We start from the raw sequence: 144,179 nt of genomic DNA, 5'->3' as shown, positions 1-144,179 counted from the left end.
GTATCTAAGGGAGCAAAAACCCGTTCTTCACAAAAGACAGTGCTACCCGTCGATGCAGATAGAACCATGGTTGTACTAGCCCACAAAATAGCCCCACCACACATAATCGAGACTCTTCCAGATTGCACACTTACACCGTTGGGCAGAGAACCAGCTACAACCCATCTAACCGCAACCCCAGCGGATAGTAACCCACTTATAGTTGACAAAGCACCATGTCCACCACAGAGTACACCCACACGAGCAGTTTGTAAAGCTACTGCAGTGCCCAAAGCACGAAGACCACCACAGCTAACCCAAACTCCACGTTTAAAGCAAAAGAGCAAATGCTCTCAGGTCAGATTTCGTAGCTATGGTCCATACTCCTTTGTTGTTGCATCACTGTATTTACTCATACCAACTACTTTCAAATTTGAAGGATCCAATTGAAACTCCAATGGCGCAACAGGTATGTTTTAAACCTATTTCTTTAACTGGATTGTTGTTCTAACTTCTTGCTCTATGTTGATTTTAGTTTAAGTTGTATAAACAGTTATGTTCTCATGTGATGCACATTACAAGTGCTGCCAATGCTGTGTAGTTTCTCACACTTATATTCTGTCTATGCTGTTGTGTCTTAAAAATATATGAGTTGAACTGTGTCTCTATCTTGATTAGGGAACATAAACTAGAATGATATGGACAATATAGTGACCATAGCACATAGATATATGTTTGTTTCATGTTGTTATCCTGTCCACCTTACTACTGAACCGGTTTACCAAAATGAGTTTGGTATACTACAAGCTAAACCTGTGATGTGTCTGCTTGTTTCTCTTGTAGTATGAAACAAAATATTGGAGAAGAGCACCCCACTATGCAATGGTAGAGAAAGTAATGCAGATAAGGTTCAAGATAGTGAGAAAACCCTGTTGGTATCGAAGAAAGGTGATAAAACGATCTTGTAGACAGTGATAAAACCCCAAAGTCCAGCGTTGATGTAGTGTTCGAGTTACTGGCCAGTACCGCTGGCACAAGCTCTTCGAACTCGCTGCCTGAATCACTTCGGGTTCTTCATCTTGGGGAATGTTGCAGAAAATTAAATTTTTTCCTACGGTTTCACCAAGATCCATCTATGAGTTCATCTAAGAAACGAGTCATGGGAGAGAGATTGCATCTACATACCACTTGTAGATCGCGTGCGGAAGCGTTCAAGAGAACGGTGATGACGGAGTCGTACTCGCCGTGATTCAAATCACCAATGACCAAGTGCCAAACGGATAGCACCTCCGCGTTCAACACACGTACGGAGCGGATGACGTCTCCCCCTTCTTGATCCAGCAAGGGGAAGGAGAGGTTGATGATGATCCAGCAGCACAACGGCGTGGTGGTGGATGCAGCAGAACTCCGGCAGGGCTTCGCCATGCTGCTGCGGGAGGAGGACGAGGTGTAGCAGGGGAGGGAGGCGCCAAGACACAAGGGTGCGGCTGCCCTCCCCCCTTCCCTCCTTTATATAGGCCCCCAGGGGGGGCGCCGGCCCTGTGAGATCCAATCTCCCAAGGGGGCGGCGGCCAGGGGGGGTGGAGTGCCCCCCAAGGCAAGTGGGGCGCCCCCCCACCTAGGGTTTCCAACCCTAGGCGCAGGGGGGGCCCAAGCGGGGGGGGGGGGCGCACCAGCCCACTAGGGGCTGGTTCCCCTCCCACTTCAGCCCACGGGGCCCTCTGGGATAGGTGGCCCCACCCGGTGGACCCCCGGGACCCTTGTGGTGGTCACGGTACAATACCGGGTGACCCCGAAACTTTCCCGATGGCCAAAACAACACTTCCTATATATAATTCTTTACCTCCGGACCATTCCGGAACTCCTCGTGACGTCCGAGATCTCATCCGAGACTCCGAACAACATTCGGTTTGCTGCATACTCATATTCATACAACCCTAGCGTCACCGAACCTTAAGTGTGTAGACCCTACGGGTTCGGGAGACATGCAGACATGACCGAGACGGCTCTCTGGTCAATAACCAACAGCAGGATCTGGATACCCATGTTGGCTCGCACATACTCCTCGATGATCTCATCGGATAAACCACGATGTCGAGGATTCAAGTAACCCCGTATACTATTCCCTTTGTCAGACGGTATGTTACTTGCCCGAGATTCGATCGTCGGTATCCCAATACCTTGTTCAATCTCGTTACCGGCAAGTCACTTTACTCGTACCGTAATGCATGATCCCGTGACCAGACACTTGGTCACTTTGAGCTCATTATGATGATGCACTACCGAGGGGGCCCAGTGATACCTCTCCGTAATACGGAGTGACAAATCCCAGTCTCGATCCGTGTCAATCCAACAGACACTTTCGGAGATACCTGTAGTGCACCTTTATAGTCACCCTGTTACGTTGTGACGTTTGGTACACCCAAGGCACTCCTACGGTATCCGGGAGTTACACGATCTCATGGTCTAAGGAAGAGATACTTTGACATTGGAAAAGCTCTAGCAAAACGAACTACACGATCTTGCGCTATGCTTAGGATTGGGTCTTGTCCATCACATCATTCTCCTAATGATGTGATCCCGTTGTCAACGACATCTAATGTCCATAGTCAGGAAACCATGACTATCTGTTGACCAACGAGCTAGTCAACTAGAGGCTTACTAGGGACATATTTGGTCTAAGTATTCACACGTGTATTACGATTTCCGGATAATACAATTATAGCATGAATAAAAGACAATTATCACGAACAAGGAAATATAATAATAATCCTTTTATTATTGCCTCTAGGGCATATTTCCAATAGTCTCCCACTTGCACTAGAGTCAATCATCTAGTTACATTGTGATGAATCGAACACCCATAGAGTTCTGGTGTTGATCATGTTTTGCTCGCGAAAGAGGTTTAGTCAACGGATCTGCAACATTCAGATCCGTATGTACTTTGCAAATATCTATGTCTCCATCTTGAACATTTTCACGGATGGAGTTGAAATGACGCTTGATGTGCCTGGTCTTCTTGTGACACCTGGGATCCTTGGCAAGGGCAATAGCTCCAGTGTTGTCACAGAAGAGTTTAATCGGCCCCGATGCATTGGGTATGACTCCTAGGTCGGTGATGAACTCCTTCACCCAAATTGCTTCATGCGCTGCCTCCGAGGCTGCCATGTACTCCGCTTCACATGTAGATCCCGCCACGACGCTCTGCTTGCAGCTGCACCAGCTTACTGCTCCACCATTCAACATATACACGTATCCGGTTTGTGACTTAGAGCCTGTTTGGGACTGCTCTGCTCCGTAAAAATCAGCTCCGCTCCTAAAATCATAAGCCAAACCGGGTAGCTCCACGATTTCCAACTCCATGAAAAAACTCGAATCTGGGAGTCAGCTTGGCACTTTCCGGGGAGCTACTCGAGGGGTACTCCGAAAATTCGAGTTTCGAAAGTACTCGTGGAGTTGGTGGGTAATTACCCACCACTGCCACCCATAAGTCATACCCCTTCGTTTGTTTTTTCCAACCCTTTTGTTTTTTATAGCCATCACGAACAAGAGACCAGCTTATCCTTTCGCTTTCAGGATGCATGAAGACCTACAGCCGTGGCTGCCGCCACCGCCGCCGCCACCTGCATCGGCCGGCCGGAGCACGACGCCGGCGAGGAGACCACCGGAATGGGTCGATCCGGTGGTCCTCCTCCTCCTCCCTCCAATTTCTCTGCCCATCTCCACCATCCAAATCCCGTACCTTCGAGGACGGCCATGGCCCCAGTGATGAGGGTCGGCCTTTCCCATCCCGACCAGTCCTCGACGGCAGCAGCCCCGTCCATTGTGGCATTCGCCTCTTCTGGGCCGATGCCAGCAAGCCATGGGGGGACCCCTACCACACCCTTTCCTACGAGCCAGGAGTCAGCGTCCGCCATGGACGCTGAAGCTTCGGTCGGGCACACCACCGGCATGAGTAGCAACGTCGACCAGACCGGCGCCCCGACCAAGAGACGTGCAGCACGCTCAGCCACTAAGGAAGAGCAGGTATACCATTTTTTTCACTTGTGTTCTGTTGAAGATGATTTGTTTTCACAATACACGACCATGGTCTTGAATTTGGACAAATAATTAGATACAGTATGTAGATTGAAGTAGTATGTCTGTAGCAATGATTTGTTGAGAAATATATACTGAACTATCATGGTCAGGGTGATTCAATGGAGTGGACCGATGAGTACGTCCAAATTGTTTGTTCCTTGATGGCTGAACAAGTGGGACAGGGGAATCGTCCCAACACTCATTTGAACCCTTTAGGCTATAACACTGTGTCAGAAAGGTTCTACCAGATGACCGGAATTAGTTTATCAAAGACACAACTGAAGAACAAGTGGGATAAGTCAAAGGGTGACTGGTCTTGTTGGAATAAATTAATGAGGAAGCAAACTGGGACAGGTTGGGACAGTTCGAAGGGAGTTATTGTCATGGACAATGAGTGGTGGAAGAAGGCGAGAAAGGTTAGTGTTGTCATATATTACATTATAATGGTAATTGTAGTTCATATACATGTTATGTTGATGATTTTTCTTTTCTTTAGGACATTCCTGGATGTGGCAAGTTTAGAAAAAAGCCTCTTCAAAATCTAGAGCATCTTTCCAAAATGTTTGGTGATATTTTGAATGATGAACAAGATCATTGGAATCCCATGAGTGACAACCCCATCATGCCCCCAAGTTAAGAGAATTTTGTTGATGCTGATAATGTTGTTGGAGTTGGAGAGGAAGAGGTTCATGACATCCCTAATGATATTGGTAATGTGGTTGGAGGTGAGGAGGATGATGTTCATGAGGTTTCGCCTTGCATTGCTAATGCAAAGAAAAAACCTCGTGTTCTTTTTGAAAAAAATAAGAAGCCAAAGTCAAGCACAGCACTTGTTATCCAAGATAAAATCACAAAGATAGCTGAATCCGCCGCTTCTTTTACTTCAATGAAGCAAGGAGAGGTGACAATCAAGGAAGTCATGGATATGGTCTTGGAATGTGGGGCTGTGCACAGTTCCAATGAGCATGATATTGCCACACAGTTATTTGTGAAGAAGGACCAACGGGAAATGTTCAAGACCCTTCCTAAAGAGTTTAGGTTCAATTGGCTTAAGAGGAGATACAACGACAAGTATGGAAATTGAAGAAGTAGTGTGTTGGCGCATGAATTTTTCTTATGTCATGTCATTTGAACTATTTGCTTTATGTATGTTGGAGTGAACTATTTTGTCATTGTATGCCACTTGAACTTTTTGCTTTATCTATGTTGGAGTGAACTATTTTATCGTCGTATGTCACTTTAACTATTTGTTTTATGTATGTTGGAGTGAACTATTGTATCGTTGTATGTGACTTGAATTATTTCTCTATGTAATGTCACTTGAAATATTTTCTCTATGTATGCAGATGTCTGATAGTGACAACGATGATTCTGATGATGAGAGTATGAAGTTTTGCAATCTTGTTCTGGGTGCTGCTACACTTGCACAAGTGTATTGTGATACATATCTTGATAAGAATCCACCGAGGACATCAATTCTAAGTGGTATGGGATGGTTGCAAGAGACTTTGAGGACTCCAGGTGAATGCCTTTCACAACTTCGCATGAGCACAGAAGTATTCATGGACCTTCATGACTTGTTGGTGCGAAGGTACGGGTTAGAATCATCCATGCATGTGAGCACCTATGAAAGTCTTGCAATGTTCCTGTTCATCTGTGGTGGCAATGAGTCCAACCGAAAAGTTCAAAATCGTTTCAAGCACTCGGGCGAAACCATTAGTAGGAAATTTGATGAGGTTCTGAATTGTTTGATGAAAATGGCAAAAGATTTCATTAGACCTAAAAACCCCAACTTTCCAACTATTCATAAGAGGATAAGAGATGATAGATGGGAGTATCCACACTTCAAAGATTGCGTTGGTGCACTTGATGGCACGCATATTTTAGTGTCTCTGTCTCCTGAGGATAGTGTCAGATATATTGGGAAATCGGGGATACCGACTCAAAATGTTCTTGCAATTTGTGACTTTGACATGCTATTCACTTATGTGTCCGTGGGGCAACCAGGAGCTATGCATGATACTAGTGTGCTATACAATGCAATAAGTGTTGATGAAAGTTTCTTCCCACACCCTCCAAAAGGTAAACATGTTTGCATAAACTTATACAATTTACTAATAGTTCAAACATGAAATGTCCATTAAAAAATAGCTCATATCATCTCCTCCATTTATAGGCAAATACTATGTTGTTGATGCGGGATATCCCAATCATCTGGGATACCTGGCTCCTTACAAGGGTGAGAGGTATCATATGCCAGAATGGCATAGAGGTATGGAGCCCAAGACTCCAATAGAAAAATTCAATCGCGTTCACTCATCTATCCGCAATGTTATTGAGCGATCATTTGGGGTGCTAAAAATGAAGTGGCAGATTCTCTATAAGATGCGACCGTACCTGATGTTCAAACAAAAATGATCGTTGTTGCCACTATGGTCCTTCACAACTTTATTCACGAGCATAACAGCGTAGACTTGGACTTTGAGCGGTTCAATCGTGACCCTGATTATGTGCCTACAATTCCAGACAGGTATAACAAATTTGTTGCCGCCTCAGATAGATCTACTGCGGAACCGGATGCTCCGACCATGGATAAATTCCGTGACGAGTTAGCCACCGCTATTGCCTCTGGTTGGAAGTAGCTATGTTCTAATCAAAGATGGTCTGGTTCTTATTTGAATCATTTCTATTCATTTCTTTTCAAGGAAGTCAAACAATGTAATGTTGCACATTCATGTGAACTTTTTAATTATCTATCGATGGATATTTATGTTGAACTTTAATTTATATATCAGTGGATATATATTGGTTGTATTAATTCACATCATTTTACATCTTTGTAATCCGATGACATGTTCATGCATACAACACTCAAACAGTGAGTACATGAGTTCACTTGTAATATTGTATTTTTTAAGTACAAAATTTGAAGAAAAAACAATTCCTCAAGGGGCACAAATGTTAGCCCGCTTAAAATATCATCCATAATAAAATAGGGGCACAATAGACTTTTCCCACCAAATATTCCTATTCTTGAAGCTGGAGATAACTGGAAGCCAAACAGTATAAAGTGGAGCTCCAACTTCTGGGTGAAACTGCTCTAAAGTGAAGTTGGTGGAGTGAATCTGGTTTTCCTGGAGTGGAGTAGTCCCAAACAGGCCCTTAGAGTCATCCAGATCTGTGTCGAAGATAGCATCGACGTAACCCTTTAGGACGAGCTCTTCGTCACCTCCATAAACGAGAAACATGTCCTTTGTCCTTTTCAGGTACTTTAGGATATTCTTGACAGCTGTCCAGTGTTCCTTGTCGGGATTACTTTGGTACCTTCCTACCAAACTTACGGCAAGGTTTACATCAGGTCTGGTACACAGCAAGGCATACATAATAGATCCTATGGCTGAGGCATAGGGGATGACGCTCATCTCTTCTTTATCTTTTGCCATGGTCGGGCATTGAGCCGAGCTCAATCTCACACCTTGCATGTAATGCCCTGGATCCGATGCGCCAGGTGTCTGCCAGTTATTCGCCGTCATTGCCATGTCATTTGCTTGCGTGTTGCATTTTATCATGTCATCATGTGCATTTCATTTTGCATACGTGTTCATCTCATGCATTCGAGCCTCTTCCCCGTTGTCCATTTTGCAATCCGGCGCTCCTATGCCCTCCGGCGTTCCCCTTTCGTCTCTCGTTGTGAGTGGGTGTTAAACTTTTTCGGAATGGACCGAGTCTTGCCAAGTGGCCTTGGTATAGCACCGGTAGACCGCCTGTCAAGTTTCGTGCCATTTGGAGGTCGTTTGAGACTCCAACGGTTAACCAGGTAACCGTAAAGCCCCTCTCTCCTTGCAGCCCAAGACCCCTTCCAAATTGGCCCACAACCCATCTAACTCCCCTCCATGCTCTCGGTCGTTCGATCACGATCGTGTGGGCGAAAACCGCTCCTCATTTGGACTCTCCTAGCTCCCTCTACCTATAAAACTAGACCTCCCCCCAAATTTTCGCGCAGATCAAACCCTAGCCTCTTCCTCTGCGCGCCGCCGGACACGTCCGGTCCGCGCCCGGACATGTCCGCCCATCACCCCGGCCAATCCGAAGCCGCCACCTCAGCCCCGCCGCCGTCCACAGCCCTTCCCCGTGACCGCCGCGGCCCGCCGAGGCCTGGGTCGGGCCCGCCCGGCCCGGCGTGCGCCGCCGCCCGACCCGACTCGCTCCGCCGCCCCGCCGCCCGTCCTGCGCCGGACCCCGCCGCCGCGGTCGCCGCCTCCGCCGCCGCCCCTAGTCGGTCGGAGTCGAGTCCCGCAGCCCGCGCCTCCCGCGCCGCCGATGTGCCCCGCTGCCCTCGCCGGCACCCGCCGCCGCCGGCTGCTCCGAGCTCCTCCGGCGCCGGCTCGCCTCGCCTTCCCCGCGCCCCTCGCCGTCCCGCGCCGGATCCGGCGAGATCCGGCCGGAGGAGGTCTCCCTGGCCCCGGATCCGTCCTCCCCGGCGTCTTCCCCGTCGACTCCGGCAAGTTCTCCGGCGAACTCCGGCCCTGCATCGAAGTCCGTGCAAAACGAGGTTGACCCCCGAAATCCACTAAGTCCCCAGATTAAGTAATTTTCATGCCATGTTTGACCTGCCGTATCTCTGCATCCGTAGCTCCGTTTCGTGCGTGTAATATGATAAATTGTTCGGCTCAACGAGTACATCATTTCATTCCATTGCATCATACTCATTTGAGGTCATATAGATGCCAAAATCATCATCGTAAGAGTGCTTCATAATGTTTTCTGCTGTCTGTTATCAGAACGAGCTCTTTTGTCATTTTTGCCATGATTGATGGGTGCATCCTATGAGGTTGATGTCTACATGTGTTTTGAACTATGCTATGTCTTCTTTACAGAGGTGCTTACCATGTATTTTTGTGATCAATGTGGTGACTAGCACAAGCATGTAAATAGGCATCGTGATGTTGCTGATTTTAGTCCCTGTTCTGCTGTTATTTTGATGCCATGTAAACTTGTTGCTACAGAGAGATCCATGCATATTTTGAGATACTTCAGTAAGCGTGTTTTGAACAAAGGGTTGTTGTCTATCCATTCATGCCCTTTCTTGCAATTATGGAGCAGTCTATCATGTCTTTTTCGTGCTCTACTTTTGCTTCATAATGTTTCCTGGCAGATTGCTTACATGTTATTCAATTAGTCCGAGCTTGCTATAGTTGATCCTTGCATGCTATGGACTTGTTCTTGACTTGGTTTGTTACACAAACATGTATTCTTGATGATGCTATGCTTATCTTGTCATGCAATGACTTGTGGTGAGTGAATCGAGCTTGTTAAGTAGTGTTCACGTTGTTGCTGTTTTGCTAGGCTGAATCTGTTATTTCGTGATGCTATATAAACATGTTGCTACTAATCAGTCTATGCATAATCTGGAGATGTTCTATAAACATGTTTTGATCTAAATGTCATCCTCTATCCATCCATGCCCCTGGTTGCATTTATAGGTGGCTGTAGCTTGTTCATATCTTGCTCCAAAGTTGCTTCATAATGTTGTTGTCAGCCTGTTAACATTAAGTTCACTTGTTCCCATGTGTTTTACTAGTGTTCCATGTACCCTATGACCTTGCTATTGCCATGCTTAGATTCACAAACATGCCTTCTTACTGTTGGGTGCCTTGCCATGCCATGTATTGCTCTGTAGTGAGTTCCACAAGCTCATCTACATGCCTTCATAATTCTATTCCTGCCATGTTTGAATCTGTTTAATAACTTGCTATGTTTGCGTGGGTGCCATCATATTTTCTGTTCCTTTTTGGCTTATGGTCACTAAGGGACTTTTGATCTATGCAATTAGTAGATTCATGCCATGCCTTTGTTTGACATTATAAGTTCCTATAACATGTTGTTTGATAGCTCTAAACATTGCTCGTGATGTTATTTTCTGCAAAGTCTGAAATTGTAATAACTTGCAATCTTTCCATGTGCGTTTGAGCATGTTCTATTGATTTATGGAGATAGATCAGTGTTCATGTTTTGTTGTGCTTTACCTGTACATCATGCCCATGTCTTTTTTTATTATGTTGAGGTCCTGTAGCATGTTGTTTTGATGCTTGCAATATGCCTAGTTGCTGTTTTGGACAGCTTGTCCTTTAACTTGTTCCATGTGTGTGTGTTGAACCGTTGCTCCGTTTTGAGTGTGCTCTATATGAAACTTGCTTGATATTGCATGTAGTTTCATATTATCATGTTGCATCCTTGTTTTGAGGTGTTTGCTTGATGTTTGTATGCATTTTGCATCAATGCCATGTTTAACTTGTTTTGCTCATATCTTCTAGGCCCTAACTCTGAACTAAATGAACTTTATATGTAACTTGACTAGAATCTCGTGTAGATCATCCTTATGCATCTTAACTTAATGTTTAACTACTTGAACATAAGGTTTATTCAGATCTGGACCAATTTCTAAATATGCATATGAGGACTTACCGGAATTGTTATATGTTGCTCCCGGCCTCATTTAAACTTGCCTTGATGTGTTGCTCTTGTTTGCATCATCTCTTGCCATGAGTAGCTTCATATAGCTTTGTCAAGCATCGTGCTTGTTGTGCATCATGTCTTGTCTATGTGTGGTGTGATTACCATGTTGTGTGCTTCTTCTTGTTAGTTCCTGTTTCGTTGCGATCGTGAGGATTCGTTCGTCTATGGTTGGTTCGGCTTCATCCGTTCGTCTTCTTCATGTACTCGTTCTTCTTCCTTGCGGGGCTTCAGGCAAGATGACCGCTACCCTGGATCTCACTACTATCATTGCTATGCTAGTTGCTTCGTTCTATCACTATGCCGCGTTACCTATTACCTGTTTATCGAGCCATCCCATATTGCCATGAACCTCTAACCTTTGACACCTTTCCTATGCAAACCACTGTTTGGCTATGTTACCGCTTTTGCTCAGCCCCTCTTATAGCGTTGCTAGTTGCAGGTGAAGTTGAAGATTGCTCCATGGTGGACAGGATTTTGGTTGGGATTTCACAATATCTCTTTTTTTATTAATGCATCTATATACCTTGTAAAGGGTGGAAGACTCGGCCTTTTGCCTAGTGTTTTGTTCCACTCTTGCCGCCCTAGTTTCCGTCATACCGGTGTTATGTTCCCGGATTTGGCATTCCTTACGCGGTCGGGTGATTTATGGGACCCCCTTGACAGTTCGCTTTGAATAAAACTCCTCCAGTAAGGCCCAACCTTGGTTTTACCATTTGCCTCACCACCACCTACCCTTTCCCTTGGGTCGCCCAACCCAAGGGTCATCTTTATTTTAGCCCCCCCGGGCCAGTGCTTGTCTAAGTGTTGGTCCGAACTGGGCAGACTGCGGGGCCACCTCGGGGCAACTCGAGGGCTGGTTTTACTCGTAGGCTGACCCATCCGGTGCTGCCCTGAGAACGAAATATGTGCAGCTCCTATCGGGATTGTCGGCGCATCGGGCGGCTTTGCTGGTCTTGTTTTACCATTGTCGAAATGTCTTGTAAACCGGGATTCCGAGTCTGATCGGGTCTTCCTGGGAGAAGGTCTATTCCTTCGTTGATCACGAGAGCTTGTCATGGGCTAAGTTGGGACACCCCTGCAGGGTATAATCTTTCGAAAGCCGTGCCTGCGGTTATAGGCAGATGGGAATTTGTTAATGTCCGGTTGTAGATAACTTGACAACAGATCCGATTTAAAACGCATCAACCGCATGTGTAGCCGTGATGGTCTCTTCTCGGCGGAGTCCGGGAAGTGAACATGGTCTTTGGGTTATGTTTGACGTAAGTAGGAGTTCAGTATCACTTCTTGATCATTGCTAGCTCACGACCGTTCCGCTTGCTCTCTTCTCGCTCTTATTTGCGTATGTTAGCCACCATATATGCTTAGTCGCTGCTGCAGCCTCACCACTTTACCCCTTCCTTTCCCTTTAAGCTTTGCTAGTCTTGATACCCATGGTAATGGGATTGCTGAGTCCTCGTGGCTCACAGATTACTACAACAACAGTTGCAGGTACAGGTTGTGCGATGATCATGACGCGAGAGCGATGCTTGCTTGCGTTGAGTTCTTCTTCTGCTTCTTCTTCGATCAGGGGATAGGTTCTAGGTCGGCAGCCTGGGCTAGCAGGGTGGATGTCGTTTGAGTTTTTGTTTGTGCTTCATCCGTAGTCGGATGATGCTCTGATGTATTGTGATGTTGTATTCATGTGGCATTGTATGCCTTATGTATGTATCCCCATCTATTATGTAATGTTGATGTAATGATATCCACCTTGCAAAAGCGTCTCAATATGCGGGTCTATCCTTGGTGGGACCTTCGAGTTCCTTTTGGATAGGGTCGCATATTGGGCGTGACATTGCAGTACAGGCAAGAACCCTTTCTTGGACTGATCCATTTTAAACTTCTTCAAAATCTTATCGAGGTATGTGCTTTGTGAAAGACCTATGAGGCGTCTCGATCTATTCCTATAGATCTTGATGCCTAATATGTAAGCAGCTTCTCCAAGGTCCTTCATTGAAAAACACTTATTCAAGTAGGCCTTAATGCTGTCCAAAAGTTCTATATCATTTCCCATCAAGAGTATGTCATCTACATATAATATGAGAAATGCTACAGCGCTCCCACTCACTTTCTTGTAAACACAGGCTTCTCCATAATTCTCCATAAACCCAAACGCTTTGATCATCTCATCAAAGCGAATGTTCCAACTCCAAGATGCTTGCACCAGCCCATAAATGGATCGCTGGAGCTTGCATACTTTGTTAGCATTCTTAGGATCGACAAAACCTTCCTGCTGCATCATATACAACTCTTCCTTAAGATAACCGTTAAGGAATGCCGTTTTGACGTCCATCTGCCATATCTCATAATCATAGTATGCGGCAATTGCTATCATGATTCGGACTGACTTAAGCTTCGCTACGGGAGAGAAAGTCTCATCATAGTCAATCCCTTGAACTTGCCGATAACCCTTAGCGACAAGTCGAGCTTTATAGATGGTGACATTACCATTCGCGTCCGTCCTCTTCTTAAAGATCCATTTGTTTTCTATCGCTCGCTGATCATCGGGCAAGTCAGTCAAAGTCCATACTTTGTTTTCATACATGGATTCTATCTCGGATTGCATGGCTTCTAGCCATTTGTTGGAATCTGGGCCCGCCATCGCTTCTTCATAGTTCGAAGGTTCACCGTTGTCTAACAACATGATTTCCAGGACAGGGTTGCCATACCACTCTGGTGTGGAACGTGTTCTTGTGGACCTACAAAGTTCAGTAGCAACTTGATCCGAAGTACCTTGATCATCATCATTAATTTCCTCTCTAGTCGGTGTAGGCACCACAGGAACATTTTCCTGAGCTGCACTACTTTCCGGTTCAAGAGGTAGTACTTCATCGAGTTCTACTTTCCTCTCACTTACTCCTTTCGAGAGAAACTCTTTTTCTAGAAAGGATCCGTTCTTGGCAACAAAGATCTTGCCTTCGGATCTAAGGTAGAAGGTATACCCAATGGTTTCCTTAGGCTATCCTATGAAGACGCATTTTTCCGACTTGGGTTTGAGCTTTTCAGGTTGAAGTTTCTTGACATAAGCATCGCATCCCCAAACTTTTAGAAATGACAGCTTAGGTTTCTTCCCAAACCATAATTCATACGGTGTCATCTCAACGGATTTAGACGGTGCCCTATTTAAAGTGAATGTAGCTGTCTCTAGAGCGTATCCCCAAAATGATAGCGGTAAATCGGTAAGAGACATCATAGATCGCACCATATCCAATAGAGTGCGATTACGACGTTCGGACACACCGTTACGCTGAGGTGTTCCAGGCAGCGTGAGTTGTGAAACGATTCCACATTTCCTTAAGTGTGTACCAAATCCATGAGTTAAATATTCTCCTCCACGATCTGATCGTAGGAACTTTATCTTTCGGTCACGTTGATTCTCTACCTCATTCTGAAATTCCTTGAACTTTTCAAAGGTCTCAGACTTGTGTTTCATCAAGTATACATACCCATATCTAGTCAAGTCATCAGTGAGAGTGAGAACATAACGATATCCTCCGCGAGCCTCAACGCTCATTGGACCGCACACATCGGTATGTATGATTTCCAATAAGTTGGTTGCTCGCTCCATTGTTCCGGAGAACGGACTCTTGGTCATTTTACCCATGAGGCATGGTTCGCACGTGTCAAATGATTCCTAATTGAGAGACTCTAAAAGTCCATCAGTATGTAGCTTCTTCATGCGCTTGACACCTATGTGACCAAGGCGGCAGTGCCACAAGTATGTGGGACTATCGTTATTCAACTTTACATCTTTTGGTATTCACACTATGAATATGTGTAACATTACGTTCGAGATTCATTAAGAATAAACCATTGACCATCGGGGCATGACCGTAAAACATATCTCTCATATAAATAGAACAACCATTATTCTCGGATTTAAATGAGTAGCCATCTCGCATCAAACGAGATCCAGATACAATGTTCATGCTCAAACTTGGCACTAAATAATAATTATTGAGGTTTAAAAGTAATCCCGTGGGTAAATGTAGAGGTAGCGTGCCGATGGGGATCACATCGACCTTGGAACCATTCCCGACGCGCATCGTCACCTCGTCCTTCGCCAGTCTCCGCTTATTCCGCAACTCCTGTTGTGAGTTACAAATATGAGCAACGGCACCGGTATCAAATACCCAGGAGTTACTACGAGTACTGGTAAGGTACACATCAATTACATGTATATCAAATATACCTTTAGTGTTGCTGGCCTTCTTGAACGCTAAGTATTTGGGGCAGTTCCGCTTCCAGTGACCCTTCCCCTTGCAATAAAAGCACTCAGTCTCAGGCTTGGGTCCATTCTTTGACTTCTTCCCAGCAACTGGCTTACCGGGCGCGGCAACATCTTTGCCGTCCTTCTTGAAGTTCTTCTTTCCCTTGCCCTTCTTGAACTTAGTGGTCTTATTGACCATCAACACTTGATGTTCTTTCTTGATTTCAACCTCTGCTGACTTCAGCATTGAAAATACTTCAAGAATGGTCTTCACCATCCCCTGCATATTGTAGTTCAGCACAAAGCTCTTGCAGCTTGGTGGGAGCGACTGAAGGATTCTGTCAATGACTGCCTCGTCCGGGAGGTTGATCTCCAGCTGGGACAGGCAGTTGTGCAACCCAGACATTTTGAGTATGTGCTCACTGACAGAACTGTTTTCCTCCATCTTACAACTATAGAACTTGTCGGAGACTTCATATCTCTCGACCCGGGCATGAGCTTGAAAAACCATTTTCAGCTCCTCGAACATCTCATATGCTCCATGTCGCTCAAAACGCTTTTGAAGCCCCGGTTCTAAGCTGTAAAGCATGCCGCACTAAACAAGGGAGTAATCATCAGCACGTGATTGCCAAGTGTTCATAACGTCTTGGTTCTCTGGGATGGGTGCTTCACCTAGCGGTGCATCTAGGACATAATCTTTCTTGGCTGCTATGAGGATGATCCTCAGGTTCCGGACCCAGTCCGAATAGTTGCTGCCATCATCTTTCAGCTTGGTTTTCTCTAGGAACGCGTTGAAGTTCATGTTGACATGAGCGTTGGCCATTTGATCTACAAGACATATTTTGCAAAGACCTTAGACTAAGTTCATGATAATTAAGTTCATCTAATCAAATTATTTAATGAACTCCCACTCAGATTAGACATCCCTCTAGTCATCTAAGTGTTACACGATCCGAGTTGACTAGGCCGTGTCCGATCATCACGTGAGACGGACTAGTCATCATCGGTGAACATCTCCATGTTGATCGTATCTTCCATACGACTCATGTTCGACCTTTAGGTCTCTTGTGTTCCGAGGCCATGTCTGTACATGCTAGGCTCGTCAAGTTAACCCTAAGTGTTTCTGCATGTGTAAAACTGTCTTACACCCATTGTATGTGAACGTAAGGATCTATCACACCCGATCATCACGTGGTGCTTCGAAACGACGAACTTTAGCAACGACGCACAGTTAGGGGGAACACCTTCTTGAAATTATTATAAGGGATCATCTTATTTACTACCGTCGTTCTAAGTAAACAAGATGCATAAACATAATAAACATCACATGCAATTATATAAAGTAGTGACATGATATGGCCAATATCATATAGCTCCTTCGATCTCCATCTTCGGGGCTCCATGATCATCTTCGTCACCGGCATGGCACCATGATCTCCATCATCATGATCTCCATCATCGTGTCTTCATGAAGTTGTCACGCCAACGAATACTTCTACTTCTATGGCTAACGCGTTGAGCAATAAAGTAAAGTAATTTACATGGCGTTCTTCAATGACACGCAGGTCATACAAAAATAAAGACAACTCCTATGGCTCCTGCCGGTTGTCATACTCATCGACATGCAAGTCATGATTCCTATTACAAGAACATGATCTCATACATCACAATATATCATTCATCATTCATCACAACTTCTGGCCATATCACATCACATGACAATTGCTGCAAAAACAAGTTAGACGTCCTCTAATTGTTGTTACATCTTTTACATGGCTGCAATTGGGTTCTAGCAAGAACGTTTTCTTACCAACGAATAACCACAACGTGATTTTGTCAACTTCTATTTACCCTTCATAAGGACCCTTTTCGTCGAATCCGCTCCAACTAAAGTGGGAGAGACAGACACCCGCTAGCCACCTTATGCAACTAGTGCATGTCAGTCGGTGGAACCTGTCTCACGTAAGCGTACGTGTAAGGTCGGTCCGGGCCGCTTCATCCCACAATACCGCTGAAGCAAGAAAAGACTAGTAGCGGCAAGCAAGTTGACAAGATCTACGCCCACAACAAAATTGTGTTCTACTCGTGCAATAGAGAACTACGCATAGACCTAGCTCATGATGCCACTGTTGGGGAACATTGTAGAAAATTAAAATTTTTCCTACGGTTTCACCAAGATCCATCTATGAGTTCATCTAAGCAACGAGTCATGGGAGGGAGATTGCATCTACATACCACTTGTAGATCGCGTGCGGAAGCGTTCAAGAGAATGGTGATGATGGAGTCGTTCTCGCCGTGATTCAAATCACCGATGACCAAGTGCCGAACGGACAGCACCTCTGCGTTCAACACACGTACGGAGCGGATGACGTCTCCTCCTTCTTGATCCAGCAAGGGGGAAGGAGAGGTTGATGATGATCCAGCAGCACAACGGCGTGGTGGTGGATGCAGCAGAACTCCGGCAGGGCTGCGCCAAGCTGCTGCGGGAGGAGGACGAGGTGTAGCAGGGGAGGGAGGCGGCAAGACACAAGGGTGCTGCTGCCCTCCCCCTGCCCTCCTTTATATAGGCCCCCAGGGGGGCGCCGTCCCTGGGAGATCCAATCTCCCAAGGGGGCGGCGGCCAGGGGGGGTGGAGTGCCCCCCAAGGCAAGTGGGGCGCCCCCCCACCTAGGGTTTCCAACCCTAGGCGCAGGGGGGGCCCAAGCGGGGGGGGGGGGGGGGGGGCGCACCAGCCCACTAGGGGCTGGTTCCCCTCCCACTTCAGCCCACGGGGCCCTCTGGGATAGGTGGCCCCACCCGGTGGACCCCCGGGACCCTTGTGGTGGTCACGGTACAATACCGGGTGACCCCGAAACTTTCCCGATGGCCAAAACAACACTTCCTATATATAATTCTTTACCTCCGGACCATTCCGGAACTCCTCGTGACGTCCGAGATCTCATCCGAGACTCCGAACAACATTCGGTTTGCTGCATACTCATATTCATACAACCCTAGCGTCACCGAACCTTAAGTGTGTAGACCCTACGGGTTCGGGAGACATGCAGACATGACCGAGACGGCTCTCTGGTCAATAACCAACAGCAGGATCTGGATACCCATGTTGGCTCGCACATACTCCTCGATGATCTCATCGGATAAACCACGATGTCGAGGATTCAAGTAACCCCGTATACTATTCCCTTTGTCAGACGGTATGTTACTTGCCCGAGATTCGATCGTCGGTATCCCAATACCTTATTCAATCTCGTTACCGGAAAGTCACTTTACTCGTACCGTAATGCATGATCCCGTGACCAGACACTTGGTCACTTTGAGCTCATTATGATGATGCACTACCGAGGGGGCCCAGTGATACCTCTCCATAATACGGAGTGACAAATCCCAGTCTCGATCCGTGTCAACCCAACAGACACTTTCGGAGATACCTGTAGTGCACCTTTATAGTCACCCAGTTACGTTGTGATGTTTGGTACACCCAAGGCACTCCTACGGTATCTGGGAGTTACACGATCTCATGGTCTAAGGAAGTGATACTTTGACATTGGAAAAGCTCTAGCAAAACGAACTACACAATCTTGCGCTATGCTTAGGATTGGGTCTTGTTCATCACATCATTCTCCTAATGATGTGATCCCGTTGTCAACGACATCTAATGTCCATAGTCAGGAAACCATGACTATATGTTGACCAACAGCTAGTCAACTAGAGGCTTACTAGGGACGTATTTGGTCTAAGTATTCACACGTGTATTACGATTTCCGGATAATACAATTATAGCATGAATAAAAGACAATTATCATGAACAAGGAAATATAATAATAATCCTTTTATTATTGCCTCTAGGGCATATTTCCAACACTTCAGTCTCAGCTACAAGCTGAAAGGCATCAGTCAGCTGTGCTGCGGCAAGAAGCCGAAGGACTGTGGAAGTCCCTGCAGAATTCAGATGCGTACTTTCTTGTGCAACAGCAAGTGCTGGAGGATTTAAGCGCCAAACAAGAGAAAGTTAATAAGCTTGATAAGTATCTTGCCAGCATTATGGGTACCTAGGATATTATTTCTTGAACTCTTCTGAAGTGGTTTCAGTTCTGGACTTGTTTTGCTGTGGCACTTATATGCTGTTGTGTTCCCTATATTTGCATTGGTTGTGAACTTTGATGCCCAGTGGATGTAATATGTGTAATAGCCGTGATAGCCTAGCATAAGTTGCTTGCTTATTTATTTCCTTGTTGTCCTGTTTATTGGTTTGCTTGTAGTTAGTGCAGTTCTTTGTCCATTGTTTGCTAGTGGCTGCAATAACCTATTTCTTAAAACTAGGCCACAATAACCATGGGCTAATATTTACTGTAGTGACACTGGGCCTCCTACGGGCCATAGAAACAGTGGGCCTTCTACGGGCCGTAGAAACAGTAGGCCTTCTAAGGGCCGTAGAAACATTAGGCCTTCTAAGGGCCGTAGAAACAATGGGCCTTCTACGGGCCGTATCATCAAATGGCCTTATACGGGCCGTATGATCGATTGGCCAAACATGGGCCAATAACAGGCCGCATTATGGCCATAAACGGGCTAGAGTTGGAATCGTCCATTCATGGGCCGACCATAATGGGCCATCGTTAATAGGCTGTATCTGATGACGCTATGAAAACGGCCCAATGTATTAACGGACCACAAACTGGCCGACTGTAACCACGGGCTGAATTTGGCCCACAAGCAGAAAATGACAGTAACGGGCCATAAGTAAACGAATGCTGGAAATGAGCCCAAGAATAAATGGGCTCTTAGAAGGCCAAAAGATAACATGGGCTGGAAATGGCCCAACTGAATAACAAGCCCTTAATGGGTGTAAAGTGATACACTGTTCATTACGGGCCAGTTTCACCACGGGCCGTTAATGGGTCTAAAGTGATACAATGTTCATTGCGGGCCAGTTTCACCACGGGCCGTTAATAGGCCAAGAGTTAAATAGGGCCTCATATGGGCCGAAAGACGTCATGGGCCATACATGGGCCAGAAGTGAAAATGGGCTGGAATCATATTGGATGGCCCAGATGACGCTACTGGGCCTAATTCAGATAGGGCGTAACGAGCCTTGGGTTAGCGGGCTGTAAATGGGCTATATGCAAACAGGCCGTTAACAAGCTTTCCATGGGCCGGACCGTCACCTTTTGACCAAGTCAAACGGGCCGGCCTTTTCACAGGAATGGGCCTCTATTGGGCCGTGCCACGTGTCGACGTATCATAGGTGCCTTCTGTCCAATGAGTGGATAACATCTGTCCCAACAACGAGCCGACACGTGTCTCCTCCAGCCAATGATGATTTTACACATGGAAAATCGCCATTGGTCGGGGCTGTTAACGGGTTATCGGATCCAAAACCCGACCCTATAGCTTAATGGCGTTCCGTTATGGTGGATGCCACGTGTCGGTCACCCTTGACGAAAGCACTTCTGTGCCGCGCGATTTATCGTCATGGAAGTGGACACTTCCGTGATGATAATTTTGGTAATGTCATGGAACACTTCTACGGCAACACAAGTATGACTATCTTGATTCTTTCATAAAATCGTCATGGATGTACATGCATGACAAAAAACGAGACCTACTGTGACAAACACGTATCATCACGGAAGTGTACTTTTTTTGTAGTGGATATAAGTGAAGATCAATGAGTACCTAAATAATTATGCAACTATGTGAAGACTCTCTCTCATTTAAGAATTTCAGATCTTGGTATTGTATTCAAGCAGCAAGAAAAACAAAATAAAATGACATTGCAAGGATAGCACAACTCATGTGAAGAAGCAAAAACTTAGGCTCAACCGATACTAACCGATAGTTGTTGAAGAAGAAAGGTGGGATGCCTACCGGGGCATCCCCAAGCTTAGATGCTTGAGACTTCTTGAAATATTATCTTGGGGTGCCTTGGGTATCCCCAAGCTTGAGCTTTTATGTCTCCTTAATTCCTTTTATATCTCTGTTTCTCTTTTTATCAAAAGCTTCATCCACACCAAACTCAACAAGAACTCGTGAGATAGGTTAGTATAAACCAATGCAAAACCTTATCATTTTCTACTGTAACAAATCACTAAAATTATTATTCAACATTTAATACTAAATGCCTCTGAATATTTAATAAACCTATCCTCAAATAGAATCATTGAACAAGCAAACATATGCAAACAATGCCAACATAATAGCAATCTGCCAAAATAGTATAGTCTGTAAAGAATGCAAGATTCATCATACTTCCCTAAATCCAAAAATTATAAGAAAAATACTACACTGTATAGGATTTATCAGAGCTCAATATGCAAAACGATTCAACATTATATCATGCTCTGACTTTTCTAGGTAATTTTTGCAATAGCGGTAAACTTTCAGTTTTGAAACAACAACATGCATACTAGCAAAATAAGCATGGCAAAGGCTATCCTTGACATTTTTATTGAAACTAAAGATGCAAAACATTATTCTAACTAACAGCAAGAAAAAACTAACAAAAGAAAATGACACTCCAAGCAAAACACATATCATGTGGTGAATGAAAATATAGCTCGAAGTAAAGTTACCGATGAACGAAGACGAAAGAGGGGATGCCTTCCGGGGCATCCTCAAGTTTAGGCTCTATCACGCCCAATATGCGATAGTATCCTAAAGAGACTCGAAGGTCCCACCAAGGATAGAACCGCATATTGAAACGCTTTTGCAAGGTGGATATCATTACATCAACATTACATAATAGATGGGGATACATACAAGAGGCATACAATGCCACACGAATGCAACAATACATCATACATAAGATCATCATCCGAATACGGATGAAACACAAACAGAAACTCAAACGACATCCACCCTGCTAGCCCAGGCTGCCGACCTGGAACCTATCCCCTGATCGAAGAAGAAGCAGAAGAAGAACTCCAAAACAAGTAACCAACGTTCTCGCGTCATGATCATCGCAAAACCTGTACCTCCAACTGTTGTTGTAGTAATCTGTGAGCCACGACGACTCAGCAATCCCATTACCATGGGTATCAAGACTAGCAAAACTTAAAGGGAAAGTAAGGGGTAAAGTGGTGAGGTTGCAGCAGCGACTAAGCATATATGGTGGCTAACATACGCAAATAAGAGCGAGAAGAGAGCAAGTGGAACGGTCGTGAAGGTAGCAATGATCAAGAGGTGATCCTGAACTCCTACTTACGTCAAACATAACCCAAAACTGTGTTCACATCCCGGACTCCGCTGAGAAGAGACCATCACGGCTACACACGCGGTTGATGCGTTTTAATTCGAATCTGGTGTCAAGTTATCTACAACCGGACATTAACAAATTCCCATCTGCCCATAACCACGGGCACGGCTTTCGAAAGTTTATACCCTGCAGGGGTGTCCCAACTTAGCCCATGATAAGCTCTTGCGATCAAGGAAGGATAGACCTTCTCCCAGGAAGACCCGATCAGACTCGGAATCCCGGTTTACAAGACATTTCGACAATGGTAAAACAAGACCAGCAAAGCCGCCCGATGTGCCGACAAATCCCGATAGGAGCTGCACATATCTCGTTCTCAGGGCACACCGGATGAGCACGACGACGGGTTGGCATAGACCCTGGTTTCCCAGGGGGCGCCGGACATCGCTCTGTTTGGACCAGCACTCAAAGGAGAACTGACCTGGGGGGGGGGTTAAAATAAAGATGACCCTCGGGCTCCGGAAACCCAAGGGAAAAAGGGCTAGGTGAGGCAAATGGTAAAACCAAGGTTGGGCCTTGCTGGAGGCGTTTTATTCAAAGCGAACTATCAAGGGGGTCCCATAAATCACCCAACCGCGTAAGGAACGTAAAATCCGGGAACATAACACCGGTATGACGGAAACTAGGGCGGCAAGAGTGGAACAAAACACCAGGCATAAGGCCGAGTCTTCCACCCTTTACCAAGTATATAGATGCATTAATTAAATAAGAGATATTGTGATATCCCAACATAATCCTGTCCACCATGGAGCAAACTTCAACTTCACCTGCAACTAACAACGCTATAAGAGGGGCTGAGCAAAAGCGATAACATAGCTAAGCAACGATTTGCTAGGAAGGGTGAAAAGGTTAGAGGCTGACACGGCAATTGGGAGGCTTGAAGAGCAAATGATAGGCAGCGCAGCAAAGCGATAGAACGAAGCAACTAGCATAGCAATGATAGTAGTGAGATCCAGGGTAGCGGTCATCTTGCCTGAAATCCCACTAGGAAGAAGAACGAGTCCATGAAGAAGACGAACAGGAGTAGTCGAACGAATCCTCACAATCGCAACATTACCAGAACTAAGAAACAACACCGGAAAGAAACAAACAACATGGTAAATGCACGAGCATAAACATTGCATGATGCACAAACAAGCATGATGCATGTCCGGTTTAATGAGGCATGGCATAACAAAGTGCAACAAACAACACTACAAATTAAGTGGAGCTCAATATGCAACGAGTTGCATATTGACAAAACACCACATCAATTATTTAGTTCTCTGCCGTTTAGGTACACAACAATATTAAATGTTGTTAAACATGGCAAGAGATGAAGCATGATAAAACTACCTATCTAGGCAATTTAAATGAGGCCGGAAACAACAACCAACAATTTCGGAAAATCCTCATATGCATATTTTAGATTTGGTACTGTTCTGCCTATACATAATTTTAGAGTTGTTAAATAGTAAAACAAAGTGCACCAAGTTAATGTATGCATTTTTCCACCCCATTTACATATAAAGTTTATTAAAAACCAAGCAACGGTTATTAAGTTATGAAATACAACATTTTAGCATGTCATTTTAGCAAATTAATGCAAACAACAAATTAAACATATTTAAACATGGTTGAAAGTGGAATATTATGAAACTAGATGAAAATCTAAGCATGTTACATATATGACATGTTTTATTTGGATGCATGGTTAAATAGTTATTAGCAGTTTAAAACAGGGGCATTTCTGTAAAGCTGTAAACTCTAGAATAATTAGGAAAATCATCCTAGAAAGCAAAAAAACCCAACGGGCCGAATCTGCGATCGGGCCAACAGGAACAGGCGCTGGGGGAGGCAGCTCACCCATGGGCTTCGGCCTGTTGGTGGAGGCAGGAGCTGGGCCTTGGAGGCCGCTGGCCCAGGCGCTGGAGTGGCCGCGGTCAACGCGGGCGAGCGGGCTCGAGGCGCTCGTCCTCTGCTCGATGCAGAGCTGTGGGCGGCGCCTGGAGCAGAGCTCCGGCGAGTGAGGCGAAGGGGCGGCGAGGCGAGGGACTTGGCATAGGCAGGGGAGGTCGGCGATGAGCCCTGCGGCGTCAAACGGCGGCGGCAGGCGGGAGCTGCAAGGCCAGGCGGAAGCAGGTAATGGCGGTGAGGATCCTGGCGAGGTCGTGGTCGTCAGATCTGGGGGCGCCGGCGTGGATCCGGGAGCGGGGGTTCCATTCTCGGCGCCGGAATGGAGGCGGGATGCACCGGCAGGGGAGCTTGGAGCTTCGAGTGGTTCAGGCGCCCATGGGTCTCTTGCTGACGAATAGAGACAAAGGGAGCAATGTGAGACAGTGAAAGAGAAAGGCAAGCACGGGGAAGGAGGAAGGGGCGCGGGTGAGGGTGACAGCCTGGTCGTGGGTCGCCGGCAGCGGCCGGTCCGACGAGGTGCACGTGAGGAGAGGCAGGGGAGAAAGAGCAAGGCAGTGCTGCTGCTGTGGTTGTCGGCGGGTGGCTGGCTCGATCCGCTCGAGCCCGAGCTCCTGCGGGCTCGCACGCGGTGGCCCCGAAGAAAGCAGGGAGGAGGCGTGCAAGTTGTTCGGCTGCTGGGGATTCGGGCAAAAGACGGCTGGGGATCGAAGAGAGGCCGCGGGATTGGTCCGGTGAAGAAAACGAGGGAGGTGGGTGGCGCTGCGGATGGATGGATTTGATGGGTGGCGGCGACAGATCCGAGGAGGGAGGAGGCTGTAAGTGGCGATGGCTAGGGGGACAAATGTCCTAGGATTTAGGGTTGCTGCCTAGGGGATTGGTCTATATATAGCACTGGATTTTGGTTTGGGGCTATTTCGTCCCTCCGATCGAAATCGGACGGTCGGGAAAAATAGGTTAGGGAGTCCAATAAATAAAACGAAGATGTTTTATAGATGTTTGGGGATGATCCGGAACCAACGGTAAAGACTAAGCGGGTTGGGTTCGGGACAACTTTCGGACGCGCACGCGAGGGGGCTGCGAAGGAGGGGGGTCCATGACTGGCAGAGAGATATGGCGGTCCAACAAAAGGGGAACGAGAACCCAGTTGGACTCGAAACGGTCTACGAAGGCAAGGGGGGGAACTCGCCAAGTACGAACGGATGCAATCTTTATGAAAACATGCAAATGCAATGTGCATGATGCCATGAGATGAAATGCACGACATGAACAAAATACAAAATGAAAAACAAAAACCCAACCATGGAGGAGATAACATAACACGTAACCGGAAATAACAAGAGTCAGAGTTACGAATATGGAAAGTTGTATCCGGGGCATTACAGGCTCTTGGTTGTCCTTGAATATTACCTTGGGATGAATTGGGCATCCCCAAGCTTAGGCTCTTTCCACTCCTTATTACATAGTCCATCAAATCTTTACCCAAAACTTGAAAACTTCAATCACACAAAACTCAAAACAAAACTCGTAAGCTCCGTTAGTATAAGAAAATAAAACCACCACTTAGGTACTGTAATGAACTCATTCTAAATTCATATTGGTGTAATATCTAAAATTCCCACTGTAATAAATTTATCAGAGCTTCATAAGCAAAAATATTCAACGTTATACCATTCTATGACTTTTCTAGGGAATTTTTGCAACAACGGTAAACTTTCAGTTTTCAAACAGCAACATGCATTCTAGAAAAATAAGCATGGCAAAGGCTATCCTTGACATTTTTATTGAAACTAAAGATGCAAAACATTATTCTAACTAACAGAAAGCAAAAACTAACAAAAGAAAATGACGCTCCAAGCAAAACACATATCATGTGGTGAATGAAAATATAGCTCCAAGTAAAGTTACCGATGAACGAAGACGAAAGAGGGGATGCCTTCCGGGGCATCCCCAAGCTTAGGCTCTTGGTTGTCCTTGAATATTACCTTGCGGTGCCTTGGGAATCCCCAAGCTTAGGGTCTTTCCACTCCTTATTCCATAGTCCATCGAATCCTTACCCAAAACTTGAAAACTTCAACCACACAAAACTCAAAACAAAACTCGTATGATCCGTTAGTATAAAAAAACCACTTAGGTATGGTAATGAACTTATTCTAAATTCATATTGGTGTTAAACCTACTGTATTCCAACTTATCTATGGTTCATACCCTTACATACTAGCCATAGATTCATCAAAATAAGCAAACAACACAATGAAAACAGAATCTGTCAAAAACAGAACAGTCTATAGTAATCTGTATCAAACGTATACTTCTGGAACTCAAACAATTCTGAAATAAATTTCTGTACCTGAGTAATTTATCTATTAATCTTATGAAAAAAGAATCAACCTAAAAGAGCTCTCCAGTAAAAAATGGCAGCCATTCTCGTGAGCGCAAAAGTTTCTGTTTTTTACAGCAAGATCATATAGACTTCACCCAATTCTTCCCAAAGGTTCTACTTGGCACTTTATTGAAAAAAAGCTATAAAACATGGTTATAACAGTAGCATAATCATGTGAACACACAAAAACAGTAAGGATACATATTGGGTTGTCTCCCAACAAGCGCTTTTATTTAATGCCTTTCTCGCTAGGCATGATGATGGCAATGATGCTCACATAAAAGATAAGAATTGAAACATAACGAGAGCATCATGAAGCATATGACTAGCACATTTCAGTCTAACGCACTTCCTATGCATAGGGATTTTCTGAGCAAACAACTTATGGGAACAATAATCAACTAGCATAGGAAAGTAAAACAAGCATAGCTTCAAAATTTTCAACACATAGGAAGGAAACTTGATATTATTGCAATTCCTACAAGCATATGTTCCTCCCTCATAATAATTTTCAGTAGCATCATGAATTAACTCAACAATATAACCAGCACCTAAAACATTCTTTTCATGATCTACAAGCATAGAAAATTTACTACTCTCCACATAAGCAAAATTCTTCTCATGAATAATAGTGGGAGAAAACTCAACAAAATAACTATCATGTGAGGCATAGTCCAATTGAAAACTAAAATCAGGATGACACGTTTCATGGTTATCATTATTCTTAATAGCATACAATTCATCACAATAATCATCATACATAGCAACTTTGTTCTCATAATCAATTGGAACCTCTTCCGAAATAGTGGAATCATCACTAAATAAAGTTGACACTCTTCCAAATCGACCTTCATATTCATCACAATAAGATTCAATATCCTCCAAAATAGTGGGATCAATACTACCTAAAGTTGAAACTCTTCCAAACCCACTTTAATCAATATAATCATCATAAATAGGAGGCATGCTTTCATCATAATAAATATTCTTATGAAAACTTGGGGGACAAAAAATATCACATTCATCAAACATAGCATCCCCAAGCTTGTGGCTTTGCATATCATTAGCATCATGGATATTCATAGAATTCATACTAACAACATTGCAATCATGCTCATCATTCAAAGATTTCATGCAAAACATTTTATAGACTTCTTCTTCTAGCACTTGAGCACAATTTTCCTTACCATCATTCTCATGAAAGATATTAAAAATATGAAGCGTATGAGACAAATTCAGTTCCATGTTTTTGTAGTTTTCTTTTATAGACTAAACTAGTGATAAAACAAGAAACAAAAAGATTTGATTGCAAGATATAAAGATATAACTTCAAGCACTCATCTCCCCGGCAACGGCGCCATAAAAGAGCTTAGTTGACGGGGTGTGAGTATCGTTTACCTAGCCTCCCCAGCAACAGCGCCAGAAACTGCTTGATGGCTACTACACAACCTTCTTCTTGTAGACGTTGTTGGGCCTGCAAGTTCACAGGTTTGTAGGACAATAGCAAATTTCCCTCAAGTGGATGACCTAAGGTTTATCAATCTGTAGGAGGCGCAGGATGAAGATGGTCTCTCTCAAACAACCCTGCAACCAAATAACAAAGAGACTCGTGTGTCCCCAACACACCAATACAATGGTAGATTGTATAGGTGCACTAGTTCGGCGAAGAGATGGTGATACAAGTGCAATATGGATAGTAGATAAAGGTATTTGTAATCTGAAATTATAAAAACAGCAAGGTAACTAATGGCAAAATTGAGCGTAAATGGTATTGCAATGGTAGGAAACAAGGCCTAGGGTTCATACTTTCACTAGTGCAAGTTCTCTCAACAATAATAACATAGGTAGATCATATAACAATCCCTCAACATGCAACAAAGAGTCACTCCAAAGACACTAATAGCAGAGAACAAACGAGGAGATTATGGTAAGGTACGAAACCACCTCAAAGTTATTCTTTCGGATCAATCTATTCAAGAGTTCGAACTAGAATAACACCTTATGACACAAATCAACCAAAACCCTAATGTCACCTAGATACTCCATTGTCACCTCAAGTATCCGTGGGCATGATTATACGATATGCATCACACAATCTCAGATTCATCTATTCAACCAACACAAAGTACTTCAAAGAATGCCACAAAGTTTCTACCGGAGAGTCAAGAACGTGTGCCAACCCCTATGCATAGGTTCATGGGCGGAACCCACAAGTTGGTCACCAAAACATACATCAAGTGGCACATGATATCCCATTGTCACCACAGATAAGCACGGCAAGACGTACATCAAGTGTTCTCATAAAAGACTCAATCCGATAAGATAACTTCAAAGGGAAAACTCAATTCATCACAAGAGAGTAGAGGGGGAGAAACATCATAAGATCCAACTACAATAGCAAAGCTCGGGATACATCAAGATCGTGCCATAGAGGGAACACGAGAGAGAGAGATCAAACACATAGCTACTGGTACATACCCTCAGCCTCGAGGGTGAACTACTCCCTCCTCGTCATGGATAGCGCCGGGATGATGAAGATGGCCACCAGTGATGGGTTCCCCCTCCGGCAGGGTGTCGGAACGGGCTCCTGAGAGGTTTTTGGTGGCTACAGAGGCTTGCGGCGGCGGAACTCCCGATCTATCCTGATATTCAATGGTTTTAGGGTACGTAGGCTTATATAGGCGAAAGAAGTTAGTCAGGGGGTGCTCGCGGGGTCCATGAGACAGGGGGGTGCGCCCAGTAGGGGGGCACCCCCCTATCTCCTGGGCTCCTCGAGTATCTTCTGAAGTGAACTCCAAGTCTCCAAGATGATAATCCTCCAAAAAATCATGTTGCCGAAGGTTTCATTCCGTTTGGACTCCGTTTGATATTCCTTTTCGTCGAAATACTGAAATAGGCAATAAAACAACAATATGGGCTGGGCCTCCGGTTAATAGGTTAGTCCCAAAAGTAATATAAAAGTGTATAATAAAGCCCATAATCTTTCAAAACAGGTAATAAAATAGCATGAATGCTTCATAAATTATAGATACGTTGGAGACGTATCAACGTTCTTCATCAAGGGAAGCACCGCGAAGCACTTACAGCAAGCTGTCTGATGCCTGTGGACGGGCAAAGGTCATCGGTACAGACGTCTTGCCCCCTTGTTAGGGAGGGTCCGCTTTCCTGAATCCGGAAACACTTGGGTTTCCAAAGCCGTATTCGGTTGGGGGCCAAACTGGCTGCGGCTCGTAGTCTCGGTGTCCTTGGGGGCCTTGCCCCCCAAGTGTTCGGCAGCCAGGGTTTCACCCTCCGGCGTCTCCTTAACGGTCTCCCCTTGGCCCGGTATCCTTCGGGACAAGGTGTTGTCCGCGCCCTTGGGGGAGGAAGCCGTTGGGAGAGACTAGTTTTTCATCGCCGCCGGGTCCAACGATCCCTCCGAAGAAGAGGATATCTCGATGTTGGTCTTGGCCGGACTGCAGGTGCATGTCTGGTACGGTAAGAAGCGATAAATCAAATAGACCTGAGTTACTATTATGTCTGGACACTTAGGATTTTGCCAGGGCCTTGTGTCGGTGTCAAAACCAGCGGATCTCGGGTAGGGGGTCCTGAACTGTGCGTCTAAGACTAATGGTAACAGGAGGCAGGGGACACAATGTTTACCCAGGTTCGAGCCCTCTCAATGGAGGTAATACCCTACTTCCTGCTTGATTGATCTTGATAATATGAGTATTACAAGAGTTGATCTACCTCGAGATCGTAGAGGCTAAACCCTAGAAGCTAGCCTATGATTATGATTGTTGTTCTTGTCCAACGGACTAAACCCTCTGGTTTATATAGACACTGGAGGGGGCTAGAGTTACGCAGAGTCGGTTACAGGGAAAGAGATCTACACATCCGAATCGCCAAGCTTGCCTTCCACGCAAAGGAGAGTCCCATTCGGAAACGGGACGAAGTCTTCAATCTTGTATCTTCATAGTCCAACAGTCCGGCATAAGCATATAGTCCGGCCGTCCGAGGACCCCCTAATCCAGGACTCCCTCAGTAGCCCCTGAACCAGGCTTCAATGATGATGAGTCCGGCGCGTAGATTGTCTTCGACATTGCAAGGCGGGTTCCTTCTCCGAATACTCCATAGAGGATCTTGAATACGAGGATCATGTCCGGCTCTGCAAAATAATTTCCACTTACCACCGTAGAGAGCACGATAGTCCACAAATCTAATCTGCCGACAACTTTTCATAGCGTGACATCACGCCTTGGGCCGGTCATTATACGAATTGTTTTTCCCTACCTGCTACTTCACGTATTGCGAGGCAGTTCTATTGGCACGTCTAGTCGAAGCATAGATTGTGTCCCCTTATCACGGGATTCTCATCAATACGGGTGTGGGTAACCCAACCGCGCCATCGATGCGGCGCTTGGGGAATAAGCGAGTTTATCGGGCAAGTGGGGAGGCGTACAGTTTCTACCGCCTTTATTAAGAGATAAGGACTCCCCCTTTTCACCCACGCCTTCTTCTCCCTCTGCTCATCCATTCTCGCACGCTCGAGCTCTAGCGCCCAAGCCCTCACTTTCTCTGCAAAGTCATTGAAGCATGTCCGGAGCAGGAGGCAAGTGGATGGCCTCTTCCATAACGGAGGAGGACATAACGAAGCTACGGGAGGCCGGATACCTGGCGGCAAACATCACACACATGCTTCCGGCTAAGGGGCAGATCATCCCCACTCCAAAACTTCGGGAAAGAGTAGTGTTCCTCTCTCATTTCGTCCGAGGACTGGGATTTCCCCTCCACCCATTCGTCTGCGGGCTTATGTTTTACTACGAGCTCGATTTTCATGATCTGGCCCCCAACTTGATCCTCAATATCTCGGCATTCACCGTCATGTGTGAGGCTTTCCTCCGTATCCCGCACCACTTTGGCCTATGGCTGAAGACCTTCAATGTGAAGCCAAAGGTGGTGGTCGGCGAGCAAGTGGAGTGCGGGGGCGCCATGGTGGGCAAGATGCCCAACGTCGGTTGGCCCAAGGGCTCCTTCGTGGAGACCTTAAAGGGGTGGCAATCGGGGTTGTTCTATATCACGTAGCCACACAACGCCAACTGGGCGGCGGCCCCCGAATTTTGATCCGGCGCCCCCATGCGGCTCACCTCCAGGAAAGAGAAGGGCTTAGCCCGGGGGTCTGTGGCAGAGCCATCTGGACTGCAGAACTGTGTCCAGAATATGATAAGCAAGAAGATCAAGCTCGTCAACATAGTACAAGTTATGCTCTTACGTCGGATCCTTCCGTGCCAACGACGGGTTTGTAATCTATGGGACTTCGACCTGGCCGAACACCAGACATTACGAGAACTCTTCGACATGACGCACAAAGACGTCTGGAAATTTCTGTTCTAGACCAATGAGGTACCACCACCCACAACCGAAGATCGGGACTCAGCATCAAGCGCCCCGCCAATCTGGTAAGTTTATGTGTTTCGCAGGACGTGCTTTTCATCAGCACATCTGGAGGAGGATCCTAAGCCTTTTATGATGTTTCTGCAGGATTGGGTAGCAGCGGAGACGATCGACTGCCCAGCCCCATTACCGGAAGATCCGGAATCATAGCTTCTAATGAGGATGTTGTTTCTGGCACCCTATGAGGTGCCGGAGAAGATGTCCAACAAGACGGCCGCGGGGACCAAGAAAGGTCTCCGGCGCAAGGTTGTATCAGACTCATCGTCCGAGCACACCGAGACGCACTCCTCCCATGAAGAAGACGAGGAGGAAGAAGAAATCCCCCCTCCGCCCACGGGGGGGGGGAGAAGAAGAGAAAAGCCGCCCCACAGGGGGAGGTCAGGATGCCTAAGAAGGGAAAGACATCTCTTCCGGACCACTCCACCACGGCCGCATACAACGACGAGGAGTGGTTGCCTAGGGACAAGCCCCTAGCAAAGTCGTAAGTATCCATACTCCATAGTACTTTTAGTCCGTCTAGCTTCATTGCTTCTTATAATGCCGAACACGCATATGCAGTCCGGCCAAGTCCCACATCGAGGTATCCTCTTCGGATGGATCTTTGAGTCAATCAGAGATGAATAGCTATTCACTCCCGTAGGCCACCTCCCCCCGGCCCACGGATGACACCGAGTGTTGTCCTAGAGGATACCGGAATGGCGGGCGATGGTTCTGGAGACGCCCCAAGGAGAAATTCCAGACGCCGGGCACATGGGGGGAAAGACCCCTATGGATTCGGCTGACGGGGGCCGTAGCAAGACTGGCCCCCAGTCGGATACTGCACCGGAACCTCCAATGGTTCCGGATTCAGGTAGGCATCCCCTCACTAAGGAGGGCGAGCCGCCTGTGCCGATGACCTCTTTCCACCCAGAGGCATCAGACAATTTGCTGGAAGTGCTTCGCGGCGCTTCCATTGACGAAGAGCATCGTACCCTTATGAGTACGGTAATTGAGAAGGTTTGTTCCGCCAAAAGCAGATTGACTGAAGCCTACGCCAGCCTCCTAACAGGCTTTGACGTAAGTAACAAAAGTGTAAGAAAATATCACATTATAGATAGTAGCCCCTGATACTATGTTTGGTGTTCGTAGACAAAAGCCAAACAGAGGGTCAACTGGTATCCGCAGGAGTCTAACAGAATTAGTCTATGTGAATAAGCAGACGTTGCTGCTGGCTGTTGCCGCTCGTACTGCGAAGGTCTTTGGACTGAGGCGAGACCTGGATCAAGCCGAAGGAGAGCTCAGCCTCACGAAGAGGCAGCTCGAGGAGAACAAAGGAAAGTTATACCCCGTCCGTATGTCATATAAAGGAAAAATCGTTGATTCTAACAGAAGCATCATGACTTGTAATAGGGGCCACGGCTGAAGTGGCGGCCCTTAAGAAACCGCTGTCCGAGGCCGAAGACAAGGCGTCCAAGGAGCGCACCGAGCGTGAGAAACAGGAGGCCCGGGTTAATGAGGTCCAACAAGAGCTCCAGGACTTCATCAAAAAATTCGAGTCCTTGGAGCGTGACTCCAAGACGCAAGAGTCCGAGCTTGCGAAGGCCCTCCAGAGTGCGTGAGATGCCAAGGCCAAAGCCCAAACGACACTCCAAGAGATTCAGGCGGCCAAGAAGATAGCGGCGGGTAAGGCATTGATTATGCAAAGCAAGCATGTAAAGGAGACTTTCCTTGTACTTACCCGAATTCAGAGCTCTCCAGGAGCGTTCGCAGATCTGCCACGGAGCATATCGGATGCCGCGGAGTTCTACCGTGCCGAGAAAGGGAGATCGACAAAGAAGTTGTTCTGGTCTCAATATACTGGGACCGAACATCCGATGCCCTTGAGTGACCAGTTTAAACAATTGGTCGAACTGCACAAGGTGGCCGAACTGGCCATGAAGGACCTCATAATCAGGCTGTGGCCTGGAAAGCCCCTGCCCAACAGCTACTTCGGCCTTGTAAAGCGGATGGTAAATGCATGTCCGCGGCTTGAAGTCATTAAGCGGTCCATCTGCATTAAAGGTGCCCGCCGGGCCTTCGCCCGCGCGAAAGTGCACTGGCGAAGATGGATGCCGAGAAGCTGGTAACGGAGGGACCGCCGGAGGGCAAGGCGCACCACCACCCCGAGAAGTATTATGACGGTGTTATGGAAGGCGCCCGCCTTGTGGCTGAGGAATGCACCAAGGATGTAACATTAGAATGAATGTACTCATGTCATCCTGTAATACGAAATCGAGTTCGTGTGCGCTATATAACGCTTGTTGATTTAAAATATTACCTTCTATGCGGCCGTTTATAAAAATCTGAAAGTTGACCAATCGTCAGCTTCTGCCCCCATGTAACCAGTACTGGGGTGTTCGAGATAAATCTAAACACTCTTTATCCAAATTTTTAGTCCTTTAAGGAGGTGTTTAGCGCAGCGAACAAGGCAATCGGACTATACAGCTTTATGACTCTCACTTAGCCATAGAAGTCTACAATTTTAAACTTTGGCGAAGACCCTAGTACTCGGAAGGCTGAACTTGGGGTGCTATACACGCCTAAATCGCACAAGGCCAATTCCTCGCCAGAAGCGGAAAAAATATTTAAGGATTTGAGACCTCTCGAACAGCGACCAGGTCTCGCTGCATCATGATAGTCAGTTTTCGGCTTTCTCTACTGAGGTGCTCGTCCGGAAGAACCGGGACACAATCGCAGTAGTTGTCCATGCGCTACCTTAGCCGATATAACGGAACGTAAGGCACCAAAACATGGGAGCCGGTCAAACCCAACTATTGACCCAAGACATGATTCGGAGCTGATGCATATAATGCTATAAGTTCGGGGTGCCGCACTGTCGAAAGTGTTCGAACTTTTCTTGCCATGTTATAGGGTACATTGAAGCCCCTGGCGAACTGAACATACAAAAGTGTACGAGTGCAATTTGTATAAGCAGTCAAGGGAAAATATAAAGAAAATATAATAATAAGCTGAAGATGTATATTTTTTCCATTGTTATTTAAATAATACGTCAAAGCGTATGTATACAAGTAATGCGATAAGCAAAAATAGGACTATCTGACATGTCCTAACGAAGGGCAGGTTGCGTGTGGGTATGTAAAACAGGCATAATAATAGTTATTAGAGACCACCTGGGTATTCCCTTGTACGTCAAAGCCTCTTGCCTACTTGGTTTTTCCTTCCCGAGATGAGTCTGATAATCAGGCTATCTGAAAGGGCTTCCCGAAAGTAGGGTCCTGAAAGAAAGAAAATGATGAGGGTATACAGGTCCTGGGGCAGTTGAGCCGCATTGTGGACCGCGGCATAGCCGTGCCTCCGCCTATGCCCATGGTATCTTGAGTGCGTAATTATGTACGCGTGGCGCAAATTTCACTGCTTGACTGGGACTAGTACGGAGGCTGAATTGCTAGTCGACCTCTAGACGTGCCGGACGATCCAGTTGCAGAGTACTCCAGACTCTCTTGATGGTGTCCGGGGGCTTTATCGTCGCGTTGGCGGTCTGTCTAAGAAGGCTGCTTTGTACTTCTAGTGCGAGGGCCACAGTATGCTCCTCCGTACGGAGCAAGCATTCTGTGTTTCCATTGACTGTTATAACCCCGCGAGGTCCTCGCATCTTGAGCTTAAGGTGTGCATCGTGTGGTACCGCATTGAATCGAGCAAATGCAGTTCGTCCTAGTAGGTCATGATAGCCACTACAGAAGGGGACGATATCGAAGATTAACTCCTCTCTTCGGAAGTTGTCCGGAGATCCGAAGACTACTTCCAGTGTTATTGAGCCCGTACAACAGGCCTCTACACCTGGAATTACACCTTTGAAAGTGGTTTTGGTGGGTTTGATTCTTGAGGGATCGATTCCCATTTTGCATATTGTATCCTGATAAAGCAGGTTCAGGCTACTACCACCGTCCATAAGGACTTGCATGAGATGGAATCCGTCAATGATGGGGTCGAGGACCAATGCGGCTGAACCGCCATGACTGATACTGGTAGGATGGTCCCTACGATTGAAAGTGGTCGGACAAGATGACCATGGGTTGAACTTTGCGGCGACTGTCTCCCTCGCATAGACGTCCCTTGGTGCACGCTTCCGTTCCCGCTTGGGAATGTGGGTGGCATATATCATGTTTACCATTTTCACTTGGGGAAGAAATTTCTTTTGTTCTCCTGTGTTGGATGGCCGGGGCTCCTCGTCATCATCGCTATGCAGCCCCTTTTCCTTATTTTCGGCATTCAACTTGCCGACCTATTTGAACACCCAGCATTCTCTGTTGGTGTGGTTGGCTGGTTTATCAGGGGTGCCGTGAATTTGACACGAGCGATCGAGTATGCGGTCTAGACTGGACGAACCCAGATTGTTTCTTTTAAATGGCTTTTTCTGCTGATCGGACTTAGAGCCACTGAATCTGGCATTGACTGTCGTGTCTTAGGCGTTGTCGCCGTTGTTCCGATGCTTATGTCTGTTGCGTCGTGGCTTGCCGTTGCTATCTCGAGCATCTGAAGTGCCAGGATTTCTTGGCGTGATGTTACTACGAGCCAGCCAGCTGTCCTCGCCCACAGAAAAGCGGGTCATGGGTGTCGTGAGGGCTGCCATGGACTTCGTCTTCTCTTGGCCGAGGTGTCGAGCGAGCCACTCATCGCGGATGTTATGCTTAAAGGCCGCTAGGGCTTCAGCATCCGGACAGTCAACAATTTGGTTCTTTTTAGTTAGGAACCGAGTCCAGAATTTCCTGGCTGACTCCGGGCTGTTGGGTTATGTGACTTAAGTCATCAGTGTCCGGTGGTCGCACGTAAGTGCCCTGGAAGTTGTCAAGGAATGCGACCTCCAGGTTCTCCCAGCTGCCAATGGATTTTGCCGGCAGGCTATTCAGCCAATGTCGAGCCGGTCCTTTGAGCTAAAGTGGGAGGTACTTGATGGGATGTAGAACGTCGCCGCGTGCCATGTGAATGTGGAGAAGGATGTCTTCAATCCATACTGCAGGGTCTGTTGTACCATCATATGATTCAATATTTACGGGTTTAAACGCTTCTGGGAATTCATGATCCATTACTTCATTAGTGAAGCAGAGGGGGTGTGTGGCACCTCTATGCCGGGCTACATCACGACATAGTTCGAATGAGTCTGGTCTGTTGTATTTGGACCGGCCGGATTTGTTTTTAGTGTATCCAGCGTGACGGTCATCCTCACGTGTTGTGGCGCGCCGCCATGATCCGTAGATCAATCTTGACTGTACTGCTTTGTTTTCCAATATGTCTCGCAGGTCCTGCGTGTAGCCCCGGGCCTTAGTGTTTTTGTTTGATTGGTGACGGGGTGCAGGCGGTTGTTCAGGCTGATGCGCTGCTTTGTCTCGGCCACGAGGTGGCCGGTCAGCCTCGTCCTGTGCTGGTAGTGTAGGCTCTAGCGCCTCCTCCTCAAATTGAGGTAGAAACCTGCGCTTCGGGTAACTTTTGGTTGGGCGCTCGAGTCCGTATTCCTTGGCTGCCAGGACCTCAGTCCATCTATATATTAGCAGATCTTGATCAGCTTGAAGCTGCTGCTGTTTTTTCTTCAGGCTTTTTGCAGTGGCTGTAAGCCAACGCTTGAAGCGCTCCTGCTCGACGGGATCCTCCGGCACGACAAATTCTTCATCGCCGAGGCTCACCTCATCATCGGAGAGAGGCATATAATTGTCGTCCTCCAAGTCTCCATACGTTGCCTTTTCATCCGGGATAGCTTGCCCATCCTCTCGTCTGGCTTGCTCAGTGCTTGGCTGGGTGGGGTTTTTTTCGTCTTCAGGATCGTCGTCTCTTATGCCGGTATCACAATTTTTGCTATGGCGGGGGTTAGAGCGGCATCGGTGACGCCGGTGCTTAGATTACTTCTCGAGGGGATTATCCTCTGTTGCCTTATCGCCATTGCTTTCTTTAGGTGTATCCACCACATATATATATATATATCATATGATGAGGTGGCTATCCAGCACCCTGTGGGCGGTGGTTCATGTTCTTCGCCGGCATCGTCGTCCATACCGTCGATGTCTTCAGAGTCAAAATCGAGCATGTTAGTTAAGTCATCGACAGTGGCTACTAAATGGGTGGTGGGTGGGGAACAAATTTCTTCGTCGTCTACTTCAAGAGTCTCCTGATACAAAGAGATATCTCAATGAATTTAGCACTTCACCCAGGGGTGAGTGCTGAAAGATATCCGTGGAGGTAAACTCCATGATCGGTGTCTGTCGGTGTCAAAACCCGGATCTCGGGTAGGGGGTCCCGATCTGTGCGTCTCAGCCTGATGGTAACAGGAAGCAAGGGACACAATGTTTACCCAGGTTCGGGCCCTCTCGATGGAGGTAAAACCCTACTTCTTGCTTGATTAATATTGAAGATATGAGTAGTACAAGATTAGATCTACCACGAGATCGTAGAGGCTAAACCCTAAGAGCTAGCCTATGATGGTATGATTGTAATTGTGATCGGCCTTCTAAGGACCATTCTCTCCAGTTTATATAGACACCGGAGAGGGCTAGGGTTTACATGGAGTCGGTTACAAGGAAGTAAATATAATATCCAGATCGCCAAGCTTGTCTTCCACGCAAAGGAGAGTCCCATCCGGACACGAGCCGAAGTCTTGAGTCTTGTATCTTTACACTTCAATAGTCCGGACGATGTATATAGTCCAACTGTCCGGATACCCCCTAATCCAGGACTCCCTCAGTAGCCCCTGAACCATGCTTCAATGACGACGAGTCCAGCGTGCAGTATTGTCTTCGGCATTGCAAGGCGGGTTCCTTCTCCGAATACTCCAAGGTTATTGTCGAACATGTAGACCGTGCCCGGATCCGCTATGATGAATAGTGTCCGGTTCTGCAAGATGATCTTCACACACCATTGTAGGGAACATAGCATAAATCCGTTCTGCTGGCAATCTTTGTACATCATGCCCTTGCATCGTGACCTGGTCCAACACGAACCGGCGTTTCCTGCCCCACGTCGACTCGAGTTACGAGGCAGTTTTATTGGCACGTCCTGCCAAAGCAGAGATCGTGTTCCTCTTATTATGGGATCTTTCATCAATATGGGTGTGTGTGACCCTACGGCGACCGTTGGTATGACTCCATGTATTTTAGATAAGTCTCAAGCGGTCACGCTGAGGACTCTTGTATTCATCCCTTTTATAAAGGGGTCAAGGCCTACGCCTCTTTTCCACCTCCCCTGCTCCTTCTCGCACCTCGAGTTCTAACACCCAAGACCCAAGCTCCAACACCCCAGATCCTCCAAAATATCCGATCCGACGCAAAAGGCCGGTGGGTGGCCTCCTCGATTCAAGAGGAGGATCACGAAGCTTAGGGAGGTCAGATACCTAACTACCGATATCCAGCACAGGCTTCCTGCTCCGGGGCAAGTCATCCCTACGCTGGAGCCCAATGAGAGCGTTGTGTTTGTTCCTCACTTCCTCCGAGGCCTGGGCCTCACCTCTCGACCCCTTTGTGAGGGGGCTCATGTTCTACTATGGGTTGGATTTTCATGATCTAGCTCCAGACGCCATCCTCCATATCTCGTCGTTCTTTATTGTGTGCGAGGCCTTTCTCCACGTCTCCCCACACTTTGACTTATGGCTCAAGACCTTCAATGTGAAGCCGGAGATAATCGAGGGGCGACATGCAGAGTGCGGAGGTGCCATAATAAGCAGGAACGCTGATGCCCCATGGCCAGAGGGTTCTTTCCCGGAAGTATCCGATGTATGGCAACAGAGGTGGTTTTATGCTACAGCTCCCAGAGGCACAAAGTGGGTAGCCGCCCCGGAGTTCCGCTCGGGCCCTCCGTCACAGTTAGCGTCTTGGAACAATGTAGGACGGAATTATGGGCCTGCTGGCGATGTACCAGAACTGCAGAATCGCATCCGAGAGCTTATTGAGAGGGACATAAATCTTGTCAGCATAATGCAAGTGATGCTGATCCGACGGATGTTGCCGTGCAAACGTCGGCCTCTCCGGATGTGGGAGTTTAATCTGGAGGGTCCGCGGACTATTAAGCACTTCTTCGGCCTGAAGCTCGAAGGAATGTGTAAATTTTTCTTCGGACCACAAGTAAAGTGTCCGGATACCACCTTGGATGAGGGCCTAAGCTGCAACCGCCTAGATGCCCAAGTAAGTAACCTTAAAGCTGGACACTTCATTTATATTTATCATAACTATCATTCTGAAAATCCCTCCGTGTCCAGGAATGGCTCAACAAGGCGGAGAGAATCAGGTGTCCGACGCCACTTCCTGAAGGCTCGCCTGGTCCAACCATTGCCAAGATGCTTGGCCGGGTGCTCAGCAAAATACCCTTAGGGAAAGGCGTAGGAAAGGGCAGTGAAGCCGAACTTCATGCACTACGCATCCAGACCGGGAGAATCGCTACCTCTTCTATGGAGGATAGCCGGGAAGGGGAGGTTAAAGTCTTATCCCCACGGGGGAAGAAGAGGGCCGCCTCCGAAGACTTGGAGGCAGAGACGCCCAAGCAAGGGAAGAAGGTATCACCAGGGGGCTCTGCCGCGACGGGCACCCGCACCGCGTCGTGCCCACAAACAGGCCAGCCCTCCACCGAGCCGTAAGTTATTCATTAATTCTAAGGTATGGTGTTTCTCCAAGATCCATAACCGGGACTTCGTCTTTTGCAGTCCGGCGAGCAGCTCTTCTCAACAGAGTTCGTCTTCGGGGGATGTTCATCCGGAGATGATGGAGAGTGAGACCGCAGCTACCTCTCCGCCTCATGAAGCGGGCGACACCGAGGTGTCGTCACGGAGGAGTCCAGATCTGCCGAAGCCGGAAGTTAACACGTCAGTCACCCTGAGCCCGGAGCGTTTGGCTCCCACGGGGGGCGATGAGAAGGGTCCGGCACAGTTCGACGTCTGGCCAGACGTACTGACAGGCCTTCTGGAGCGAGCCGCGCTCTCGGAGGAGCACCGCTCTTTAATGAGCATGCTGCTCACGAAGATTTCGTCCGCTACAAGCGGTTTGAATGAGGCATTTACAAGCCTGCTCAAAGGCTTTGAGGTATGTAGTAAAAAATGCACTATTTTTTGGTTATGAAGCACGCGCTAGGTGTGCTCCCTATGGATAGTAGCCCCTGAGACTCTGGTTTCCCGCCATAGGCGGCAAACCGGGGATCATATAGTAATGGCTGCGCTGTACATGTGCGCAGGTATATAAGGATCCGGCAGCCGACCAGTCTATCGATGTTGCCGAACTAAGGAGGCAGATCGGATCTATTGATGCCGATATCACGCTGGTGAACAAACGGCTGGAGGTGTCACAGGGTATGTGCTCTGCTTCCCTTATTATGTTGTATAGGAAAAACGCGAGAGTGGCATAATGTTAATGCCATGTGTTTGCACTGCAGATGGTGCTGCTGCCGTGGAGGCCCTGAGGGCGGATCTTGCTCAGGCCAAGGAACAAGCTCGGGCTAGCAATGCGGCTGCCCTAAAGATGGCCGAAGATTTGAGAGCCGAACAGGTTGCTCATCGCCAAAGCAAGGAAAAAATAGCCGAAATCGCTGAGGAGTTGAAAAATGCCGCCAACCGGTGTGTACTCCTTGAAAAGGAGAATAAGGCTAGTTCGGCCGAGCTAGACAAGGCACTTAATGCCGCCAAGGAGATGCAGATCGAGGTCTGGGGTATGCGGGAGGAGCTCCAACAGGGCAACAAAATCGTGGCCAGGGGCTCCTACTTACTGCGGATGAAGTTTTTGGATCCGAAGTATGCTCTCCTGGCTGGGCACTCGAGTCCTGCAGACGCATATGCGGACTTGGCGAATAGTACAGCTGACGCTGCTAAGTTCTTTGAGGTTCAAGGTGATAAAGAAGTGGAGAAGCTTTTCTAGTCGCAGTTCAATGCTCCCACTCGCCCGCTGCTGCTAAATGAGAAGGTGGCTGCTATGGCGGAGCTTCAGAGGCTGTCCGCACTTGCAATGCAGTCTGTAATAGACCATCTTTGGCCGAAGGGGCCTAAGATGGACAACTACTTTGGTTTGGTGTCGCAATTCCTTGGGGCCGTGTCTCGGATTGACGCCATGAGGAGGTCGGCGTGCATAGAGAGTGCGCGGATGGCTCTTGCCCGCGTAAAAGCCTATTGGACGGATATGCAGGCCACTATTATAGCGACCCAGGATCCGGAGGGAGGCCAATATCCGGCCGAGCACTACTTGGTGCAGGCCACAGAAGGTGCCCGCCTGATAGAGGTGAAGTGCTCGAAGAATATCTTGTTCGAATGATAAGTCGAATCATTGTAAAAAACAATGTTTATTTTGATTATGAGGCTATGTTTATACTTTTTGCCCAGAAGTATGATTGTGTCCCCTTTGCGGCCATTTTTATATAGATATGAGTAGTCCGAAAGTTAGCAGTCGTTGGCTTCAGCCCCCACGCATACAATGTGGGGGTGTTCCGGAGAAATATGCTTAATCACACTTTATCCAACGTCTTGGTCCATTAAGGAGGTGATCGCACGTCGAACAAGGTAACCGGACTATATAGTTGTTACACTTTCGCTTAGCCATGGGGGTCTAACAGTGGGGCTACTATGTAGCCCCTGGTACATTCGCATGCATCCGAATACGGGCGCGTATGTACATGGCCGGGAAACGGCCCTTCGTTAATGCGTAGGAATCCTTAAAGATTCCGGTGAGTCTTCGAGTGGTTGAACAGTCTCTCGCTATATCATGACAGTCAGTTTTCGCCTTTCTCTACTGAGGCGCTCATCCGGAATAACCAGGGCACAATTGCAGTAGTTCTCCTTTGGCCTACCTTAGCCGATAATAACAGAACGTAAGGCCACAAACCCAGGAGCCGGGCAAACCCAACATTTGACCAAAGGCATGATTCGGAGCTGATGCATATACGGCCAAACTTGTGATGCCGAACACACCCGAGGGTATTCGATCTTTGTAAAAGAAAATAGGCTAACGAGAGCCTATTATAAGCCCTACATTTCCAGGGACGAGCGTTTTAATCTGTCGTGGTGAAATGCCAATAACGACATTATCCTCTGTGGATATGGAACCCATGGGATGGTTAAACAAGAAGAGGAAGTAGAAAAGGTTTACACAGGGGCTTAATTTAAAAAGAAACCTTTTGCACGGGGCCCTGCTGCACGTCTGCGCCTTTGTCTCCATCGTGCCGTATCCTGGAAGGGTATCGCACGAACGTTGGCTGTGGAGAAAAAGGAAACTCGTAGGAGAGTACAATATAAGTATGCAATTAATAATAAAAGTGTAAGATGTTGGCCTGCCAGTATGGTTGAGCCAGACGTGGGGCTGTGTTAAATATTTACAGTCCCTGGTATCTGCTATGGGATTGCTTGAATGGTGCCCTGGTTCTGTTTTATTTGGGCTACCGGACTCGTCTAACCGTGGTTGTGGTCGCAATGACCAGTCAAGTTTTTGATATTTGGAGGCCGCTTACAGTCCAGCCACCAGGGCTGTCGCGTGTTCCTCTGCACGTGAAGAGCGCTCTGTGATTCCGCTAACGGTGATGACGCCACGTGGACCGGGCATCTTGAGTTTAAGTTAGCCATAGTGCGGCAATGTGTTGAAGAGGGTGAAGGCCGCTCTTCCAAGCAATGCGTGATAGCCACTTTGGAACGGTGCGATGGTGAAGAGAAGTTCTTCGCTTCTGGAGTTACCTGGGGAGCCGAATGTTACTTCCGGCACGACGGAGCCCCTGCCGTGGGCGTCAACGCCTGGTATCAGCCCTTCAAAGGTGGTGTTGCTTTGGCTAATTCTAGATGGGTTTATCCCCATTCTGCGGACAGTGTCCTCGTATATTAAATTGAGACTACTGCCGCCGTCCATGAGGACGCAGGTGAGACGGTGTCCGTTGATTATTGGGTCAAGCACCAAGCCATGTGATCCTCCGTGCCGAATACTAGTTCGGCCGTCCATGTGATTGAAAGTGATCGGACGAGACATCCAGTGGTCAGATGTGGGTACGATGGGCTCTACATCGTGCGTGTCTCTGGGCGCGCGTTCATGCCTTCTTGTGAATGTGTGAGTCGCGTGGATCATGTTTACTGTTTTAACCTCTGGCGGGAATTTTTTCTTTCCCCCAGTGTTCGGCTGGCGAGGCTCGTCCTCGTCTTCACTTGGTGTTTCCCACCCCTTGTGTTCGTCATTTAATTTGTCAGCCAGCTTGAAGACCCAGCACTCTCTGTGCGTGTGGTTCGCAGGTTTCTCCGGGTGCCCTGAATTTGGTATAGTCTGTCCAGGACTCTGTTCAGACCGGACGGTCCCTCTTTACTGCCTTTAAATGGCTTCTTTTGCTGATCAGGTCGAGAGCCCCTAAATCCGGTGTTGACCGTCATGTTATCTGGGCTCTCTTCCTTGTTTTGGCGTTTGTGTTTATTACGTCATGGCTTCCCGTTGCCATCCCTTATTTTGGATGTGCTGGGGTCGCTGGTGCCTTTACGGGCTAACCAGCTATCTTCACCCACGCAAAAGCGGGTCATAAGGCCTGTTAAGGCTGCCATTGTCCTGGGCTTTTCTTGGCCAAGGTGCCGGGCAAGCCACTCGTCGCGGATGCTATGTTTGAATGCTGCTAAGGCTTCAGCGTCCGAACAATCGACAATTTGATTTTTTTCTTAGTGAGGAATCTGTTCCAAAGCTTGCGGGCGGACTCTCCGGGCTGTTGGATTATGTGACTTAGATCGGCGGCATCCAGAGGCCGGACATAAGTCCCTTGGAAGTTGGCCCTGAAAGCGTCCTCGAGTTCCTCCCAACTCCCGATTGAATTTTTGGGGAGGCTTTTCAACCAGTGTCGAGCTGGTCCCTTCAACTTGAGGGGAAGTTATTTGATGGCGTGGAGGTCATCCCCACGAGCCATGTGAATATGCAGGATAAAATCCTTGATCCAAACCCCTGGGTCTGTTGTTCCGTCGTATGCCTCTATGTTCACAGGTTTAAAGCCTTGTGGGAATTCATGGTCCAGTACTTCTTCGGTGAAGCACAGGGGGGTGAGCAGCCCCTCTATATTTGGGCGCGTTGTGGCATGTAGTCGGTTGTTGTTGTGTCCGGTGCTTATTCCGAACTGGTATTTAATTTGTTTGAGCGTTTGGGTGACCATAGTCCTTTGCCGGGGTGTGTCCTTTAGATCCGTAGATGGACGTGGCTGCACCGACCTTCTTATCCAGCTTCTCACGTAGATTGTGCGCGGTGTCAGTAGCCGCTCTGTTGTGGTTGTGAAGTGGTACGTCTAGTCTCCTGGTCGTATTATTCTTTGGTGGAACAGCCTCGTCGTCGAATTCTGGCAGTAGCTTACGTTTTGGATAGCTTTTTGTATGGCGATCATCGCCATATCTTTCGTCAGTGTCTAGCACTTTATTCCATCTACGACTGAGCTTTTTCTGTGCGGCTTTAAGCCATTGTTTCTGCATCTTTATACTTCTTGCTGTGGCCATAAGCTTTCGGTGGAGGTTGTCTCGTTCCACTCGTTCGTCCGGAATGGTGAATGCATCGTCGTCCGGACTGTGTTCCTGTTCTGGGACGGTTTCATGAGTTCGGCCCTCCGGATCATTGTGTTGGGTATTTGCTCCGAACTTGGTTTGGCGTGACCTGGCTCGTCCTGCTCAATCGCTAGGTCCATGTGGTCATTACTGCCTTTGGGGTTTACTGGTATATCGATCCTTCTTGCGCTCTTGTCGCTATTTTTACTGTTGCTGGACTTTGAGCGGCGTCTGCACCGCCGTTTTGGATTTTGCCCGGGTGTTTTATCTTCCGGATTATCGCTGTCGTCCTTCTTGGGCGTATCCACCATGTATATATCGTGTGACAAGGTAGTAGTCCCGCGCCCTAGAGATTCTGGAGCTTCTCCTGCATCATCGTCCATACCGTTGATGTCTTCGGAGTCGAAGTCAAGAACGTCGGTTAAATCCTCGATCGTGGCAATGAAGTGGGTGGTGGGTGGGCAACGAATTCCTTCGTTGCCTGCTTCCCACTCAGGCTGGACATAGTTTGGCCCAGAGCCTCCTGACAAAGAGAGAGACTTTAATGAGTTCAGCATGTGGCCAAAGGGCGAGCGCTGGAAGATGTCCGCAATGGTAAACTCCATTACCGGAGCCCAACCTGGTTTGACTGGCTCGAGGGTATGCGGACTGAAACCAACAGCCGGATATGAGTCCGGGGGCCGGGGTTACAGGCCTCCACAGAGGTGAGACCTGTCTTCGGATCCAACGCCAATGAGTATGCGGCCTGCGGGGCGGGGTCTACCCTTCCGTCCTTGGGGGACGCAACCTGTTCCGGATTTAGATCCGGGGCTGATGGAGGGGTGATGTCCCGAGCATTGTCCGACGGCAGGTCTAGGCCGTGCTCGTCGTGACTGTCCGGCGCTCCTGTCTTCGCGAATATCTGCCATGTAGTTCAAGTTTCCGAACCTGATCTGGTGGCCAGGGGCGTAGCTGTCGATCTGCTCTAGATGACCAAGCGAATTGGCCCGCAGTGCGAAGCCGCTGAACACAAAGATCTGTCCGGGGAGAAAAGTCTCGCCCTGGACCATGTTATTGGCAATTGAAGACGCCATCAAGCCTCAAAGCGACGACACAGAGGAACTCTCAATGAAAGCACCAATGTCGGTGTCAAAACTGGCGGATCTCGGGTAGGGTGTGCCGATCTGTGCGTCTCAGGCTGATGGTAACAGGAAGCAAGGGACACAATGTTTACCTAGGTTCGGGCCCTCTCGATGGAGGTAAAACCCTACTTCCTGCTTGATTAATATTGAAGATATGAGTAGTACAAGAGTAGATCTACCACGAGATCGTAGAGGCTAAACCCTAAGAGCTAGCCTATGATGGTATGATTGTAATTGTGATCGGCCTTCTAAGGACCATCCTCTCTGGTTTATATAGACACCGGAGAGGGCTAGGGTTTACATGTAGTCAGTTACAAGGAAGGAAATATAATATCTGGATCGCCAAGCTTGTCTTCCACGCAAAGGAGAGTCCCATCCGGACAAGAGCCGAAGTCTTGAGTCTTGTATTTCTACGCTTCAATAGTCCAGACGATGTATATAGTCCGGCTATCTGGATACCCCCTAATCCAGGACTCCCTTAGTGCCCAATCGGATTCGATAGGCACGGACGTGCGCGGTTCGGAACCTATGACCGAAGACGAGTCCGAGGGTCCGATGACACAGATCTCTTCGGAGGTGAAGTCTGTGTTCGGCTCCAGCATCGATGAATGTGCGGCCTCCATGGAGGGGTCCATCCACCCATCCTCGGATGGCGTGATATGCTCCAGATTGACAGTCGGGGCAGCCACAGGTGTGATATCCCGAAAACCGTCCGATAGTAGATCTAAGTCATGCCCATCGTGACTATTCGGCGCTCCAGACGTGGGCTCAAATCCATCGAAGATCAAGTCTGCACGGATGTTGGCTGTGTAGTTCAAGTTTCCAAACCTGACCTGATGGCCAGGGGTGTAGCTGTCGATCTGCTCCAAATGGCCAAGCGAGTTGACCCGCAGTACAAAGACGCCGAATATGAAGATCTGTCCGGGGAGGAAAACCTCACCCTGGACCACATCGTTGCTGATGATTGAAGGAGCCATCAAGCCTTATTGTGACAACATAGTGGAACTCTCAACGAAAGCACCAATGTCAGTGTCAAAACCAGCGAATCTCGGGTAGGGGGTCCCGAACTGTGCGTCTAAGGCTATTGGTAACAGGAGGCGGGAGACACGATGTTTACCCAGGTTCGGGCCCTCTCGATGGAGGTAATACCCTACTTCCTGCTTGATTGATCTTTATAATATGAGTATTACAAGATTTGATCTACCACAAGATCGTAGAGGCTAAACCCTAGAAGCTAGCCTATGATTATGATTGTTGTTCTTGTCCTACGGACTAAACCCTCCGATTTATATACACACCGGAGGGGGATAGGGTTACATAGAGACGGTTACAGAGAAAGAGATCTACACATCCAAATTGCCAAGCTTGCCTTCCACGCAAAGGAGAGTCCCATCCGGACACGGGACGAAGTCTTCAATCTTGTATCTTCATAGTCCAACAGTCCGGCATAAGCATATAGTCTGGCCGTTCGTGGACCCCCTAATCCAGGACACCCTCACCTTGGCCCTCGGCTCCCACTCCTCGCCGCTGTTGGTAACTCCGGCGGAATAGTCCGGAGGGAAAATCTTTCCCTTCTTGGACGTGTTGGCCTCCCCGTGTGTGGAGGCCTTCCTCTTCCTCCCCTAGTAGGTGGGGGACAGATTTCCTCCTCCTCCTCATCGTCTTTGGTGGAGGAGTTCGTCTTGGTGTCTTCGGACGTCATGTCCGAAGCACCCTTGCGTCGGAGACCATCGACGGTCCCCGTGGCCATCTTCTTGACCTTCTTCTCCGGTACCTCATAGGGCGCCGGAAACAACATCCTCGTCAGGAGAGGTGATTCTGGATCTTCAGGTTGCGGAGCCGGACAGTTGATCTACTCTGCTACCATTACCCAGTCCTGAAAGATTGGCATGGAGGCTTAGATTCCTCCCGCGGGCATGTTAGTAAAAAGGCATGTCTCGCGAATTTGAAAACTCACCGGATTAGCTCAGCATTTTGCGCTGAGCCCGCGATCTTCGGTCGTGGGTGGTGGTATCTCGCTGGCCTTAAAAAGCACCTTCCAGATGTCTTCGTGTGTCAAGCCGAAGAGCTCAATCAGCGTCTAGTGTTCGGCCGGGTCAAACTCCCACAAATTACAAATCCGTCTCTGGCGCGAAAGAATCTGGTGGAAGAGCATGACTTGGATCACATTGACGAGATTGATTTTCTGGCTCACGATGTTTTGGACACATGTCTAGAGTCCAGTCACCTCTTCCGCTGAGCCCCAGGATAGGCCCTTCTCCTGCCAGGAAGTGAGTCACATGGGGACACTGGATCAGAATTCGGGGGTCGTTGCCCAGTTGGTGTTGCGTGGCTTGGTGATGTAGAATCGCCTTGATTGCCACCCCTTTACGATCTCCACAAAGGAGCCTTCGGGCCAGGTGACATTGGGCATCTTGCCCACCATGGCGCCTCCACACTCCTCTTGTTGGCCGCTCACCACCTTTGGCTTCACATTGAAAGTCTTCAGCCATAGGCCGAAGTGAGGTGGGATTCGGAGAAAGGCCTCACACACGACAATAAATGCCGAGATGTTGAGGATGGAGTTGGGGTCTAAGTCATGGAAGTCTAGCCCGTAATAGAACAATAGTCCGCGGACAAATAGGTGGAGGGGGAATTGCAGCCCGCGGACGAAGTGGGAGAGGAATACTACCCTTTCCTAGGGCTCCGGGGTAGGGATGACCTGCCACTTGGCCGGAAGACGATGCGCGATGTCCTTGGACAAGTATCCGACCTCCCACAGCTTCTTTATGTCCTCCTTCTTAACATAGGAGGCCATCCACTTGCCTCTCGTGCCGGACATGTTCGAAGTGTTTTTTGCGGAGAAGGCGAAAGATTGGGCATTGGAGCTCGAGAATGGATGAGTAGAGGAAGCAGAAGGCGTGGGTGAGAGAGGGAAATTCTTATCCCATTATAAAGGCAGATCATGTGCCTTCCCACATACCCTAAAACTCTCTTATTCCCCAAGTGCCGTGTTAATGGCACGATTGGGTTACCCACACCCATATTGATGAGAATCCCATGATAAGGGGACACAATCTCCGCTTCGACAAGACGTGCCAATGAAACCGCCTCGTGAAACGTGTCGTGGCAGGCTGATAAAACGGTTCGAATAATAATCGGGCCGCGGTGTGATGTCATGCTATGAAGAAACTATCAGTAGATTAGATTCGTGAAATATTATACTCTCTACGGTGGTATGTGGAATTTGTTTTGCAGAGCCGGACACGATTCTTGTGTTCAAGATCTACTTTGGAGTATTCGGAGAAGGAACCCGCCTTGCAATGCCGAAGACAATCAGCGCGCCGGACTCAATCGTCATTGAAGCTTGGTTCAGGGGCTATTGAGGGAGTCTTGGATTAGGGGGTCCCAGACAGCTGGACTATATGCTTTGGCTGGACTGTTGGACTATGAACATACAAGATAGAAGACTTCATCTCGTGTCCGGATGGGACTATACTTTGCGTGGAAGGCAAGCTTGGCGATTCAGATATGTAGATTCCCTTCTTTGTAACTGACTCTTTGTAACCCTAGCTCCCTAGGTGTCTATATAAACCGGCGGGTTTAGTTCGTAGGACAACCACCATCATAATCACAGTCTAGCTTCTAGGGTTAGGCTCTACGATCTCGTGGTAGATCTACTCTTGTAATACTCATATCATCAAGATCAATCAAGCAGGAAGTAGGGTATTACCTCCATAGAGAGGGCTCGAACCTGGGTAAACATCGTGTCCCCCGCCTCCTGTTACCATTAGCCTTAGACGCATAGTTCGGGGCCCCCTACTCGAGATCCTCCGGTTTCGACACCGACAAGGGGGTCTATCCTCTGTTCAAAAAAACATGATGACACAGACAATTGTAGTTGTAGAAAACTTTCTGCGACACAGCTCAAGGAGATAGCGCGTGGGCTCGAGAAATCCGGCCACCGCTTCCTGTGGGTCGTGCGGAGCCCGTCCGAGAGGATCTCAAATACGCGCGCTAGATATGGTGTGCATGGGAAACATCGTGGTTTTTGCACGCGCGAGCCCGGTTGGCGCGCTCTAGCCGACGCGGGAAAGTCCGGCACCCTAAAAACAACTGCGCATGCGGCGTCCAAGCATTCTATTTAAGGCCAACTACAACGCGTGACCCCATCCTGCCCGCCCGCGTCTGTTTAGGGGTAAAAAGGCCTTCCAACACGCGACCCTATCTGCTTTCGACCCATTCCCGGCCCAAGTTTGGGTCAAGTTTGCGGCTGAACTGACACGCGCGGATGCAAGCGGCGCGTGCCCTTGTCCTGCCCTGGCCCGCTGGTCGGGAAGACAGACTCTCCCTTTTCTCTTCTTCTACCTCCCTGCATGCCCCGGCATTATCACCGTCACCACCCTCCTTGGCCACGTCGTCTTCCACACAAGGGTCGTCCCAACAAGCACCGCACCATGCCATAGCTATCTCCGCACCGGCTTTCTGAAAAGCATTTGGCCGGAGTTCTCCTCGTTGCCGGTGGGAGAGAATCTACGGCCGCCAGCATCGCCTGTCGTCCCCGACCTATTCTGGCTGGCTATTCGTTGACGTAGGGCGCCCTCCAGCACCACCAACCCCCAAAACCTTGCTTTGCTGCCTGCGAGGGGAGCAGGGCGTGCACTATCTGGCCGCGCCCCCAGCACGACTGCAAGGCGTTCGATGGATTGCTAACAAGGTACAATGGATAGTGGTGGTGAGTTTTTCTTTCACAACTTCATTTGCTTATCGGATGATTCATCCTCGGATGATGAAGAGCTGGTGGCTGTGTTGGTCGTACATGAACACATTAGTAGGAAGCGGCCTTAGTACAGGGGATCAATCACCGGCCATGCTCTGGCCTTGAGCCGCAATAGAGAGAAAGGCCACACCCTTCTCTATGCCGACTACTTTGAGGATGGTGCACTCTTGAAGCCACATCCATTTTGTCACCGATTCCGAATGAGAAGGCATATGTTCAATCATATTCGTGAGGGAGTGGTCACAGATGACCCGTAATTTGAGTGAAAATAGGATGCGCTAGGCAAGCTAGGTTTCTCTTCATACCAGAAATGCACTATGGCTATCCGGATGCTTGCATATGGAATTCCTGGCGATCTTGTGGATGAGTATGTTCGTATGAGTGAGTCCACATGTCTCCTCTCAATATATAGTTTTTGCATGGCCGTGGTGGAAGTGTTCAGCGAAGAGTACCTCAGAGACCTGATACGTCTCCAACGTATCTAATTTCCCAAACACTTTTGCCCTTGTTTTGGACTCTAACTTGCATGATTTGAATGAAACTAACCTGGACTGACGCTGTTTTCAGCAGAACTACCATGATGTTGTTTTATGTGTAGAAAAGAAAAGTTCTCGGAATGACCTGCAAATCCACGGAGGCACTTTTTGGAATTAATAAGAATTTCTGGGCGAAAGAAATACACCAGGGGGCCCAGGGCCTATCCACGAGACAGGGGGCGCCCCCCCTGTAGGGTGCGCCCCCCTATCTCGTTGGCCCCCTGGACCTCCACCGACCTCAACTCCAATTCTATATCTTCCGTCTCGCGGAGAAAAAAATCAGAGAGAAAGTTTCATCGTGTTTTACGACATGGAGCCGCCGTCAAGCCCTAATCTCTCTCGGGAGGGCTGATCTGGAGTCCGTTCGGGGCTCTGGAGAGGGGGATTCGTCGCCGTCATCATCATCAACCATTGTGACACCCGGATAATTAAGCTACAGCAACCCTCGGCTAATGATGCCACATCACCTCGATTACTATTGCTAATCTCGCGTTAGTTCGAAACCTATTCAAATTCAAATTCAAAATCAAGAAAACAATAAAACTTTTCAAATATTAAAACTAAAATGTTCGGAGTGAACCAAATAATTCATAGGAAATTACGATGGAGAAACCACCCTTTTATAAAATGTTTAAATACTCAAATGTGACTGAAACAGCAGCATAACCAATTTAATAAATGCCTTTTATTATTTATAAAATGTTAAACTATTTTATTTAGTTACCCAAATTAATGTGGTAGTAATACTAATTTAGAAACCATTTGTGTATTTTAAAAGACTGTAACCATTAAAGAAATAAAAGAAAGCTGGAAAGGATAAATAAATAAAAAGTAAAGAAAACAAAATAGCAAAACAAAAGACAAAAGGGCTCCCCTGGTCCAACTTGGCCAAATGGCCCAGCTAGCCGCCGTACCAACCGGCCCAGGCCAGCCCCCACTCCCCTATAACCCTTCCCCCGAAACCCTAACCGCTACCCCTCTCCTTCCACTCTCCCCTCGTTTCCCCTTTTCTCGATCTGGATCGGGGGCACGATCTGCCCCGACCCCGTCACCTCGCCGACGCCGCCCGGAGCCCGCGCCGCCGCCTGGACCTCGCTGGACCCCACCGCTCGTCCCTGCGACCCATTGACGGACGCCATCGCCGTCGTCCTCTCCGTCGCCGGTGTTCCCCGTCCTCGTCGCCGGTGCCGCCTCGACGGACCTCCCCGAGCCCACTGCCTTTTCCCTACGGCCCCCGTGAGCCTCCGCCTCCCCCTCTCCTCCTGCCTCCCGCGCGCATGCGCTCACGGCCGTGGCCTCGTGCCGCGCACGTCGACACCGTCCCGCACGCGTTCGCCTGTTGCCGCGCTAGCGAGCTCCGGCTGTCGCTCGTGCTCACCGTCGTGTGGTCGTGCTCATGCGCGCCCCTGGCCGCGCCCACTGTCGCCCCGTCGCCGCACACCCTGGCTACAGTCCGTGCCCGGACGCGCCCCTACACCGTGATCGCCACGTCTGTCTCATGCGTCGCGCGCCCCTGGAGCATCCATGCCACGTGCCTCGCCGCTGCCCCGGTGGGTGCCTAGCTCCGCAGCGCCCTAACGAGGGCTGGCTGGCGCCCGTCCGCCCGTCCGCTATGCCCGCTAAGGACCCATGTACCTTTGACAACAGGGCCTCACCCCCAGTACCAGAACGTCTATTAAAAAAGGATTAAAAAATATATCTAATAATAAAAATAAATTTAATTAATTAATTAACTTAATCAATCTTGTTTAGTTAACCTAATTAACTATTGTTAAATAATTAAACAGTAATTAGATTAGTTAAATCCTAATTAGAATAAACAGAGTATGACCTACGAGACCCACACGTCAGATTGACCTAGTCAACACCCTGTTGACTGCTGACGTCATGTTAACGTCAACATACACTATTCTAGATAATGTTAGAATTAAATAGATAATAATTTAGAAAATGATTTAAAATTTAAAAATTAATAGAAAATAAACCGTAGCTCGGATGAAAATACTTTGTACATGAAAGTTGCTCAGAACGACTAGACGAATCCGGATGCGCAGCCCATTCGTCTACCACACATCCCTAGCATAGCGAACACACAACTTTTCCCCTCCGGTTCATCTGCCCGGAAACACGAAACTTCGGGGATACTTTCCCGGATGTTTCTCGCCTTCGCCGGTATCACCTAATACCGCGTTAGGGCATACCTACCACCGCGTATTACCTTGTTATGCTTTGTGATGCTTTGATTGCTTCGTTATTTATTGTGTTCCCCCTCCATTACTTCTTTCCGGTAGACCCCGAGATTGCCGACGACCCCCAGTTCGACTACGGTGTTGATGACCCCTCCTTGCCAGAGCAACCAGGCAAGACCCCCCCCTTGATCACCAGATATCGCCTATTCTTCTCTATACTGCTTGCATTAGAGGACTGTAGCATGTTACTATTTCGGTTAATCCCATTCTGTTGCATAGCCTGTCATTGTTGCTACATCTGTTGATACCTTACCTGCAATCCTAAATGCTTAGTATAGGATGCTAGTTTACCATTAGTGACCCTATATTCTTGTCAGTCTGCCATGCTATACTATCGGGCCATGATCACTCGGGAGGTGATCACGGGTATATATTATACATATATACATACTATTCAGATGGTGACTAAAGTCGGGTTGGCTCGTTGAGTACCCGCAAGTGATTCCAATATGGGGGCTGTAAGGACAGGTGGTTCCATCCCGGTAGAGGTGGGTCTGGGTTCCCGACGGCCCCTGACTGTTACTTTGTGGCGGAGCGACAGGGCGGGTTGAGACCACCTAGGAGAGAGGTGGGCCTGGCCCTGGTCGGCGTCCGCAGTTGCTTCATAATAACACGCTTAATGAGATCTTGGTATTTGATCTGAGTCTAGCCACTGGCCTATACGCACTAACCAACTACACGGGAAAGATATGGGCACTCGACGTCGTGGTATCATCCGAAGCCTTCCTGACGTCACCGACTGAGCGGCGCGCGCCGGATTGGAACGTAAGCCTGCTCTTGTATTAAGGGGGCTAGTTCTGCTTCCAGCCGCCCACGCAACGTGTAGCTGTGCAATGGGCGATGGGCCCAGACCCCTGCGTGCATAGGATTTAGACTGGCGTGCTGACCTCTCTGTTGCGCTTAGGTGGGGCTGCGACGTGTTGATCTTCCGAGGCCGGGCATGACCCAGAAAAGTGTGTCCGGCCAAATGGGATCGAGCGTGTTGGGTTATGTGGTGCACCCATGCAGGGAAGTTAATCTATTCGAATAGTCGTGTCCTCGGTGAAAGGACGACCTGGAGTTGTACCTTGACCTTATGATAACTAGAACCAGATACTTAATAAAACACACCCAGACAAGTTCCACAGACAACCCGGTGATCGCTTTTCCACAGGGCGACGAGGGGAGGATCGCCGGGTAGGATTATGCTATTCGATGCTACTTGGAGGACTTCAATCTACTCTCTTCTACATGCTGCAAGACGAAGGCTGCCAGAAGCATAGTCTTCGATAGGACTAGCTATCCCCCTTTATTCTGGCATTCTGCAGTTCAATCCACCAATATTGCCTCCTTACACATATACCCATGCATATGTAGTGTAGATCCTTGCTTGCGAGTACTTTGGATGAGTACTCACGGTTGCTTTTCTCCCTCTTTTCCCACTTTCCATTCTACCTGGTTGTCGTAGCCAGATGCTGGAGCCCAGGGGCCAGACGCCACCGTCGATGATGAATCCTACTACACCGGAGGTGCCTACTACTATGTGCAGGCTGCTGACAACGACCAGGAGTAGTTTAGGAGGATCCTAGGCAGGAGGCATGCACCTCTTTCGATCTGTATCCCAGTTTGTGCTAGCCTTCTTAAGGCAAACTTGTTTAACTTATATCTGTACTCAGATATTGTTGCTCCCGCTGACTCGTCTATGATCGAGCACTTGTATTCGAGCCCTCGAGGCCCCTGTCTTGTATTACGATGCTTGTATGACTTATTTATGTTTTAGAGTTGTGTTGTGATATTTTCCCGTGAGTCCCTGATCTTGATCGTACACATTTGCGTGCATGATTAGTGTACGATTGAATCGGGGGCGTCACAGTTGGTATCAGAGCCGACTGCCTGTAGGAATCCCCCTTTCCAACTCCTTGGCCGAAGTTGAGTCTAGTTGATGAAAATTGTTTTACTAACTTGGCTATGCGACCCATGGGCCCACGTCGCCAATTGGGTGGTATTAGGATCTTTTATTCCTCGACCTATACTCTGGGACTCTAATCTCTCCTCTATTCGGGTTAACTGATTTTACTAAATTTGACTTTAGGTTCTCGTAACTACTTTCTCCCGGAGAGCCCCTAATCACATATGATCGCCTACTTCGTCAGAAGATTTCGAAGATACTCTAGGATGTTCTCCCGAGTTGCTTGTGCCCACCACCTTTGAAAATTCCCTACCACTGTTATATCCTTATGGATAACTGCATGCACTTGCCATTCTTACATTCGATCCCATTGAGCTTGTTATTACAAGATACATCGAAATTCTCTCTATTGTTTCAAGAATACTTTGTGCCTACTGCCTTGCAGTTCTTTGCCACATGAATACCCCTACGGATAATTCCTCGCTCTTACCGAGTATCCTCCCATCCCTAGTTGTTCATATGTTTAACAAAATTCTTCAAAATACTATCCGATCTTTTGAGAATCCTCATTAGCCTATGGCTCTTGAAATGCTTGTCTGCCTGCATTTTGGTTAATTCCAAATGACTAGCAATATTCATGGATGTCCTTTGCCTTTATCATCTTGGGTCCCTTGATTCAATATGTTACGAATGTTTCAATCCTTAATCAGATCCTAGAATTCATCCTTTCGGCTCAGACATCATTTTAAACATGAGCTGGATCTCGACCAGTCAAATTGCCATCAATTGTACCCCTAAGCCTACTCAACTTATCCATCCTTGATCAGAGCGTTGCTTCTGATCCCCTGATTTGAAAATCATAATTCTTTTGCATCTGAACTTTGAATTGGTCAGATGTTTCTATAATCAGATCTCCTTGCATTCTTCTTCCTCTGGTTGAGTACCGATACTCACATCAGCTTCGTTGTGGATCGCCCGATCCATTGTTGGATTTCATCCGACATCGGCCTTCATGTTCAATAACTTTGTGAGCCTTTCCACGGGTATATAACGCCTTTGGTAAATTGTATCCTCTGCTTTGACAACCATGCTCTACTTTTGAGCTTGTGTTATTTACTTCTGAAGTTCCTGGTATATGTTCCTAAGAAGCCCCGTTTGGTTGAACCTATGCCTTCCCTAATCTGTGTGAACCCAAAAGTTATACGGGATTATACACTACTGCCGCTTCGTCAGATAACTTTTCAACACTACAACTTTGATAACGAGAAGTGAATGGATGGTCATGCATTGGAGAAGTGGGAGTCGACCTTGAACTTTGTGTTCATGCCCATGGACACGATGTAGATCCTATCATGAAAGCTTCTTGTAATAATAACTATTTCCTTATTATAATATGCTTTGGTATCGGTGAATTGATCCTTTGCAATCGTGCTTCCGACCATATGTTCTTCTTTGATCCAATTTCTCGTGCAAGTTTAAGCACTTGTCTTCTACGGATCAATACCCCGGTCCAACCTCTATTTTGACCTGTCGTCGAGTATTATACTCTGGTATCTCGAGAATATCACCAAACTACATAACTTCTTGTGAGTTCTTCATCAACTATTATTTCTTGATGATTCCAATTTTCTCCGGGTTTTGAGTTGTCTGTCACTCGAAACATCGATAACTGAATCGAGTACGTTCTACGGTTCAACTACTCTTTGTAATCCTTATTACCTGCGAGTTGTAATCGCTGATGTCATTCCCAACTGATTGGCTACATCATCATCGTCATGTTAAAGCTTAAACTGTGCTACCTGGTCCTTATTCCAAGAGCACAACTTTCGATGATGAGCTAAGCTTACGTCGATCTTCCTTGTCTAACTATTTCACCTCAAACAACAAGCTTGATTCCGAGTTTGTGTCATATCCGTGGTTTCAATAACTTTTCGCTCCATCCTTCCTTTTGCTTGACGTCGTTGATGAGCGATTATATCCTCATGAAACTTCTCGACAATTGTGTCATGATCATCATCAACATTTTGAGCTCTCCCAGGATATCAATTGAATTCATGATGAGAAATACCATCCTTGCCCTCAATGATTTGTGTTGTCATCGACCACATTATTGCCTTCCCTCCAACACAAACTTGTTCGTGTTCTGTGTTATACATTGAGTTCCTTGCTATCCAGCATTTCTTCTTCTTTATCTTGGTGTATTACCATCTTTTATATCAAGAATTTCATGAGGATTACTCCACCTCTTAAGAATTCTTGGTATAGTGACACCTCTCACCATCACCATTCTTTCTTGGTCCTCGTGTTGCTTCCAACAAGTGAACTGTGCTGTTTGGATTCTGCCCTTCTAGCAACCCTCTTGCTTTGAAGTTAATGGTCGGCCATTAATTCTTAGACTATTGATTATTGAATCATCATTCTGACATTGGTCGTGCATCCCAGCCCATATTTCAGGTGCACCTTTCAACCAATGCTTAAATGTGTATGTTTTATTTTTCTTGACCATACACCATTATATCTTTTGATCTGACAGATGATATCTCCTTGTTCACATGATTGTGGAAATCCATCTTTTTTGGAAATCTCGATGCTATGTTGCTGGGCCCATCAACCACTCCTCATCCTCCCTTGATTTAATGGTGAACCCTGTTCGGAACTCGCTTCCATAGTTCATTTCCTGATAATCATATAAGGTCGTCTCATCAATTGTGTTGCGCCTCTTCTTCTCAGGCATCCTGAGTTTAAGGTGTCCTGACACCAATCAGATTTGAAGCTTGTTAGATATGATGGTTGGAACATTTTCCAAGAGTCATAGCATTGATCTTTATATAACCCAGTAGCACACCTGACCAGAGGACCTAGTGTTCCTTTTTAACAAGGTTAACCACTTTTCCATGAGGAAATTGAATGCCTTGTTTAATAAGTTATCCTGATGGATCCTTCGTGTATCCGAAGTCCGACCTTTGCTTGAAGACCATGTCAATGCTATCTCGAAGCATGTCTGTGGTAATCCGATTTTCAATAAGAGCATTTGAAGCACAATGCTAAATTTTCTTTATCATTTATCCTAACATTGTTGTATGGGTAATATCACAAGGTTCCTCCCCCTTACCTGGATGGTTTTCTACTTTCTATCCTGTCATGGATATCATGCTCCGCTTGTCCTTGGGAAGGATATACACCTGAATAATGTGTTTAAACACATTTTCCTTTCCATTGTTCTATTTAATCTGATGATCACATTTTCCTTTCCATTGATTTGTTTAATCTTCCTCATGATCCATATGATCTAAGCAGTAATATTCTTCTGCTTATGTAAGCACTTTGGTGTACAACCGTGTCAGTAAGACTGTGTTACTATTGTTGATGACATTTCGGTAACCACCGATGGATGAGAACTTTACCTATTGGCCCGCCTCATTTCAACGAGCAGGAAAATAGTTCTCTTCGTCCCTCGCCCTTGGTACCAACGATGCTGCCAACATAAGTGGCCGGTTATTCTCTGACATGCCTTGCTTACATGATCATGCAAGACGTCACCCCTATTCCTACTTTTAACCCACATGGTGGGCCCATAACCCACAGGTCCACTGGATCGAAACCTGACTCTTCTTTATAACCCGGATTCTACTATATCCTTTGCACCTGGCTTCGTATGTGATTCACGAGCTGAATGCTATACCATTATTCATCCTGGAATCAAACACCATGTTATTCTCGTTGTTCAAGCCCCCATTCCAGCTTCTGTCTAGTCATCGAATGATTGCCTACCCGTTTGAAACTTTGGTACCATCGTATATTGCACTCAACGAATTCACTGAAATACAACTCGTGGGGTACCTTGTGTATTTCCCATTGAGTTCACCGTCAGATGCCCAACTTTGTGGAGGTGTGTTCTTCCGGAGTTTTTCCCCTTGGCAGCGTTCGTAGGACGATGGAGATCCCGAAGAAAGGATCACGACTTCATCATGATGACCTGAAGCTAAGGCATGAAGACATCAACGTTATGGATCGACCTCTTCGAGAAGAGCAACCAAGACCGAGAAGACTCGTTAGAATTTCGTAACCTAATCCTTCCCCCTTACCCCACCTCTTAAAATCTCGGGACGAGATTTATTGTAGTGGAGGAGAATTGTGACGCCCGGATAATTAAGCTACAACAACCCTCGGCTAATGATGCCACATCACCTCGATTACTATTGCTAATCTCGCATTAGTTCGAAACCTATTCAAATTCAAATTCAAAATCAAGCAAACAATAAAACTTTTCAAATATTAAAACTAAAATGTTCGGAGTGAACCAAATAATTCATTGGAAATTGCGTTGGAGAAACCACCCTTTTATAAAATGTTTAAATACTCAAATGTGACTGAAACAGCAGCATAACCAATTTAATAAATGCCTTTTATTATTTATAAAATGTTAAACTATTTTATTTAGTTAACCAAATTAATGTGGCAGTAATAAATATAGTAATACTAATTTAGAAACCATTTGTGTATTTGATAAAACTGTAACCATTAAAGAAATAAAAGAAAGCAGGAAAGATAAATAAATAAAAAGTAAAGAAAACAAAATAGCAAAACAAAAGACAAAAGGGCTCCCCTGGTCCAACTGGGCCAAATGGCCCAGCTAGCCGCCGTACCAACCGGCCCAGGCCGGCCCCCACTCCCCTATAACCCTTCCCCCGAAACCCTAACCGCTACCCCTCTCCTCACACTCTCCCCTCGTTTCCCCTTTTCTTGATCTGGATCGGGGGCTCGATCCGCCCCGACCCCGTCACCTCGCCAACGCCGCCCGGAGCCCGCGCTGCCGCCTGGACCTCGCTGGACCCCGCCGCTCGTCCCTGCGACCCATTGACGGATGCCATCGCCGTCGTCCTCTCCGTCGCCGGTGTTCCCCGTCCTCGCCGCCGGTGCCGCCTCGACGGACCTCCCCGACTCCTCCCCAAGCCCACTGCCTTTTCCCTACGGCCCCCGTGAGCCTCCGCCTCCCCCTCTCCTCCTATCTCTCGCGCGCATGCGCTCACGGTAGTGGCCTCGTGTCGCGTGCGTCGATGCCGTCCCGCACGCGTTCGCCTGTTGCTGCGCTAGCAAGCTCCGGCTGTCGCTCGTGCTCACCACCGTGTGGTCGCGCTCACGCGCGCCCCTGGCCGCGCCCACTGTCGCCCCGTCGCCGCACACCCTGGCCATAGTCCATGCCCAGGCGCGCCCCCACACTGCAGTCGCCATGTCCAGCTCATGCGTCACATGCCCCTGGAGCATCCATGCCACGTGCCTCGCCGCTGCCCCAGTGGGTGCCTAGCTCCGCAGCGCCCTGACGGGGGCGGGCTGGCGCCCGTCGCCGGCTTCGCCCGTTTGCCCATCCGCTATGCCCGCTAAGGACCCTTGTACCTTTGACAACGGGGCCTCACCCCCAGTACCAGAACGTCTATTAAAAACATGATTAAAAAAATATATCTAATAATAAAAATAAATTTAATTAATTAATTAACTTAATCAATCTTGTTTAGTTAACCTAATTAACTATTGTTAAATAATTAAACATTAATTAGATTAGTTAAATCCTAATTAGAATAAACAGAGTATGACCTACGAGACCGACATGTCAGATTGACCTAGTCAACACCCTGTTGACTACTGACGTCATGTTGACGTCATGATGATGTCAGCATACACTATTCTGGATAATGTTAGAATTAAATAGGTAATAATTTAGAAAATGATTTAAAACTTTAAAAATTAATATAAAATAAACCATAGCTCGGATGAAAATACTTTGTACATGGAAGTTGCTCAGAACGACGAGACGAATCCGGCTGCGCAGCCCATTCGTCTACCACACATCCCTAGCATAGCAAACACTCAAATTTTCCCCTCCGATTGATCTATCCGGAAACACGAAACTTTGGGGATACTTTCCCGGATGTTTTCCCCCTTCGCCGGTATCACCTAATACCGCGTTAGGGCATACCTAGCACCGTGTATTACCTTGTTATGCTTTGTGATGCTTTGATTGCTTTGTTATTTATTGTGTTTCCCCTCCATTACTTCTTTCCGGTAGACCCCGAGATTGCCGACGACCCCTAGTTCGACTACGGTGTTGACGACCCCTCCTTGCCAGAGCAACCAGGCAAGACCCCCCCACTTGATCACCAGATATCGCCTATTCTTCTCTATACTGCTTGCATTAGAGTAGTGTAGCATGTTACTATTTCGATTCATCCTATTCTGTTGCATAGCATGTCATTGTTGCTACATCTGTTGATACCTTACCTGCAATCCTAAATGCTTAGTATAGGATGCTAGTTTACCATTAGTGGCCCTACATTCTTGTCAGTCTGCAATGCTATACTATCGGGCCATGATCACTCGGGAGGTGATCACGGGTATATATTATACATATATACATACTATTCAGATGGTGACTAAAGTCGGGTTGGCTCGTTGAGTACCCGCAAGTGATTCCGATGTGGGGGCTGTAGGGACAGGTGGCTCCATCCTGGTAGAGGTGGGCCTGGGTTCCCAATGGACCCCGACTGTTACTTTGTGGTGGAGCGACATGGCGGGTTGAGACCACCTAGGAGAGAGGTGGGCCTGGCCCTGGTCGGCGTCCGCGGTTGCTTCATAATAACACGCTTAACGAGATCTTGGTATTTGATCTGAGTCTGGCCACTGGCCTATACGCACTAACCAACTACGCGGGAAAGATATGGGCACTCGACGTCGTGGTATCAGCCGAAGCCTTCGTGACGTCAGCGACTGAGCGGCGCGCGCCGGATTGGAACGTAAGCCTACTCTTGTATTAAGGGGGCTAGTTCTGCATCCGGCCGCCCACGCAACATGCAGGTGTGCAATGGGCGATGGGCCCAGACCCCTGCGCACGTAGGATTTAGACCGGCGTGCTGACCTCTCTGTTGTGCCTAGGTGGGGCTGCGATGTGTTGATCTTCCGAGGCCGGGCATGACCCAGGAAAGTGTGTCAGGCCGAATGGGATTGAGCGTGTTGGGTTATGTGGTGCACCCCTGTAGGGAAGTTAATCTATTCGAATAGCCGTGTCCCTCGGTAAAAGGACGACCCAGAGATGTACCTTGACCTTATGACAACTAGAACCGGATACTTAATAAAACACACCCAGACAAGTTCCACAGACAACCCGGTGATCGCTTTTCCAGAGGGCGACAAAGGGAGGATCGCCGGGTAGGATTATTCTATGCAATGCTACTTGGAGGACTTCAATCTACTCTCTTCTACATGCTGCAAGACGAAGGCTGCCAGAACCGTAGTCTTCGATAGGACTAGCTATCCCCATTTTATTCTGGCATTCTACAGTTCAGTCCACTAATATTGCCTCCTTACACATATACCCATGCATATGTAGTGTAGATCCTTGGTTGTGAATACTTTGTATGAGTACTCACGGTTGCTTTTCTCCCTCTTTTCCCCCTTTCCATTCTACCTAGTTGTCGCAACCAGATGCTGGAGCCCAGGAGCAAGACGCCATCGTCGACGACGACTCCTACTACACCGGAGGTGCCTACTACTATGTGCAGGCTGCTGACGACGACCAGGAGTAGTTTAGGAGGATCACAGGCAGGAGGCCTGCGCCTCTTTCGATCTGTATCCCAGTTTGTGCTAGCCTTCTTAAGGCAAACTTGTTTAACTTATGTCTGTACTCAGATATTGTTGCTTCCGCTGACTCGTCTATGATCGAGCACATGTATTCAAGCCCTCGAGGTCCCTGGCTTGTATTATGATGCTTGTATGACTTATTTTTGTTTTAGAGTTGTGTTGTGATATCTTCCCGTGAGTCCCTGATCTTGATCGTACGCATTTGCGTGCATGATTAGTGTATGATTGAATCGGGGGCGTCATCCTCCATCACCAATTTCATGGTGCTCACCGCCATGAGTGAGTAATTCCATCGTAGGCTTGCTGGACGGTGATGGGTTGGACGAGATTTACCATGTAATCAAGTTAGTTTTGTTAGTGTTTGATCCCTAGTATCCACTATGTTCTGAGATTGATGTTGCTATGACTTTGCTATGCTTAATGCTTGTCACTAGGGCCCGAGTGCCATAATTTCAGATCTGAACCTATTATGTTTTCATGAATATATGTGTGTTCTTGATCCCATCTTGCAAGTCTATAGTCACCTATTATGTGTTATGATCCGACAACCCCGAAGTGACAATAATCGGGACACTTCTCGGTGATGACCGTAGTTTGAGGAGTTCATGTATTCACCATGTGTTAATGCTTTGGTCCGGTTCTCTATTAAAAGGAGGCCTTAATATCCCTTAGTTTCCACTAGGACCCCGCTGCCACGGGAGGGTAGGACAAAAGATGTCATGCAAGTTCTTTTCCATAAGCGCGTATGACTATTTACTGGAATACATGCCTACATTACATTACATTACATTGATTAATACATGCCTACATAACAAAAGATGTTATAACTATTGCATGATGAATCACATCTGGCATAATTATCCATCACTGATCCATTGCCTACGAGCTTTTCATATATTGTTCTTCGCTTATTTACTTTTCCGTTGCTACTGTTACAACTACTACAAAAACCAAAAACATTTATCTTTACTGTTGCTACTGTTACCATTACTATCATACCACTTTTGCTACTAAATACTTTGCTGCAGATACTAAGTTATCCAGATGTAGTTGAATTGACAACTCAACTGCTAATACTCAAGAATATTCTTTGGCTCCCCTTTTGTCGAATCAATAAATTTGGGTTGAATACTCTACCCTTGAAAGCTGTTGCGATCCTCTATACTTGTGGGTTATCAAGACTAATTTCTGGCGCCGTTGCCGGGGAGCATAGCTCTATTCTCTGTGTCACATGGGATTTATATCTGTTGATCACTATGAAGAACTTGAAAGACGCTAAGACCAAGATTTTGCCCTCAACTACGAGGGGAGGTAAGGAACTGCCATCTAGCTCTGCACTAGATTCTCCTTCCGTTATTAGTAGGCTTGCGACACCTAAACTTGCTACTGCTATGAATTCTGATACGTCGCATGTTATTGATGATGCCACTTCTGCTATGCATGATGAAACTACTTCTGTGCGTGATACTACTTTGCCATTAGGTGAATTTCTAGATGAACAACTTGCTAGACTTAGGGGGAATGAAAATATTGAAGAACCTATTATTGATGATAGTGATGATGAACGTTCCCCCAATGATAATGTATTACCTGTTGTTCCTAAGGGTTTTGTTATGCATGAAGCAGCTGCTATGGAAATTCTTGCTTGCAATGATAGAAATGATCTTAAGAAATTATTAGCTAAATGGAAGCAGCAGTCTCTTAATGCTAGAATGAAACCCGATCCTATTTTTGCTACTTCACCTATATGTGCTACTGATAAGGATTATGAATTCTCTGTTGATCCTGATATTATTACTTTAGTTGAATCTGATCCTTTTTATGGCCTTAAATCTGAAATTGTTGTGGCACATCTTACCAAGTTAAATGATATAGCCACCCTGTTTACTCATGACGAGAAGTCTCGCTATTTATATATCCTTAAGATATTCCCGTTCTCATTAAAGGGTGATGCTAAGACTTGGTATAATTCTCTTGCTCCTGGTTGTGTGCATAGTCCCCAGGATATGATTTATTACTTCTTTGCTAAATATTTCCCTGCTCATAAGAAACAAGTTGCCTTGCGGGAAATATATAATTTTGTGCAAATCAAAGAAGAGAGTCTCCCACAAGCTTGGGGGAGGCTTCTCCAGTTACTTAATGCTTTGCCTGATCATCCTCTTAAGAAAAATGAAATACTTGATATCTTTTATAATGGACTAACCGATGCTTCCAAGGACCACTTGGATAGTTGTGCTGGTTGTGTTTTCAGGGAAAGAACAGTCGACGAAGCTGAAATATTATTGAATAATATGTTGACTAATGAAAGTAATTGGACTCTTCCCGAGCCAGTTCCTGAAGTAATTCCTGAACCAATTGAGCCAACTCCTGAGCCTATTCCTAAACCCACTCCGAAAAAGAGAGGTGTTTTGTTTCTCAGTCCTGAAGATATGCAAGAGGCAAAGAAATCAATGAAAGAAAAAGGTATTAAAGCTGAAGATGTTAAGAATTTACCACCTATTGAATAAATACATGGTCTTAATTTACCTCATGAAGAACTACATTGTCTTCATAACCCGACACAGGTAGTAAAGGTAAATTCTCTCTATAGATATGATAAAGTTTAAATACCCTCTACTAAATTTCATAGCCCATGCTTGGATGAATTTGATTACTTTATGGCTAGACAAGAAAGTTTTAATGCTTATGTTGGTAGAGAGTTAAAGAATAATGCTTTCGAGATAGGACGCGTAGGTGATAATCTGGCTAGAGTTAAAGATGAACTTCACCACGTTAGCAAATATGCTTCTATGGTTGCTACTCAAGTTGAGCAAGTACTCAAAGCTCAAAATGATTTGCTTGATGAGTTGAATAATAAAAATGACTTTGACGTTAGAGTGGCTACTAGAACTAGTAGAATGACTCAGGAACCTTTGTATCCTGAAGGCCATCCTAAAAGAATTGAACAAGATTCTCAGAATAATAATCTAGATGTTCCTAGCTCTTCTAAGAAGAAGAAAAAGAAGAATAATAGGACTTTGCAGACTTCTAGTGAACCTAATATTGAAACACTTGAGAATCCCAATGATACTTCTATCTCTGATGCTGAAACACAATCCGGAGATGAACATGAACCTAATGATAATGCTAATAATGATGTTCATGTAGATGCTCAACCTAGTAATAACAATGATGTAGAGATTGAACCTGTTGTTGATCTTGATAATCCACAATCAAAGAATCAATGTTATGATAAGAGAGATCTTGTTGCTAGGAAGCACGGGAAAGAAAGAGAACCATGGGTTCAGAAAGCCATGCCCTTTCCTCCTAAACCATCCAAGTCAAAGGATGATGAGGATTTTGAGCGCTTTGCTGAAATGATTAGACCTATTTTCTCACGTATGCGCTTAACTGATATGCTTAAAGTAAATCCTTATGCTAAGTATATGAAGGATATCATCACAAATAAAAGAAAGATACCGGAAGCTGAAATTTCCACCATGCTTGCTAATTACACTTTTAAGGGTGGAATACCAAAGAAACTTGGAGATCCGGGTGTGCCAACTATACCATGCTCCATTAAAAGAAATTATGTTAGAACTGCTTTATGTGATCTTGGAGCCGGTGTTAGTGTTATGCCTCTGTCTTTATATCATAGACTTGAATTGAATAAGTGGACACCTACTGAAATATCTTTGCAAATGGCTGATAAATCAACTGCTATACCTGTCGGTATTTGTGAGGATGTGCCTGTTGTGGTTGCAAATGTCACTATCTTAACGGACTTTGTTATTCTTGATATTCCTTAGGACGATAGTATGTCTATTATCCTTGGTAGACCTTTTCTTAATACTGCAGGGGCTGTTATTGATTGCGACAAAGGAAATGTCACTTTTCATGTTAATGGCAATGAGCATACGGTACACTTTCTGAGGAAACAATCTCAAGTTCATAGCATCAATTCTATTGAAAAAGTTCCCACTATCATTTTTGGAGATTTTGAATTTCCTCTCCCTACTGTCAAGAAAAAGTATGATACTCTTATTGTTGGGGATTTTCATATCCCCGTTGAGGTAACTTAGTGTTATTCGAAATTTCTCTGGTTCCGTGTTATTCGGAATGAGTTTGTTAACAAGACTTGATCAACCTTGTTAGCGGGTTCATTTTGATGACCACGAGATGGACTAAACTAGAAGGGACAACCTTCTGTACCCTCTTTTTACTTTCCGTTTTTAGAATAAATAAAGAAAAAATTAATATTATCCGTCTGTTTTCTGAATTATCGGTGCATTAAAATATAGTCCGAAAATAAAAGTGCTCCAAATGCCCTGCAAATTTAGTATGATTTTTTCTGGAATATTTGAGGATTTTAGGCACTGAAAACACTACAGTAAGGGCAAGCACTAGGCCATGAGAGAGGAGGGCGCCCCCCCTGTAGGGCGTGCCCCCTATCTTGTGGGCCCCTGGTGGCTCCCCTCCACTTATGCCAGCACCCACACACTCCATCTTCTACCCAAAAAAAATCCCCATCCAGCTCAAGCATGAGTTCTAGCTCGTTTTGCTGCAATTTTCGATCTCTTAGCTCAAAGCTCCAGTCACAAAACTACTTTGGGAGATTGTTGCTTGGTATGTGACTCCTCCATTGGTCCAATTAGTTTTTGTTCTAGTGCTTTATTCTTTGCAATTTTTTGCTGCTTCGGTGACCATGTTCTTGAGCTTGCATGTTAAATTTCTGAGGTTCCATGTAATTCTAATGCATGATATGGGCTCTAGGCACTTGTAGGAGTAGTTGCTATCAATCTTGTTTGGTTTTATGCACTTTTATTTTGAAGTTACTAAAATTTCAGAAATTTTCAGAAAATGTTGAGGAAACTTTTGAGGGGCTCTTCTAGCCAAAGCTCCCAGGAAAAACAAGCTAAAGAGAAGGAAAAAGCCAAGTATAATCTTCGTCACTTAACGGAAGTATGACCGTGAAAAGGCCATGTGATGATTTCTTGAAAGAGGCCGGAATTCATGAATACTTTCATGCTTTAATCGAGACTGCAGGCCTCACCGGTTTCATCAATGACCGAATCGATCTGTATCTCTTACTCACCAATACTTTCGTGCAAAACTTTTATTTTTATCCTAAGAAGTCACCGCCTGGAGTATCATTTCATTTATATGACGAGTTCAAAGAAATGTCTTTACGTCATTTTTGCGTGGTATGTAGGATACCTTATGATGGAGAATTAGAGGAACCCCATCATGAAGACGTGGCTGGCTTTGTAGATATTATCGTCGTAGAGGAGCCAAAGAAGGGTTCCGAGGTGAAAGTCCCTAGCATACACTTTCCTGTTTTACGCTACTTTTCCATATTCGCTAGTAGATGCTTGATTGGTCGTGGGAATAGTGGAAACTTGAGTGTTCCTGATATTATCATGCTTCAACATGCTTTGCTTGGAGACAATAGTTTTAATATGGGTGCCGTCATTGCTAAACGGCTAGCCCTTAATCGTACAAAAGGCCCCATATTTGGAGGTATCTATGTTGCACGTCTTGCTAGACATTTTCAGATACCCATTAGGCACCATGAGGAAAAGGTGACAATATTGCATCCTCACATTCTAGATTACAAGAGCATGGTAGCACATAAGTTTATTGTTGACAACGAAGATAGGATGCTCTTTTATAAACTTAGATTCAATAAGAAACACTTTCAGATTATTATTTTTCCTGCGCCTCTGTTGTTTGATTTGCTTGCAGAAAAATTTCTCCTTACACCGGAGGCGGTGAACAATCATCGAGCTCAGGCCACTCCAAAACCCGAACCTGAGCTGGAACCTGAACTGGACCCTTATCGTGCATCATCTGTCCAGTGGGATCCGGAGATGACTAGCCAGTGGTATCCTAACTATACCTCTCATTATACCGGAGAGAGTAGCGGCGATCCTTGGTATTAAACTAACTTAGGCCAAAAGCCTAAGCTTGGGGAGTACGTATTTCTCACTGACTTTACATTCATGTTCACACATTAGTCGTCGGTGCTCATACTCTTTCATTGTATTATCCATGCTAGTTTAAATTCCTTTTTCTAGTTTTCTTCTTGTGTGTTTGATAAACCTCGAGAAAAAACCAAAACAATTAGTTAGTTTAATTTCCTTGCCTGTAGTAGGAATTTAAATGAAAATCCAAAAAGATTCCTAGTTCTTCTTCTTACTTGTTGGGAGCTTTCCCGTGTAAATAGTTTTATTTTCTTTTCTTTCCTTTGGGGGTCGAGAAGACCATATTGAAAATGCTTAGTGGTTCTTATATGCATGATTGTTTATTTAATTTAGAGCACATATTACTTGTCTTCTCTCGTGAGTTGAATGCTTGCAGATTCCAACTTAGTCCAATGCACGTGCACTCTTATTATTATACACATCGTTCGGTTGTGCAAGTGAAAGGCAATAATGATGATATATGATGGACTTATTGGGATGAGAAAAGCTGGTATGAACTCGACCTCTCTTGTTTTTGTAAATATGATGAGTTCATCGTTCCCGAGTCAGCTATTATGAAGTAAACATATTTGCAATGACATTTAGAGATTGTAGTTACTTGTGCCATGCTTGATTAGCTATGAGTTATAATGGTTTACCTTGCATGCCAACATGCTATTAGAATGATTATGATGTGGTATGATGGGATGGTATCCTCCTTTGAATGAATCGAGTGACTCGACTTGGCACATGTTCACGCATGTAGTTGAATCAAATCAACATTGCCTTCACGATATTTATGTTCCTGGTGGATTATATCCTACTCAAGCTTGTACTCGGTGTGAATTAATTTTAATGCATGCTTATGACTGTTGTCGCTCTCTCAGTTGGTCGCTTCCCAGTCTTTTGCTAGCCTTCACCTGTACTAAGCGGGAATACTGCTTGTGCATCCAAACTCCTTAAACCCCGAAGTTGTTCCATATGAGTCCACTATACCTGCCTATATGCGGTATCTACCTGCCGTTCCAAGTAAATTTGTATGTGCCAAACTCCAAACCTTCAAATGAAATTCTGTTTTGTATGCTCAAGCAGCTCATGTTACAACTAGGGCTGCCTATATATTCCATGCTAGGTGGGTTATTCTCAAGAGGAGTGGACTCCGCTCCTCAATCACGAGAAAGGGCCGGTAACCGGGATGCCCAGTCCCATGATCCAAAAGATCAAAGAAAATCAAAATAATTAAACAAAACTCCCCCAGGGCTGTTGTATGTTGGAGGCACTCGTTATTTCGAGCAATCCATGGATTGATGCTTGTTGGTGGTTGGGGGAGTATAAACCTTTACCATTCTGTTTGGGAACTGCCTATAATGCATTTAGTATGGAAGATACAGCCATCTCATAGGTGTTGTGTTGACAACAAAAGTATACCGCTCAAAATGTTATTCAATCTCTATTTTAAAATTGAGCTATGGCACCTCTACAAATCCCCACTTCCCTCTGCAAAGGGCCTATCTATTTACTTTTATGTTGAGTCATCACCCTTCTCATTAAAAGCACCCGCTGGAGAGCACACTGTCATTTACATTCATTATTATTGGTTTATATTGGGTATGACTTGACTGGATCTCTTTTACAATGAATTACAATGTTTAGCCAGTCCTTGATCTTTAAAGGTGCTCTACATTTATGTTTTGCGGTCTCAGAAAGGGCCAGCGAGATACCATTTTGTTATATCATGTTATGATTGTTTTGAGAAAGTTGCTGTCATCCGAGTTTTATTATTATTGCTGCTAGCTGATTATGTTGTTGATTTGAGTAATTGTGAGACCTATGTGTTATTGTGAGTATGGTTAGTTCATAATATTTGTTGAAACTTGAATGCTGGCTTTTCATGTTTACAACAACAAGAGCAAACAGAGTTTGTAAAAGTTTTTCTTTATCACTTTTAGTCTATCAACTGAATTGCTTGAGGACAAGCAAAGGATTAAGCTTGGGGGAGTTGATACGTCTCCAACGTATCTACTTTTCCAAGCACTTTTGCCATTGTTTTGGACTCTAACTTGCATGATTTGAATGAAACTATCCCGGACTGACGCTGTTTTCAGCAGAACTGCCATGATGTTGTTTTATGTGTAGAAAAGAAAAGTTCTCGGAATGAGCTGCAAATCCACGGAGGCAATTTTGGAATTAATAAGAATTTCTGGGCGAAAGAAATACACCAGGGGGCCCAGAGGCTGTCCACGAGACAGGGGGCGCGCTCCCCTGTAGGTCGCGCCCCCTATCTCGTGGGCCCCCTGGACCTCCACCGACCTCAACTCCAACTCTATATCTTCCGTCTCGCAGAGAAAAAAATAAGAGAGAAAGTTTCATCGCGTTTTATGACACGGAGCCGCCGCCAAGCCCTAATCTCTCTCAGGAGGGCTGATCTGGAGTCCGTTCGGGGCTCCGGAGAGGGGGAATCGTCGCCGTCATCATCATCAACCATCCTCCATCACCAATTTCATTATGCTCACCGCCGTGCGTGAGTAATTCCATCGTAGGCTTGCTAGACGGTGATGGGTTGGATGAGATTTACCATGTAATCAAGTTAGTTTTGTTAGGGTTTGATCCCTAGTATCCACTATGTTCTGAGTTGATGTTGCTATGACTTTGCTATGCTTAATGCTTGTCACTAGGGCCCGAGTGCCATGATTTCAGATCTGAACCTATTATGTTTTCATGAATATATGTGTGTTCTTGATCCTATCTTGCAAGTCTATAGTCACCTATTATGTGTTATGATCCGACAACCCCGAAGTGACAATAATCGGGACACTTCTCGGTGATGACTGTAGTTTGAGGAGTTCATGTATTCACCATGTGTTAATGCTTTGGTCCGGTTCTCTATTAAAAGGAGGCCTTAATATCCCTTAGTTTCCACTAGGACCCTGCTGCCACGGGAGGGTAGGACAAAAGATGTCATGCAAGTTGTTTTCCATAAGCACGTATGACTATTTACGGAATACATGCCAACATTACATTGATGAACTGGAGCTATTTCTATATCACCCTATGTTATTACTATTGCATGAGGAATCGCATCCGGCATAATTATCCATCACTGATCCATTGCCTACGAGCTTTTCATATATTGTTCTTCTCTTATTTACTTTTCCGTTGCTACTGTTACAACTACTACAAAAACCCAAAAACATTTATCTTTACTGTTGCTACTGTTACCATTACTATCATACCACTTTTGCTACTAAATACTTTGCTGCAGATACTAAGTTATCCAGGTGTGGTTGAATTGACAACTCAACTGCTAATACTCAAGAATATTCTTTGGCTCCCCTTGTGTCGAATCAATAAATTTGGGTTGAATAAGAGCCAACTGCCGCTGATACAGAGAGGTTATTGGCGATCAATGCTAAGAGGGGCTTTCCAGGCATGCTTGGTAGTATAGATTGTATGCACTAGAAGTGGAAGAACTGTCCATTTGCTTGGCAGGGGCAGTACAAGGGGGACGTGAAAGGTGCCACTGTTATACTTGAAGTTGTGGCTTCACAAGATCTCTGAATATGGCATTGTTTCTTCGGCATGGCTGGTTCTCAAAAATATATTAGTGTTCTTCAGCGGTCTCTTGTGTTAGCAAGGCTTGCAGAAGGCCACTCCCCGGAGGTCAACTATGAGGTAAATGGCCACCATTACAACAAGAGATATTACCTAGCTGATGGTATCTATCCTCAGTGGTACACTCTTCTGAAGACCATGCCCAATCCTCAAGGAGAGAAGAGACAGAGTGTTGTAGGGTGAAACTCTAGAGGGGGTCTTTTCACACTTGGAGCGGGAAAAGAGCAAGAACACAAGAACTCAAGAGGGGAAACACTCAAACAAACCACAATCACACATCTACTAGAGTAGCAGACATGAGATCTGAAGGAAATATGCCCTAGAGGCAATAATAAAGTTGTTGTTTTATATTTCCTTATATCATGATAAATCTTTATTATTCATTCTAGAATTGTATTAACCGGAAACTTGATACATGTGTGAATACATAGACAAAACAGTGTCCCTAGTATGCCTCTACTAGACTAGCTCGTTGATTAAAGATGATTAAGTTTCCTAGCCATCGACATGAATTATCATTTGATAAACGGGATCACATCATTAGTGGAATGATGTGACAAGACCCATCCGTTAGCTTAGCCTAATGATTTTTCAGTTTTATTGCTATTGCTTTCTTCATGTCAAATATATATTCCTCCAACTATGAGATTATGCAACTACCAGACACCGGAGGAATGCCTTTTGCGATATCAAACATCACAACGTAACTGGGTGATTATAAAGATGCTCTACAGGTATCTCCGAAGGTGTTTGTTGGGTTGGCATATATGAAGATTAGGATTTCTTACTCCGACTATCGGATAGGTATCTCTGGGCCCTCTCGATAATGCACATCATATGAAGCCTTAGAAAGCAATGTGACTAATGAGTTAGTTGCGGGATGATGCACTACATAACGAGTAAAGAGACTTGCCAGTAACGAGATTGAACTAGGTATGAAGATACCGATGATGGAATCTCGGGAAAGTAACATTCCGATGACAAAGGGAATAACGTATGCTGACATTGCGGTTCGACCGATAAAGCTGTTCGTAGAATATGTAGGAACCATTATGAGCATCCAGGTTCTGCTATTGGTTATTGACCGAAGAGGTGTCTCGGTCATGTCTACATAGTTCTCGAACCCGTAGGGTTCACATGCTTAACGTTCGATGACGATATGTATTATATGAGTTATGTGATTTGGTGACCAAAGGTTGTTCGGAGTCCCATGAGATCACGGACATGATGAGGAGTCTCAAAATGGTCAAGAGATAAAGATTGATATATTGGGAGCTTATATCCGGACACTGGAATTGTTCTGGAGTGGTTTGGATATTTTTCGAAGTACCGAGGGGTTACTGGAACCCCCAAGGAGAAGTAATGGGCCTCATGGGCCATAGGGGAGAGGAGGAAGCAGGCCACAGGAGGTGACGCGCACCCCCTTGTGGATTCTTAATAGGAATAGGGAAGGGGGCGCGACCCTCCTTTCCTTCTCCCTCTTTCTCTCTCCCTTCCCCCTTTTCCCCCTCCGAAAAGCAAGGGGGTCCGAATTGGATTGGGAGTCCTAGTAGGACCCCCCCACTTGGGGGAGCGCCTTGGCCGGCCCTCTCCCCTCTCCCTCCTTTATATACGGGGGCAGGGGGCACCTCAAGGCACATCAATTGTCTTAGCTGTGTGCGGTGCGCCTCTCCACCGTTTACTCCTCCGGTCATATTGTCGTAGTGCTTAGGCGAAGCCCTGCACGTATCACATCACCATCACCGTCACCACACCATCGTGCTGACGGAATTCATCTCCTTCATACCTCTACTGGATCAAGAGTTAGAGGGACGTCATTGAGCTGAACATGTGCATAACTCGGAGGTGTCGTACGTTTGGTACTTGATCGGTTGATTCAAGAAGACGTTCGACTACATGAACCGCATTAAGTTAACACTTTCGCTTTCGGTCTACAAGGGAACGTAGACCCGCTCCCCCCTGTCATTGCTATGCATCTCCTAGATAGATCTTGCATGAGCGTAGGATTTTTTTTTTTGAAATTGCATGCTACATTTCCCAACAGTGGCATCCGAGCCAGGTCTATGCGTAGATGATATGCATGAGTAGAACACAAAGAGTCGTGGGGAGTGATCGTCATACTACTTACCACCAATGTCTTATTTTGATTCGGCAGTATTGTTGGATGAAGCGGCCCAGACTAACCTTACATGACCGTGTTCATGAGACCGGTTCCATTGACAGACATGCAACTAGTTTTGCATAAAGGTGACTGGCGGGTGTCTGTTTCTCCAACTTTAGTTGAATCGAATTTGACTACGGACGATCGTTGTGAAGATTAAAACAACAAACTTGATAAATCACTGTTCTGGTTTTTGTGTCGTAGGTAAGTACGATTCATGCTAGAAGCCCGTAGCAGCCACGTAAAACTTTCAACAAAAAAAGTAGAGGACGTCTAACTTGTTTTTTCTGGGCATGTTGTGTTGTGATATGGTCAAGACATGATGTGATATAAAGATGATGATGGCCATATCATGTCAAATATTTTGATTGCATGTGATATTTATCTTTTATGCATGTTATTTTGCTTAGTACGGCGGTAGCATTATAAGATGATCCCTTACTAAAATTTCAAGGTATAAGTGTTCTCCCCCAGTATGCTCCTCTGTGAAAGTTCTTCGTGCTGAGACAACCACGTGATGATCGGGTGTGATAAGCTCTACGTTCAAATATAACGGGTGCAAGCCAATTTTGCACATGCGGAATACTCGGGTTAAACTTGATGAGCCTAGCATTAACAGACATGGCCTCAGAACACTGGAGACCGAAAGGTCGAACATGAATCATATAGTAGATATGATCAACATAGAGATGTTTACCATTGATGACTACTCCATCTCACGTGATGATCATACATGGTTTAGTTGATTTGGATCATGTTTGGCTAGCTCGATATGATGACTACTTGATAGTTTAGTGCACCATGCTTTATGGCTTAGAACAGGGACTTCAAAAACGTTTTCAACGCCATGGAGCATATGAGATGTTCCAAGAGCTGAAATTGGTATTTCAGGCTCATGTCCGTGTCGAGAGGTATGAGACCTCTGACACGTACTTCACCTACAAGATGGAGGAGAATAGCTCAGCTAGTGAGCATGTGCTCAGATTGTCTAGGTACTACAATCGCTTGAATCAAGTGGGAGTTAATCTTCCAAATAAGATAGTGATTGATAGAGTTCTCTAGTCACCATCACCAAGTTACTGGAACTTCGTGATGAACTATAATATCCAAGGGATGAAGAAAGCAATTCCCGTGCTTTTCGTGATGCTGAGATCGATGAATGTAGAAATCAACAAAAAGCATCAAGTGTTGATGATTTAACAAGACTACTAGTTTCAAGAAAAGGGCAAAAGGAAAGAAAGGGAACTTCAAGAACAATGGCAAGCAAGTTGTCACTCCCGTGAAGAAGCCTGAAGCTGGACCTAAGCCTGAAACTAAGTGCTTATACTGCAAAGGAAATGGTCACTAGAAGCGGAACTACGCCAAATATTTGGCGGATAAGAAGGATGGCAAAATGAACAAAGTTATATTTTATATACATGTTATTGATGTGTACCTTACTAGTGCTCATAGTAGCCGCTAGGTATTTGATACCTGTTCGGTTGCTAAGATTAGTAACTTGAAACAAGAGTTGTAGAATTAATAAAGACTAGTTGAGGGTGAAGTGACGATGTGTTGTTGGAAGTGGTTCCAAGATTGATATGATGATCATCGCACAATCCCTATACTTTCGGGATTAGTGTTGAACCTAAATAAATGTTATTTGGTGTTTGCGTTGAGCATGAATATGATTAGATCATGTTTATTGCAATACGGTTAATCATTTAAGACAGAGAATAATTGTTATTCTGTTTACATGAATAAAACCTTCTATGGTCATTCACCCAATGTTAATGGCTTATTGAACCTCGATCGTAGTAATACACATATTCATAATATTGATGCCAAAATATGCAAAGTTGATAATGATAGTGCAACATACTTGTGGCACTGCCGTTTGGGTCATATCGGTGTAAAGTGCATGAAGAAACTCCATGCAGATGGACTTTTGGAATCACTTGATTATGAATCATTTGATACTTGCGAACCATGCCACATGGGCAAGATGACTAAAACTCCGTTCTCCAGAACAATGGAACAAGCTAATGACTTATTGGAAATAATACATACCGATGTATGCGGTCCGCTAAGTATTGAGGCTCATGGCGGGTATCGTTATTTTCTGACCTTGATAGATGATTTAAGCAGATATGGGTATATATACTTGATGAAACACAAGTCTCGAACATTTGAAAAGTCCAAAGAATTTCAGAGTGAAGTGGAGAATCATCGTAACAAGAAAATAAAGTTTCTACGATCTGATCGTGGAGGTGAATATTTGAGTTACGAGTTTGGCCTTCATTTAAAACAATGTGGAATAGTTTCACAGCTCACGCCACTTGGAACACCACAGCGTAATGGTATGTCCGAACATCGTAACCGCACTTTATTAGATATGGTGTGATCTATGATCTCTCTTACTAATTTACCACTACCATTTTGGGGTTATGCATTAGAGACAACTACATTCACATTAAACAGGGCACTGTCAAAATCCGTTGAGACGACACCATATGAACTGTGGTTTGGCAATAAACCTAAGCTATCGTTCCTTAAAGTTTGGGGATGCGATGCTTATGTCAAAAGGCTTTAGCCTGATAAGCTTGAACCCAAATCGTAGAAGTGCGTATTCATGGGATACCCTAAGGAAACAATTGGGTACACCTTCTGCCACAAGTCCGAAGGCAAAATCTTTGTTGCTAAGAGCGGAACCTTTCTAGAGAAGGAGTTTCTCTCGAAAGAAGTGAGTGGGAGGAAAGTAGAACTTGATGAGGTAATTGTACCTTCTCTAAAAATTTGTAAAGTAGCTCATTCGAGAAATCCGTTCCCGTGATGCCTACACCAACTGGAGAGGAAGCTAATGATGATGATCATGAAACTTCAGATCAAGTTGCTACAAAACCTCGTAGGTCAAACAGAGCATGATCCACACAAGAGTGGTACGGTAATCCTGTTCTGGAGGTTATGTTACTTGACCATGAAGAACCTATGAACTATGAAGAAGCTATGATGAGCCCAGATTCCGATAAATTGCTTGAGGCCATGAAATCTTAGATAGGAACCATGTATGAGAAGAAAGTATGGACTTTGGTGGATTTGCCCGATGATCGGCGACTCGTAGAGAATAAATGGATCTTCAAGAAGAATACTGATGCTGATGGTAATGTTACTGTCTATAAAGCTCGACTTGTTGCAAAAGGTTTTCGACAGGTTCAAGGAGTTGACTACGATGAGACTTTCTCACCCGTAGTGATGCTTAAGTCTGTCTAAATCACGTTAGCAATTGCCACATTTTATGATTATCGAATATGGCAAATGGATGTCAAAACTGCATTCCTTAATGGATTTCTTAAAGAAGAGTTTGTATATGATGCAACCAGAAGATTTTGTCGATCCTAAAGGTGCTAACAAAGTGTGAAGGCTCCATCAATCCATCTATGGAATGGTGCAAGCATCTCGGAGTTGGAATGTGTGCTTTGATGAGGTGATCAAAGCATATGGCTTTATACAGACTTTTGGAGAAGCCTGTATTTACAAGAAAGTGAGTGGGAGCTCTACAACATTTCTGATAAGTATATGTGAATGACATATTGTTGATGAAAAATGATGTAGAATTTTTTGGAAAGCATAAAGGAGAGTTTGAAAGGAGTATTTCAAAGAAATACCTCAGTAAAGCTGCTTACATATTGGGCATCAAGATCTATAGAGATAGATCAAGACGCTTGATAAGATATTTCAGTGAGTACATACCTTGACAAGATTTTGAAAGAATTCAAAATGGATCAGTCAAAGGAGGAGTTGTTGCCTGTATTACAAGGTGTAGAGTTGAGTAAGACTCAAAGCCCTACCACGTCAAAAGATAGAAAGAGAATGAAAGTCGTTCTCTATGCCTCAGTCATTGGTTCTATAAAGTATGCCATGCTATGTACCAGACCAGTTGTGTGCCTTGCTATGAGTTTGGCGAGGGGGTATGATAGTGATCCAGGAGTGGATCACTGGACAGCGGTCAAAGTTATCCTTAGTTACCTAAAAGTACTAAGTAAGTATTTATCGGTTATTGAGGTGATAAAGAGTTCGTCATAAAGAGTTACATCGTGCAAGCTTTGACACCGATCCAGATGACCCTGAGTCTCAATCTGGATACATATTGAAAGTGGGAGCAATTAGCTAGAGTAGCTCCATGCAGAGCATTGTAGTCATATTAAATTTGCAAAATACATACGACTCTGAATATGGCAGACCCGTTGACTAAACTTCTCTCACAAGAAAAACATGATCACACCTTAGTACTCTTTGGGTGTTAATCACATAGTGATGTGAACTAGATTATTGAATCTAGTAAACCCTTTGGTTGTTGGTCACATGGCGATGTGAACTATGGGTGTTAATCACTTACAGATGAGAACTATTGGTGTTAAATCACATGGCGATGTGAACTATGGGTGTTAATCACATACAGATGAGAACTATTGGTGTTAAATCACATGGCGATGTGAACTAGATTATTGACTCTAGTGCAAGTGGGAGACTGAAGGAAATATGACCTAGAGGCAATAATAAAGTTGCTATTTTATATTTCCTTATATCATGATAAATGTTTATTATTCATGCTAGAATTGTATTAACCGGAAACTTGATACATGTGTGAATACATAGACAAAACACCGTGTCCATAGTATGCCTCTACTAGACTAGCTCATTGATCAAAGATGGTTAAGTTTTCTAGGCATGGACATGACTTATCATTTGATAAACGAGATCACATCATTAGTGGAATGATGTCATGGACAAGACTAGCTTAGCATAATGATTGTTCGGTTTTATTGCTACTGCTTTCTTCATGTCAAATATATATTCCTCCGACTATGATATTATGAAACTCCCGGACACCGGAGGAATGCCTTATGTGCTATAAAATGTCACAACATAACTGGGTGACTATAAAGATGCGCTACAGGTATCTCCGAAGGTGTTTGTTCGGTTGGCGTGGATGTAGATTAGGATTTCTCACTCCGAGTATCGGAGAGGTATCGCTGGATCCTCTCGGTAATGCACATCATATGAAGCCTTGCAAGCAACGTGACTAATATGTTATTTGTGGGATGATGCACTACGATACGAGTAAAAGACTTGTCGGTAACGAGATTTAACTAGGTATGAAGATACCGACGATCGAATCTCGGGCAAGTAACATATCGTTGACAAAGGGAATAACGTATGTTGACATTGCAGTTCAACCAATAAAGATCTTCGTAGAATATGTAGGAATAGCATCCAGGTTCCGCTATTTCTTATTGACCGAAGACGTGTCTCGGTCATGTCTACATAGTTCTCGAACCCGTAGGGTCCGCATGCTTAACATTCGATGACGATATGTATTATATGAGTTATGTGATTTGGTAACCGAAGGTTGTTCGGAGTCCCGGATGAGACCACGGACATGACGAGGAGTCTCGAAATGTTCTAGAGATAAACATTGATATATTGGAAGGTTATATTCGGACATCAGAATAGGTCCGGAGTGGTTCGGGTATTTTTCAGAGTACCAAGGGGTTACCAGACCCCCCCTCGGGAGAAGTAATTGGCCTCATGGGCTATAGGGGAGTGGAGGAGGCAGGCTACAGGAGGTGGCACGTGAGGGAGTCCTCGATTCGGGGGTCCTCAGGTGTCTGTCCTAGGATTATGGGCCGTGTTGGATGGGACGTAAAAGATCAAGCTAAAGATTATCTACTGTGTCCGGATGGTACTTCTCCATACGTAAACGGCAAGATTAGAGTCCAGGTGTTTCCTTCCCTGATAAACCAACCTTGTGTAAACCCTAGGCCCCTCCGGTGTGTATATAAAGTCGAGGGGGTAGTCCGTAGAGGCTATCTTCATTACCATCTTTGGAATATTCATAGGCTAGACATCTAGGGTTTAGCCATTACAATCTTGGGGTAGATCAACTCTTGTAATCTTCATACTCATCGAATATAATCAAGCAGGAGTAGGGTTTTACCTCCTTTAAGAGGGCCCGAACCTGGGTAAACACTGTGTCCCCTGGTCCCCTGTTACCATTGATCCTTAGACGCATAGCTTGGGCCCCCCTACCCGAGATCTGTCGGTTTTGACACCGACATTGGTGCTTTCATTGAGAGCTCTACCGTGCGGTCTACAGAAGCAATCTATGGCTCGCCTAGTCATCAACAACAATATCACTTCTGGAAGGTGCTTGGCTTCTGGGCAGACTCTCTAGGTAGGCGGTTTCACCGTAGGGGCTTGCACGGCCGCCGAGCCCGCAACACCCCCCATGGCTACCAGACACCATCTTCACATCGGCCCCAAGTACACCAAAAAGTTGGATCTGACGGATGTCTCGTATTTAAACGAACTTCTAGACCACATCGCCGCCCTGGGGGTTTCAATGGACTATGATTCGGTCGGGATGAAGCCTGACCAGAGGGAAATTAATCACCCGCCGATCACCCACCTCGTAGCGGTCGCTAAGGAACCGGCCAAAGACACTTCACTCCCTATATTGAAGACCAAGTATGTTCGGATCTCTGAATCCCCTGAGCCAGATACCCTCCCTTAAGACAAGACCTCATGCCGTCTGGACTCTGGCTCAAGCAGTTGCAAGATCCCTTTGGCCTCCCCGGACCCAAACCAGTCGCCTAGGAGACCTTTCAAGCTCCGAATATGGATGTGGGACCAGATCTAACATTTAAGCCACCCACCCGCCACAATCTATATTCTTTAAGAAACTCGGGTCCTCCAGACATATACAACTTGATGTATGTGCGACAACAACCTCAAGAAATGGTCCACCACTTTTGGGCCAGATTCCTGCTTGTTAAAAACAAGATCAAGGACTGCCCGGACGACGACGTAGTTTCGGTCTTTCATCGTAACTGCACTGACAAGGGAATATTGAATGCCCTCGACCGTTGCCACATACAAAGCTTTACGGAAGTACCACAGCTAGTTCAAACATACTGTGCAATGGAAAGCACATGGAAGGCCCAGAAAACTCAACTGGAGCCCGCTGCCTTTAAGCAGTGTGCGGTGCGGACTAAACGGATACATCCTAGTGGGTCACCTGACCACCAGTCTATGGGCAAGAAAAATAAACCTATCACAGGACACATTTCCATTCTTGACGAACTCCTGGACAAGCTCTGCCCGATACACGCCACTACGCGCACAGTCCCAACCCATAGCCTCTGAGCATACTGGGTACTCTGACATGTAGCAAAAAGTGGAGAGGTCATCCTCACCATCACACCAGAGAAATACTCTCCAGAGAGGGACAATTCTAGCGTCGTGACTATCTTAGAGACCTTTTCTTTGAATGATCGGTGCAAACGGGCACTCCGCGATCTCGCCGAAGTCCACCAAGTTATCCCTCTGAGCCCATGGAATGACACGTCAATAACCTTTACGGGCGAAGACGAACCAAAGGCTCGGTCAGTCCGAGCACCCGCTTCCCTAGTACTAGACCCCATCGTTGATGGTTTTCGGCTTACTAAAGCGCTCATGGACGGCGGCAGTGGTCTTAACCTCATCTATGAGGACATGCTCGATAAAATGCAGATGGACAGATCACGCACTGAGCAAAGCAATACCACCTTTCAAGGTATTATCCCGAGTCAAGAAGCACAGTGCTCGGGGTAAATAAAACTGGATGTGGTATTTGGCATGCCCGAAAACTATAGATCTGAAGAGTTGCTCTTTCATGTGGTTCCCTTCAATAGTGGGTATCACACCATCCTTGGTCGGGATGCTTTCTCACGCTTCCAAGCTATACCCATTACGGGATATGAAACTCAAAATTCCCGGACCTAATGGAATTATCACAATTTCGAGCGACCCGGACAAAGCCCTTCGTTCTGAAAACAAAACTACATTCTTGGCCCTCGAGGCGCTATCTGAAGCCCTAGCGGCGGAGGAATTAACAACCCTATGGTCCACAGTGGATATGGATGATGTGATTCTCGATAAGAGATCCAAATCCACCTCTTTCAAGCCAGCCGAGGAAATAGTCAAATTTCAAGTGCACCCGACGGACCCTAACAAAACAACATCTATCGGAGCACAGCTATATCCGGCAGTGGACGATGCCCTAAGAACATTCCCGCAAGAGAATTGGGATATCTTTGCCTGGCACCCTTCAGACATGCCCGACATCCCATGAAGACTGTCCGAACACAGTCTCAATGTAATCAAGGGATTCAAACCCGTGAAGCAGACACTACGGCGATTCTCCGAACCCAAGCGTCAAGCCATGGGAGAAGAGCTAGCCAAGTTGTTAAAGGTAGGGTCTATCAGGGAAATTAAACATCCGGATTGGTTAGCCAACTTGGTTATGGTACCAAAGAAGGAAAAATCTTGGCACATGTACGTCTATTTCAAGGACCTCAGTAAGGCTTGCCCTAAAGACCCCTTCCCATTGCCTCACATCGACCAAATTATTGACGCAACGACAAGGCACGATTCTTTGTGTTTCCTCGACGTCTATTCCGGATACCATCAGATCAAGATGAAGGAATTGGACTAGGCTGCAACCGCGTTCATCACCCCTTACGGTCTCTTTTGCTTCAACACTATGCCCTTCGGTCTCAAAAACACTAGGGCTACCTACCAATGTATGATTCAAACTTGCCTGGAAAAACAAATCTGCAAAATAGTCGAAGCATACGTGGACGACATAGTCATCAAGACAAAACACGTCGAGACACTGGTTGACGATCTTCACCTCACCTTTGACAACCTCCGAACATATGACATACAGCTTAATCCAGAAAAATGTATCTTCGGAGTTCCAGCCGGAAAATTGCTAGGGTTCATTGTTTCCCATAGGGGAATTGAAGCAAACACAACTAGGATCCAAGCTTTGTCGCAATTGGCCATACCAACGGACCTAAAGCAAGTCCAGAAACTAGCTGGGGTGTGTTGCGGCTTTAAGCCGCTTTATCACCAAATTGGGAGAAAAAGTGCTACCACTCTACAAGCTATTATGACGCACTGACAACTTCAAATGGACGGACGCTGCCAAGCCGGACTGGAGGAAATTAAAACCCTTCTTGCAAGCAATCCAATCCTACCTGCACCAGGTGTTGGAGAGCCCATGTTATATATTTTGACAACTAACAAAGTAGTTACAACTATGCTCGTCGTCGAACGAGGGGAAGGCAGACATAAATTCCCCACCCAAAAACCAGTCTATTATGTATCGGAGGTCCTTACACCTTGCAAATCCCGATACCCCCACTATCAGAAGATAGCCTACACAGTCTTCATGGCATCTCGTAAACTGTGTCGCTACTTTCAAGAGTGTTCGATCACAGTGGCATCTGAAGTACCACTCAATGACATTATCAATAGCAGGAACGCCACTGGCCGCATAGCCAAATGGGGCATCGAGCTTTTACCGTTCGAAATAGTATACAAGCCACGCCTGGCTAATAAATCCCAGGTGTTGGCCGACTTTGTCGCTGAATGGACGGAAGCCGAACTCCCTAAAGAGTATAGCTCATACTCCAATTGGATTATGTACTTCGACGGCTCTAAAATGCTGGCCTGACTGGGGACTGGCGTCATTCTAACATCCCCTACTGGGGACACAATCCGCTATGTACTAAAAATTATGTATATGGACTCCAACAATGCAGCCGAATATGAGGCGCTACTACATGGTCTTGGCATGGCTGTCTCCATGGGTATACAATGCCTGGAGGTGCGCAGTGATTCCAACCTTGCAATTTCCTAGCTAATGGAGAGTTCAACGCAAACGACCCAAAAATGGCGGCATACCGAAACACCATATTAAAAATATCAGCTCAGTTCGAAGGACTTGAGTTTCATAACGTCGCTTGAGAGAGTAATCACGCAGCCGACATCCTCACTCGTAATGGCGCTAAGAGCGACCCTAGGTCACCTAACAACTTTGTGGAAATGCTCTTTAAGCCATTCATGGTGTGGCAGGTTGAGAGCGGAGAAGGCACTACAGACCTGATCACACCCCCAGCTGCCGAACACAATGCAGACACTGTCGGGGGTCCAGATATTGAGATAACACCCTCTGCTCATGAGATCATGGTGGTTATCGCTCCCTGGACCGAACCATTCCTAGCCTACCTTAATAGGAAGGAGCTTCCCGATGATCAAAATGAAGCTCGGTGCATAGTTCGGCGCTCTAAGGCCTTTAAAGTGCATGAGGGTGAACTGTACAAAAGAAGTACTACCGGAGTCCTTTAAAGGTGTATCTTCAAAGAGGAGGGAAGGCAACTCTTGGCAGAAATACATGCTGGTCTCGGCGGTCATCACGCTGCAGCTTGAGCCCTTGTAAGCAAGGCGTTCTGAACAGGTTTTTTCTGGCCTACGGCTCGGCAGACGCTCAAGCCCTTGTCCAATGTTGCGTGGGCTGTCCGCTTTTCGCCAATCAAAGCCACATGCCTCCCACCATATTAAGAACAATCCACATTACTTGGCCTTTGCGGTCTGGGGGCTTGATATGGTTGGACCCCTTCAAGGGGGAAGCCACAAAAAGAAATACTTGCTGGTAATGGTAGATAAATTTACTAAGTGTATAGAGGCCAAACTGGTAAAAAGAGTTGAGGTCGGGCCAGTGATTGACTTTATATCTGGCATAGTCCACCGTTACGGTGTCCTGCATAGTATCATCACTGATAATGGCTCCAACTTCAAAGCTGATGAGGTGAAAACTTGGTGCGCTAAGTTGGGCATTAAACTCGGCTACGCATCCGTATACCACCCTCAAACAAACGACCAAGTTGAAAGGACCAAGGGTCTAATCAAGAGTGGTATTAAACCCAGACTAGTGCGCTCTATACAATAATTAGACAAGCACTCGGTTAAGGAACTCGATTCCGTACTTTGGGGACTCCGTACCATGCCCAATCGAACGATCAGATACACACCCTTCTTTATGGTGTACGGCGCAGAGGCTGTATTGCCCTGCGACATTATTCATGACTCACCTAGAGTGTGCATGTACGAAGAGAGAGAAGCCGAACTAGATCGGCAGGATGACCTAGACGGACTCAAAGAGGGGCACGATGTTGTTACAGCCCGTTCCGGATTTTATCAACAACAAGTTAGGTGTTGCCAAAGCAAAGAAGTGCGGGCTAAGACATACAATGTCGGAGAACTTGTTCTACGCCTCCTAGAAAATAAAATGGACAAGCTCAAACCCAAATTGGAGGGCCTCTTTGTCATAGATGAAGTCCTTACTGGAGGATCCTATCACCTTCGCAATGCAGCAGATAATCACCTTGAGCCGAACCCATGGGATGCTGCCCGGCTCCAAAGATTTTATGCATAGTTCGGCCTCCTTAGGTTTCATTTAATTAGTTTTTTTCCTTTTTCTCTCCCTTTTGAATTTTTTCCTTTTTTTCTCAAATGTATGTTCGGATCAAATGCATTATTCGGGCTACACATCTTTAAATGTGTAAAACCCACCATACTTGGGGGCTTATTTAAACGAAGCAGTTTATTGAAAGCTTATGAGCTTCCTTTGTCCATGATGGTTGTTGCTTCTGCCATTTTATGCACCTCTATCACTTAAGTTTTTGCCAAGCTGGGTTGCCTTGCTCCTGTGCTTATACCCTACGTTCCCGATTGTTCGGCTAGGGTGTAAAGGGAGTACCTCTGCGATTGTTACAACCGGGTTATCCGGACCTGTACCTCAGATGGGTGAAGCCGAAAGCTAGCAGTCTTAAGGGAATAATTGGTCGGCACGTATACAACAGACTGTTTTTTGGAACAACTACGGAATTGGCTTCCTATACTTCGGATACGAGCCTAGCCATGCATCATTTAGCATGCAAACCCAAGAAAAGGGAACCCTAATGGAAATATTTTTCTTGGAAGATGTTTCTTACATTAAATAGTAATATAACATAACTCCCCAAACATACTTTGTCTATTTGATCAATATGAATAGATTTCTTGGTTTCTGAAGATACTAAAATGTTTCTTAGTTGTCCGGCTTGTCTCAAGCTCCTGAGGCAGCGTGCTGTTCTTCTCCTCGAGAACCTGCGGTCATATATGATCCTCAAATCGGTTAGTTCCTTCTGCTTTAAGTCTCACGAGCTACTGTGGTATCTATATATAAGATTTGCATAAATTTTTCACCTGGATATCCTTTGAGAAGAGGCGAGAAACACATGTAAGTCCATCCCGGGCAGCCTAGATATACGCGCTCACGGTGTTGAGAGCGGTAAACTCTTCTTCTGAAAATACCAGGGCATGCAGGGTCTCTTTTAAGCAATGGTGATTCATCGCGCTCTCCACCTCGGAGTTAGTGATAGACATCTCATCCGGATCTTCCTGAGGCAGATGAGATGGTGCCACCCCTGTATGCACTCTCGTCCTAGTAGGGGAATTCAGCATCACATTGGCTGCAGCTCGGCTTGCTGGGATCTGTGGCACGGTTCGCCATATACCTCTCCTGAGATAATAAAGGGAGGGTGAAGATGATAATTCGGCTTTCCGCCCAAGTATGAAATAAGGAACATACCTTTTTGGTGATGGAGCAGGCTCAGTGGCGCTCCCGGCCCCCTTTCGCTTTGCACGACCACCCCTTGAGGGTTCTGTCCTTCTTCTTGTTGCCCGACCTTGGGTATGGTTCGCTGAGCACCGATCCTGCGTAATACAGCCTAGTGCGGAGAATAAGTTATGAGCGGAAATTTCACTCTTTTCGATTTCTGAACACTTACCTTAACGAAGGGGTAAAGATCGGGGTAATCGGCCATGATGGGTACTTCCGAGCTGTCAAGGCTCGCCTGGTAATAGACTCCGTCTTCAAATTCCACAAATATATCCAAATCCTCATGGAATCTGGGGCCTTTGTGACGTGTGTGGTCTTTTGGTTGGGGAGGAGGGCAATAGATATTCTCGCCTAACTTCCTCCATGACTGTTTTTGAAACAACCAGAGTATTCAGTTACTGCACCCCGATGATAAAAAAAGGTGCTGAATGACAAAACTTACCTAGTCGATGGGGTTTACTACAAAAAAATACAGTTCCGTGATGATACGTGTTTGTCACAGTAGGTCGCGTTTTTTGTCATGCATGTATATCCATGACAATTTTAGGACAGAATCAAGATAGTCATACATGTCCTGTCGTAGAAGTGTTCCATGACATTACCAAAATTATCAGCACAGAAGTGTCCACTTCCATGAAGATAAATCGTGCATCATAGAAGTGCTTTCATCAAGGGTGACCAGCACGTGGAATCCACCGTAACGGGACGCCGTTAAGCGCCGTTAAGCTATCAGGTCTGGTTTTGGATCCGATAACCCGCTAACAGCCACGACCAATGCCGATTTTCCACGTGTCAGCTCCGCGTTGGCATAGGTGTCACTCATCCAATGGTCGAGATGAGCCTATGATATGTTGACACGTGTACGGGCCCAAAAGTGGCCCATAAAGTTTAACTGGGCCGGTCCAACAAAAGGCCCACATGATTTAGCGGACCATAATGGGTCGGCCAGCTATCGGCTCACAAGATTTTGTAGACCATAATGGGCCGGCCCAGCTAAAGCCACACACGATTTAGCGGACCACAACGGGCTGGCTCAGCTAAAGGCCCACAAGATTTTGCAGACCATAATGCATCGGCCCAGCTAAAGGCCCAACATTCTCAATTAAGGCCCGTACGGCTAGTGTCAAATCGGCCCGTCAACGGCTTGTCCTAAACTTGTCATCATCGCGGCCCATGGTCACTTCTGGCCCGCTAACAGTCTGCTAAGTATTTGGGCCGAATTACGGCCTGGTGTATTTTCGTCCTATTAAAGGTCTTGCTTCATTTGGGCCCATTTACAGGCCATTGAAATTTTCGGCCCATAAACGACCGTGCAGGATTTGGGTCATATTCGGCCATGTCTGACATTCGGCCTATTAGAGGCCCACTATAGATTTGGGCCACTTTCGGCCTGTTAACGTTGGACGAAATCCATGGCCCATATGTGGCCCAACTTCACATCAGGCCCATTAATGACCCATATAAAAATGACGCTAATCTATCCTGACCGAACTTCCGGCCTGTCAAAGGCCCGTGTACTAGGTCGGCGCATTTACGGCGTGTCCAAATTTCGTCCTGTGAATGATCCGCATCGTAAATGGGCCACAATTTAGGCCTGCTAAGACCAGTGGGTTATTTGGCACAATCAGGGCCCAATCTCAGTTTCGGCCTATTAAAGGCCCATGTTTTTTATGGGCTCGAGATATTTACACCTGTAAGCGGCCTGTTGTTACTGAGGGCCCAAATTATGTTTAGGCCTGTTAAAGGCCCACTATGGGCACATGCCTACGAGAAAAATATGAAAGCTTATGCTAAATTAGGCCCAGATATTTTTAGTGGGCTACATGCAAATTTTGGTGCGTAATCGTTTTTAGCGCAATTGGAATGGGCCTCACGAATTTTGGCATGTTGGGCTCCTACAAAGCTTTCGGCCGAATACATTACTAAGATAACCTACACTATACAAAAAAGTGTCGTAATTAATGCAGCCTTTGGAAGTATCATAAATGATGTATCACAACAAAATAAATTCCAACCATACAACAAAAGGCCTATTGGCATAAAGTTTACAGTCCTTGAAGATAAAAGCACCATTAGATGTATAGAAGCACAAATCATTTGATCTGAGTGCTAATGTTTCAGGCTGTAGAATCTGATGGAGCAGCACGATCTTCATGTTTTTTTTGCCATTGCTCTTGAACAACAAAGCGAATGCCTGATAGTCTGGTTTCAAAACCATTCATATCTTGACGACATTTTTCAACCACTATTCTTGTTTCCGAAATGACGTCCATTAGGGATTGGACTTGTGTCTGGAGCACAGATATATCACTCTGTCTAGACGGAAGAGTTTGTTCAGTAGGCGATTTCGACGACGTTTCCTTGACAACCAACCCAGAATTACGCAGGAAGTTGCTTTTTGCACTATTAGTGGAGAGATACTGACGCACTGCAGCAAGAAGTGACATTGTGCCTGTGGTAGCCTCGACACCTTCAGGTGGTTGTGGTTGTTCAATCATTTGTTCCATAGCTTCCTGAATGTTTGAATTTGTAGATTAGTGTACCACATGAGTTACTAATGAGACAAAAATAAACAAAGTAGGTTACACGTTTATACATAACTTGTTTTGGTGAACTAATCTAATACATTAGCATGTATTTTAGTGCCAACTACATAATAAAATCACTTTCGAAACATATGTCCATGTAGCATGCCTACTGTATTGTCTATTTCCTCACATTCGTTGACATCTAAGGATAAAGAGACATGGTTTAAAGTAGGATGAACATAGTATGACATCATTCATATCACGGGCAAACAGATATAAAACAAACATGCTATTTTATCATTGTGTGCGCATGTGAACATAACAACTAGATTACAGATCATGACCAAAAGAATATCCTTCATCTCTTTTAAACCATGTAAGGTGAAATGATATGTTAAGACAACTGTGTATAAAAGTGAACAGAATAACTGACATTGGCTGCAAACCAAGTAGTTAAATGAACACATCACAGTACCAATCAATTCAAAGGCAGGAGGAGTAAGGACTTACAACAAAGGCTTGAACTGGTGTGCTCATGCCCTTCATCTTGCTGGTGTGGCAATCCTTGAAGATTTGCACTACATTCGGTTCAGGTTCTTTTTGGTCCGCACGGGCTTTCCTTTGTATTTCAAACAAGTCAATATAGATACGATAATATGGCACAGAAAAAAGAAGCAGTAGCTATTTACAAGAGCCTCGCAGTGTGCAATATAGCTACAAGATCTTGTTGTCTGTTAGAATTTCACTTTAGAACGGTTGGTCTTGTTCTTCAAACAGTTACCCTAGAAGAAGATACACTTGTAAGGCACTTACATAAATACAAGTTCAATATGTGGTTTGATCAAACACATATAGCCTACCTGATACTTTGGATCAGACCAGTCTCTAACAAGGGCTGTCTAGCCTTCATCTGTCTAGTCTTCAAACTGAGATTTTCTAAGGTGGTACCGATACTGTCGCAGAGTAGACTGAAAAACATGAGTGCATTCTTGTTTAGTTGCATCATCTTTCGGATCCAACTTGAACCTCATCTATTGAAAAAAGAATGTGAGTCTTATTAGGAGGAAGCTAGAAAGTATGGGAGAGAGCAAGACAATATTACTAATTGCGCTGAATAACATTACTTACAGATAAATGGTCAAGGAAGGTGTTAAACTGGGTATTGTCTTTCTCATTCCTGTATTGGATCCACGTTGGGAGGATACGTGCATGACACCTAACGGCAACGGCTGCCTCTGATACTAACTTGGCTGACTCTGTAGCATCACGTGGCCTTTTTGAACCTGCCTCCAAATGGATCTCAATTCTTCCTCCTTTAGATTTTGTTAATCTGTCAAGCATTATCCCTAATGTCTATTTCCGCTTGCGCCGTGGTGCTAGTTCAACAACGAATATGGAAAGTGTTAGTGTACGTCAAACTATGAGAGTACATATAAAGAAGCATGCAATTGCAACTTGACTCGGTCAGGTACCGTCTTGGTGTTGATGCTTATGAGATTCATCTGATCATGCCAAGTCATGTTGTGTCAGCAGTGCTTCAGAAGTAGTGTTAGGTGTGAAGGTAGCTTGGGAACTAGCCAGTTCCATTGCAAATGAACGAGTAACTCATTGAGATGCTGGTACAGTTGAAATGGATGCTGCAGCTGGTAGAGCAGGTGATATTGTGTTTGTAGATTTAGCCGGTGGACTTGGACCTTCTACTGCACTATAAGTACAAACAGAATCTCAATGGAAGATCCTTTTCCCTTCACCCGATGAGTAACATCACTCCCTACTATATTATTTTCCTTTCTCTTTTTTGACTTTTCCATGTCAAGCCGTACCCACAACACAAAATAATAAAATCGCTCTTCAGAACTCATTGATGCATGATACAGACAAGCAATACTTGGATGTAAGACAACCGTATGCGGATGGAATATGTAAGAAAAACAGGACGGCGTGACATATTCATAGCTACGATGTGTAAACTAAGCAGAAGGATTTTCAAGAAAATAGAAGTAATGCAAGCTAGACACCATATGAAAGATGCAACCAATATTACTCTGCCAAGTTAAAAGTGTCATGTCATAAGTGGCAATTCGAAAAATTAGAAGTAGTACAACGTAGAAATCAATGCAAGATGCAACCACTATCAAACTGCCATGTTAAAAGCGTCCAATCATGAGTGACTGATGCGGGATACACAACAACAGTACTTTGATGTAAGAACATGGTATGATAGATAGATGCAGTGTATTGTAGACATAGAAAGCCATGTCATATGCACATGTATAACGTATAAACTCAGCAGGTGCAATTTAATCAAAATAGAAGAAATACAGGCTAGATAACATATGCAACATGAAACCAATTATCACACTCTCAACTTAGAGCAAGCACCTGCGATGGTGGAGTACGGGAGATGAACTCATCATGTAGACTTGGGACTTCAACTTCATTAGCAGTAGCAGTGGCAAATCTAGAGAGTCTCTATTTGTGTCGGTGCGGAGGACCACCAACATCCCCTAACTTACTCTTTTCCTTCCTATTTTCTGATATTGCCTTATGAAGTCAAAACCACAAGAAGATGAATAAAATTAGCTCTGCATAACTGGTTGATGCATGATACAGACGAACACTACTTTGATGTAAGGCAAGCGCAGGATAGGAGGATGGAATATATGCAAAAAGACAGCGTGCATATTCACACGTACGATAGGAGGATGGAATATGTATGAAAAAATAGTAAGCCGAAGGCATTTCAACAAAATTAGAATAAATGAAAACTAGGCAACATATGAACATGCAACCAATATCACTCTATCAGGTAAAAAGTGTCTCATCGTAAGTGCCATTTCAAGAAATTAGAAGCAGTACAAGCTAGAAGACAATGCAAGATGCAACCTACATCACAGTCCCAAGTTAAATATGTCTTATGGGTAAGTCATCATTGTAGGCATAAGTTGTAAGCTACACAGATGCAATTCAACATGATCAGAAGAAAAACAAACTAGACATCATACGGAAAATGAAACCACATATGGCAGTTCCAAGTTAGAGCAAGCACCTGTGATGGTGGAGTAGGGGAGATGTGCTCATCATGTACACGTATGTTTTAGAAACAGGAACACATGTCATATTCACATGCATTATGTGTAAAGTAAGGAGATGCAATTCAAATTTAGAAGCAATACAAGCTAGACATCATATGCAACATGCAACCACATATAATAGTGCCAAGTTAGAGCAAGCACCTGTGATGGTGGTGTAGGGGAGATGTGCTCATCATCTACACAACTACGTTGACTGTCCAGCCTCGTGTTGTCTTGTGAATTTTGTTAGGAGGATGGCAGAGTAGAATCTGTAGAGACCCCCTGTTGGAGTTGCTCTCAAGGACCACCATCATCCACTGCCGGACTAATTTCCTTTCGCTGTAATGATTTTGCATTGTGAAGTCAAACTGATAAGAAAAAGGAATAAAATTCGTTCTTCAAAACTCATTCATGCATGATACTGATGAACACTACTCGGATGAAAGGCAAACAAATGATGCGGGGATGGAATATGTATGAAAAACAGGATGGTGTGACATATTCACACCTATGATGTGGTAACTAAGCAGAAGGCATTTCAACAAATTAGAAGCACTGCAAGCTAGACACCATATGAAAGATGCAACCAATATCACTCTACCAAGTTCAAACTATATGGCGTTTCAACAAATTAGAAGCAGTACATGCTAGAAATCATATGCAAGACACAACCAATATCACAGTGGCGACTTAATGGTGCCTTATCATAAGTGACTGATGCGGGATATGCAAGAACAGTAGTCTGATGTAAGAACATGGTGTGATCAAATATAGTATGTTCTAGAAACAGGAACACATGTCCTATTCATAGGCATTATGTGTAAAGTAAGCAGATGCAATTCAACAAATTTAGAAGCAATACAAGCTAGACATTATAGGCAACATGCAGCCACATATAATAGTGCCTAGTTAAAGCAAGCACCTGCGATCATGGAGTAGGGGAGATGTGCTCATCATCTACACAGCTACGTTGACATTCTAGCCTTGCGTTGTCCTGAGAATCTTGTTGGGAGGATGGCGGAGTAGAATCTGTAGAGAACCTTCGTTTCAGTTGCTCGGAAGGACCACCATCATCCAATGTCTTGCCAATTTCCTTCAGCTTTACTGATTTTGCATTGTGAGGTCAAACCGACAAGAAAAAGGAATATAATTCGCTCTTTAGAACTCATTCATGCATGATACTCACGAACACTACTCTGATGAAAGGCAAAGTCATGATACGAGGATGGAATATGTATGAAAAACTGGACGGCCTGACATATTCACACCTATGATGTGGTAACTAAGCAGAAGGCACTTCAAAAAATTAGAAGCACTGCAAGCTAGACACCATATGGAAGGTGCGATCAATATCACTCTGCCAAGTGAAAACTGTCTCGTCATAGGTGGCTTTCATCAAACTAGAAGCAATACATGCTAGATATCATATTCAAGATGCAAACCAATATCACATTGCCAACTTAAAGGTGTCCCATCGTAAGTGACTGATGCAGGATACACAAGAATAGTAGTTTCATGTAAGAACATGGTGTGATAGACAGATATAGTATGTACCAAAAACAGGAAAGCGTCTCATGTTCACACGTATCATGTTTAAGCTAAGCAGATGCAATTTACACTAATTAGGAGAAATAGAAGCTAGACACCATATGCAACATGGAACCAGATATCACACAGCCAAGTTAGAGCAAGCACCTTGGATGGTGGAGTAGGGGAGCAGAGATTTGGACCTTGTAATGCACTAGAAGTACAAGGAGAATCGGTACAGATGCTCCGTTTACGTTGCCACAGAGGACCACCATCATCGCATGCCTTGTATTTTCCTTCCTCTTCCTTGATTTTGCCTTGTCAAGTCAAACCCACAAGAAAAAGGAATAAAATTTGCTCTTCATAACTCATTGATGCATGATACTGACGAACACTACTTTCATGTAAGGTAGCCGCATGATAGGAGGATGGAATATGTATGAAAAACAGGACGACATGACATATTGACATGTATGATGTATGAAGTGTAAACTAAGCACATGGTGTTTGAACTTGTTAGAATCAATGCAAGCTAGAAACCACATGAAAGATGAAATCAATATTACTCTGCCAAATTAAAAGGATGCCCTAACAAATGTATTTGACCAAATTAGAAGCAATACATGGCAACAGGCTAGAAATAATATGTAATATGCAACGAATAAAGGTGACTCATCGTATGTGATTGATGCGGGATACAGAAGAGAGGTAGTTTCATGTAAGAACAAGGTTAACACATAGATGTAGTGTGTACCAAAATAGGAAGGCATGTCATATTCACAGGTATAATGTGTAAACTAAGCAGATGCAATTTACCCTAATTAGAAGCATTACAAGCTAGCCACCATATGCAACATGCAACCACATATCAAACTATGAAGTTAGAGTAAGCACCTGTGATGGTGGTGTAGGGGAAGTGCGGTCTTCAAGTACAGAGCTACGTTCAATATCTTCAATTAGGCTTGCTGTTTCTTGAGAATCATGTGGAGAGGATGAAACTACATTCTTTATAAGAGTAGCGCGTCCCATACTAACCCATGGGCGTGACTGTCTCATCATAAGCGATAGATGCAGGATACACAAGAACAGTAGTTTGATGTAAGAACATGGTGTGATAGGCAGATGTAGTATGTACCAAAAAAAGGAAGGCGTGTCATATTCACATGTATAATGTGTAAGCTAAGGAGATGCAATTTAACAAATTAGGAGCAATACAAGCTAGGCACCATATGCAACATGCAACCAGATATCACACTGCCATGTTAGAGCAAGCACCTTGGGTTGTGGAGTAGGGTAGATGAGATTTGGAACTTGCGCTGCAATATGAGTAGCAGGAGAATCTGCAGCGATCATCTGTTTCGGTTGCTCCAAAGGACCAACATCATTGCGTGCCTTCGTCCTTTCAGATTTTTCCTTGTCAAGTAAACACACAAGAAAAAGGAATGAAATTTGCACTTCCAAATTCGTTGATGCATGATACTGATGAACACAACTTTTATGTATGGCAACCACATTGTAGGAGGATTCAATATGTATGAAAAATGCTAAGTAGAAGGCATTTCAATAGATTGGAAGCAATGCAATCTAGACACCATATGAAAGATCCAACCAAAATCACTCTACCAAGTTAGATGTGTCACATTATAAGTGGCACTTCAACAAATTAGAGGCAATACATGTTTGAAATGATATGCAAGATGCAACCAATATTACACTGTCAACTTGAAGGTGTATCGTCATAAGTGATTGACGAGGGATACACAAGAAAAGTAGTTTGATGTAAGAACATGGTTAATTGAAAAACGTAGTATGTACCAAAAATAGGAAGGCATGTCATATTCATAGGTATAATGTGTTAACTAAGCAGATGAAATTTACCCTAATTAGAAGCATTACAAGGTAGACACCATATGCAACATGCAACCACGTATCACACTGCCAAGTAAGAGCAAGCACCTGCGATGGTGGAGTGGGGAAGTGCGGTCATCAACTAGAGAGCTACGTTGACTATCTTCATTTAGCCTTGCTGTTTCTTGAGAATCATGTGGGGAGGATGACACTGCACCCTTTAAATGAGTAGGGCGTCTCACAGTAACCCACTGGGGTGACTGTCTCATCATAAGTGATTGATGAGGGATACAAAAGAGCATTACTTTGATGTATGAACATGGTTAATAGACATATGTAGTATGTATCAAAAACAAGAAGGCATGTCATTATCAAAGGTATAATGTGTAAAGTAAGCAGATGCAATTTAACCAAATTGGAAGCTATACAAGATAGACACCATATGCAACATGCAACCACATTTGATAGCGCAAAGTTAAAGAAAGCACCTGGGATGGTCGTGTGTGGAAATTGAGATCATCAACTGCAGAGCTATGCTTACTGTCTCAAACTGCTGACACTACACCCTTTAGAGCGCTGAAACGCTTAGTGCTTATCTTCGAATTACACTGGAGTGACTTCTGTCTTTTCTTTTCCGCATTCATCAACACTGCATCAGAGTCTGAGATACCCATGCATAAAAAACAATAGTGTGAGTATGGGTGAAGTGTGTGCACAATTAGTACAGTGTAAAGGTAGCAGATAGCAGGTCGGTGAGAAATAAATGACAGGATTCATATGATAGCTCTACGACATGCATGGCACACTAAATTACTACATGATTCTATGAAAATAACAGTCGACTGAAACACATAGGGCAATCCATTTTTTCTGCACCGTCCGATGTACAAAGAACGGGTAGATCGCCTTCATCTACCTCCAGCCAGTCAGTGTTGATGATCTTCCTCGAAACGCCAACGACCACCGGCCCAGTCCCCTGCCTGTACCCTCCCCTCGACCTCACCACACCGCTGTGCTTGGCACCGCCCCCCGGCCATCCATTCAAGCCCCACCAACCTCCAGATCGGGTGCAAGCTGCTCTTGCGCCCCACACCCCTATGATAGAGACCGATGCATCGCTTCCCTGGTGAACAGGCAGACTAGGTGCTCCGCGCACCTAAGCGGGTGTTACTTCTTTTAATTGCGGTTTGACTAGCCCTGAATTGAAATCCAGGCGGGCTACTGACCTCTAGAAAAGTTGAAATAGTAAATGGAGGAAACCTTGTGCATTTAGTATCACGAAGAAGATGCAGTAAGAAGCGCTCAACTAGTTTCTTTCGTGGGATGAATACGGTGTGAGCAGAGATGTAAGATTTGCATGAATAAGGGAAGAGGAGTAACTCTTTTTGCTGGCAGTGTTGTGTCCTCCTTCTATTTTTCCAATGATCTTCTTGTGGTTCACTGGAAACGAAAAGTTGTGGAGGACGGTGGAGCCTCGGACGAACCCATGGCCAAGTTGTTGAGTGTGGTGCGGTGGCCGTCTATCAACGGCGGGGAACCAGATCCGAGGCAGCAAATGACGACGTAGCGGGAACAACTCCGGTGCGGTGGATGGTTGCGACAGTGGAGCGGCAGCAGTGAGGCGCAGGACGGCGTGGTCGGAGTGGTTCTGGTACGGTGCACGACGACATCGGCATCGTGGAGGCAGCTCTGCCTCAGCTTCAGCTGCGAAGTCCTTGAGGGCGTTGCGGTTGCGTTGGATGACGACGTCGGGGGTACCGGCTCCGGCGTGATGGAGGAGGGCGGCGGTGGATTGGACGCTATGGGGTGGAGGGCGGAGGAGGCTAGGGTTTCGCAGCTGGTGGAGAGGGTGTTTTGGCGCCCATGGAGTATGAATGGGGAAACGGAGGGAGGGGGAACTAAGGGGGAACAATGTTTTGGTTTGGGACGCGCTTGTTTGAAATTTGGGGAAAGTTACAAACTTTGCCCCCATCTAAAATTTCGGACATATTGCAGGTTGGGGGTAGGACAGTAACCTCAGGTGTCCCAAATGTGGGCGGGATAGATTTCGGCCGACCGCATGGGTGTTTAGGCGCCCACGGCATATGAATGCTTCTCGGAGGCTGTTGAGACTGGCGTCCTTGTGAAGTTACAAACCTACCCCGGTTTAGACCTTTGGACACCAAGCCGATAGGATACATGGGACAGAGAGAGGACAATAATTTCCTACCACCAAACATTAGTCTCGCGCGGTTTTGGGTGACCAGAGGCTTATTTGGCGCTTCGTTAAATATTTGGGAGCAGAAGCATTAACGTTTTCGGTTCTCTTGAATTGAACTTTCAGGATTTGTCAAACTTCACAAATCTTTACTCTTGAAAATCCTAAAGCTACGATTATTTTGGAATGGAGGGGGTACATTTGAATATACATTGTACACGAGTATATATTAAAAAATATGCAACTTACCTCAATTCATGCATGGTTCCAGATATAATCTATTTGGTTGCAAAAAAATAGTTAGACATGCATATGAATATATAGCATGTTAAAAGGCACAACAAATATTGATGCCCCCTTTTAGATCTGATTTACAAATGCCATTATCTTGTGTTCAAATAGATGAATGCACTTCCTATGAATCCGAATCTTCAAAACCCCCTTTATGTTGAATTCAACATGTATTCTATTTCGTAGCTACCAATTTGGAATGTATCCATGCAAGTGAAAATTGTATAAAGTGCTTCACACTAACAACATGGAGTGCACTAATTAATGTTTATATATGAATTGCAAAAGTAATCCGTTGCCTGTATTTCAAACCGCTCTCACTCTATGGATTGAAAATAGGAAATAAACACATGCACCTGCTAGAATTCCATAGAGTATGGGTGTCTTATAGACCGATTTTTGTCCATACGCAATTTGCAAAATTCATGATCTCATCCAAAAATAATAATGACATTTATATTTTAATTTAATGTGTAGAACCTCCTTTTACACGTAGATGCACTATGCCTCGGCCCGTTCTCACAAACGCGTGATATATCTCTCTACCTAACGCATAAGTGCACACACTTTATATGCATCGGCATTTCTCTTTCACACATGCTCACAATCTCTCTCGGGGTGTCGGGGTGTCTCGTGCACATGCTCTATCTATATCTCTCTCTCTTTCTGACTACTATGTACCACTCTTTTCACTAATCTCAGTTGGAAAACACTATTTCTCTCACATGCATATATACACACGCACGGTCTCTACTATCCCTCTATACGCACATATATGTGCCTACGTGTCTCCCGCATGCACATTATCTTTAGGCCTCTCTCGCACATATTGCCCCCCCCAGACACACCTCTCTCTTAGTAGTTGGCAGATATTATTCCATCATATCATTCGGTAGGATATCCCTGACTATTAGGCTGGATAGTAATATGACGCAAAGTTTTACCCTAGTTCAGACCCTTGCAGTTGACGAAAAATCCTAATCTTGGTACTGTATATTAGTGATAGGGGTGTGTACAAAGTACATGTGAATACCATGAATTGTGTGTGTGTGTGTATACTATCGACGAACTAGCCCCCAAGCTTATGTAACATACTCGGGGCCTAGGGTTACAAATCATATATAGTCGGCTTATCACCAGTGGGGATAGCGTCCTCCACGACTCTGGTAGCTTCGTATTGTACGCCGAGTCCTCCACATGGGTCTTCGTATAACGCATCTCGGTCCAACCTATGTGGCGCAGGATGGAACCGACCCATGAGTCCTCATGTTGACCCACCACAACTAGAAATGATGTGCCCACCACACGACACATGCAGTCGGCCACTAAGAAAATCAGCATATACAATAGTACAATGTTATACATGAAATTTAATTGCGTGGTGCATCCAAAAATATTTGTTCTTGTTTGTGAATGTTTACATATTCTCCTAAAATATTAGTCACGGGAAAGAGAAACGAAGGGAATATCTCTCCTTGTCTCCATCAGACACCCCCTCTTTCTACACAACTTTCACGTACGCACACAAACTATCTCTCGGCCCTCGAAAAGTATGCATGCCCACGCCACATTGACGCGTGACGGTCACTGTATTTCAAGCTAAAGCACTATATGGTCACTGGACTTCAGAATATGCTCATTACGGCCACCGTATACATTCTCGTGGTGATCATACGGTATCTCACGATACGTCCTCATATTTTCTTGATGGCACTGACGGACTTTGCATTTGATGTGTGCTTTGTATTTTGTTGACGACACTTACGGTCATTGTATTTGAAACGAAAGCACGATATGGTCAATGGACTTCAGAATAAGCTTATCACAGTCACCACATACATTTTGTTGTGATAACCAACATGTGGTTGGATGGTTAGGAGGACAGTGGTTTCTCAAGCCCACCAGGGTTAAAGTCCCGGTGCTCGCATTTATCCTAGTTAATTTCAGTATTTTCCGGCGATGTGCGTTCTGTGGGAGGAGATGTTCCACTCGACTACGAGGCACCTATGGTGACATCATAAAATCTCAAGATCATTGATGTCTACTACACAACCTTCTTCTTGTAGACGTTGTTGGGCCTCCAAGTGCAGAGGTTTGTAGGACAGTAGCAGATTTCCCTCAAGTGGATGACCTAAGGTTTATCAATCCGTGGGAGGCATAGGATGAATATGGTCTCTCTCAAACAACCCTGCAACCAAATAACAAAGAGGCTCTTGTGTCCCCAACACACCCAATACAATGTTAAATTGTATAGGTGCACTAGTTCGGCGAAGAGATGGTGATACAAGTGCAATACAGATGGTAGATAAAGGTATTTGTAATCTGAAATTATAAAAACAGCAAGGTAGCAAGCGATAAAAGTGAGCGTAAACGGTATTGCAATGCTAGGAAACAAGGCCTAAGGTTCATACTTTCACTAGTGCAAGTTCTCTCAATAGTAATAACATAACTGGATCATATAACTATCCCTCAAAATGCAACAAAGAGTCACTCCAAAGTCACTAATAACGGAGAACAAACGAACAGATTATGGTAGGGTACGAAACCACCTCAAAGTTATTCTTTCTGATCTATCTATTCAAGAGTCCATAGTAAAATAACATGAAGCTAGTCTTTCCGCTTGACCTCCGTTCGACCTATCATAGAGTTTGTACTAGAATAACACACTAAGACATAAATCAACCAAAACCCTAATGTCACCTAGATACTCCATTGTCACCTCAAGTATCCATGGGCATGGTTATACAATATGCATCACACAATCTCAGATTCATCTATTCAACCAACACAAAGTACATCAAAGAGTGCCCCAAAGTTTCTACCGAAGAGTCAAGACGAAAACGTGTGCCAACCCCTATGCATAAGTTCACAAGGTCACTGAACCCGCAAGTTGATCACCAAAACATACATCAAGTAGATCATGTGAATATCCCATTGTCACCACAGATAAGCACGACAAGACATACATCAAGTGTTGTCAAATCCTTAAAGACTCAATTCGATAAGATAACTTCAAAGGGAAAACTCCATCCATTACAAGAGAGTAGAGGGGAGAAACATCATAAGATCCAACTATAATAGCAAAGCTCGCGATACATCAAGATCATGCCGAATCAAGAACACGAGAGAGAGAGAGAGAGAGAGAGATCAAACACATAGCTACTGGTACATACCCTCAGCCCCAAGGGTGAACTACTCCCTCCTCATCATGGAGAGCGCCGGGATGATGAAGATGGCCACCGGTGAGGCATCCCCCCTCCGGCAGGGTGCCGGAACAGGGTCCCAATTGGTTTTTGGTGGCTACAGAGGCTTGCGGCTATGGAACTCCCGATGTATTGTTCTCTTTGATGTTTTTATGGTATATGGAGATATATAGGCGAAAGAAGTCGGTCAGGGGAGCCACAAGGGGCCCATGAGGGTGGCGGGCGTGCCCCCCTACCTCGTGGCCTCCTTGAAGCTTCCCTGACTTCAGCTCCATGTCTCCTGGATCACGTTCGTTCCAAAAATCACGCTCCCAAAGGTTTCATTCCGTTTGGACTCGGTTTGATATTCCTTTTCTTTGAAACACTAAAATAGGCAAGAAAACAACAATATGGGTTGGGCCTCCGGTTAATAGGTTAGTCCCAAAAATGATATAAAAGTGTAGAGTAAAGCCCATAAACATCCAAAACAGGTAATATAATAGAATGGAACAATCAAAAATTATAGATACGTTGGAGACGTATCAAGCATCCCCAAGCTTAATTCCTGCTCTTCCTCGAGTAGGTAAATGATAAAAACAGAATTTTTGATGTGGAATGCTACCTAGCATAATTCTTAATGTAATTCTCTTTATTGTGGCATGAATGTTTAGATCCAAATGAATAAAAATAAAAGTTCATATTGACATAAGAAATAGTAATAGTTCAAGCATACTAACTAAGCAATCATGTCTTCTCAAAATAACATGGCTAAAGAAAGTTCATCCCTACAAAATCATATAGTTAGGCTATGTTTCATTTTTGTCACACAAAATACTCCGATCAAGCACAACCCCGGTTTCAGCCAAGCAATTGTTTCATACTTTAGCAATATCAAACTTTTTTCAACTTTCACGCAATACATGAGCGTGAGCCATGGATATAGCACTATGGGTGGAATAGAATATGATGATGGAGGTTGTGTGGAGAAGACAAAAAGGCAGAAAGCCTCATATTTACGAGGCTAATCAATGGGCTATGGATATGCCCACAATTGATGTCAACATGAGGACTAGGGATTGCCATGCAACGGATGCACTAGAGCTATAAATGTATGAAAGCTCAATAAAAGAAACTAAGTGGGTCTGGATCCAACTTGCTTGCTCATGAAGACCTAGGGCATTTTGAGGAAGCCCATCGTTGGAATATACAAGCCAAGTTCTATAATGAAAAATTCCCACTAGTATATGAAAGAGACAACAAATGAGACTCTCTATATGAAGAACGTGGTGCTACTTTGAAGCACAAGTGTGGAAAAAGATAGTAACATTGTCCCCTTTATATTTTCTTCTTTTTTTGGGCCTTCCCTTTCTTTATTTGGCCTTTCTCTTTTTTTTGGCCTTTTATTTTTTTCCTTTTTGGCCTTTTTTAAGGGACAATGCTCTAATAATGATGATCACCACACTTCTATTTATTTACAACTCATGAATTACAACTCGAAACTAGAACAATATATGACTCTATATGAATGCCTCCAGCGGTGTATCGGGATGGGCAATGAATCAAGAGTGACATATATGAAAAATTATGCATGGTGGCTTTGCCACAAATACGATGTCAACTACATGATCATGCAAGGCAATATGATAATGATGATGCGTGTCATGATAAACGGAATGGTGGAAAGTTGCATGGCAATATATCTCGGAATGGCTATGGAAATGCGATGATAGGTAGGTATGGTGGCTTTTTTGAGGAAGATATAAGGAGGTTTATGTGTGATAGAGCGTATCGTATCACGGGGTTTGGATGCACCGGCGAAGTTTGCATGAACTCTCAAGGTGAGAAAGGGCCATGCACGGTACCGAAGAGGCTAGCAATGATGGAAGGTGAGAGTGCATATAATCCATGGACTCAACATTAGTCATAAAGAACTCGTATACTTATTGAAAAAATCTACAAGTCATCAAAAACCAAGCACTATGCGCATGCTCCTAGGGGGGAGGTTGGTAGGAGTTAACCATCGCGCGCCCCCGGCCTCCACACAAGGGAAGGCAATCAAAAGAGAAACCCATGCAATAAATTTGTTACACAAATTTTACCATACATGCATGCTACGGGACTTGCCAACTTCAACACAAGTATTCTTTAAATTCACAATTACCCAACTAGCATGACTCTAATATCACCACCTCTATATCTCAAAGCAATTATCAAGCATCAAATTGATCATAGCATCCAATTCACTTCTATGATAGTTTTCAGTCAAATTACCCTGCTGTTTAAGACTCTCAAAATAATATAAGTGAATCATGAGAGTTCATTAATTTCTACAAAATAAAACCACTGCTGTGCTCTAAAAATATACAAGTGAAGCACTAGAGCAAACGACAAACTACTCCGAAAGATATAAGTGAAGATCAATGAGTAGTCAAATAATTATTTAGCTATATGAGGACTCTCTCTCATTTAAGTATTTCAGATCTTGGTATTTTATTCAAACAGCAAGAAAAACAAACAAAATGACATTGCAAGGATAGCACGACTCATGTGAAGAAGTAAAAACTTAGGTTCAACCAATACTAACCGATAATTGTTGCAGAAGAAAGGTGGGATGCCTACCGGGGCATCCCCAAGTTTGGATGCTTGAGACTTCTTGAAATATTATCTTGGGGTGCCTTGGGCATCCCCAAGCTTGAGCTATTGTGTGTCCTTAATTCCTTTTATATCCCGGTTTCCTAAATCTCGAAAGCTTCATTCACACCAAACTCAACAAGAACTCGTGAGATAAGTTAGTATAAAACAATGCAAAAAACTTATCATTCTCTATTGTAACAATTCACTAAGATTATTATTCAACATTAGATACTAAATATCTCTTCATATTTAATACTCCTATCTTCAAATAGAATCATTAAACAAGCAAACATATGCAAACAATGCAAACATAACAGCAATCTGCCAAAATAGTATAGTCTGTAAAGAATGAAAGATTCATCATACTTCCCTAACTCCAAAAATTATAAGAAACATACTATGCTGTAGAATATTTATCAGAGCTCATTATTCAAAAATATTCAACATTATATCATTCACTGACTTTTCTAGGGAATTTTTGCAACAGCGGTAAACTTTCTGTTTTGAAACAGCAACATGTATACTTGCAAAATAAGCATGGTAAAGGCTATCCTTGACATTTTTAATGAAAATATAGATGCAAAACATTATTCTAAATAACATCAAGCTAATACTAACAAAATAAAATGACGCTCCAAGCAAAACACATATCATGTGGTGAATAAAAATATAGCTCCATGTAAAGTTACCTATGAATGAAGACGAAAGAGGGGATGCCTTTCGGGGCATCCCCAAGTTTAGGCTCTTGGTTGTCCTTGAATATTACCTTGGGGAGCCTTGGGCATCACAAATCTTAGGCTCTTGCCACTCCTTATACCATAGTTCATCAAATCTTTACCCAAAACTTGAAAACTTCACAACACAAAACTCAACACAAAACTCGTAAGCTCCGTTAGTATAAGAAAATAAATCACCACTTTAAGGTACTGTAATGAACTAATTCTTTATTTATATTTGTGTTAAACATACTGTATTCCAACTTATCTATGGTTCATACCCTCCGATACTACTCATAGATTCATCAAAATAAGCAAACAACACAATGAAAACAGAATCTGTCAAAAACAGAACAGTTTGTAGTAATCTATATCAAACGTATACTTCTGGAACTCCAAAAATTCTGAAATAAATTGGTGGACCTGAGGAATTTGTCTATTAATCATCTGGAAAAATAATCAACCTAAAATCGCTCTCCAGTAAATAAGTGGCAGCTAATCTCGTGAGCACAAAAGTTTCTATTTTCTACAGCAAGATCATATAGACTTCACCCAAGTCTTCCCAAAGGCTCTACTTGGCACAAACACTAATTAAAACATAAAGCCACATCTAACCAGAGGCTAGATGAATTATTTATTACTAAACAGGAACAAAAATCAAGGAACAGAAATAAAATTGGTTTCCTCCCAACAAGCGCTATCGTTTAACGCCCCTAGTTAGGCATGATGATTTCAATGATGATCACATAAAAGATAAGAATTGAAACATAAAGAGAGCATCATGAAGACTATGACTAGCACATTTAAGTCTAACCCACTTCCTATGCATAGGGATTTTGTGAGCAAATTACTTGTGGGAACAATAATCAACTAGCATAGGAAGGCTAAACAAGCATAACTTCAATATTTTAAGCACATAGAGAGGAAACTTGATATTATTGCAATTCCTACAAGCATATGTTCCTCCCTCATAATAATTTTCAGTAGAATCATGAATGAATTCAAAAATATAACCAGCACCTAAAGAATTATTTTCATGATCTACAAACATAGAAGATTTACTACTCTCCACATAAGCAAAATTCTTCTTATTCGGAATAGTGGGAGTATCATAAGAGACTCGAATACTAAAACTGCTTCCACATTAAAAGAGTAATACTCAGAAAAAGGGTAATCATAATCATGACAAGTTTTATAAATATAATCATCACTACTTTTTATAGCATAAGTTTCATCACAATAATCATCATAAGTAGCAACTTTGTTCTCATCATAATCGATTGAAACCTCTTCCAAGATAGTGGAATCATCACTAAATAAATTCATGACCTCTCCAAATCAACTTTCATATTCATCACAATAAGATTCAACATTCTCCAAAATAGTGGGATCATTAGTTCCTAAAGTTGACACTCTTCCAAACCCACTTTCATCAATACAATCATCATAAGTAGGAGGCATGTTATCATCATAACAAACTTGCATATCAAAACTTGGGAGGCTAAAAATATGTCATCCTCATTAATAGTATGAATAGCACCAATTGTATAGCAATTATCATCATCACAAGGAGTAATAGGAGCAACATCATTTGAGAGGGATACCTTTTTACCTTTGCTTCTCCGTCTTTTCTTTTTCTTCTTCACATCATGTGTGGGTTTATCCCTCTTTTTTAAGCTCCTTATTGATGAGATTGGTAGAATAGAAAGCTCATCCTCGTTACCTGATTCATCATAAGAAATAATAGGAGGATATTGGGAAGTCTCTTCCCTTTCATTAGTATTCTCATCATCTTCTATTTGCTTTCTTTTCTTTATGTAATTGGCAATATAAGGATTTTCAATGCAATTCACCGCACAATACATATAAATTTCCTCTAGATCAAAACCAAGAGCTCTCCCAAGGGCAAATTCTGGAATATTCTTAGTTGCACGTTTCAATTCTTCATAACCCAAAAGCAAACTAAGTTCATTATGATGTGCAAAGAAAATCAAGTCATCACAGTTTTTGGACACGATTTGATCATGAAACAATTTGCATTGGGGATTTAAATGGTCGCGTTCATTGCAAAGTTCACAAGTATGACGAAGAAATTTTAAATTTTCAGCACAAACATCTAGCCTTTCTTGCAACCATTTAGTTTCTAAATGCTTATGCCTCTTGCAATATCTATCTTCCCTATTTGGTGTGTACTTGAAAACTCTATGCACTCCACAAAAGTTGACATGCTTATAAGAGACATTTTCATCATGACTAGTGCAATCATCATTAGTACTATGGATATTCAAAGAGTTCATACTAACAACATTGTAATCATGCTCATCATTCAAAGATTTAGTACCAAACATTTTATAGACTTCTTCTTCTAGCACTTGAGCACAATTTTCCTTTTCATCATACTTACGAAAGATATTAAAAAGATGAAGCATATGAGACAAACTCAATTCCATTTTTTGTAGTTTTCTTTTATAGACTAACTAGTGATAAAACAAGAAACAAAAAGATTCGAATGCAAGATCTAAATATATACCTTCAAGCACTCACCTCCCCGGCAATGGCGCCATAAAAGAGCTTGATGTCTACTACACAACCTTCTTCTTGTAGACATTGTTGGGCCTCCAAGTGCAGAGGTTTGTAGGACAGTAGCAAATTTCCTTCAAGTGGATGACCGAAGGTTTATCAATCCGTGGGAGGCGTAGGATGAAGAAGGTCTCTGTCAAACAACCCTGCAACCATATAACAAAGACTCTCTTGTGTCCCCAACACACCCAATACAATGGTAAATTGTATAGGTGCACTAGTTCGGCAAAGAGATGGTGATACAAGTGCAATATGAATGGTAGATAAATGTATTTGTAATCTGAAATTATAAAAACAGCAAGGTAGCAAGCGATGAAAGTGAGCATGAACGGTATTGCAATGCTAGGAAACAAGGCCTAAGGTTCATACTTTCACTAGTGCAAGTTCTCTCAACAATAATAACATAACTGGATCATATAACTATCCCTCAACATGCAACAAAGAGTCACTCTAAAGTCACTAATAGCGGAGAACAGACGAAGAGATTATGGTAGGGTAAGGAACCACCTCAAAGTTATTCTTTCTGATCTATCTATTCAAGAGTTCGTAGTAAAATCACATGAAGCTAGCCTTTCCGTTCGATCTATCATAGAGTTTGTACTAGAATAACACCTTAAGACACAAGTCAACCAAAACCCTAATGTCACCTAGATACTCCATTGTCACCTCAAGTATCCGTGGGCATGATTATACGATATGCATCACCCAATCTCAGATTCATGTATTCAACCAACACAAAGTACTTCAAAGAGTGACCCAAAGTTTGTACCGAAGAATCAAGACGAAAATGTGTGCCAGCCCCTATGCATAAGTTCACAAGGTTACTGAACCCGCAAGTTGATCACCAAAACATACATCAAGTAGATCATGTGAATATCCCATTGTCACCACAGATAAGGACGGCAAGACATACATCAAGTGTTCTCAAATCCTTAAAGACTCAATCCGATAAGATAACTTCAAAGGGAAAACTCAATCCACTACAAGAGAGTAGAGGGGGAGAAACATCATAAGATCCAACTATAATAGCAAAGCTCGCGACACATCAAGATCGTGCCGAATCAAGAACACGAGAGAGAGAGATCAAACACATAGATACTGGTACATACCCTCAGCCCCGAGGGTGAACTACTCCCTCCTCGTCATGGAGAGCGCCGGGATGATGAAGATGGCCACCGGTGAGGGATCCCCCCTCCGGCAGGGTGCCGGAACAGGGTCCCAATTGGTTTTTGGTGGCTACAGACGCTTGAGGCGGCGGAACTCCCGATCTATTGTTCTCTTCGATGTTTTTAGGGTATATCGAGATATATAGCCGAAAGAAGTCGGCCAGGGGAGCCACGAGGGGCCCACGAGGGTGGAGGGCACGTCGAGGGGGTGGGCGCGCCCCCTGCCTCATGGTCTCCTTGTAGCTTCCCTGACTTCAGCTCCACGTCTCCTGGATCACGTTCATTCCGAAAATCACGCTCCCAAAGGTTTCATTCCGTTTGGACTCGGTTTGATTTTCCTTCTCTTTGAAACACTAAAATAGGCAAGAAAACAACAATGTGGGTTGGGCCTCCGGTTAATAGGTTGGTCCCAAAAAGGATATAAAAGTGTAGAGTAAAGCCCATAAACATCCAAAACAAGTAATATAATAGCATGGAACAATCAAAAATTATTGATACGTTGGAGACGTATCAATCATATGCTGGCTCACTCTTTTGAAGGTGCTCATAGGGGTAGGGTCTGCGTGTGGGCGCTTATAGCGATGAGTGCTTGCACGTATATATGAGCCCTTGCGTCTGTACCGTGTTAAAAAAATACATGTCATGATTATACTGTCACTGGCTCACTCGTACAACTCTGTATTTTGTTGATGACACAATCAATTAACCAGTCAAATGTTCCACGTGGCGCAACTAGTGTTGCACCATCGGGGCGTGTAACCGTGGGGTCCATCTGTCATCCCGTATATGAAAGAAAGAAATGGTAGTTTGAGTCTGTGTTGTGTTAATAAAATACATTTTAGGGTGATCATATGGTCACTAGCTCACCATACAGCTCCGTAATTTGTTGATGACACGATCAATTGACCAGTCAAACGGTCCACATTCAGCAGCGCCCATTACCATATGGCCCACCCGTCACCATAGGACAAAAATGGTAATTAATTAGTGGTCAGTGGGTATTCGAAGTCGTGATACCTCTGGTTGGCAGTCGCTGGTGGTGGGGGGCGCGGTGATTGGGCGGTGGCGTGGGGATCGCCGGAGAAAAAACTTGGCGTCGGGGGCCTAGAGGGATGGCCGGTGCGGCTGAGGACCGGTGGTGGGTAGTGGTTTCGGGGCGGCCTGGGCGGCGAGGGCCGGTGGCGAGGCCGGTGGTGGCTGGCGGCTCAGGGGGTGGAGTTTGAAGATAAACTGCAGGCCCTTGATTTCGTATCCAACGGCTGGAAAATCTAATGACCATAGATGAAAAAGTCAATCGACTGACATGTAGCCTCAACCTGCACGTACACATGCACACAAGCAAGACACGCACGCATGCAGGCGTGCAACATTGACACGTATACATAACGAACACACGCACGCATGCAGGCGTGCAACACTGGCACATACACATGCACTCATGAACACACGCACGTACGCACACATGCATGCAATACTGAAACGTACCCTTGCATGCATGCAACACTCGCACACCTACATGCACATAGCACACGACAGAAGACACACGCTCAACCTATACGTTCATGCACCCTTTGTTAAGGACATGCGTTGTTATGGGTATTAATCAATCTTATTTGTGATAAGCACAACATTGATGTTTGCAGCGATCTTTATGAATCACAACGTATCGAACGGGCTATGAACATAGTAAGCTTATCTACATGAAATAGATGATGTCACACTCAATGAACAATCATCGGTTTATGAAATGCCTGCTTCTGACCACCCTGGCCCACCAAAACTTCCTCTGCTGTGCGCTGCCTACGTTGGGTTACTGACATGCAGGCCATGTACCAAAAGAGCCCACACGTCAGTGGAAGAACAACATAGTGTCGTACGTCAGAGTCGAGGGAGCCACTGGATAAACACCCGGCTGAACACGCCTCCTTGCCGCATTCAAACGCCTCCATGAAACCCGCCCGTGTGGAAGCCGAGAAACCCACTCTAGACACACGTTCGTTCATGACCGGGCCGACATTAAACACAACACCGGCCGAGCTCCTCCCATCCGCCGTCTATTTAATCTCCTATTTAAACGAGGTCAAACACTTGCCAAGAATCAGACACCTCCACCGCTCGCCTATCTCCTCCTTCACCAATTTGTCCACTCTTACAATGGCTCACGAAGAGTAGTTATCCCGCATCCAAGCCGGCTGGGTGGCCTGCCGAGCCCGCCGGATACGAGCAATGCAGCTCGCTGATCCACCTACCTCCCCTCGCCCGACGGAGCCAGTTGTCGCCCCAAGCCGGTGCGTGGTTCAGCAACTCGCCGCTCCAGGCCAGCTCGACGAGGAGCAGCGCATGGGCGTTGTTGCTGCCGTCCATGCCACCGCTCGTATCGCGTATCCCATTTCTGTGGCCCAGACTCCCTTGCCGGTGGCCGCGCCATGCAAGCAGTGATAGAAGACGGGTGCACGGAGACTGACGAGTCGGTGGCAAGCGCCTCCGCGCCTGCCACCATCATCGAGGAGAAGTAGAACACGGGAGGCTGCCGCCGCTTGGGTCCCATGAAGGCCATCGCGGAGGCGACGCCGACATACGTAGCAGGTGTCTTGCCGGATCCTTTTGTTGTGAGGACCTTCGTCGACCCCGCATGGGCTCCACGGAAGCGGGGAAGCCCCCTTCCACCATAATCTTCGGCATCAACCAATGATATCAGTTGGGCAGTGGGGAAGCGAGCGGTCCTTTGCGCTGAAGCATATACCTCCGGGGCTCTCGGTAGTCCGGTGATCGTGCTGCCGGACATGAGGAACACAAATGGATCGACGAGCGACCATTTAGGCCACGTATTATATACTTGTGCCATCTACAACTAGCACCGCGTAGTTCATTTAAATGTAATGAAATCCGTCATGTTTATATAAAAATCCGGTATTTTATATGATTTCCGTTCTTGTTTATATGAAATATCACCGTGTTTGCATGAATTTTGTCCGGCTGGTTGAGTTGCTGTCATAATGTCACGCCCAATATGTGACCCTATCCAAAAGGAACTCAAAGGTCCCACCAAGGTAGACCCGCATATTTAAACGCTTTTGCAAGGTGGATATCATTACATCAACATTACATAATAGATGGGGATACATACATAAGGCATACAATGCCACATGAATACAACATCACAATACATTAGAGCTACATCCGACTACGGATGAAACACAAATAGAAACTCAAACGTCATCCACCCTGCTAGCCCAGGCTGCCGACCTGGAACCTATCCCCTGATCGAAGAAGAAGCAGAATAAGAACTCCAACACAAGCAAACATCGCTCTCGCGTCAAGACCATCGCATAACCTGTACCTGCAACTGGCAACGCTATAAGAGGGCTGAGCAAAGAGGTAACATAGCCAAACAATGGTTTGCTAAGAAGGGTGTCAAAGGTTAGAGGTTCATGGCAATTTGGGAGGCTTGAGGAACAAGTGATAGGTAGCGCAGCATAGCGATAGAACGAATCAACTAGCATAGCAATGATAGTATTGAGATCCAGGGTAGCGGTCATCTTGCCTGAAATCCCGCAAGGAAGAAGAACGAGTCCATGAAGAAGATGAACTGATGAAGCCACAAAGACGAAGCAAGCGTAGACGAACGAATCCTCACAATCGCAACGGAAACAGGAACTATCGAAAAGAAGCACACAACATAGTAAACACACAACACATGAACAAGACATGATGCACAAACAAGCATGATGCAAGACAAGACTACATGAAGCTACTCATGGCAAGAGATGATGCAAACAAGAGCAACACATCAAGGCAAGTTTAAATAAGGCCGGGAACAACATATGACAATTCCGGTAAGTCCTCATATGCATATTTCGAAGTTGGTCCAGGTCTGAATAAACCTTATGTTCAAGTTGTTAAACAGCAAGTTAAGATGCAACAAGATGATCTACACGAGATTCTAGTCAAGTTACATATAAAGTTCATTTAATTCGGAGCTACTGCCTAGAAGATATGAGCAAAACAAGTAAAACATGGCATAGATGCAAAATGCATACAAACATCAAGCAGACACCTCAAAACATGGATGCAACATGATAATATGAAACTACATGCAAAATCAAGCAAGTTTCATATAGAGCACACTCAAAACGGAGCAACGGTTCAACACACACACATGAAACAAGTTTAAAGGACAAGTTGTCCAAAACAGCAACTAGGCATATTGCAAGCATCAAAACAACAAGATACAGCACCCCAACATGATAACAAAAGGCATGGGATTGATTTATAGGTAAAGCATTACAAAACATGAACACTGAGCTATCTCCATAAACTACTAGAACATGCTCAAACACACATGGTAAGATTGCAAGTAATAACAATTCCAGACTTTGCAGAAAATAACATCACGATGCAATGTTCAGAGCTATCAAACAACATGTTACAGGAACTTATCATGGCAAACAAAGGCATGGAATGAATCTACTAAATTCATAGATCAAATGTCCCTTACTGACCATAAGCCAAAAAGGATCAGAAAATATGATGGCTCCCAAGTAAACATAGCAAGTTATATTACAGATTCAAACATGGCAGGAACAGAATTATGAAGGCATGTAGATGAGCTTGTGCAACTTACTACAGAGCAATACATAGCATGTAAAGGCACCCAATAGTAAGAAGACATGTTTGTGAAGCTAAGCATGGCAATAGCAAGGTCATAGGGTGCATGTATCACTAGGAAAACACATGGAAACAACTGAACTTAATGTTAACAGGCTGGCAGCAACATTATGAAGCAACTTTAGAGCAAGATTACAACAAGCTACATCAACCTATAAATGCAACCAGGGGCATGGATGGATAGAGGATGACATGTAGATCAAAACATGTTTATAGAACATCTCCAGATTATGCATAGAATGATTAGTAGCAACATGTTTATATAGCATCACGAAATAACAGATTCAGCCTAGCAAAACAGCAACATCATGTACCCTACTTAACAAGCTCGATTCACTCACCACAAGTCATTGCATGACAAGATAAGCATAGCATCATCAAGAAGACATATTTGTGAAACAAACCAAGTCAAGAACAAGTCCATAGCATGCAAGGATCAACTATAGCAACCTTGGCCAAATTGAATAACATGTAAACAATCTGCCAGGAAACATTTTGAAGCAAAAGTAGAGCACGAAAATGACATGCTAGACTACTCCATAATTGCAAACAATGCCATGAAGGGATAGACAATAACCACATGTTCAAAACACCCTTACTGAAGTATCTCAAAATATGCATGGATCTCTCTGTTGCATCAAGTTCAGGCATCAAGATGAGCTCAAATGAATATGATGCAATGGAATGAAATGATGTACTCGTCGAGGCGAACAATTTGACATATTACACGCACGAAACGGAGCTACGAATGCAGAGATACAACAGGTCAAACATGGCATGATTATGACAAAATTTAGGGACTTAGACGATTTCGGGGGTCAACCTCATATGGACCCAGATCCGCACGGACTTCGAGGATGCCGGAGTTCTCGTCGGAGATGGACGTGGTGGTGGCCGGAGTGGTCGGGGACGAGGTTCTCCGGGCCGGATCCGACCGGATTCCGGCAGGGGTGGCGCGGTGGAGGCGGAGGCGACCTCGCCGGAGCTCGGGGCGAGGCCGGGCGAGGAGGCGGCCGGCGCGGGGCGGGCGGAGCCCGGCGGCGGCGGGGGCTGTCGGCGCGGGGCCGGGCCGGCCAAGACGGCGACGGACGACGGAGGGCGGGGCCGGCGGCGGCGCTCGCCGATGGCGGGCACGGCGGCCGGCGGCGGGGTTGCGGCGACGAGGCAGCGGCGATGCGCGCGGGGGCGCGGCGGATGGCGCGGCCCAGATCGGGCCTGGGGCGGGCCGGCCTCGGGCCCCGACGGGCCTGGCAGCGGGGCGCGGCGGCTGGGACAGGTGGCGCTCTAGGATTCATCGGGCGGCGGCGGCGGACGTGTCCGGTGGCGGGCGGACATGTTCGGGCGGCGGGGAAGAAACGTCCCGCGCGCGGAGGAGGAAGAGGCTAGGGTTTGGACCCGTAATTTCGGAGGGGGGGGTCTATATATAGGTAGAGGGAGCTAGGAGAGTGCAAATGAGGAGCAGTTTTCGGCCACGCGATCGTGATCGAACGACCGATAGCATGGAGGGGAATTAGGTGGGTTTTGGGCCACTTTGGAAGGGGTGTTGGGCTGCAAATAGAAGGGGGCTTTACGGTTACCCGGTTAACCGTTGGAGTACCAAACGACCTCCAAATGGCACGAAACTTGACAGGCGGTCTACCGGTGCTATACCAAGGCCGCTTGGCAAGACTCGGTCCATTCCGAGAAAGTTTAACACCCACTCATAACAGGAGAGAAAAAGGAGAACGCCGGAGGACATAGGAGCGCCGGATTACAAAACGGACAACGGGGAAAATGCTCGGATGCATGAGACGAACACGTATGCAATGCAATGCACATGATGACATGATAAAATGCAACACGTAAGCAAATGACACGACAATGATGACGAATATCTAGCAGACACCTGGCGCATCGGATCCGGGGTGTTGTAACACTCCTCCACTAACAAGAGATCTCGTCCCGAGATCTTAGGACCGAGACGGAAGAGAAAAAGGGATGAGGTGAAACAAGAAATCAAAAGAAGAAGCAAAGAATCGAGAGCACTCGAGAAAAAGAGAGGAACGACGAGATTGACGAGAATCAAAAGCTCACGAAATCAGATAGACGATGAAACCACTCTGGTTAGAATGAGATAAGAAACGAATAAGACTGAAAGGATTTAGGCAGCACTCCGGCTGAAACATGGAGGAATAGAACAAGAACTTCACAAGATAGAATGACACTTGATGAAGACATGACACAAAACCTCCGGAAAGAATTGAAAGAGTTGACTGAAAAGAACTTCGAAGGAAGGATTGACTGGAGTTGTTGAGAAAATCAACAACGAAAGAATAAGCTTGTTGTGGACTTATGGATAACATCTCAAAATTATGAGGTGATAACCAGCCGCAAACAGAAATGATTGGATAACTGAGAAGAACAAAGAAATGCAAAACTCCACTTCAAAAGAATACGGAGAATTAATTACACTTCGAGATGGGAGAAGAAAAGTAATTGAACTCCACCAACAAAATCTTGATGAACACTTGAAGAATGAATTAAATCATGAAGAACCACCATGAAGAACTCCGGTAACAAAAAGGATGATGAGATAGAATGAAAGATGAAAAGAATAAGATTAAAACCTTGCGATGATTTAGATGGAGGTTCTTGCAAAATGGCTGAGGAAATGAACTTCGGAAAAGAAAAGATGAAAACACTTGGAACTAGAATTTATTCCTCACGAACAAACTCCGAAGAAAAGGATTAATCACTTGGATGAAATAAGAATAAGATTTATTGTATGCTTATCCTTCATCAAATTAAATTGATGACTAGCAATGGATTTTGCATATTACTTATTCTTCTTGAAAGGATTGAGAAGGGACATATCGCAAACTTTAGAAGGTCTTCATGAACCACCGGTAGGATTGAAAGAAGGAATGGATTGATACGATAACAAAGGAAAAAGAATCTGAATGAACCACCATAAGAATTCGGAAATGACTGACGAAAGAGGATGAATCACCGGGAAGAATTAGAAGAACAAATAAGCTAGAGGGGATTTAGATGCAAAAGAACAAAGAGACAACGAGCTGATAAAGAATACTTGACAGATGCGCTGGGATAACTCGATAACGGTAGCTGAAATGATGGCCTCCGGTGAAAAGAAACGGGAAAACAACTCCTGACAAACTCCGGATGGTAGAGAAAAGGAATATCTGACAAATGGAATAATTCGCGAGGATAACATGAAGTTGGAACCACAAATCTTCAGGATAAGAGACAAGATTTAGAGGAAAGACTCTTCTTCGATCTTCAAATGACAACGAGAAAGATCACCAAAATTACTGAGATACTCCGGGAGAATGAAAACCGAAAAGGTTGAGCCAACAATGAAAAGAATTTGAATGCGATCTTGGAAATTCATTCTTACGTCAGAATTGAAAAGAATTGAGAACAACTCTGGGGAATTAGAAGAGTCAGGTAAGATCCTGGAAAAAAACCTGTGGGTTAGGGCCCACTGAAGAGAAAAAACACCGTTGGAAAAGATGTTGAAGAGGTAGATGAAGCACCGAAACAATTGAACTATTTGAATGAGGTGACAACCTCGAATTAATTGGAACACAGACGAATCTCCTGAGATGACTTGAGCACTCCGGAAGGATAAACTGGCGAGAGGCAAACGAGCAAGGAAAACACTTCGAAGGAAAGGAATATGATTAACCCGAAAAACTTGAATTGAGTCCACCGGAAAAGAATGTCGAACAAGACGAGAATTCACCGGTTGAAAACAATTGACGAAAGACTAAAGAGGCTCCACACGAATGAAATAGATGGTCGAGAGAGGCTCAGCTCCGGGAAGAAGAGGGTGGGAGGGAGGGAAAACAAAGGCAACTTGGAAGGGAAAACGACGAATATCTTGAAGAGGAAACACCGGTTGAAAGAATGCAAAGACTTCACACGAGTAGGATGGATACTCGATAACGGACTCCGGTTCCGAGAAGAAGAACAGGGAGGGCGGGTGCGAAAGAAAACAACTGAGGACAGAAAAACAACTTCATTGGGAGCGGACTAAGGATTGAACTCAAAGATGAAGAGGCTCGAGTCAACTTGACGAGAAATGCACCGGATAAAAAGAGCTGAGAACCAACGATCGAAAACTAACCACGTGATCCTAAAGAAAAATTTGAAGGGGAAGAGAAGTAATTCAAAACACCTATGTCAAGATTCCTTACCAGAGCGACGAAGGGGCTGAGGAGTAAAAGAATTCCTACTCTCCGATATAACTAGACTCTGAAAACAGTTTTCTTCTAGACTCAACAACGGCCAAACTACACGATCAATCAAGGGGGCTCCTAGGGTCGGTCGAGGCTCTGATACCAACTTGTCACGCCCAATATGCGACCCTATCCAAAAGGAACTCGAAGGTCCCACCAAGGATAGACCCGCATATTGAAACGCTTTTGCAAGGTGGATATCATTACATCAACATTACATAATAGATGGGGATACATACATAAGGCATACAATGCCACATGAATACAACATCACAATACATCGGAGCTACATCCGACTACGGATGAAACACAAACAAAAACTCAAACGACATCCACCCTGCTAGCCCAGGCTGCCGACCTGGAACTCCGACTACGGATGAAACACAAACAAAAACTGAAACGACATCCACCCTGCTAGCCCAGGCTGCCGACCTGGAACCTATCCCCTGATCGAAGAAGAAGCAGAAGAAAAACTACAACACAAGCAAACATCGCTCTCACGTCAAGACCATCGCATAACCTGTACCTGCAACTGGTAACGCTTTAAGAGGGCTGAGCAAAGCAGTAACATAGCCAAAAAATGGTTTGCTAGGAAGGGTGTCAAAGGTTAGAGGTTCATGGCAATTTGGGAGGCTTGAGGAACAAGTGATAGGTAGCGCAGCATAGCGATAGAACGAATCAACTAGCATAGCAATGATAGTATTGAGATCCAGGGTAGCGGTCATCTTGCCTGAAATCCCGCAAGGAAGAAGAACGAGTCCACGAAGAAGATGAACTGATGAAGCCACGAAGACAAACCAAGCGTAGACGAACGAATCCTCACGATCGCAACGGAAACAGGAACTATCGAAAAGAAGCACACAACATAGTAAACACACCACACATGAACAAGACATGATGCACAAACAAGCATGATGCAAGACAAGACTACATGAAGCTACTCATGGCAAGAGATGATGCAAACAAGAGCAACATATCAAGGCAAGTTTAAATGAGGCCGGGAACAACATATGACAATTCCGGTAAGTCCTCATATGCATATTTCGAAGTTGGTCCAGGTCTGGATAAACCTTATGTTCAAGTTGTTAAACAGCAAGTTAAGATGCAACAAGATGATCTACACGAGATTCTAGTCAAGTTACATATAAAGTTCATTTAATTCGAAGCTACTTCCTAGAAGATATGAGCAAAACAAGTAAAACATGGCATAGATGCAAAATGCATACAAACATCAAGCAGACACCTCAAAACATGGATGCAACATGATAATATGAAACTACATGCAAAATCAAGCAAGTTTCATATAGAGCACACTCAAAACGCAGCAACGGTTCAAGACACACACATGAAACAAGTTTAAAGGACAAGCTGTCCAAAACAGCAACCAGGCATATTGCAAGCATCAGAACAACAAGCTATAGCACCCCAACATGATAACAAAAGGCATGGGCATGATTTACAGGTAAAGCATTACAAAACATGAACACTGAGCTATCTCCAGAAACTACTAGAACATGCTCAAACACACATGGTAAGATTGCAAGTAATAACAATTCTAGACTTTGCAGAAAATAACATCACGATGCAATGTTCAGAGCTATCAAACAACATGTTACAGGAACTTATCATGGCAAACAAAGGCATGGCATGAATATACTAAATGTATAGATCAAATGTCCCTTACTGACCATAAGCCAAAAAGGATCAGAAAATATGATGGCACCCAAGTAAACATAGCAAGTTATATTACAGATTCAAACATGGCAGGAACAGAATTATAAAGGCATGTAGATGAGCTTGTGAAACTCACTACAGAGCAATACATGGCATGTCAAGGCACCCATCAGTAAGAAGACATGTTTGTGAAGCTAAGCATGGCAATAGCAAGGTCATAGGGTGCATGGATCACTAGGAAAACACATGGAAACAACTGAACTTAATGTTAACAGGCTGGCAGCAACATTATGAAGCAACTTTAGAGCAAGATTACAACAAGCTACAGCAACCTATAAATGCAACCAGGGGCATGGATGGATATAGGATGACATGTAGATCAAAACATGTTTATAGAACATCTCCAGATTATGCATAGAATGATTAGTAGCAACATATTTATATAGCATCACGAAATAACAGATTCAGCCTAGCAAAACAGCAACATCATGTACCCTACTTAACAAGCTCGATTCACTCACCACAAGTCATTGCATGACAAGATAAGCATAGCATCATCAAGAAGACATGTTTGTGAAACAAACCAACTCAAGAACAAGTCCATAGCATGCAAGGATCAACTATAGCAACCTTGGCCAAATTGAATAACATGTAAACAATCTGCCAGGAAACATTTTGAAGCAATAGTAGAGCACGAAAATGACATGCTAGACTACTCCACAATTTCAAACAAGGCCAGGAATGGATAGACAATAACCATATGTTCAAAACACCCTTACTGAAGTATCTCAAAATATGCATGGATCTCTCTGTAGCATCAAGTTTACATGGCATCAAAATAACAGCAGAACAGGGACTAAAATCAGCAACATCACGATGCCTAGTTTGCATGCTTGTGCTAGTCACCACATTGATCACAAAAATACATGGCAAGCTCCTCTATAAATAAGACATGGCATAGATCAAAACACATGTAGACATCAACCTCATAGGATGCACACATCAATCATGGCAAAAATGACAAAAGAGCTCGTTCTGATAACAGACAGCAGAAAGCATCATGAAGCACTCTTACAACAATGATTCAGGCATCAAGATGAGCTCAAATGAATATGATGCAATGGAATTAAATGATGTACTCGTCGAGGCGAACAATTTGACATATTACACGCACGAAACAGAGCTACGGATGGAGAGATACTACAGGTCAAACATGGCATGATTATGAAAAAATTTAGGGACTTGGACGATTTCGGGGGTCAACCTCATATGGATCCAGATCCGCACGGACTTCGAGGACGCCGGAGTTCTCGCCGGAGATGGACGTGGTGGTGGCCGGAGTGGTCGGGGACGAGGTTCTCCGGGCCGGGTCGGACCGGATCCGGCCGGATCCCGGCAGGGGCGGCGCGGTGGAGGCGGAGGCGACCTCGCCGGAGCTCGGGGCGAGGCCGGGCGCGGGGCGGCGCGGGAGGCCGGGCCGGGCGAGGAGGCGGCCGGCGCGGGGCGGGCGGAGCCCGGCGGCGGCGGGGGCTGGCGGCGCGGGGCCGGGCCGGCCGAGACGGCGACGGACGACGGAGGGCGGGGCCGGCGGCGGCGCTCGCCGACGGCGGGCACGGCGGCCGGCGGCGGGGTTGCGGCGGCGATGCGCGCGGGGGCGCGGCGGAGGGCGCGGCCCAGATCGGGCCCGGGGCGGGCCGGCCTCGGGCCCCGACGGGCCTGGCGGCGGGGCGCGGCGGCTGGGACAGGTGGCGCTCTGGGATTCGTCGGCGGCGGCGGCGGACGTGTCCGGTGGCGGGCGGACATGTCCGGGCGGCGGGGAAGAAACGTCCGGCGCGCGGAGGAGGAAGAGGCTAGGGTTTGGACCCGAAATTTTGGAGGGGGAGGTCTATATATAGGTAGAGGGAGCTAGGAGAGTCCAAATGAGGAGCGGTTTTCGGCCACGCGATCGTGATCGAACGACCAATAGCATGGAGGGGAGTTAGGTGGGTTTTGGGCCACTTTGGAAGGGGTGTTGGGCTGCAAAGAGAAGGGGGCTTTACGGTTACCCGGTTAACCGTTGGAGTACCAAACGACCTCCAAATGGCACGAAACTTGACAGGCGGTCTACCGGTGCTATACCAAGGCCACATAGCAAGACTCGGTCCACTCTGAGAAAGTTTAACACCCACTCACAATAGGAGACAAAAAGGAGAACGCCGGAGGACATAGGAGCGCCGGATTGCAAAACGGACAACGGGGAAATGCTCGGATGCATGAGAAGAACACGTATGCAATGCAATGCACATGATGACATGATAAAATGCAACACGCAAGCAAATGACATGGCAACGACGACGAATAACTAGCAGATACCTGGCGCATCGGATCCGGGGCATTGCACATAATGCGTGCGGCTACGGTTGGATGGCGTAATTTGTGCGTCACCGGCCGCTCTACTAGCGGCTCAGGCGGCGTGGTGGGACAAAAAAACACAGCTCGTGCAAGCCCATCTCCAACGTGCGCGCCGGAGGTTGCATGAGCACCCGACCCATTCCTTGTTCATCGCTGGCAAAGGCACCGGTGGACAAAAGGGTCAGCAATATTTTGGCTACCCTGGGCAAGATCCAAACAGCCCCTCCCAGCAGATTCAAATCCATCGTTCACCGTGGAATTTTGCCATGTGTTGTTTCCATGGACTAGCAAGATGACCGTGCATTGCACGGAACATCAAGATGCATTTTTTTGCAAAACACATGTTGTGATTTACCCATGCAGGAGTAATCCCATTTTTAAAAACTAATGATATCTCGAGAATTTTATTTGAAAAATGGTATCTCGAGAATTTTATCGGACTCCATTTTTGTATACAAGGCCACAAACCCATATTAGAGGTACCAAGGCAAAAATTAATGTCTTCTAAGTCAATGTTGCAAGCCACCTTGTTTCCTTCTCTGTCGTGTAAATTAAGGTGTATTCTTCTCTTTCATGCACATCAAGCCAATGCTCACACTCCCGCATGCATGCAAGGGATAATTAATGTCCTCCTTTGCTAGTACTACGAGGCAACACCATTAATATTGCATCGATTAGTGTTAGTGGCCTTGTATATCTGCAAATTGTAATTTTGATAGTGGCGTTGTATATAAAAAATGGAGGGAGAAAGATGAGAGATAAGGTGAGGAGGAGTGGGGCGTGGTGGTGACTGGTGGTCGGACTGGGCGGAGGCATGGGGATGGACGGCGCATTATGTCTAGGTTTGTATCTCTCACACACACACCCATGTACGTGGGGTACATGCACGAAGAGAAGAGGTGCACGCACGACGCACGTACTCCCATCTCTTTCCCAACCACACCCGCGCGGGTACACGGTGGAGCTCATTTCTGTATAAAAAGGCAGCCCACATGGTAATTTGACATGTGTACTGTTTGTCCACTTGATGGAGGGAGGATCGTCTACCACGGGTGAACAAACAAATTACGACTTGATGCGTTATGTTAGAAAAGAGGAAAACCATGTGGGGCCTACTTTAGAGGCAAGGCTCTATACACTGGAGTACTTTTGATGTGTCATGTCAACTCGCAGATCGAGGAGACGCTTGCTTAGTACATCGTCTCCCCCGCCCACGGGAACGGTGGCTCACAGGATGAGGTGAAGCTTGCTTACTAGTAGTAGTACTGTACGCCTTAAGCCCGCTCCCTCGCCCACGCGCGCGGTGGCTCGCAGGACGAGGAGAAAATTTTACTACTCCCTCCGTTTACTCCTCGTCCCTACCTTGGTTAGAGAGATTATCATATTGTTTGGAATATATATGTCCTTTATTACTCCCTCCATTTACTTATACAAGGCCACTATAAAAAATACATTTTGCATCTATACAAGGCCACAAATAGTAATCGAGACAAAAGTTACTACTCCCTCCTTTCCAGTTTATGGCTCAATTTCAAAATCTCTCCAACCAAGGTAGACGGTGAGGGGTCGAATTAATTTTGTAGTTTGCACAAGTAATTAGTACGCTTGTTTTTCTCAAGAAGTTTTGTTTACCGAGGTATTAATTAGAATGAATGCATGAATGACCACTAAATTTCCGTGAACTTCTACATGCATTGGTGAGTTTTCCCTTGACGTTGCTTGCATCGGGTGATCTAACGCACCTCGAAATCAAACGTGTGGTGGTACTACTACAACTAGTAGAATTGAGACTTATAAAACGGAAAAACGTATGTTTTTTAGATGAGCCCTATAAACCCTAGTGGGTACATACTCCATAAAATCAGATTTTCCCAAAATTAAGTCGCTCAACCTTTATTTGCTTGTTTCCCTTCCTGCCTCCTTGCCTCGAACAGACTTTGCCAAACTCCCCTGCCTGCCGCGCGGGAAAAGACCCGCCCTCGCCTTTTTTAGTCCGGGTTTGTATCGATGGATCGCGCGAAGGAGCAAAAACCAAGCCGTGTCTTGTACTCCTCCGTCGACATTGGCTTTCACGAATTCTCTACTTCATCTCGCCGACATGTGGGACATATAGCAACCGGGTCAACGTGTCAAGCACCAAGTAACAGTGCAGAACAGCAGGGGGGACGCACCCTAGTCATACCGCCCCAATAGTAGTAATGAGCAATGAGACGTGAAATCACAATGCCGCACCTTCCCAGACGGACGGAGCAACCATTATTTCACACTTCAGTTCACCATCATCTCAAACCACGTAGTATTGCTTCTGCCTAAGGAGGGACACGCGCATCGCCTCACTACTAGGGAAAACCCTAGTAGTAGCGCGGGTTTAATGCTCACTAGTAGTGTGGGACACCGCGCTACTAATAAGGCGCTACGGCTATTACTTAGCAGTAGCGCGTGCGTACACGCACTACTGCTAAGACACATAGCCGCAACGTTTGTTCTCTCCCGTGTTGCTGCTAATCTAGCTAGTAGCAACGTGTTTACTATCCATCGCTACTAGTATTCTTTCATTCATTTTTTTTATTTTGAGTGTATTTATACGCCGTTATACAAATTTTGGTACAATACCAATTATGAGGTTTATATCATTATGTCCATAACAGTGTGTCAAATGAAGGTGGATTAGGTTCAAGTGGAGATAATATGTGGTGCATGTCAAATGTATATATACTACCAATCCAAACATGATCTAGTTTGGACTAGTAGTACTTTCGATGCGCACCACATGTTGCCTCCACTTGAATCTAATCCGCCAGCACAAGCTATTTAATCGTCATCATAGTCATTACCACCAACAGTAGTTATTTAATCATCATAGTCATAGTGTAGCACATCATCATCTTCAAACTCATTCTAGCTAGCTAATCACCACCAACACTAGCTGCAGTAGCTATCTAATCACCACCAGCACTAGCTAATAATAATCATCATAGTTGTCGTGGAATTTTCACGTCAGATGTCCTTAGTGTGAGGACTTCGTCGCGAGGCCAATGCATCTATGTGGTAGCTTGAGAGGGGTTGGGCGGAATCGAGAGATGCAACATAAGACAAGGATTTAGACAGCTTCGGGCCCCGGGAAACATAATCCGGTAATAACCCTACATGCTGTTTGTGGCTTGGTCTCATTATGATCATGAGGGAGTTGCCGGTAAACCGGCTCTTTGTGTCTAGCCCTAGAGATTTTGTCTTCTTGCTTCTCCTACAAGATGAATACAAGTCTAGGTATTGCTTCCTCGTAAAGGAAATATTCGTCATGCATTTCCTCTTAGGCTGGTCCATCATAACGTGAGCCGGTCTTCTGGGCCTTGGACCTTGTTGTCCGTCTGACCCACCCGCTAGGTTACTAATGAGTCACCAAGATCGGGCGGGTTACCTTTGAATTGCCAAGCTCCGGGCGGGTCACAAGTGAGTCGCCATGCTCCAGTCGGGTCATACATCCGGCGGGTTACACTACGGGTATATCCCCGACATTAGCCCCAGTTTAATTTGGATTTATCCATGTTAAACTGATCCTACAATAACTCAAGAACAAATTTGACAGGTTCTGCTCTGGGTTAAATATTTTTGTAAGCCGGCACCTGATCATCCTTAAGTCTTTGTCATTTCCTTCTTCTAGAAAATCTGGGTCAATAGGCCAGCTTCATATTCAATTTGCTGACGTTGGTTTCTCACAGAGAAATATTGTGAAGAATAATCCACTTGAGTCGGCCTCAAAAGCACCGGCTTTAAAAAATATTGGTCTTGCAATACTCACCTGATATTCAGCCGGCTTGAAGATGTATGTCTTGCCAATTTATGATTACCAAAATCTCCGGGTTATAAACAGATGATGCTGAGTCATAATTGTTACCTACACGAGGTCATATATGTTCCAGACACCGGGTAAATATGGTTTGCTCAGAACTGAGAATTTAAAGATTGTTCTCCCTTATATCCATATTACCTGTAGCCCCCAAGTGCCGGGTTGTCATGCTTGCAGTAATCTGGGACTTGTAATTGCCTGATGCCCATAAAAACTTCAACCCATATAGCCCCCAAGGGCCGAGTCATTACGCAATAATGAGCAGTGACTTTTGTAAATATGATCATGTAGACTTGAGTAGCAAAGTATAGCCCCCAAGGGCCATCTCAGTAAGATAATACTGAGCTGGGACTTTGCATATAATTCATTGATAATAACATCATATGATGTAATCTCCACAATGGGGCTTGAACCCACGTCCATAAGGTTAAGAGCTTTGTACTCTACCAACTGATTAGTGGATCTTTCAATATAATGAACTGAGGCTTGTGTACCTTGAATTTTTGACAGGAGCAATTAGTAGGCCCCAAGGGTCGGCTTATTACAATGGGATGAGTCGGGTCTTCAATAAGTTGATCAAAAAATGACTTTACATTAGCCCCCAAGTGCCATGGTGCATGCTGGCAGTGACATGGGACTTGAATATTTGATGTAATCTCAATTTGAATAATGTATCCCCCAAGTGCCAGGTCGTAAGCCTGTAGTGACTCGGGACTATTCCTTCCATTGTAGAATAAATCATATCCATTGATAAATAATAGCCGCCATTGCGTCAAAGCAACTTTGAATACCTTGTCTGTTGACAAGTAAATCCGAAGTTTAAATACCCGACGACTCTTGGCCGATGGCGATTTAATACGCCTCCATTGTAAGCCAGAATTTTTATAACCCGACAGCTTATAGCCTTTGAGAAAATCCAGAATGGATACTCATTTTGAAACATCAATTTTGATAATGAGCTTGAACTTAATCATTTATATAAGTCATATTTCTGCAAATCCTGCACAGAGTTTAAACAACATATGCCCTGGCGACTTAACATTAAAACCAGGGCGGGTAACAACCCAAACATAATATAGTCGTTATGCAAGTATGGAAAAGACTAGGATTCAGGCCATTCAAGCCTAAACATATTGGCGACTTAACTTCAAAAGCCAGGGAGGGTTTAAACATAATCATGTATAAACAATATCATACCTGTGATATTGAATCATACTGTCGGTTTATGATACCGGTGCAGTAAGGGTGATAACCCAAAACTTAAAAGCTAAACCTTCCAAGTATTTATGATTGTCAAACGCTGGCGACTTATCATCGAAAGTCAAGTCGGGAATCGAAACCACACTTATACCGAGATCTGAAAAAAAAAAGGTCTCAAGACAAAACCAAAGACTGTTTGCAGAAACTTAAACCAAATAGAAAGAAAAATCAAGGCTTCTGATTCAAATACGATCAGTAAACCGTTCCAAAGGAGTTAAGCTAGGATTCGAATACAATCATGTAGCACCCAGTGGCTTTGGCGTTGTGCCGATCAATTGGGTATCGGCAGCTATGTTCTCTTTGGTTCGAATACGACCTATGTTTGAACAGGAAGCCCCCAAATGACCTTGAGAGTTTTTTAACGACTCTGATTCGAATACGATCAAAGTCGGACCCAAAAGGGGTTAAGCTATGATTCGAATATGATCAAGAAGGCCTCAGGTGGGTTTGGTATTATGCCGATCAAGAGGGTACCGACAACTATGTTCTCTTTCGTTCGAATATGACCTATGTTTGAACATGAAGCCCCCAAATGACCTTGATATTTTTTAATGACTTTGATTCTAATACGATCAAAGTCGCACCAAAAGGGGTTTAGATAGATTCGAATACGATCAGCCCCAAATTGGTCATTGTAGCAGGGTACCTATGTTTGAACCATGCATCATGGCAGCAAGCTCTCTTTGGCAACCTTTAATTTTTCCTGAGAACTCAACTTTGCAAGAGATAATTCTTCTTGAACCGGAATTTTCAAACCGGCTTTGAGAGCTTCAGAGCCTTGTGGGAGACAGTTTCCTCTTAAACCGGATTGTAAACCGGAAGCATCATTGTGAGCAGGAATTTTTCTGACGACCTTATAAATTTTCATCGACAGAGCAATAATCTCCGGGGTCGGGTTATTCTTCCCTCCAATGACCCGGAGTTCTTGAATGCATTGAAACCGGCCAATTCTGCCGAGTCATGCCATTGTAGCCCCCGAGTTTCAAGACGACTTGAGGAGTTGGCTTGAGATTCTCCATATTTTACCACAGTAGAAGGTGTATATCATTGGCGTTGATAGCGCGATGTGAATCCACATAATGTTGAAAAGACTGCAGCGGGTTATAAATGATCTGGTATGAGCCATGTCAGCAACTTGGCAAATGGTTCCTTCCAACTGGTAGTTTGAAGTTAACCAAACTGTAGTGGCAGTGACTTGTGCGCATGCCCATTGAGCCATCCAACACAGACGGTGGCTGATAATACATGATAATTTTGCCTCCAATTCGTTGGAAGAAAACCGGGCTACCCAAGCAGTGACCTGCTCATACTCAATAAATAGCTCATGCAGACAGGCGCAACCCGGTGTGTTGATGTAGACCAGGCTGCAAGAGATGGGCGGAAAGGACGACCACAACATCAGAAGCGGCTCAGACAGATGAATCGGCCGCGGTGTTGTAAGCCGGCGCGGACGGGTGAATCAATCGCGGATGCGGTAAGCCGCATGGACGGGCGACTTAACCACGTCGTGTTGATGTAGTGAACAATTGTCCTACATCAAAAACATCACAGGCCAGAGTAATTGTTCTTTGACAAAAAACAATGTATGCTAAATAAAATAATCTTAGATGGATTTCACTTGATATGTTATGCCAGAAATTATCCACCGCAGAGTTGATGATCACATGTGAAGCTGAAACCAATCTCGGGCGAGTCGGTCGCAGGAGCAGACAGATGAGCCAGCCGCGGTGTTGTAAGCCGGCACGAATGGGCGAGTCAATCACAGGCGTGGTCAGCCGTGCGGACGAGGAGAGTCGGCAGCAGCGTTGTAAGCCGGCACGAAAGGGCGAATCGGCCATGGGCCCAGACAATGAGTTAATCGCATGTAGTGATGTAGCGGGGGTGACAACTTGCACAGGACGAGCGCTAGTGCAAAAATAATATTTGCTCACGCCCCTTTTGCGACACCTTTTTGTAAGGAATAATGGTCCTACGAAAAAAATATCATAGACCAAGTAATTGTTCTTTGATGAAAATAATATATGTTAATAAAACAAACTTAGATGAATATCACTTGATTCATCTGGACGACAGATAATCCGTTCCACGCGGCAGAAGCGCCTCAGACAAACTAGCGACTCAAAACAGCCCTGGCGGAAATGACTGATCGGTGACTCAACGCGACAGGGGCGGCTTAAGCTCAAGGCGGTGTGTCTGTGGCCGGTTCCATCGAGCGGCACGACAAAAACAAACGTCACTGTTGTCACGAGCTCCATATCCATGGTATAACACCACTTTTAAAATGAATAATTACCCTGATGGAATAGCACTTGATCCGTCTGGTGAAAACTTCACATCAGTTTAACACAGAAAAATAGTACTGGTGGCAGCCCATCGATTCCACATTTGCACTGTTTTTGTGACATCATTGCTTTCAACTTCTCGAGCGTAATCCATGGATGCGACCAGCAACAGGTCAACAGCGCAATCAATTGAGGTTGTACAGTAGCATCAGAATATCAATACAGCATAGCAGCACAGCTGCGTGGAGGAGGGCGTTCGGCGCAAGAGCCTGGCACAGCACGGACGGAGGTGTCGGGCGGCTCACAGCAATGGAGTAAGCGACGCTCGGCAAAGTAAAATGGAGGAGACCGCAAAGACGGGGCTGCTTGGACCACCGGTAAGGTCGCGGGGGCGGCTCTAGGACATCAGCACAAGCGACCGCGAGACTGGGGCGATTTAACATGCGTCGAGGTCGTGGGCCAGCTTGAAGTGGAGTCAAGCAAGGGTAATCCATGGTGGAGGAAAGGCGGAGGAGACGGTGAGGTTGAGCCAACAGAGATGCGCCGAGGCGGGTGCGGAAGGTGGCTCTACGAGGGCTCGAAGCCGGCACTAGCCGCAGCAGCTCAGGGACGAGGCGGCAGGCCCGTAAGGCGGGCCGGAGAAACATGTACACGGCCGTGGCCGGGTCAACGCGGCAACGCATAGGCGGCAAGACGTGCCGGCGGCTGCATCACAAGAGGCCAATGGTGTGCCATGAACCTAGAGCCGTGTGCCGGTTTGATATTTTCTCCTAGCACACCTCACATGATGAGCCATAGTCACTCGGATTTGACTTCCACGTAGCACACTAGCAATTGAGTCCTTGCCTTTTCCTTAGATCCATATTTGAGTTAAAGTAGTATTCGTCTTGATTTTGCTGTTATACCTGTCCAAGTCTACATTGGTCTGAAACAATTACCAACTCCTTTTCTTCAGTAGTATTTTCCTTGACACGTCTAGAAGTCCATCCAAAACTGCGGCAATTTTCGGTGAGAGGTGACCCTGACCAATTTGTCCACTTGAGCATTGCAGGATCAACGCCTTTTTTTTATTGTCTCCATGTATGGACTGCAACAGCTATACTTTTGACTCATGTTTGATCTCTCCACCATGAGTTGATTTTTTCATGGAGCGGTAGTTGTTGGCTATGCAAACACATGAAGTTGATTTGGCGATATTTTTCTGATTGAACGCAGCGTTGCCCGGCTTTCTGCAGGCTTGTAGAACATGGTGATGCCTAGATGTAATGGTTGATGTAGATCCTTCAAAACGGGTTCTTCTTCTTCCAGAAAATCGAAAATTTCTCGATCCCTTGGAGAAATCCCTTCAAGAACTCAACATCACCGTGCATAGGCCCCACGGTGGGCGCCAACTGTCTTGAAATTGTCACGTCAGATGTTCTTAGTGTGAGGACTTAGTCGTGAGGCCAACACATCTATGTGGTAGCTTGAGAGGGGTTGGGCGGAATCGAGAGACGCAACATAAGACAAGGATTTAGACAGCTTCGGGCCCCGGGAAACATCATCCGGTAATAACCCTACATGTTGTTTGTGGCTAGGTCTCATTACGATCATGACGGAGTCGCCGGTAAACCGGCTCTTTGTGTCTATCCCTAGAGATTGTTTCTTCTTGCTTCTCCTACAAGCTGAATACAAGTCTGGGTCTTGCTTCCTCGTAAAGGAAATATTTGTCATGCCTTTCCTCTCAAGCTGGTCCATTATAAGGTGAGCCGGTGTTCTGGGCCTTGGGCCTTGTTGTCCATCTGCCCCGCCCGCCAGGTTACTAATGAGTCGCCAAGATCTGGCGGGTTACCTTTGAGTTGCAAAGCTCCGGGAGAGTTGCAAGTGAGTTGCCATGCTCCAGCCGGGTCATACATCCGGCGGGTTACACCGTGGGGTATATCCCAGACAATAGTCATTACCACCAACACTAGCTATTTAATCATCATAGTCATAGTGTAGCACATCATCATCTTCAAACTCATTTCTAGCTAGCAAATCACTCCTGCTGCTCTCTCTCAGGTAAAATAACATAAAACATGTGTAGCACTCCTGCTTTATCAAGTTGGAGCATGCAGATGAACATGTCTCCTAATCATGGGCTACGCTTCTGATTGCTACCCCCTAGTACTTCTCTGCGATCGTTCACAATTTTGCTCCAGTCTTTCACTATTAAGAATTCCTTGCTATTAGAAATCCTGAATGCACTAAAGTACATTGTAGGATATCTTGGCCGTAAGCTAGAAATTCTCATGCGACCTTTAGTCTTGATCCAATGAGGCACAACATTCATCAGGAGTCCCTGTTGAAGAACATCGTATAGTAACATACTTAGAAATGAAGTTTAGCTTAAAAAATAATGTATGCAAAAGATGCACTGAGGATAAATAGTAAAAATCTTACCATCTTTCCTAAATAGATGTGACCGTTGTTCAGTACAAACACTATTGGTCGCATGTTTTGAGTACTAAGATTTTTAAGTCCAAAAAAATAATTTGGCTTGGCAGTATGAAGATACTCAAGCCATGGAACATAATGACTTATCTCCTCGCAGTTTAGTTCATCCCCCCACAGTAGTAGGTCATGTCTACCAAGCGCTGGACATGTTTGCTTGAATGGAAATAAGCTGTCAATAGAAATTAGTTGTCAACTATTTTTGAATAAACAATATCAAAGACATAAATATGGTTGAGAAACTCACATAATGGTATAATTGGAGGCGTATGCACATCGACCCAGATGTCGATATTACCTTCAATATCATCTTCCGGACGAATATCAAAGGTGATAACCATATCAGGCTCAAATGCATAAGTCTTGCATAGTGCTTGCCAAGTTTTGCATCCAAAATAGGTATAGGTGTCTGCGTCGTATAATTTTTTGTGGAAAATAAAACCATGCTCAGTCTTCAAGTAAACTCTCTTTACCTCCATAGTAGTTTTCATTGGACTGGAACCTATCTTATCAAAGACAAAAACTCTTGCATGGCAGGGGATACGCTAGTAGAATAGTAAAAAAATTAAATTATAAGTTGAAGCAAATAAAGCAGATGTCATGCTTAATTAAGAAAAAAGACTTGTCGTTGTGACTTACTGTATCCATTTCGAAGTTCTCGTCCAGCTTGATGCTGAAGCGCCTATCATCATCTAGGAAGATTCTATCGCATAGGCCGCGCCCGTCTTCGCAATATTTACAAATACTGAAATCCTTTTCGTCGTCAGACATTTCCTATGCTCATAGTTGAAACATTAATTGAAAGCGATCGAAGACAACTACCAGGATACTCAACACACAAATCTGGGGCACTCGATATTTCCTACATATTCTGGCACAAGTCATGCCAAAATTCATGGAAAAATCCGACATGACCTTTGCTAAAATAGGACATATCGAGCGCCTAAAATTTGCCAGAACGGAAATGAATCAACACTCCGGCAAAACATAGGCCACTCGGAGGTGTAACCTGCAAACATGACCGGCCACTTGGGCAAGCACATATCCTATTTGAGCAACACAAGATATACATTTCAGAATATCTTATAGGACTCATATTCACATGAGCATTCAATAAGCAAAACCAAATTGTAAAATAAATAAGTATTCAAATTAGCATGCATTCAATAAGCAAAAGTAAATCATCTCTTGCGTCCGTACATCGTCGAATATTATCACTAATACATCCCGAATAGTATCATGCATATAACATCAGGAATAGAACTAAAACCCTACCGAACGACAGGTATCGGCGCGGGCAGTGGACACCCAAAGAGAAGGAACCATCACAGGATCATAGCTCTAGTGAGATCCATGGAGAACCTGCCAGGTATTGGAGACATGTGCTCCATCGCAAACAAGTAGTGACGGACGTGCGCATCCTCCTCACTGAGATGGTGACGTACCGCCTCCGTGGGGTCCTCAAGCCTCTCGACCGTCACTCGCCCACGCGACCGCCACCAAAGAAGGTTCGGGTCAACGACGGGCTGACTCCTCACCAAGTTGTGCCCTCGGTAGGTAGCGCCTCCCAGTACTAGCCTGGCGGAGCCCAGTCCCCGACATGGCCATCTGGTCAAGCAGGCGTCCTCCACCGACTCGACGATGAGGATGCGGGATAGGCATCGTCGACGTCGATGCGGGAAAAATTGCTTTAACTAAAAAAATAACAAGAAATGTGACATGTCAACAAGTTCTATTAATTCAACTAGTTCTTACTAAAAATAAACTTACTATAAATAAAAATAAACTAGAACCTAATTAGTACCTAGTTCTTACTAACTAATTAGTACCTAGGAACTATTGCCCTAATTACCATCTAATTTGATGAACCTAGGTATGGAAAGTGGTAGCGGATATTCCAATTATCCAACTTGAAAGTGAAATAAGTGGTCAAATTTTACTCGTTTTATGATTTATCTTAGAAATTATTATGCATTATAATAGTGTTTATTCACCATCTAAGAAAACATCCGAGCCGCATCCATATCTGATAACATCCGCATCCGATTCGTTATCACCCATAGATGAACCCTAACTAATTTGATGCAACTAAAATTTGAAGAGCCCTAGGAAGAGGTAGGGGAGGGGGAGGAGCAAGCATGCTGACCTCGGGTGCCTGTGGCGAGGGAGGGGAAGGCGGCGTCGAGGTCGGGGTCAGGGCTCGGGCGCGCGACGGAGGGCGGCGTGGAGGTCGGAGTCAAGGGCGGCATCGAGGTCGGGGTCGGGGGCGGCGTCGAATCCAGGGACGGGGGCAGCATCGAGGGTGTGCAGAGAGCGATGGGAGAGCGCGCGGCGGCGACAGCGGACGAGTTGGATTTGGGGGAAGTGGCCGTGTGGAAGAATGAATCATGCGGTTAAGTCAGAAGTAGCAGTAGCGCGTTCCAGGAAGTGTGCTACTGCTACATTAGTTACAACGCGTTCTTCGATACGCGCTACTGCTACTCCTTTCTCTTTTTTCCCTTTTTCGTTTATGTTTCTTTACATTTTATTTTATTTTCCTTTCACCTTTTTCTATTTCTTTCATTTTCATTTACTTTACTATTAGCTTTCCATTTAATTTTATTTCCTTTAGCAGTAGCGCCTTTTAGCGTAAGCGCACTGCTACAAACCAAGTAGTGGTAGCGCGGTTCTATGTAGATTGCTACTACTATGTGTAGCCTATCGGCTAAGCCTTTGGAATTTTAGTAGTAGCAATTTTATCTTCAGGCGCGCTACTGCTACAACTATATCTGTAGCACCGTTTACACCAGCATGCTACTGCTACTTAGCACCAGCATGCTTTTTTGACATGCGCTACTGCTAAAGTTCTGTGTATAAGGTTTTCCCTAGTAGTGTCTTGGTACATCATGACACGTGGGACCGCATGACAGGCCATGCTCCGCCGCCGATCACTCAGTAAAATCACCTCATTTTTACTACATCCTTCGTATCGGTTTACATAGCATGCATGTAATTCTAGGTTGAGAATTTAACTGGGTATATATGTGACCAATAGTACATGTTTAGAAACTACATCCGCTTAAGAATCCAATGATATACATTTTGTGACATAGTAAGTCATATTTAGTTAGTCAAATGGATGACTAGAACTACGTGCACGCCCTATAAACCGAGACACCTAAAAAACAAGATGGAGAGAGTAGTTTAGTACGTATCTTTTTAGATCAATATAGTCGGGATTCATCAAGGAGCAAAACCAAGTGGTAGGCTGCTCCTGTCGTGTTGGCTTAGCAACTCAAGCAGGGTCAGTCCGCACACGAAATGGCGACACACTTAGCAGGACCCCTATGGCCGACAAGTGGCTCATCCACCATCTTGTTCCACGTGCGATGCACCAAATTATAGTTCGGAGCAGCGGTTGGAATTGGAGGCACCCCGGCCGTAGCGCCGCAGTAGTAGAAAATGAGCAATGAGGGTTCAAATCACAAAGCCCCACCTTTCCCGCATTAAGCTGGACGGACGAAGCAACCATCATTTCACTCTAGGGTGCAAGAGCATAAAGAAAAGAGAAAACCAATGATGCATGCGGCAGCTACCTAGGGCACCCTAGGGCAGGGGTCTCCACTATAGATCCTTTTTTTAAAGCACCTCCACTACAAATCAGTTTCTCCCTCGTCCTCTTGAAGAAAACCGATGATGCGTGCGGTGGTAGGGTTTGTAGGAGTACTACAGTGTGTGAGGCCACGTCGTAGTAAACGGGAGAGGGGTTGAGTTCGAGTCGACGCCTTAAATATGTGTGGGCCGCTTGGTTTTACGGGAACGAGGCAACATTTTGGGTTCAGGGACCAGTAGAGATATAGTATGTACAAAAAATTGTGGACGTAGGTTCGACCGAAAGGTAATGATGCATGGGCCCTGCTTTTTGATATACCTGGGGCCGCGTGAAATTTGCTACTCTACTCAAAACTAGTAAGGTACACATGCATTGAACGCATGAGATTTTGAACCAAATTATGAATAAATACACACTATAGCATGTAATGTTTTGAGTCATATATGCATGATGTAGATGTTTGTTTAGTTCTTATAGTTCATCTCATTCAAAATAAATTAGTTTTAGAAAAACCTTAAATTCATGGGTTTGTGCATTGTAAAGCATAAAGTAAAAAACAAATAATGGCTATTCATTTAGAAAAAAAATTCAATTATGATACGGAAGATTCTAGAACAATGGAGAAGTGCTCATGTTTTGAGGTTTGTGCATTTTGCTTAAGTTCAACCATGGAGTCTTCTAAATTTTACATGTGGCAGATCTGGTGGAATGTTGATGATATCCAACGGCCAGTAGTGCTCGAATTTGCCATCTCTGCACTGTCGGATTAACTTCATCCAGCGACCATCTTTCAAAGTTATTCGCACACTATATAGTTCTTGTGCCATAGTTGCATGTCTTGGAAAAAAGCTACTAGTGGGTTGTACTAGCTATTTAGGAATAGAAGATGTATACATGGAAGTTGTAGGGAAAGAGATGACATGGAGTATCTCAATTCCTACGAGTAGGGATTGGAAAAGAGATGTCATTTGGTTCACATCATAGGAACTTTTCTATTGAATCTAGAGATGACATGTATCTCAATTCCTATGAGGAGGGATTAGAAAAGAGATGTAATTTGGTTTATATCATAGGAACTCTTTTATTGAATATTCGCTAATGTTTATTTTCCTTTGAAATTATGAGAGTATAGGAATCCATTCATATGAACCAAGTGGCTCTAAAGCTATAAAAATGATATCATGTTTATTTCCTTCGAAATGTGGAGTATATGAATCTATTCCTATGAACCAATTGGCTCTAAAGGGAAAAATAATATAAAAATCATATCATATAGAGTTCCTATGATATTCCTCCACACCAAAGGACGGTTGAAATTGCTGCAGGTGGTACGATGGTCTTTCTTTGTAGACTCCTCCCCCATCTTTATAGTTACCTCTCGAAGATGAATGAAATGATATATATACTGGGTATTCTACATGTGCAATTTGGTACATGAAAACTCGGTAAAATTTTGTGAGGTTCGAATTTTCAATAAAGCTATATGCGTTGCATTTTGGAACGGAGGGAGCATTCGGCAGTTGCTAACACTCACATGGAAGATTTGTGTGTAGGAAGAGTGGTTGTTCTGTTAAATGACATGGCAAAACTGACAGTGTCGGATCCGGATCTAACGGTTCTTACGGTGTTCATTAGGAAAAGGCTTGTGGAGAACGTTTGTCGGATAATGATTTACGGCCACATTGATTGCATTGATACGTGCACCCCTCTATCTCATGCACACGCACCCTCATGAGTCACGACTCTCCCGAGTCCTGTCGCACCCACCGTCTATCTGAAGGTAGACATCACACACATATGTGCTCTTCACACCCTAGCCTCACAACTTCTAAAAAACAAAAGACATCGCGCACATATTATTTTAGCTCACACGTCACACACTTATACTATTTCTCTTGTGGCGAACTTTCTTTGGGCATAGTATATTGTACTCTCACGAAGAGAAGCGGTGCACGCATGCACTAGTTCTCTCACACCCACTCGCGGGTACACATAGGAGCGCATTTTTTTGAAGTTGGTACAACAAAATCACTCCACTATATATATTAGCAGGAGCCTTAGCGCTTGCTTTACTAGGGTTCCTCTCGTTCACTATCTCATGGTCTCCAGATCTAAGCAAGACATAGGTGGCCATAGTCTCTCTCTCTGCTCATGGCTGGTCACAAATCCGTCCGGACAACCTCGATCAGGGTAGGGGTGTAGGTGCATCGTTCACGCTGTAGTCGGCGGTGAGGGAGGAGACCAACGGCTGCCCGATCTCAATCGGCGGCCGTGTCGTTCTCTCCGAGAGAGCGCCGGCTCGGGAGGGCCTCCGACCCGTTCTTCCTCCCTGCGGTATTGTGGCCAACATGCGGCCTCCCGACACCGTCTTTGCCCCATGCCGACCACCCTCAGGTATATATTCCTTCAAATCCTACCTTGCTCTACTGCCCCAGCTCCCCACTTGGCTTCGTGTGGATCTTTTTCTACTTCCATCCGCTGTTCCAAAGCCACCTAGACTTTTACTATTATTAGAGGTAAAGCTAGTTCATACAGTCGACTCTAAGAGTTGGTTCAAACAGGGAAGAAAGTGGGAAAGTTGTAGCATGAATCTAGGACTTGGTTGTAAGAGGAAACAGGAGAAAGTAGTAGATACTGGCTACCCAACCGGTCTCTTGGTTGAAAAGGCAAAGAAAGCATGGTGGATGGCAAAGGGTGGGGGGAAGTGGACCTGTCTCTTGGTTGAAAAAGGAAAGAAAGTGACGGGTGTTGGGGGACAACGCAAATGAGAATGAGCAGGTCTAGATTTCCTGTGCTCACATAGGAAAATGTCTCCGAGGAGATGAAAAATGGGACAAATGCAGATATGCTTCCTGAGTGTTTGCCGCTCTCGGCAACCACATCTGCCTAACCACGTTATGACCCTGCTCTCCCTACGCCCATATCGCTACCGTTAATGTAAAATCACATGAAGCATTAAGCAATGCCACCTAATGTCACGATAAGTAATGGCCTAGTGTCGTCGATAAATTGAAGCAATGCCACCACCATTTTATGAAGTGCTTCCATCTTGCTTTATTTCCCATGAATTGTGTTTTTGCTGTTACACTTAAATCTCACACCGCTAACATTGCTTCATCCTAGTGGAACTACACAAATTTGATTGCACATTTACTGACCATGTGCTACTCTCATGACAGTAATACTAATGCTATTGTTCTGCATGTTAATCTAGTGGCAGTGTTGATGTGATGTGATGCTACTTACTTAAGGGCACTTTCATACTGTCAATCTAGTGCTAATTATAACACAATAGATGCTGTTGTTAATCATACACCACTACAAATATACGTCACTGTTTACATAACCGTATTTCGTATTTGTGCAAACAGGGGTGTCTGTCTCCATATCGTTTCGGGATGTCTGTCTCCGTATCGTTTCTATCCACGCAATCAAAAGCACACACCTCAGTTTTAGTAGAACTGCGCAAAATGAGATGGCTATCCCTGGCTGCCGTCGTCTAACCACCCGTCTTCCAGGTATTCCTACAATGGTAGTAACTAGGTAGAATGACCAACGCAATCTAAAAGAAGTTGATTCGCACGTTTTACTTCCTGATTGCAGTGTAGGGATGAGCGAAAACAACTGTATCCTAGTCCGGAATGCACTTTCTACCAGTTCATCCATGGACCGAGGAGTAGCTGGCACGGCTGCACGAAGGTTCTTTGGACAGGTGCATGGACAAGAGGCATTGTGGTCTGCTTATTTCTGCAAATAGCGGTGCTTAAATTTAGTGGAATGCACAAGAATTTCAGCTGGTCAGTACACTGCATAGTTTAGTTCAGCATTCCAGCTGAGACCACAATTATAATTGTTTATTCTGGAATGAGAGAACCTAACCCTAGATGGTGGCAACAGGAAAAAACTAGAGTGAACTCCAGGAAATTTAAGCCTGCTAGGAGGCCCTTTGCTTAGAGAAGCCTTGCTTGTTTTTTTCCTGATTTGTAAACCTTCTCACAACTTTGTCTTTTAGTGTGAACTAGTATATGTTTGTTATGTTCTATGAATCATTGAGATGTATAAAATTGCCTAACTTATGCTTTTCAAGTTTTTTATGCAACCGACACTACTAGGGAAAAGCCTAGCAGTAGCGCGGGTTTTAGGCCTATTAGTAGCGCCGGGCTGTGAGCTACTGATAAGGCGCTATAGCTAACGTGTAGCAGTAGCGCCTGCCATCCCACGCTACTGTTATACATGGATAGCTGCAGCGCGCTTTTGTGGACAGCGCTACTAATATTATCTGCAGCGCTTTTTGAAAGCCAGCGCTACTGGTAAGGCGGCGCTACTGCTAACTTTTGCCCATTGCTACTACTAGTTTTATTAGTTTTTTCCCTGCATATTTGTTTTGCATTTGAATAGGCTTTATACAATTTTTTTTTGAATTTGAATAGGCTTTATACAAATGTAATCATAGCATATACATACAACTAGTCTCATCAAATCATGTCATCATCATAATCATCATCCAACACAAAGTGGACTCTCGTCATCATCTCAAAAATAGTGATACAAGTCTCGATTACTTGCAAATACATCATCACCCATCTAAACAATGATATACGCGAGAAGAGCTATCACTTTGAGTGAGAGGGGAACTATGCAGTACATGAGTTGGTATCCCTCTCTCGCATTAGCGTGAACCTAAACTAACTACTGCCTGTTGCTCGGAAACTGGAAACCGGTACACCTGGGCTTGACACTCAGGCCACTCGTCGTATATATACTCCTGGTGTAGCACTTCTTCGCCATCGATGATCTATGCACCTGCATCGTCACATGAGTCGATGATATGCAACATATATATTTGAGCAATAGAAAGAGACAGACTTGGCAAAAATAGAAACAACATATCATAAGCATAAATAACAAAGTTCATTGTACCCACAATGCCCTAACTAGAGTGATCTTCGCTAGTCGAGGAGGAGGACAGTTTAATTACATCAGAAATAAAGTTTCACCGTACATAACTCAAAGTTTTGTCATACAGAAAGTATGGACTAAACGGACACATTGTCATATATCAACAATCACTCCACCATGTCGTGCCATCCATCCATGTTAGTGAGATAGTCCCCGAGCTTAGTGAAAGGCTTCATGTCGAGACGTTGAGAGGCTATCCATGTTCGGACATCTTCCCGCGACATTTTTCCTTCTTCGTAGAACATCCCTGTTTTTTCGACGACCTCCTTCATGATGATTTGGGCAAGTTCGCGCTGGATGTGATAGAACTCATCTCAAAGTCGATGATCCTCGATATCCCCTATGTTCTTTGCCCATTGCAGAATATGGGCATCGCTGGATCTAGGTGACATGCGAAGGTTCTGGTGATCCCGTCTATACTCCAGCATGTGGTGTAGGACATAGAATCCATCATTAAGAGAATCACTCGGTTGCTGGATGCAGCAGAAGTCGGTCTTATGGCTGAAGGCGACTCTGCCGCCCCTTTTCTTCTTGTCCCTAACCTCTCCACCCAGTGATTTGTAGTAAAACATAGCACTGTCGAGAACATCCTTGATGTGGGTATAATCCTTTTTGTGAATGTTCTTCGACGATTCCATGTAAAGAGCGTGGGAGTATCGGGGGTAGAGGATGATGAGGACTGCACGCCCTCCGCTGCGCAAAATAAATACACCTCAAATTAATTAGCCTCCACTGTGCAAATGAAAGATTGAAATCGAAGGAAGGATATCCACGCGGATGACTTATATGGGATGATAAGGCACGAGAATCGCTTCCTTGTCCTTATTGGTGAGCATGAAACTGACTATGTATTCCCTAGCGTATTCACAGTGCTTTGTGCAGACTCCCAAGAAAGCCTCGTGCATGTAGTACGGGTCAGCGACACAGATATAAGATATCTGCTCAAGCCCAATGATGTAGTTCATGTGCAAGGCATAAGGGTGGACAAACGTAAAATCCAGCTTCTTCACGTGAAACATGTCGAATATGTAATCGAACCGAAGGAAGAACTTATCCGCGGGGAAGCAGTCGACGTACGACATTTGCCGCGGAACGTTAACCACGTAGAGTGGGTATCCTAGATCTTTTGAGGTGATGAGGCCTTTCTCTATCCGCAACACATCGTCATGAAGTCTCCTTAGATCGCCGTATCTGGCCCCTAGTGCTCTTGCAAGTAGGATTGGTTGACCGGGGATATGCAATTTATCCGCATCGGGGATATCTATACGGTCCTGAAGTCGAGGATGCTGAGGCGGCTGGATCATAGAATCAACTTTTTTGCCTTTCCTCGCTCTCTTCCTAGACTTCTTTACTACCGGAAGGTCGTACATAATACGTTGAGATGGCAATTCAGGCACCGACTCATGATGCTCAAACCCTGAGGAGGCGCTAGTATAGACGTATTGTTCAGCGCCATTGTCATCCTCATCCTCATCCATGGCGACGTCATCAGCGACTAATGGAGCCTCCGCATTACCCCGTCCGCTATCACCCAACCCGACACCCGACGCTCATTGGGTAGGTGGGGTGTTGATGTTCATACCTTGCTGAGGCTGCATGCTCATGGGTGTGCTCCTGGCAGCCTCCAGACGAAGCAGACTCTTTGTCCACAAAAGGACCCACCCATTGCAACAATCACCAAGCCGCCGCGGGGTCTCGTCGTAATCCCCCACTAGTAATAGAGGAGGCAAATTCTCGTGGCCCGGTTTGACACTGGCCACGGAAACCTTGAAGGCGTTCGGGGGGATCGGCGGCTGTGGAACAATGGTTCCTTCAGCTCCATTATCGTCGCCTTCCCCACGTCCACCTTCTGGTCGCCAATGGTGTACAATATGGTACACGGGGTTTCGTCGGCCTGCAAAGAAAAGTCTGCGACGTGAGACATCCGAAAGGCAACGAAAACGGGAGATTATACATTTATATTGAAGGGGGCCGGTGTGATAGATACCGTGAGGGCATCGAGCTCAGCCAAAGATGAAGTACCGCCGAGCACGTACGGTGCAGGAGCCGGTGCGGGAGCAGGTGCGGGAGCCGGTGCTGGTGCAACGCTAGTCGAGCTGCTCCCCAAGAAGTCAGCAAGGGGAAAGTCCTCTGCATTTTTTTCTGGATTTTGCCTTGACCAAGTGAAAACGACCGGAACCAAGGAAGTAGAAAAATCTGCAACCACCTGTTTTGCAGCAGCTACCGCTGTTGCGACTGTCTAAGATGATTTCTTCTCAATCGCAATCTCAACCTTCTTGTCGATGTTTTCTTTAGTTAACCTCCGTCTTTCCTTTCTCTCCTCCGTGGTCTCACGGTTGTACTTCTTACATGTGGCACCGTCTCCGACACCGTCGAGTATCCACCGGTTGTTGTTTCAATATGTTCAACGCCCGGTTGAATGGAGTGTCCCACTTGGGCCTCGCCAATGCCTCATACGGCGAGTCGCTTTCGGCCGCAATCTTGTGCTGCTCTCTCTACAAAAGGCACAAGGATCGTTTACAAATATGGCTAACGTGTGCAGTTGAATTGATCAGAAACTAAAATTACCAGCAGTCTCATGAACTCCGTAATGACCAGTTTTGTCTCGTAAAACTTCTTCACTGGGTCCCACCGGTGTCGGGCCCTGAGGACGTCACGCTCCTGCGGCACGGTGAACTCTGCCAAGGGGTCTGGGATGCCCAGACTCGCGGCTTCCGTGTCCTCCTTGGCCCATTTGGACCTATTTCCACCGTAACCACGGCTTCCGAGGTGGTGGCTCCCAATGTTCCTCTCTTGAATCCCCTTCATGTACTTATACTTTTTTTTGGCAGCTTCGGCCTCGCAAGCCTCCTTGAATATTCGAAACTGAACTTCCGTGATTGTCAGATTATCCTTTACTTGTCGATGATCTTTGCTTTCACTTGATTTTTCCAGGCGGCCAACGCGTCGCCAAACTTCGTCATGGCGTGTTTGTTTATCTTCTTCATTGTCGGGTCCTCATCTGGATCTTCATAATCCTTCTCATTCCGGCCCGGGAACAAGAATATCTGGTGAAACTTCTTTAGGAGGGAGCTCCTCATATTATCTATATTCTGTAGTTTCTCATCGTTGATGGTGGCGGTTGTCCGTACGATGCAGCCTATTTGATTGTCGTAGCATGCGCGTGATTCATCGGGCGCCTTTGGCTCAAAATTGCCATCGTCCACCTCCGTGACCACCAGTCTAGTAGTCCTGAGTTTGTTAGGAAGCCGTTGCCTCTTTGCTTTCGGTTCTACTCTGGCTCTGCTCCCCGAGACAGCGCCGGTCTCAGTCTTAGCGCTGGTCTTGATGCCGGGCTGAGTCTCAGCGCCGGTCTCGGTCTCAGCACC

The sequence above is a fragment of the Triticum aestivum genome, chromosome 2B (assembly GCF_018294505.1).
Source record: "Triticum aestivum cultivar Chinese Spring chromosome 2B, IWGSC CS RefSeq v2.1, whole genome shotgun sequence".
NCBI lineage: Eukaryota > Viridiplantae > Streptophyta > Magnoliopsida > Poales > Poaceae > Triticum > Triticum aestivum.
This window is presented reverse-complemented; position numbering follows the sequence as displayed.